We start from the raw sequence: 138,253 nt of genomic DNA on the forward strand, positions 1-138,253 counted from the left end.
GGGATTTGAATCTATATTTATTGTCTTTTGTATCCTGGAAATTGGAGACTCGCCATATAGACTTAACCATGAAATTTATCAAGATCGTTGCTGACTTTAAAAACAATTGTAATAAAATTAAACTTTTTGACTCTAAGCTTTTTACTGGTTTCTGTTCTTTGTGTCATGAAAAGCCTTGTTGAAGCTCCCACGCTGTTGGGAGAGTAGCGGTTTCTTCCCCGGCCGTGTGGCTGCAGTGAGGAGTGAGGTTCTTACAGACGGCTGGGTTTTGAAATTGGTGAGCTCTGCGGTGGCCCTGATCGGGAGCCACGGGGACAGCCGGTGGCCCCGTCCCCACACCTCTGCGAGAGGAAGGGTCTGGTGTTCGTGGTGCTGTCTGCAGGGATTCATTGGACAAGAACTCAGACGGAGTCTGCATTGTTTGTGATCCGTTACCTGGTTTGTGAGTCGTTTCGGAGCCCATGGCTCCGTGTGGCGGGGTCACCGAGTAGGAGCCACGCGGGAAGGAACGGCCGTGCGAAATCCCGGCACGTTTGTGGGCAGCTCAATTCCAGCAAGAAGGCGGGGGAAGAGCCAACAGGCCACGCTCTGCGGGTAGCAGAGAAGGCGGTGACCCCGAGGGCTGGACACCAGAGGACCACCCTGCTGCTGCCCCCCGCCTGGCGGGGTTTGGAGGTGGGGCTCACGTGAGGTCACCAGGTTAAGTTCGCCCTCCCTAAGGCATTTGCGTCCTTGGAGGAGGAAGGGACCACCTCCCCTCCCCACGTGAGGTCACCACGAGGGGGCGGCCACACGCATGCCACGAAGGGTCCCGCACCCCGGCCTTGGACCCCCCAGCTCCCCAGAACGGTGAGGGGGTATGGGGTGGTACCCCGGTGGGCGCTGTGGTAACGGGACGGCATGGATCGGTGACCTTGGACAGAGTGGCTTCCCCAGGGGCTGCCGCTGGGTCTGGCTGCAAGGAGGGCGGGGGGGTGCTGGTCCTGGAGCCGCGGGGGGATCCCCGCTAGGGGACAGTTTTAAGTGATCTCCACGACCCCAAGATCACCTGCTGCACCGGGCCCCCAGGGATGGGTGATTTTAAGCGCATAAAGTGACAGGAAGCGAGCGCGACACCTGGGTTGGTGGTTCCTGGCCACCAAGCAACCGTGACCCGGCCGTGCCCTCCACAGCGGCCTCTGCGTGCACCTGCTGGTGAACCGTGATCATCCATTGTCCCCTCAGCCCCATACCCACGACATGTTTTCTCTTTTGGTTTTTACTTGTTTACGTCTTACCCGAGGTCTGCGTGGGAAGGTTTGCAGGTACAGAGAAGGGTCTGGGGTCGGGGGGGGGGGGGGGGCGCAGACGCTTCTGGTCTGGCTGTGGTGTCTGTCGTGCTGTGGGCGCGGGGCTGCCACGGGAAGGACCCCAGGGTCGGACGCGGTGGCCCCGTGAGGCATCTTCACAGACGCAGTTTAGGTTTTTGTAGAAGGAACAGGGCAGCTGGGCGGCGGGCCCCGCGGAAGTGGGGCTTTTAAAGGGGGCGGGGGCACGTCTGCCTTCTCCCCGTGAGGGAGGCGATGACCAGCGCTCCCCTGTTGGGGGACCCAGGTGCTCGGTCATTGTCTCCAGTCCTTTTCTAAATGGGATGAGCTAAGCGGAGCATAGCCCTTGGCTGTTTCGTGTCTCTGTTTCCTCTGCTGTGACAACGAACCAGGGAGCAGGGCAGGTGGTGGCGAGCCGGGGGCCTTGCGGGCGGCCCCGGCACAGAAGCGGTTTGTGGGCCTCTGCGACCTGGGAAGGCGCCTCCCTCCCCTTCCTGTGTGCCCGGCCCCCACTGGACGAGGCTGGGAGATGCGCTTGCTGGCCCGGCCCGGCCCGTCGCACACCTCTTCTGGGTCGTAGGGCTCCCGCAGGGGCACCACCGGCAGGCCCGTGACTGACGCGCCTGTCCTGTCTGCCTCTCTCGTCCCCACACCCGAAGGACCTGCCTGGGCCTCCTCGGTGGAGGCCAGGGGCAGCAGAGGAGAGCCGGACCTACTTTGTGGACACTTGAGAGCCTCTGAATTGGATTAAGAAACTGCGTAGTTCCAAGCTGCCTTTAACTCTCAAGAGGGGAAACGAGAGGTGACCTTGGAGCGGAAACAGGCCGAGACCTGGGCGCACCGCCCGCCGCGGGGCCCCCGAAGGACAGCACGGCACGCCGGACCGCTTGGGTCACTCTTTATTAACAGCACGTTCAGCAGGAAGTAAGGCAACAAGGCGGTAGGTGTGTAAGGCGGCTCGCGTCTTCCGGGGTGAAGCAGGGCTCAAGCTCTCCCACCCGTGTCCCTCCCGGCTCCACGCACAAGCGCGGGGGTGCCGACGTCCCGGCCACGAACGGCTCATCCTGTCCTTTCCCGTAATCGGCTCGGACACCAGGCACCTGCTTTCGCGCACGCTTCGGTTAGCGGGCCGAGGGCCGTGTGGCTTCAGCATCTTCTGCGACACACGGGTCACCGGGCCGTTCTACATAAAACCTGGCTCTCTCTACAACCACGTGACGGAGGTGTGCGTGCTGGCCCGGCCTGTCACTCTTCGATGCTTCCCGTTTTCCGTTTCGCTCCAGGGACGCGCACTGCTGTTTGGCAAATGCCACAGCCGCGTTGTTAATCGGGAATTTACTTTCAATGTTCCCAGCAAGGACCCCGTGTCCTTGGAGACTGACTTCGTGTTTGGTCAGCGGTTAAAAATGCCTCCCTGTGTTTTTCTCCAATTGGATATTGCCATAAACGGGCAAGTGGGTAAAAGTAAACCGTGGACCTGTTTATAGATGGAAGGTTTTCTCTGAGCTAACCCAGGATGGAGTGAGTCACCTGCATGTAATACCAGGATACGCAGATCTTTTTTACTGTGAAACGTGAGACCTGTCTCAGAAAGTATCTTTATTTTCAGCTCTAGCCATTCATCGGTTAGGTTAATGTTCCCGTCATTTTGGGGTCCAGATAAAAAGTTTCTCTGTGGGGGCTTCGTCCTCGGCTGGCTGTCTTCAGGCAGATCAGTTAGGACTTCAGAGGACTGAAAAGCAGAGCCACTGTGAGGAGGAAGACAGCCGGTCAGCTCAGACACCTTGTGCAGAACTAATGGTCATTCTGGAAGAACGACTTGGAGCAGACAGAGATCGGGGCACAGACTCGCGGGTTCTCCTCCCCACTTCTACAGCCTGGCCCGGCCCAGGTCAGGGGCACGACCCGGCTCACAGGCCGACGACCACGAGACAGACCGGACCACGTGGCATTTCCTGCCGCCCCCTCCAGGTCGGGTGAACATTGTTAGTTCGGCTGTCCCCGAAACCAGTGCTTTCGACCTCGGTCAAGTGGGGGTCAAGTGGGGGCTCTGGGTCACACTCTGCTCCAGTCGGTCCGGGACCCGGGCCTGGGGCCCCGGCTTCTGCAAAGCTGCCCTTGGTGCGTCGTGCAGCCGGGGCCGAGACTGAGACTGCAGCCTCGTTCTAGAAGTTACCTAGTGTCATTGTAGCCAGCTAAAATGTATTCTCAGTTGGCTGAAGATCCTTTATAATGCATCATAGCAGGTGCAAAGCTACTTCATTCTGGCTTCCCCCAGGTCAAAGCTCAAGGACAGGAGTCCCTAGTCCCTTACACCTGTCCCCTTGTCACTTTGCTCCTGGCTGGAGCATGGGACCGTGTCATTCCCCTGGGCACCGGCCCCTGACCGGCCCTCGCCAGCCTGTGCTGCTCCAAGCTCAGCTCCCCTGACGGCAAACGTGAGGCCACGACCGGGAGGGCGTGCCCTTCCTCCTGGAGGGGAGAACGTTCTGGCACCAGGGTGACAGGACGTTTGGCACTTTGCTTTTCACGGGACCTGTCAGCCCGCTGCATTGGGACTGACGGTCCCCTGGGCCTTGCTGGGGCTCCGGACCAGGAGCTCGGTAACTCTCTACGGCAAGTTTATGTATTTTCGATGGAATTTTTAACCGGGGCGGGGGGTGGGGGAATAAGGTAATCTGCCCAGGAAGTATTTTAAGTAGATCTGGTCTAAGAAGGACACATCTTCCCCAAACCCACTTGAATTTCACGCAGGAGAATTTTCTTACGTGACCACCATCTCTCGTTCATGTGAACAAGCACTTCGTTTTCCCCTCGTCGTTTTCCCGCGTGTGCACTTGGCAAATTGCGTGGGAGGAGGAACCGGGAGTGTCTCCCGGGCCCGAGGGTCAGCGGGGGGGGGGGGGGGGGGGGGGGGGTGCGGGGAAGGGTGTGCACGTTTGTGGTGGGACCTCACACCCGTTCACAGGCCCGCCTCCCACGGCCACAACACTTGCAAGGTGGAGCTTTTTAAGCCAACAGACATGGGTCCCTGTCCTGCCCCCCCCGCCCCCCGACAGCTCCCGGTGCCTTGTGAGCGGCTGACTTACAGAGATGAGGTCGAGCTCGATGGTCCCAGTGTTCTCGGGATCCAGCTGCTTAAATATCCCTGAGGGAGGGGGGTGGGGGGTGGGGGGTGGGAGGAGGGCCGCCGGTGAGCACTCCTCCTCCTCCCCCTCCTCCTCCCTCCTCGTCCCTCCTCCTCTCTCTCTTCACTCCTCTTCCCCTCCTCCTCCCCCCTTCCCCCTCCTTCTCTTCCCTCCCCCTCCCCTCTTCCCCCTCCTCCTCCTCTCTCTTTTCACTCCTCTTCCCCCTCCTCCTCCTCTTCCCCCTCCTCCTCCCTCCTCCTCCTCCCTCCTCCTCCTCCTCCTCCCCCTCCCTCCTCCTCCCTTCTTCTCCTCCCTTCTTCTCCTCCCTCCTCCTCACTCCTCTTCACTTCTCCTCCCCCCTTCCCTCTCCTCCTCCCCCTCCTCTCCTCCTTCCCCTCCTCTCCTCCCTCCTCCTCCCCCTCCTCCTCCCCCCTTCCCCCTCCTTCTCTTCCCTCCTCCTCCCCTCTTCCCCCTCCTCCTCCTCTCTCTTTTCACTCCTCTTCCCCCTCCTCTTCCCCCTCCTCCCTCCTCCTCCTCCCCCTCCCTCCTCCTCCTCCCCCTCCCTCCTCCTCCTCCCCCTCCCTCCTCCTCCCTTCTTCTCCTCCCTTCTCCTCCCTCCTCCTCACTCCTCTTCACTTCTCCTCCCCCCTCCTCCCCCCTTCCCTCTCCTCCTCCCCCTCCTCTCCTCCTCCCCCTCCTCTCCTCCCTCCTCCTCCCCCTCCTCCTCCCCCTCCTCGTTCCTCCTCCTCCTCCCCTCTTCCTCCTCCCCTCCTCCTCTCCTCCTCCTCCCCCTCCTCCCCCTCCTCCTCCTCCTCCACCCCTTCCTCACTCCTCCTCCACCCCCTCCTCCCCCCTCCTCCTCCCCCCTCCTCCTCCCCCTCCTCCCCCCTCCTCCTCCCCCCTCCTCCTCCCCCTCCTCCCCCCTCCTCCTCCCCCTCCTCCCCCCTCCTCCTCCCCCTCCTCACCCCTCCTCCTCCTCCCTCCTCCTCCCCCTCCTCTTCCCCCCTCCTCCTCCCTCCTCCTCCTCCTCCTCCTCCTCCTCCTCCCTCCTCCTCCTCCTCCTCACTCCTCCTCCTCCTCACTCCACCTCCTCACTCCTTCCACCTCCTCACTCCTCCTCCTCCTCCTCACTCCACCTCCTCACTCCACCTCCTCCTCCTCCTCCTTACTCCACCTCCTCCTCCTCCTTGCTCAGTCACCAGCTCCTCCCTCCTCCCACAGGGTCTGCACAGTCAACCGCGCACACACGCCCTTTCAGGCGGCCTCCCCTCCGCCAAGCACAGGACTGGGACGGGCCTTTCCCCAAGCGGCCACTCACTGAACAGCGTCTCCAGCCGGACCAGACACCGAACGAAGTTATCGAAGTCAATGATGAGGTCGTCGTCCGCAAAGCGCGCAACGACGACCTGGTGGAGCTGACACGGCAGCTTGAAGCCTGAAGTCGGAGGAAGAGGGCGCGGCCTCAGGGTGTGCGTCACACGGCGCCCGTGCCACAGACGTGGCCCTCACGTCGCCGCCGCCCCATCCCCTGGTGCTCGCCTGGGGACCCGCCGCTCCCACCCTTGCTCCCGACTCTGACTGCTCACCTGGCTCTGCCTGTCCCCGCAGGCTGCCATGAGGCTTCCTGTCCCCCTCCCTGTCCCTGTGGCCCGTCCCCACCCCCATGGCCCATCCCTGACCCTGTGGCCTGTCCCTGTCCCCGTGGCCCATCCCCATCCCCATGGCCCATCCCTGACCCTGTGGCCCGTCCCCGTCCCCGTGGCCCATCCTTGTCCCTGTGGCCCACCCCCACCCCTGTGGCCCGTCCCCGTGGCCACCTCTCCCTGTGCTTCCTCTCCCGGCTGTTTAGCTCTGAATCCCCTGGAGACTAACTTCCTGGATGCACATGGCAGAGACTGTCCGAGATTAGCGATAATTTCTGTTCCCGTGGCAGGATTTCCACTGGGCCACGGCTGCCTGAAATCAGGACCATGTTTCCTGCCTCCCCTGCAGCACACTGAGGGCTCTTGACTCAGTCCTGCTAGGGGGTCGTGTGCCTGACGGCGGGGGGAGCCCATCTCTCCCTCCTTTTGTCCACCCGTTGCCAGAACACGGCCGTGGTGCCTTGCCGTCCTAGTCCGGAAGGCCCCGCAGCGGGGGGCACCTCCCCTTGCACTGGGACCGCGTGGGGGGAGGTGGATCTCGCTGAATCCAGGTATCCGGGGTCTCAGTGTCGGGATTTTATGTTGCCCGTGGGGGGACTCACTCCAGAGGGGAGCAGAGACCCTCGTGTCAGCCCTGCACCTGGCAAGGGCCGGGGGCCCGCTCGCCCCGCCAGCCTCTCGGAGGAAATGTAGATTCAGGAAGGTATGGCGGGCAGAGCGTTTTACCAGGGAGCTTTTAAAAGGGGAACGGAAAGGACGTGTTTGTACCGAAGCAGCACCCCCTTTGTCTCACGGTCACCGACCTCCACAGGGTGCGGAGCACAGTCTCCCGTACCCCACAGCCGGGACGGAGCCAGCGCTCGCGTATCCCGCAGCCGGACGGAAGGGAGAAAACAGCCACGAGGCGTTACCTGCTTCCTCCAGTGCTTTCCGCATCTCGTAGGAGTTCATGGTGCCAGACCTGTCCACGTCGATTTCCCGGTAAATTTTCTGGAACGAGAAATAATTCCAAGAACCATGACCCAAAGCGAGGCAGGCAGCGAGTTGGCTCACGCCGAGTGCCACGCAGATGCAGATTTCCCAGCTTTCCCTCCGGTGCCTTGGAAGAGTCGCCCACCTTTCTGCCTTAATTAGCTAATGGCGTTGGCCTCTCCCGTGAGCCGGTTTGTCAATACGCCCGTCAGCCAACCAGCCAGCCACCACGGCTCACGTTATCTTATCCGACTGTCGTGCTTGAGCTGCTAAAAACCCATGTTACAAAAGGCGACGTGGCTTCTCCAGGACGCTTTTGGGAACAGCTGTTAGGGGACCCCATTTCCGGTCGGCGCCAGGCGAGGGCAGGAGGCAGGCTCATCTTTGCTGTCTGCGTGTGGCCAGCCTGTCTCTGTGGGTCCAGTCGCCACCCTGGGGATGTCCCTCCCACCTCGCAAAGGGTTGTACGGGCACCGCACGACCCTGACACAGCCCCCCCCCCGCCCCCCGGCAGCCTCCGGGCGCTCACCTGGTACTTCTGAATCTTTGTCCAAAGAACATAGAACTCCTTCAGCCCCAGCTTGCCACTGCCATCTGACTGCCCGCGGTTAAGGAGAGCCCGGCCGTGGGTGCGTCCCCTCCACCGGATGGCGCTGACGCCCACAGCATATCTGCAGGCGGCTCCTGCTGTAGGACCCGGCCTGCCTCTGAGCCTGGCGGAGGGCCCAGAAGGAGGCCTCTGGCGACCCTGACCTTTGCTGTTTGGTCTGGGGATGCGGGGGGCCCCGGCACCGGTGAGAACGAGCTGTCACATGACCTGCAGAGGCCCCTGCCCCCCCCTCCGCCCCCCCCCCCCCCCCGCTAAGTTCTGCAGTGCTTCTAAGGCCTCTTGTGAGGCAACCACTGTGAGCCCATGAGAGGAAACTTCGAGCAGCACAGAGCATCCGTGCCCAGGACTTGTCCCTGAGCCACGAGTCGAGGCTGCGGGTGGCCGGGGTAGGAGCTGCCCACGGCGGGTGGGCCCCACGCCCGCAGATCGGGAAAACGCACAGCCAGAGGAGACTGGTCTGCGGGGTATTTTCCACGGCCGCTCGGGCACAGCTGAGCGGCTGCCTCCCGTGCGGGGACCTGGGACACGGCCCTCGGCTTCCCCTCATCTGCAGCTCCTCAACTCCCCTTCAGGGGCCTCTGGACGGGAGGGGCGCGGTGTCAGAGCCCCCAGGGCGGGGGTCTCAAACGCCGTGTCTGGGCTCTGCCGCCTGGAAGGATACGTCCAGCATGTCCACCATGATCTTACAGGTCTCGATGCTGAAGCCATCCGACTTGATGTCCTGGCCTGTAAGACAAAATACCAGTGATGGTTACGTCCCACAGAGACGCGCTGTCCCCGGGATCCCCCTCGAGGAAGTGCTCATCCGTCCCTCCAGGGCCACAGCAGGCCGGTGGCTGTCGGAGGGGCCAGGGGAGGGGGGCGTCCGCCTGTGATTTGCCCCGAGGACCAGAACCTGTCCGGAGTGGCCGCGGCGGGTGGCTGGCGGGCTGCAGGAGACCCTCATCACAAGTAGGAGCCTGGTCCCTCCCGGACTCCATGAGGGGTCCCCCTCTTGTCCTGTCCTTGTAAGGCTGCCACTTAACTCGCAGCTGCCCTCATGGGCACAGACCCCTCCCCGGCCGGGGCAGAGGCAGGGGTCAGCGGGCAGCCGGGGGCAGGGAGGCTGAACCCCGGCGCGGCCTGGCTCTTTCCGCCTCCGTCTGCGCGGGAACAAGGAGGCTTTGACGGCCACACGCCTCAGCAGCCCTGTGACCTCACTCGTGCCTGGCGGCCTCCGGGACGCGCACCATCTTCTTGTCCGCGCCTGGCCTGCCCGGGGAGGAACCGGTTACGAGCGGATCCCTCCCCACATCCTCTGCGGTGGATGGGCGGCCGGCCAGGCTCTTCTCTGGCCGTGAGGGTTTGCCATGGGTTAGGCCGGCTGCTGGTGGCGCCCAGGGCTGCTGCTCAGGACACGGCGATGTCCAGGCTCGCGGGGTCTGACCTCACACAGACCCACGCGGGGACGGCGGTCTTTTTGAGGGCCGTGCGGCTCTTGTGATAATTTGCGGGGGAGGAAATGTGTCCCCGGGGCTGGCCGGTCCTGTTTCTGACTCAGACGAAGTTCCAGGTGTTCCAGGCCCTCCTCAGGCCCCTCTGGGCCTCACCCCTTCTTCCAGGAGCCTGCCAGCCGCCTCTGGGACCTCAGGTCCCTGGCCTGGCTCATCAGTTCAAGGGAAACCATGTCTCTCCGAATAAAGAGCCAGTCAGACGAGGCTCCTGACATGCACGCTGGGGAGATGCTTTGCACACCGTTCCGTGGTTCCAGACGGCCCGTTTACCCTTCCACCCTGGCTACTGAGTGAGGTGGTATCACTCCATCCACGGCTCCGCCCCCCTTCCAGCTGACCGTCCGAGGGGCGGCCACACGGAGCTCGGGCTCTGCGTCAGGAAGCTTCACAGGGCACCCGTTGGAGGCTCCCCAATCTCTGGGGTTAGGTAGTGACGCTCCTGCTTTCCAGGTGCAGCAAGAGAGCCCGAGGCTCTCCGCGCACGGGCTTCCAGCAAGAGCCAGCCAGTGGTGGTCTCGACCTGGGGCCCTCTGATCCTGAGTGACCAGGGCACACAGAGCCTCCTCTGCCCAGTTCCTCAGGGGGCCGGGGGCTGGCGGGTGTTTACGTGCGGGCGGGAGGGGACCGGGGCCCCACCAGGAGGGCACTTACGCTTGGCCAGCACCCTCCTCAGGATGGTCTGCAGCTCGAAGGCCGAGATCTCCGCGTCCTGTGGACACGAAGCAGAGCGTGGTCACCGCCCAGCGGCCGCCGGACGCGGGAGGCTCCGCCCACGTCAGGTGCACTGGGCGGGGCTGGGTGGGGCCTGTGATGTGCGGGTCCAGCGCCCCCTGCAGGCCGCACGTCCCGGCGGACTGCAGGCCCCGTGGACACAGTTGAGAACCCTCCGCTCCACTCACGCGTGCGGTCCCACTCGACGCCCTTCTGATCCCAGTCCTCCGCCCGTCGCCCCTTTCCTCCCCTTTGAAACCTGGGTCTGGCTCCTTGCAAAGCTGGTGAGGGCCCAGCTGTCTCCCCGCCACTCTGCCTCTGAGGCCCCAGCTCCCGGGGCGAGTCTGGTGCCCTACACACGCCCTCGTGTTGGGGGACAGGGGAGGAGGGACGGGGGGACGAGCCCAAGTCGCAAGACCACCATGGGCCACAGTCCCTTCTCCTAGGGGTGGGGGCGGGGCCCACGTGCCGCGGACCAGCGGGAACAGGTGTCTGTGACATGAGGCCAGAGACCTGGTGGCCCCAGAGCTCTGTTTGGACTGGCTGGGCAGACAGGGCCGGACAGTGGGGGGCGGGGGAGGGGCCGGGGGAAGCGCCTGAATGAACTGTGCCCTGAGCCGTGCTCTTGAGATGTGCTACCCTTCTGTCCCTTGAGCGTCTCTGTGGACATCAGGGACATCCCAGCTGGATGCAGAGGACAGGAAGCAGCTGGAACCCTAAGGCCAGAGGGAGTCGGAGCCAGAGCAGACGCCAAGCGGCAGCCCCACCGTGTGGGCAGGAGCCCCAGTGCCCCCGCGACGCCTCCTGCTTCTACTCTTGCCTCTGCCCCTTTGGAGTCGCGTCGGGGACGAGACTGTCCCTTCGAGTGGACCACAGCGCAGGGCAGAGGCTGCGTGTGCAGACACCCACCTCGCCTGCCAGCTGTGCAAACAGCCTTCTGAAGCCGTCGTCAATGTCGTCCTCGCTGGCATCGTTCTGGAAGGGGGGATACGGGAGCAGGTCAGAGCCAAGGAGGCACCTCCCGCGGGCTTGAGACCAAGGACAGTGTGAAGAATTAAGGGTGGATGAGAGAGGGATGGAAAGCCTGAGGGAGGGGTTAACAAGTCCTCACGGAGGTGTCGCCTCTAGCCCTCAACCAGGACACCCTTCCTGGTCTACACTAGTGGGGATCCAGAAGCAGAGACCAGCCGGAATGTTCTAGAAGGTCTTTGACAGTGGCCCCTGGACTATTCACTCTCTCCCTGGGGACAGGGGACAGAGGAAGGGCCTTCCGTCATGTTGGCTGTGGTCTCCTTCCTGGACTTGGGATTTGTGGTGGTCAGGCCTCCCCTGGGACCCCCAAACCCTCGGGATTCACCACTATTTGAACAGCGACCCTTGGTGTTACCCTTGGGAGCCTCAGAAATCTCATCACCCAGCGTTTTCATTTTACAGATGAGGAAACTGAGGCCCAGGAAAGGTGGCGAGAAGCCCGTGGTCCCGTGCGCGGGGGTGGGGTGGTCAAGGGCCACGCACTGGCCGGTGCAGGTGCAGGGGGCGACCCTAGTTTCAAGCTGCGGGCACAAGCTCCTGGGGCCCCCTAGCGATTAGGAGGGGCCCCTCTGGGTCCTGGGCAGTCGGGGGCAGAGCGGGCAGGTCCGGAGGTCACACACACCTCATCAAGGTCAGCCTCGATCTCGTCATCAACCACCCTGGAAACAGAGGGAGACTGTGTTACCGGAAAGGAGGTGGGGGTGGGACGCACGTGGTGCCAAAATCAAGGCGGATGGCACGTGTGACTGTTAGGGCAGCACAGGGCGGGGCGGGCAGGGTCACTGGACCACAGCCCTGCACGGAGGAGGCGGAGGCGGGCAGGGACTTTTTTGCTCCTCGAGAAGCATGTGTGGGGACAGCAGACCCCAGCACCCGCTCTCCGATTCTGCGGCAATCTCTGTCACATAAACCTTCCACCCCCGGGATCCTGCAAGGTCCCTGCTGACACGTAGGCACGTGTCCTGCTCGGAGGCTGGGGTGTGGTCTCAGCTGAATCTCGGGCAGCTCGGGCGGTGCCCTGTGCTGTGTGCGGCGCTGGGCCGTTCTTGGGCCCCGGGACCCTCCACTGGTCCACCGAGGGCCCCGGCCGCTGTGCCCGCGGCTGGCCCGAGCCGGCCCATCGGACACACTGTCCTGGGTCTGATGGGAGCCCGTGGCACGAGGTAGAGGCAACACAGCACGTGCCGTGTGCCCTGCTTCCCATCTGTTCAAAGCCCCCGTGTTTCTCCGTAAATCTCCTTTTGCTTAAGCCGCCGAGGAGGATTACGTCTCCTGCAGTCAGGTGCCCAACCGAATAGATGCGGCCGAGGCAGCGGCCAACGGGGCAGGAGCCATTGGGAACCGAGCCATCCTGACAAGTGGCCCTGGACCGCTGGGCCCAGTGACCACCGAGGCCGTCACTCGAGGGCCGCTGGACGGAAAGGATTATACGGTGCGGCCCGGCTTCTCCCTGTGAGGTGCCTGGGTTCAGCCGTCCAACCCGTGTCGTTACGGCGAATGTGACAGCTCGATCTTTCGGAGACGCAGCTGCCACAGCAGATTCTGCGCTAGGCTCCACAGCCGCCCTTTCTAACCGCGAATACCTCGCGTGGCTCATTTCTTTGCTCTGGAATGTAACGCTGGGGTCCTTCCAGCTGCTCCCTGGAAGCGGGCGGGTGTCGCAGAGCAGAAACTCGGAGGGAGGGCGCCACGCTCCAGGGGACGGGGATGGGGACGGGGGGCGGGGAGGAGGGCAGGAGCACCTACTGGTAGTCGGCCTTCTTCTCGGAAAAGACCCGGACGCAGAAGTCCCCGTCCTTGTTGGGCTCGAAGGTGGACGGCACCAGGATGTACTCCCCAGGCGGCAGCTTGAACCGGTTCAGCACCTCCCGCAGGTTGATGAAGGTGTCGGACCGCTCCCTCGCCCGGTGCGTCAGGAAGAAGTTTCTGCTGAGGTGGATGTTAGTCTGTCCAGTCATCTGAGGGACAAACAGAAACAGAAGGGAGTAGACGGCAGAGAGAGCCCCAAATCCGCATTGTTTTCGCTCACGGAGAAGGCGACGATGCCCGTCGTTCCAGATCAAATGCAAACTTCCCGCCCACGAGAACAAATGTCCACGGAGGGGCTCAGGGCACGTGTGGCGGGGGTCCCGCGTGCACCCAGCTCTGCAGAAACCCCATCTGCACACGGAGGGGCTTGGCCGTGAGGCCCCCTGCAGGAGTCGGATCAGTGCTGTGTGGTGTGTGACACGTGAACAAAAGTCGGGATGGGGCCGGGCCAGGAAGGCAGGTGTGGTCGGGCTGGCCGCCGCGAGGCCGGAACTCACGAGAGGGATCCGGAGAAGCCCAGCTTGCCCCAGACGGCACTGCCTGGCCCGACAGTGTGTACCACTGGGGTGGAGGGGGGCACGCTGCGTGGCCGCTGGATCACCCATGGCCTTTATGGACCCACATGGCTGCTGTACTTCCCACCAGCCTGCTAATGCCAGCTGTGAGCCTACTACGTGCTCTCACGCCATTCACCTCATCGCTATGGTCCCTCCAGGTGGGTGGTGGACCAAGTTTTATTGAAAAAGAAACAGAGAGGGACGCCTGGGGGGCTCAGTCGGGTAAGCGTCCTACTTCGGCTCAGGCTGTGATCTCGCTGTGCATGAATTCGAGCCCCGCGTTGGGCTCTGTGCCGACAGCTCAGAGCCTGGAGCCTGCTTGGGATTCTGTGCCTCCCTCTCTCTCTGCTTCCCCTGCTCATGCTCTCTTTTTCAGAAATAAATAATAAAACATTTAAAACATTTAAAAAAAAAAAAAAGAGAAAGAAACTGAGGTCCAGAGAGGACCCATAACTTGTTTGAGGTCACACGGCCTGCAAATGGCAGGGCTGGGGAGTGGATCCAGGCCCCTGGGCTCCCACATCATCTTAGGCACAGACAGTCCTGGGGCTCATCTTTCCCTTCAGGCTTGTTTTAGGGGGAACTGCAGGACTCCACGGAGAGCCTCCTGCGTCCCAGACCACACATCGTCCACCCAGATCTGACCCGTGCCCCGCAGGGGCTCCCCAGAGACCTGGCCCTGAGCTCGGCCCAGCAGGCCCTGGGACCTGAGCAACCTCCCCAGGGTGCCCTCAGTCACCAGCCCTGCCCAGGCCTCCCGGGACCCCCCAAGCCAGCAGTCGGGGCCTTGTGCCTGGTGGTGAACGCGAGCCGGCGTCTCCCAGACGTACCTCCTCCGGCACCTGCAGGCACAAAGGAGAGCACACTTCAGATTCCCGGAAGCTGTACGAGGTCACCCCCATGATGGGCTGCGGCCCCCTATCCCCTGCAGCTCTAGCAACGTGAAGTGACTCAGCACGGTGATTATTTTCCAAGGGGCCCCAACTGTTCCCACACGGAGGACAAACCTCGTGACCCAGCAACAATGTGGCTGAGCCCTGAGCGCCATTGCTAATTTATGGAGCATAAAACCGGGGCATGGAGCTGTGAAACGCCCGGCTGAGGTCTCCCTGCCCCCAACTCGAGGGTGCCCGCCGGGCTGGGAGCCAGCAGGCGTCACACCCAGCCCGTGTGTCCTTGGGCAAGTCAGCTCCCTCTGTTGCCAAAGTTTCCTTGTCTCTAAAGGGGACCAAGTGACCCCCCGTGCTCCCCAGCTCCAGAGCCCAGGACCGGCTTTGCACACCCATGAGGCGGGGGGTGGGCTCTGCGTCACGTCCCGTTGGCATTTTCCCTGGGGTCGCTTTGTCCCAGAGCGGAAGTCCTCAGCTCCCGTTTCAGAGGCCGAGGGGCTCAGAGTTCATGTGCACGCCTGCAACGATGGCAGGTGACCCACTCTACAGGCGGGGTCCTGTTACGGGCGCCACGTTGCCAGTGCTGAGTGAGCGTCTGACCTCTGACCTCTACCAGCGGCATGCTGCCCTCCCCACCACGGCGGTTTCCCTGAATGTGGGGACCGCCCCTCCTCATCCGAGCGGCTCTGGGCCGTGCTGCAGGGAGGAGTGGGGCGGGCATGGTGGGGGGGCAGAGCCCGGCCTTGCTTTGACTTGGTTGGAAATGAAGCCCCTGCGGGCGGCACAGAGCTCGCGTTCCCGGCCCTGAGCTGGTCCCAGCGGGACGCTGGAGCGGTACCTGCCCAAAGTGTCCCCTGTGGGGGCTCTGTTCTAGGCCTGGAGGTCAGCGGGCCAAGCAGAGCACCAGGCCTGTTTGGGGGGGGGGGTGTCTCAGAAGAGGCGGGAGGCCTCTAAAAAGAGTAGACTGTCCCCAAAGCGGCTGTGGGGCCTAGGCAAGCCCTAGGCACCTCCGGGGACACGGACCAGCTGCAGGGACCTCGGGGTGTCTCCTCGCGCCGACCCGGCCCGGCCGCCACATCTCGCACACAGAGTTTTGCTGTAAAAGCCCTGCTTTCCCTGGCCTGGCCTCCCGACAGGGCCCTGGGGCCCACCGTGCCCGTGGGGAGGGCAGTCCCCTGGGGCTGAGAGCAGGGAAGGAGGCGGCCCATGCTGCCCCCACCTCATAGATGCCGAAGCCGATGGTGTGCATGTCCTCCCCCATCTTCCTCTGTCGCCGCCGGTGCTTCTGGATGAGGCCCACCAGGAAGGTGCACCCGCTCTCTCCGTCCTCCTGGTCCTCGTCCTCCTCCTCCAGCTTGATCAGGTACTGAGGGTTCATCCAGAACGTGTCTGCGGCCAGAGAGGGGCCGGGTCACTGAGGACTCGGGGCCGCCCCTGCCCCTGCAGGTGTGCACGGGGAGGGGGAGGGAGCCCCATAAAGACGGGTGGGCAGGTGGGCGGGTGCTGGGGGGCTGTGGACAGAGCCGGCCGGCACTTGCCTGGGGACCACGGGGACCCATGTCAGAAACTCCCTCGCACGGTTCTCTCGCCCGCCCTCAGGCTGGCTCATCTTTGTCAGTCGGGAACAGGGTGTTAGGGCTGAGCCCCTGCAGCCCCTGTCCCACCCCAGGCCCAGCTGGCCGGGCTGGGGCACTGTGGGGGCACACGCTCCCGCACGCCCTCTGTGAACCCCGAGGCAGGAACATCCTGTGCAAATTCCCGCCTCTTCTTCTGTGTCCCGTTGTCCACCCCAGGGTGTGTCTGCCCCCCCCCCCCCCCCCCAGTTCCAAAGTCCATTTATGGAAGGACCGGAGACTCGTTCACGTCTGAGAACAACTCCCCTCGCCCACCTAACAGGATAAACTCTTTGTTGGGGAAATAAAGGCATCGTTTGGTGCAGGGGTCAGCAAACTACAGCTCGGAGGGCCCCTGGCCGCCTGTTTTCGTAAATAAAGCGTTACGACAACACGGCCATGTTGTGGAAGGCCTGGCGGCCTTCGGGTGACGGCGGCGGAGCTGACAGAAAAGCGGTAGAAACTGACGCTCACCAAGCCCCAGATGTTTCCCATCTGGCCCCTGAGAGATTTGCCGGCCCCGCATCCAGCGAGCGGCTTGTCGGGGGCAGACGGCCTCCCCGGCACCTCTGGAGCCGCCACTTGGTGGCTGGAGGGGAAGGACTGAAAGCACCAGAACTCGAGGTCCCACCACCTGTCCACGGCCCGGGATGCCACGGGAGCCCCAGTCTCCCCATCAGTGGAGAACCGGCACACGACCATCACGTGGCCTCCACGGTCAGACTGCCTGCGTCACGTCCCCGTGAGGGGTGCCGTGAGGTCACTTAACCTCTCCAAGCGGCGGTCCCCTCACCTTAAAGATGAAGAGGACAGCAGTGTGCCCGCCGCGGAGGCTCGTGAAGACAGACGGGGTCAAATGCACATAAACCACTCGGGACGGTCCCCAGGCCCGATGTGTCATATCACACCGACTCAATTTCTGCGGCTCGGGGGGAGGGGAGCCCTGGGCCACAAGGCAGGAGGGAGGGACCGGGGACCCCGTCTGAGCCGGGCCCGAGTGCGCAAGAGGGCTGCGGGCGACGGTTGGGGCCCGGGTGTGCAGCGGCTGCGTGGGCGAGGTCCCTGCAGGGCGGGGCTGCCTGGGCTTCACGTGGACAGAGTGGCCCGTGGGCCTGAGCTGGGCCCACGCTCGGCCTCACGGGGTGCGGTGGGGGCCATGGCACAGGGGAACCTAGGGCTGGGGAGGCCGCGTGTGGGGTGTGGCTGGGCAGGGGCCAGGCGAGCACGGACGAGGGCCCGGCGGGCGGCCTTACTCGGGTAGTTCCTGCAGCCTCCCGCGGTGGAGCCCCGCCTCCAGGTCCCGTCCACCTTGGTGAGCTTCCACTTCTTGTAGGACTCACTGGTGAGGGTGTCGGGGGTCAGGTTGCAAATCTCCAGGCGAGAATAGTGCCTCAGAAAGTCACCGAACGACATCCTGGCGGAGGCAGGGCGAGGGCACGGGGGTCACGGGAGGGCACGCTGCCGAACCCTGACCTTCCGCCCAAGGCCAGCCCAGAAGCCGGTGAGGGCAGGCAGAGCGGCCAGCAGGCGCGGATTCCAGCTCTTTCCCGCTGGGCCGCGTTGGGCACTGCCCACCGGTGAACCCGCGGGCCCAGCCCTGCTCTCGAAAGGCCTGGTTCTCGAGTGTGGGGACAACTCGGAACTGGTTGGGAGAACGGCCCCGTCCTTCCGGGTTTCTGTCGGGATCTGGACACGCCTGCAGGACTCCCTCCTGCTTTCTGAGGGGTTGTGCCACCCCCTTGTTGAGAGGGACGAATGGTTCCATTCAGGGTCTTACGGTGAATTTGAAACGATGGGGGCAGATCCCACGGCCCCCGTCTCCCTAATGTCCCGCTACAGCCCACCGGCAGACCCCTCCGGCAAGCTTACCAGAACTCTCCGTCTTCGTGCCGTCTGGTCAGCCTCTCTCTCACCTCTGGGTCGACGCTGTTCCAGTTGGGGCAGCTGGAAAACCACGTGACGGGAGGGCGTTAGCACCGGTGCCGGCGAGGATGTGTCCCCAGGACCCCAGTGGAGGCCCTGGGGACACACTCGAGGGCCAGGAGCCACAGGAACAGAGGGGGTGAGGCCAGATGTCGCCCTGGACGGTGGCAGGAAGAAGACAGACAGTCCGGGGGGAGACGGGGCGGCATTGGCGGCCAGGACCAGACAGCCCCGTTTTAATGGGAACAGAAAATCCAAGGTGTCGCTGACCTGCAGGCACCTGGCCTGACCTCGCCGCAGCCCCGCTGTGGCACCTGCCCGGGAACCTGTGTTCTCCCCCGGGGCCCGCCAGCGGGGATGCTGAGCCAGGGAGGCGTGGACCTCGAGCTCACGGCAGGATCGCCGGCTTGGACAGGGCGCCAGACCACTGGGATGTGCTGGTGGCCCCTAGAGGGGCACCTGCCTGAGGGTGCACGGCCCTGTGACCCCGGGGCCCTGCTCCTGCACAGCCGCCTGCCTCCGGCCTCCCCCCGCCCGCAGCCGCCTCTCCTCACTTGTCATTCCACCGGCCCGTCCACTCCACCTCTCCCCAGGGGTTTCGGATGCGGATCAGCTTCTGCAGGCTCCCCCCACTCTCCACCTGCAGAAGGGGCACAGGGAGGGGCAGGGGGGACGCTGAGCTCCAGCCGGGCCTGGACACGCTCGGGCCCAAGGCCCCTTCTCCACGAGCCGGGAGGGGTGGGGTCCATGTTACAAGGGGGTCAGAAAAGGGAGAAGGGCTGGACCCCAGACCCCTCCAGGGGCCGGCTGTGGGAGGACCCGGGTCTTTGACCCCGAACCTCAGCTTCACTGTGCTGTGGTCTCGGGAGCCCCCGGCGCCTCCCGACCTGTCGCAGAAACAAGGTGCTGAGAAGCAGGCGTGCCGCCTGGATCCCCAGTGAATCCCGGGGCGGGGGGGGGGGGGTGGGGGGGTGTTCCTACGAAGGGTGTTTTGTAGCAGCTGGGAACACGTAACATGAACCCTGTGTCAGATGCCGCTGCCGGGTGGATGTTTATTTTCGTTGGCGTGGGAACGGAGATGGCATTACGTGACAGAGTGTCCTCACTCGTGGGAGGTGGCTGTGGAAGTATTCGGGGGCAAAGCGTGATGGCGTCTGACACTTCCTTCCATGCGGCTCAGAAAGCAGCACAGGGAGGGAGGACGAGTGCAGAACCCTAGGTGTCGAGTCTGGGGAAACCGCACTGGGGCGGGCATCACACTGTTCTTGCAACTTTTCCACAGACTTGAACTTTTTCAAAGTAAAACAACGGATGCGTGGGGGGTTGTGGATGGAGAATAGAATAAAAGTCCCGGGTTTAAAAGAAACGGAGCCCCGGACAAGTCAGACGACATGGGGTTTGTACGTGGCAGTGGGGCTGTCCTGTTTCTAGTGACGCTGCGTGAGCAGATGGGGACTGCGGGCAGACGGGGACCCGGGCAGTGGGGGCCCGCGGGCAGACGGGGGGCCACGGGCAGCGGGCGTCTGGGCAGTGGGGGCCACGGGCAGACGGGGGACCGTGGGCAGCGGAGGTCGGTGGGCAGACGGGGACCCGGGCAGTGGGGGCCACGGGCAGACAGGGGACCACGGGCAGCGGGTGCCATGGGCAGCGGGGGTCGGTGGGCAGACGGGGACCGCGGGCAGACGGGGGACCACAGGCAGCGGGTGCCACGGCAGACGGGGGACCGCGGGCAGCAGGGGTCGGTGGGCAGACGGGGACCGCGGGCAGGGGAACAGCCCTATGGTGTGTGTCATCACGGCCTCCAGCTTGGGGGTACGGAGGGGCGGGGGTTTAGGAGAAGTTGCCCAGGCCACTGGCCAGAGGCCGTCCGATCTGAACAGGAATTTGGGCGCTAACATTGTTGTGAGGTCAGACGCAAAAGCACTCTGAAGGGTCTGCACCACTCTGTGCATGCAGTAGCCGGTCCCGGGGGCAAAGTGAGTCTAAACAAGCACAGTGGGAGTGTGGGACCCGGCCGAGAGGGGACACCAGCCGGCCGCCCCACCCGGGCTCCCTCGGCTTCAGGGATCTGAGGCCTGGCGGCTGGGCCGCAGGAATGAGGCCGCCCCCCTCCTCCTGGTAACCACCCGCCCAGCCAAGCCAACCGCCACGTCAGGGACATGACGCCCCCCCCCCCCCCCCCCCGAAAACCCCGGCCGCCTCACCTCCTCCGCCCCGGTGACTGAGTACGCGTGCCCCTTCACCAGCTTCTGGAAGGTGATGGCCTCCGAGTCCGCCATGCTGGTGATCTGGAGACAGGGGAGGAATCAGGTGGACGCAGCGGCCTCGCCCTCACCCCTGCTCCCTCCAGTCCCTCCACCAAACCCCCGGCCCCCGGGCCTGGGGGAGGACAACCTCCCGGCTGCCCGTGGACGGAGTGGGCCTGGGGAGCCCAGCGGACGGGCGCTCACGGCCCTCTACAGGGGGCACGGGAGAGGGCACACCCTCAGGGTGCTGGAGGCCCTGGTGGCCCAGCCTGCTGCTCCCAGGAGGACAGCTGTTTGCCGTGGCTGCTGATGTGCCCCTGTTGTGTTAGAACCTCCTCAGCCCCCCCACCCCAACCACTGGGCGGAAGGGGGGCCACCGTGTTGGTGACCAGGCAGAGGGGCCGAGAGGAGGGTCTTCTGCCCCAACACGGTGTGCGGGTGAAGTCAGGGTCCCTTCCACTTGGTGCAGCTCCGCAGACGCCTCCCCTCCCCCCACCCCCCGGCTGGATGGGGAGACGCCTGACTCACGAACCGCTTAGTGAGGCCAATTAGGTCTTCAAATTTGCTGGGTAGGAGTTTGTTGTCTAGCAAGTTGCCCAGAGACTTGGGCCCCGAGAGTGGGGCCTTCTCATGTCTGTCCCCGCGGGGAACAAGCCCGCAGCAGCACCGGGCTCCAGAGTGGGCTCGGCCTGGAAGAGGCCTGGGGATGGGACGCAGGGCAACCTTGCCTTCCTCTGGGGGGCCGTGCGGCAAGGCCGCCATGAGATGTCCCTCCCGATGCCTCCTGCAGCCCCACCCCCCCAGGCCCCGGGGCCCCGAGGCAGCTCAGGGGAGGCTGTGGGGGGCAGGAGTCTGGACATGGTCCGGCCCCCGGGACCTGCCGAGGGGTGGGGGCCTCGGGGAACCTGTGGTCCAGGATGGCCACGCCCTTGCCCACCAGCGGCCCGCAGACAGCCTGGCGGTGGCCACCCATCCAGGTGATGCGCACGCCGTGCTGAAGGGGCTGGGCTCCCAACGGCCAGAGCAGGCAGGGAGGGGCCCGGACTCACGTCGATGGAGCAGCCCAGGAGGGAGCCTTTCTGCAGAGCCTTCTGGATGATCTTGAACAGGTTGGGAGGGGCCTTCCTCAGCTCGTACCACTCGGCGATGCCCCCGGTGAAGTCCTCGAAGCCCTCCGTGGTGGCGCCGCCCGAGAGCGCCTCATAGCAGCCGTTGACCCTGAGGGGAGACGGAAGCCGCTGCCCGCGTCCCCCACTGCCCCGGGCCTCCCTTGCGGGCAGCTCCAGGGACCCTCCGCTCGGATTCCCCCTCACGTGGCCGCCCGAAAATCTCCTAGAACCTCGGGGGTGGAAGGTCCGACCTCCCACACGGACTGTCTGTCTGTCCCGACGGCGAGGACAGCCTGCTCAGGGGCTGTTGGGCATCTACAGCGCAACACAGGCCACAGGGCAGTGACGAGAGCACCTCTACGCACAGAGCGCCCCACGCTGCACCTGACCGCCCTGCGGTGGCCCGCGGCTTCCGGCTGCGCCGTCTGGACCCACGACTGAGAAGCGGTTCTCGCAGCCGGCGTGGGGACCCCGGCCCTCCTCCCCGCAGGGGCCGGGCCCCTCGTCTGTGGACTCCGCACCCTTGTGTCCTGCCTGCGGCGGGTACACACCGGCAGAAACCGTGCTGCCCCGGGCTGATGAAAATGTGACATGACCCGGCAGTGACCTGCGAGGGAAGCGGGTCCTTCCCGAGCCAGCCCTGGGCGCCACAGCCCGTCCCAGCGCACAGCGTCGGGAAGGGCCATTGCCGTCGGGTATCGGGGCGCGGTGCGGCCGGCGGCCCGCGAGCCCAGTTCTGGCCAAAGCGGTTCTTGTGTAGAACGGGACTCCTGCTCGAGGTGGTCCTTGAACACCACCTGCTCTCCCCAGAAGCCGGGGCGGTCGGGGGGCAGGGTCGCTCACTTGGCGTAGGCCTTCTCCAGCAGGGCGCTCCAGAACTCGCTGCCCTCTGCCGAGTGCACGAACAGCAGCTCCCCGTCCTTGGTGGGCAGCCTGTCGTCCACGACCACGTCCACCCACTCGCCATACTGCCAGAACTGCGGGCGCACAGACACGGGGGTGCTGAGGGGGTGCTGGGGGGCCAGCACGGGGACCCCGGGCCTCGGCGGCCCCTCGGCACAGGCTCCGCCAGCCCATCCCGGGAGGCGGGTCCTCGCTGAGGAACAGAGGGCACGGCCCACGTCCTTCCCTCTGAGCCCACCCCCCATTCTTCCCCACCTCGTGCTCTCCTTCACCAGCATCGAAGGAACACGGCAAGCAGCACCTCGCCATTGTGTCCCTTTTCTAGAACTTGGGGATTCCTTCCTGAGCGCCCTGCTCGACCTCCCTCCGCAGAAGTCCCTAGAGGTTCCCCGCTGCTATTCTCCCTGGGTCCCCCTCAGGGGCAGGCCAGGGAGTTCCTGCAGTCTCTCAAAGTCCTTCGTAGAACAGCGTGTCCTAGGAGTCGCCAAACACTGGGGTCTGATAAACTTGACCAAGCCAGGGGATCTGTTGCAGCGTCCAGGTCCTGTTCCTAGCCCCCAGCACTTGTCCTTAGACACCAGGACCCATTCCTGGCCCCCAGCACCTGCCCTTAGCCCCTAGGACCTGTCCTTAGTCCCTAGGATCCATTCCTGTCCCCCAGCACCTGTCCTTAGCCCCCAGGACCTGTCCTTAGCCCCCAGAACCTGCCCTTAGCCCGTAGGACCTGCCATTAGTCCTTAGGACCCATTCCTGGCACCCAGCACCTGTCCTTAGCCCCCAGCACCTACCCTTAGTCCCCAGCACTGTCCTTAGCCCCCAGGACCTGTCCTTAGTCCCTAGGATCCATTCCTGGACCCCAGCACCTGTCCTTAGCCCCCAGCACCTGCCCTTAGCCCCCAGGACCCGCCATTAGTCCTTAGGATCCATTCCTGGCCCCCAGGACCTGTCCTTAGTCCCCAGGACTCATTCCTGGCCCCCAGGACCTGTCTTTAGTCCCCAGCACTGTCCTTAGCCCCCAGGACCTGTCCTTAGTCCCTAGGACCCACTCCTGGCCCCCGGGACCTGTCCTTAGTCCCCAGGACCTGTCCTTAGCCCCCAGCACCTGCCCTTAGCTCCCAGGACCTGCCATTAGTCCTTAGGACCCATTCCTGGCCCCCAGGACCTGTCCTTAGTCCCTAGGACCCATTCCTGGCCCCCAGCACCTGTCCTTAGCCCCCAGGACCCATTCCTGGCCCCCAGGACTGTCCTTAGTCCCCAGGACTGTCCTTAGCCCCCAGCACCTGCTGAGAGAAACTTGAGCCACCTGCTAAGTCACCTGGAAGTGGAAGATCCCAGCATAGTTTTCCTGGAAACTCTGGTTTAGGGGGACAACTCGGGCCAGGATCTCTTCGTTCAAGGTGAGGGAAGCGATGGCCGCCAGCAGCCAGCAGTCACCTGTGAACACAGCACAGAGCTCCAAGCAGGGGTCTCAGTACCAGGAGGACATCAGACACCATGTGCCCCCTCTGGGAGCTTGAAGCCAAGGACGGGCCGGTGTGGACAGTCCCCACTGAGGGGCAGTTTGGAGGGGGAAGCCCTCCTAGGCCGGCCCCCGCCCCGGCCCCCTCTGGTGTGAGGACGCAGACACTTGTGGGAGCGCGGGACTCACCGCTGGGCTTGGGCAGCAGAGGACAGGGCAGCAGGGGGAGACAGAGGGACGGGGTCGGGTGGGGAGGCGGGGCTGGCAGGTCGTGAGTGGGGCAGGTGTGGGTGCCTGGCTGGAGCGGCGGGCGCGGGGGCCGAGGGCACATGGCAGTCACTTCTGGAGCGTGGGAGGGCACCGTGCGGGACACAAGAGTGGGGACGGTGGGACGGGCCCCTCCTGTGGCTCACGGGTGACCGAGGCGTCACGGGAGCACGTGCGCGAGCTGCCACACACCCGGCACCCATGGCAGGTGCTCGGCACACAAGCACTGCGACCGTCCTACGTGGTCGGCTGCGACAGTGCGTGGTGGGGGCTCACATTCTCCCCCCAAAGGCCGCGGCCGGCTGACCCTCTTCCTACAGGCGTGGGCGCGCTCCCGCCCCCTCCCAGGACAGTGACAGGAGCAGCCCGTGGAGAATGCGCCCTGACGGTTCTTCGACGACACTCTCCCGCTGGCGCTCGGAAGTGACGGCGTGCCAGCGGCTCTGCAGGGAGTGTCTGCCACCAATGGGAGGCAAATGCACCCTCTTGCTCCTTTGGGTGGCGGTGTGGGGGTGCTGGGGACCTCGTGGCCACCGCTCTCCTCCTGGGAGCCCACGTCCCTCTGAGACCCCAGCTGCCCTGCACGCTCAGTCTGCGAGGTGTTGGCAGTGCAGACCCTGCCCCGATTCCAGGAGGCGGCCCGGCTGAGGGGGTTGGCTCGGGAAACGTGCCTTGACCTTCACTGGTGCGTCGGTGAGAGTGGACAGGTGCCCCGTGAGTCTGCTCAGTGACGTACAGTCTGCTGCTGCTGTGGGACGGGCAGTCTAAGAACCAGGCCAACTCGGAGGAAGAGGGGCCGGGGATGGAAAGTCCTGCCAGCAGCCCTGCAGACCCTGGATCAAGCCGTACCTGCAGCCCAACCTGCCTTGGACTTTCCTGGCACATGAGTTGATCACCCCCGTTTCCCTGAGCACCAGGGCAGCTGAGACCCTCCTATGTGCCAGCCACTCCCCAGGAGCCGCAGGGCCATTGCCACATCTGTGGAAGCCTGGACGTGCCTGTGACTCTCACTCTTCTTGAGCGAGCGTGAGATTTTCTGGGACTCTCCGCGGTGCTTGAATTGGGTCTGTCGACACGTGGAGGCAGACAGGCTCATGGACAGCAGGGGCCCACGTGTGGGGAGCCCAGGGACCGAAGCCAGAGCTCCCACATTTCCTGCACATCCCCCTCGAGTCCCTGAGCCCCCTTAGACGAGCCGCTGGGTCTGTGGGACTGGGGACTCAGGGTGGCCGCCGGGCCCCGAGGGGCAGGGCCGCTCAGAGGTCCCGGCTGACAGCGCTCTGTTCTGGGACGTGACTGGGTGCAGGGAGGACTGGCTCCAGGTGACCGTGCTGCCTTTTGGTGTCTGTAGCCTGACAACTAGGTCAGTGCTGACCACATACCCAGCTCAGGTTACCACTCGCCACCAGATCCGGAGGCTCTTGCCACATCCCGGGAATCAGTGGCCGTGTTCCGTGGCTTCTGGTTTTCTTCCTCCAGGTCTCCCCTGGCCACCCTGGGGGGGAGTAAGGCCCCAGTGCCCCCTGCCCTCTGGAGACAGCGCTCTTATGCCGGGCTATTCCGATCTAGCTGGTCTCCTCCGGAAGGGCGTGTCAACCCAGAGTGTTTTCTGGACGGCAGACCTGCGGCTTTAAGAGGCCGACTTCCTTGCTTCAGGTCACACGTCTGGAAGGTCCCAGAAGATCCCGCAGGGGGCAGAGAGGCTCCCCTTCCAGTTCAGGCTCTTAACAGCAGTGAGCAGCGAGCGCAGTCAGCATTCTGGATCAGTGCAGTTTACGGAGAACTCGCTGCACCGTTTATGTGTAAGTCTTACGGGGCGATTACCCATGTTAGCGTCACATTTGGGGATGAAGAAACCGAAGCTCGGGGGCCTGTATACCAGACAGCCAGCCGGTCTCGAAAGCAAATCCTCTAAATCAAATCCCAGGTTTTGTTTAAAACCCAAGTCTTGCCAGAGATTTCTTTTGGTTAAGAGGGTCTGATTCCTTTAATGCAGGAGAGACCACAATAGAAATACCCAACCGCAGCCTAAACTTAAAACTATGGGGTAACAAGCCAGCAGCTCCCTGAAATCCTACATCGTATCTTAACGCCTGACACCATGCGCCCGTGAGATCCTGAAATGCGTCGCCTGCCCGCTGCAGCGTAAGTCACGAAGGCCACGGGACAGTGGCCTGTCATGACACCTTCCAGACAACAGCACCAGGAGCACAGCAAACAGGAGGAAACAGGTCAGAGCATTTCACAGCTGAAGACCCGAAACGCCTCTCATCAGGGGACCCACTAGGGGACCCACGTGGGACCGGGACAGCGGAGTGGCCATCCAAAACATAAAAATCAAGTTCTAGCTCATCTTGTCACAGGAATACATTCTAAATGGAATAATATTCACATTGTAAGTATGTATTTTAATACGTTATTGACGTAGTTGATATGTCAATATGGTAAATCGAGCCATTTGTTTTAAGGTTTATTTATTTTTGAGAGAGAGACAGAGAGAGACAGAGCGTGAGAGGCGGAGGGGCAGAGAGAGAAGGAGTCACAGAATCCGAAGCAGGCTCCAGGCTCCGCGCTGTCAGCACAGAGCCCGACGCGGGGCTCGAACTCACGAACTGTGAATCATGACCTGAGGTGAAGTCGATGCTGAACCGACTGAGCCACCCAGGCACCCCAACGAGCCATTTGTTTTATTTATATATTTATTGCCTATGTATTTATACCATATATTTAAAAAAAATTTTTAACGTTTGTTCATTTTTGAGTGAGACAGAGCATAAGCGGGGAGGGGCAGAGAGAGAGGGAGACACAGAATCTGAAGCAGGCTCCGGGCTCTGACTGCCAGCACAGAGCCCGACATGGGGCTCGAACTCACAAACCTCAAGATCATCACCTGAGCTGAAGTAAGACGCTCAACCAACTGAACCACCCAGGCGCCCCTACAAATATATTTTTATAAATCCATTGACATTCTGGAAAAGACAACAGGAGAATTCCAGTGAAGACATGTTATCGACTTGTAGCCTGGAAGCCATAAGCTTTCTACTTTAAAGAGTTTTTTATTTTTTTAAGTCATCTCCACCTCCAACGTGGGGCTTGGACTCATGAACAAGAGCCATGCGCTCCAACAGAGCCAGCAGGCGCCCCTGAAGCCATGAACTTTTTATATGACACATTTAACGACGCTAAAGTAAAAAGAAAAAAGCCTACATGGTAAAAATATCATGATCAAGTCAAACTAAGAAAGTAACAAGGAAAAATATCTATTATTCGGATCCCAGACGAGACGTTATATAGAAAGATTTCTAGTAAATGACGACATGAGAGCTCCATAGAAAAATGGACAAAGAGGGGCGCCTGGGTGGCGCAGTCGGTTAAGCGTCCGACTTCAGCCAGGTCACGATCTCGCGGTCCAGGAGTTCGAGTCCCGCGTCGGGCTCTGGGCTGATGGCTCAGAGCCTGGAGGCTGTTTCCGATTCTGTGTCTCCCTCTCTCTCTGCCCCTCCCCTGTTCATGCTCTGTCTCTCTCTGTCCCAAAAATAAATAAACGTTGAAAAAAAAATTAAAAAAAAAAAAAGAAAAATGGACAAAGATATAAACAGTTGACGGAGAAAGGAAAAACCAGCATCTCAGCCACATTCAGGGCGCCTGGCCGGCTCAGTTGGTGGAGCAGTGGCTGCTGATTTTGGGGTCGTGAGTTCGAGCCCCACACTGGGCACAGAGATCATTAAAAAAAATTTAAAAACCCCGAATGTTGAAGGGTGCTCCCGTCACTCGTCATAAAAGAAATATAAAGGGAAGTTCCCCTGAACCACTTCCACCTCTCAGATCGCACAGTAAGGTCGTGTGGTCCCGGAGGGGCCGGGGGAGACCCACTCACGCCTGTCCATGAGCAGTCACACCACGCGGAGTGCGTGCCCCCGGAATCCCAGGTGCAGGAGTCGTCCACGGACACGCTCACGTGAACCAAGGACGGTGATAAGTCATTTCCTAGAGCCCTGGCCATCCGTCCACAGAGCGGAACGACGATGTTCTCTGGGGACACAGACCAGCCTCCGAGAGGTCGCGTAAGCCAGAGCAGGGCACAGAACGTGCATAGGACACGCAGGGAAGGGAAAAAGGCAGGTGGGAGAGAAGGTGGGGGAGCGCCGTGGTCCCTCTGTAGGTCCCGTCTTCACACACTGAAGGTATTTCTGGATGACTGTTGTATGTGTCCTTTGACATAAACGCTAGGGACGTTTTGACGCCCTCAACGGATTAGCTGGTCACGTCATCCCTTAGAGTCAGGAGAAAAATCGCTTACTATCGTTCTTCTAAATGAAAATTATTTCCGGTCGAGGCCTCCCGTGAGAACTGGTCAACCGTCGGCAAGAACAGCTAATCGGTTCGCCTCCTCCTGGGCCCCCAATGTGTATTCTGTTGAGAAGTTACCAGGTATTCCTTGAGAAAGGGTTCCCGCGGTCAAGTGCATTTCCACAGGACGGGCAAAGCTAACCAGGTCAAGAGTGGAGGCTGCTTAGAGCTTTCCGGTAATTCTATGGGGTCAGGGGAGAGGGGTGCAATGCACTTCCCACGTCTCCGACCCCGGAACCTTCTGGCTTGCTTGGGGAGGGCGCGTCGGCTGCCGGCCCACCCGGGCAGGGTCCCTAGACCGGGCCCCTCAGAACCAGCTCCTCCTGGGGGTCCGGCGAGGCTCCCCCGTGGCAGTCTGGCATCGGCCTGAAAGGCAGGGGCCTCCTCCGGCAGCTAAGGTCCTTCTGACACCACCTGCGTTTTCTCTCTGGATGGTGACACCAACTTCTTTCTGGGTCATCTTTTCTTCACTGTTTTTCTCTACGGGGTTTACCGCGTGCACTACGGGGAGGGGTTGGGCCCCACTGAGGCGAGGCTTGTGCAAATGCTGGCACATTCCATCCACTTGGTCTAAAGCTGTGACTCACCCTCTCATCCTGGGAGTCCAATGCCTGCCCCGGTCTCTGCAGCGCCCCGGCCGTGGGCAGGGACAAGTGTCAGAGCCGGGTCACTATGGGTCCTTGAACACGCTGGCTGCCGGCCACGTCCATCATTAATGGAGCAGACAAGGCCGTGCCCGGAGGGCTAGACAGACTAGCCCTTCCCACATCCAGGTTCCTGCCCCCCGACACCCAGCTGAACCCCTGCCCGGCCTGTTCTGTTCTGGGAGACACTCGACTGGTACAGGCCTGAGAGGCCTCTCTGGCCCGCTTCCTGCCTTAGAAGCCCGCCCAGGTGCCCCAACAGCCCGGGCTCAGTCAGGCAGGAGCTGCCCACAGGCGCCTGCACCCTCTTCCCGAACACAGCATAAGAGAGTCCTCGCCCTGCTCGGAGACCGGACCTGAGTAGCACCCTGGAGAGCTTCCAGGGGTCCGAGGCCGGGCCAGGGGCAGCTAGAAGGCCAGCATTCTAGAAATCACCGGGGCAGGGTGCAGGGCCTCAAGGCTGACTTGTCCTTTACTTAGGTGGACAGAGACCCTCCCCTCCCCAGCAGGGACCTCTGGGTCCCCGCACAGGTGTGTGTGCTCCAGGCTGTGTGCGCACCTGTTCCCTCAAGCATCTGACCTCACCGGAACCTTCTGTCACCTTCCGTCACCTGCCTTCACTGGAACCTTCCGTCACCTTCCATCACCTTCCGTCACTGGAACGTCCCTCACCTGCCCTCACTGGAACCTTCCTTCACCTTCCCTCACCTGCCCTCTCCGGAACCTCCCCTCACCTCTGTCACCCCTGGAGGCACCTGTGCAGACTCCACCCTCCCTGGTTCCCATCTGGTTCTGGTTCTGGCTCTTGGCTGCCCTGTCTGCCCACTCTGCCTGGGTGTGTCCTTCCAGTGTGGCCCCCACACACCCTGTTCCACGCTGGGCCTTCAGGAACCCCCAACGGCCGGGGGGGGGGGGGCGGGGACCCAGGTGGGACGAGCGCAGGATACGGGCTAAGAAGACCTGGATTTGAAGCCTGCCCCGCTTGCGGTGTATGAACCCAGGGACATGTCTCCCTTTCTCTGACCCCAGGTTTTCTCGGCCGTGCAGGCGGATAGGGAAGCTGGGGTCCACGGGGGGGGGGCTTCAGAGATGAACCCCAAATGCTCTGCATGAAGGTGAAATGTGAGCACACGCTTTCTTCTGGCAGAAGGACCACAAATGGAAGACGCCTCTGAGGCTGGGGTCTGTGGCCCCGGAAGGGGTGACAGCTGACAATGGGGGTGGGGCTGGGGGGGCCCCTTACAGAACACAACTGCCCCGTTCTCCCCATGTGACTTGCCGTGGGTTTTCAGAGGGATTTTTGCCCACGAATTTTGTGCCTAAGGCAGAGAGACTTCCTGTACTCATTTATTCACGTGTCCGAGGACTATTTGGTGACCGTCTCTCGGGCCCACCCTCAGGCACCTGCTCCTGGGCCCCAGGGAACCCCCTCCCTCCTAACTTGCTTGGGAAAAGTGGGACTGGTTGTGTCTCTGGGTCCTTGGGCACAGCCGCCTCGCCCTCTGGACCCCGACAAAGGCTTGACTGTGTCCAGGGGGGCTCACCTGCCTCCACGCACCCCCCATTCCCCACACAGGCCGCGCCCAGGACACGGCCTCCCCGGCCGCCTTATGAATGGCTCCTTCAAGGCCCTTCTGAAAAGGTGAATTCAGACACAGCCGTGTCAGTACATTTCCAGGGCTGTGCTCCCTGGGCCTTTGCCCTTGCCCTGAAGGGCAGCTTGGTGCACGACCGAGGTCACCTGGGGCCCCCTGCGGGGCGCGGACAGAGGTTACTAACACCTGCGGCTGCTGGGAGTTTCTCCCAGAGGGGAGCACGGTGATACTTCTGGGTGCTCCCTCTCTGCCCCTACCATCAGCCCTTCCCTCCGCAAGCAGGAAACTGAGGCACAGAGTCCAGGAGACGCTAGGCTTTTGTCCCCCGTCCCAGCTGTGGGTCCTCACGTCCCAGCACGGCTGCTGTGGCCTGTCCCCAGAGAACGGAAGATTCGTGAGGGCAGGGCCCGTGTCACTGTGAGCACATATGTGTCCGTGTCTGTGATGCACACATGCGGCACGCACACACACACACACACACACACACACGCACACACCAAAAACGAACACCGAGGAAGCTCTTCATCTCCGACAGGGCAGACAGCCCAAGGCCAGCCCGCTGCCTCCAGGAAGCACTCCCAGCCTCAGCACGCCCCACACTTGCTTCTCTCAGGGCCTGTGGGACCTGCCTATGTGGTTCACCCCCAGGGGCGTGGTCACCAACTCCCCTCCCTCACCCCAGGGAATCCGTCTGGATGCATTTCTGACTGTCAGCTTTGGGTGGGGGGCTGGCGCATCTAGTGGGCGGTGGCACAGCCCCCACGAGCACCCGGCCCCCACCGTCCACGGCCCTGAGGCCGGGGAGCCCTGCCCTGCCTCCCGTCCTGCTTGACCCGGGGCTCACTGCCTTGGTGTTTTTCCTTTGCTTTCCGTGGTGACGGCGACGTAAACACCAAACAGACCAAGATGCCGAGGCTGCTTCCGCCCACACTTGACCCTGCAGACACACCTGTGGTTAACAGTGTCCAGCAGCTGGGAGGCCCCGCCCCCAGGTCACCCCGGAGCTTTTCCACAGGACGTGCACACCCTGCCAGGGGCCCAGGCCTTGAGATGGTGGCTGATGAGTCACTGGGGGCGTCCCTTCCGTGACAGTTTCATGCCGAGAGCGGCCCAGAAGAGGGTAGCCGCAAACTGGAATTCCCCCCGCCCCAGACGGCGCTCAATCACTTCTCATTTACGTCCACGGCTGTGGGGAGGGGACACCCCTCGGGTCCCCTCTTACTCCCACCTGTCAGCCCTGGTTAACCAGCTGGCAGCCAGCGGCCAGTGACCCCTCCCTTCCCCTGCTGGAGGAGGGCCCTAAAAGGAGGGGGGGGGGGAGCTGAAGATACAGCCCTTAAGTTCCCAGCCTCACTCTGCACTTGCCTGGATCAGGGACGCTCGGAAGGGAGGCCCTGCCGCCCAGACCAGGAGGAGGAAGCCACCAGGTGCCTGTTTCTTCTGCGGTCCCAGCTTGGGGACCCACGCCCCTCCTCCCCCGTCCCTGCTGCCCCCATGGCCCACAGCGGGGAGCATCTCACCTCCGGAGCCCCTGCGGGCCCTCGCAGCACAGAACGGGGACAGAGCCTCCGGTGGGGGGGCGGCCAGGTCACATGACAAAGCGGCCCATGAAGCACGGGTCCTTCCCTCTGATGCAGCCCCCCGGCCAGATGGAGAAACCGAGTCGCACAGCTACACGCGCTGCCCCCAACCTCACCTGAGCTGCTCGTCCCCAAAGACAACCTCCAACCTGCAGCTTCTAAGGCCCATGCCACACGCCCGTCGGCATTGCCTAGTGTCACCTCAGCCCCGTGGCGTTCGTGGATGAGGACAACGGAGGCCTGAAGACCCCGGGATTCGCCCAAAGCGAGAGCCGAGTGGCCGAGCCGAGGCCACGCTCTGCCTGACGCACACGCACGTGCTCACTCCTGACCCCGCTAGTCACACCTGTTGCGTGGCTCTGGGGGGGGGGACGCACAGGCCTGTGGGGACCGTCCTGCCCAAGGGCAAGGGACGGGAGGCTGGACCCCGACACGGCCCGCTGTGCCACCCCCTGGGTAGCTGCGACGCACGCGAGGCTCCTGGCAGTTACACTTGGAAAATTAAACCCAGCTCCTCACCTGCATTAGTCCCTCCTCAGGGGCTCCCAAGTGGCTCACGGCACAGAGTGCAGACACGGACCCTGTCCTTCAGCGTTGGCGTGCACCCGCTGGCCAGGCGCCGGACGCCATGTGGACCACCCTCAGCCCGGGGCTCCCTCGCCCGCACTGCCACTGCGTAGACACTGGTGGGGTGATCCAAGCCAGGCTCCTGGGACCGTGGAGCAGGGACGTTACTGTCACAGACACGGGCTGAACCCCCTGGCGGGTGTGGGAGGGACTGGGGTCCGCCAGCAGAGGGTAGCATCCTCTCAGTGTCACAAGTAGCGGGACCTCAGGAAAACGGATCCAAGGGAGCACCCCACAAAGGCCCAGTCACTGTGCCGGCAGGGGGCAGGGGAACCCCGTAAAGTCCTCTTGGGCACTCTGGGGCCTCCGCTGCAAGCGTGTGCAGCGAGGGGGAGGGAGGTCAGGAGCCCTGCTGTGTGGTGGGCCCGGCTGGGCAGCCAGGGCAGGACAGGGACCCCCCCAACCGGTCCTGCCAAACAGCAGGCCTAGTGCTCCAGACTTCCCGGCAGCAGGAAGGGATCTGGGAGCACACGGGGAGCAAGGCCCTGACGGAGCGTTTACAGCTGGCAGGGGGGGCGGTGGGAGGAAATGACTCACGGGCGCCTCACATCTGCTCTGCGAGCGGAGGGGCCCCGTGGGGCGGAGGACGCGCCAGCCGAGAAGCACAAGGGAAGGCACTTACTTTCTCCATGAAAGCAGCTGACACTTAGTTCTTAGTCCTTTTTTTTTTCTTTTTTTTGAGAGACAGAGAGAGCTCGAGCGTGGGGGAGAGGCAGAGAGAGAGGGAGAGAGAGAGAGGAAGGGAGGGAGACAGACAGAGGGAATCCCAAGCAGGTTCCATGCTGTCAGCATGGAGCCCGACTTGGGACTCAAACCCATGAACCCTGAGATCATGACCTGAGCCAAAATCAAGACTCGGACACTTAACCGACTGAGCCCCCCAGGAGCCCCAGTCCCAGTCCTTTTTGTTTTTAAACTACATGCATTAGTTTTTAAAAAGGCACCTGCAAATTCAATACAGGGCGTCCTGCGACACCCTACAGCACCCTACAACGTCCTACAACATCCCTGCAAAGCAAGGAGAATCTGAACCTGCCACCTAGAAGAGCCAAGCTGACATGAGGCGACACGTCACGTGGTCGCTGAACGGGATCCCGGCACAGAGTCAGGACGTGAATCTAAAGAAAGTATAGACTTTGCTTAAACGATGACGGATATTAACGTAACAAGCGCAGGGACCGTGAGGTGGGGGTGGGGGGAATGGAATTCTCTACTATCTTCCCAATTCTTCTGTGAATCTAAAACTGCACTGAAAAATAAAGCCTATTACGTTTCTTAAAAGGCACCTATCATACGAATGACTTTTGAAAACTATCATTTAAATCATCTAGGGGCACCTGGGTGGCTCAGTCGGTTGGGCGTCCGACTTCGGCTCAGGTCATGATCTCACGGTTCGTGGGTTCGAGCCCCGCGTCGGGCTCTGTGCTGACAGCTCGGGGCCTGGAGCCTGCTTCCGATTCTGTGTCCCCTTCTCTCTCTGTTCTTCCCCTGCCTGTGCTCTGTCTCTCTCCCTCTCTCTCTCTCTCAAAAATAAACATTAAAAAATTTATCTAAAACTGCTTTCCGATACTTACTAGTAGTCAAGTTTTTGGGGGGGTTGCATGTGTGTCTTCATCTCAGGGCATCTCTGAGGCCACACCATTTGCCCCGTTTCCCCCCATTTTTAGAAGAGACGGAGGTTCCGAGTGACGACGCACCTACGATCTAAGAGGGGAGCCCTGGCTGCCACCTCTGTTCGTGTGACCAGATGCCGCTGCCGCGGCGCCCCCTTCCAGATGCTTCCGAGCCTGCTGGCACTTGGCGACAGTGACCACCCCGTGCCCAGAGTCAGGGCGAGAGCTCCGTCAACCACATGTCACAGATGGTCATCGAACCAGGAGCCTCCGAGAGGAAGGCTAAGACAGCCAGACGGCGACACGGCGTGAGACAGCTTAGGAAGGACACACCAGCAGGGGCGTTCTAAGCGGGCTTATCACACGCCGTTTTGTTTCCATTCGATTCACTCCAGGGGCTTCACCCCAGGAACGTGAGCTCCACCGGCTCCTTTCCAGAAGTCCGGTGCTATTTAAACAAGGCTTAAATCCTGCAACTGTTAGGTGCAATTTGGCCCTTAAGGTGTCCTAACACTCCGTGGGCCAGCGTGGGGTGCGGGCCGGTGTGGGGTGGGGGCCGGTGTGGAGTGAGGGCCAGCTGCGTGTCACAGGCCAGGTGTGACAGCTGCCGTGTGTGTGTCCTGATCTCCCAAACCCCAGGGTTGGCCAAGGCTTCTGCCAACTTGCAGGCCTGTTACGTCCCATCACTCGAGGAGAGGCTTCTATCTTCTGGTGGGGGGGGAGGGGGTGGTGGAAAGGAACGAGGGGGGAGGATGGGGGAGGATTCCCGCAGGTAAGAATGTGCTCCAGCATCTCAGGCATCTGCACACACGCACAGGCCAGGCTCGGACCAGATGGCCGGGTTCTCGAAGAGGCATTTCCCGTGGGGCTCCTGGGGCGCCCAGCCTAACGATTCACACAGCTGCCCTGACCCCCGGCAGGGCCTGGAACTTTCCAGGCCCTCTTGCACAAGTCTAGCCCGGGGCCTAACGCGACGGCCCCGGGGTCAGACTGTCTGCGCCTGTGGGCCAGACCCCCAGCTCCCCGGGCCTCAACGTCCTCGCCTATACACCGGGAATAATCACAGGGCCGTGGGGACTTTGCTGTCATAGCTCAGCGTCTGGCACACGGTACTCACTCGGGACACATGGCTGCTCCTGCTTTGGGCACCAGGGCCTGTGCCAAGCGGGCCAGGAGAGGAGGTGCAGTTCAGGTCAGTTTTGCTCCCGACGGAGCCGCGTAGGGGGCAGGCTGAAGCCGGGAGGGGACACAGGTCTACGGGAGCGGACATCCGCCATGACCACGAGCGGATTCCGTGAGCATCTTAGACAACTGTCCAGACCCCTCCACAGACTCGGGAGTCTCCCACCGACGCGGGACGCGGTGAGCCCTCCGCCTCAGACCCGCGCCCACCTGCCTGCTGTACGTGCACGTGCACGTCACACCCACCGAGGCCACCTCCCGCTGTCGTGATGCCACAGCGAGCGGAGGACGCCCTGGGGCCTGAACTTCCTCCAGCAGACAGCGTCCTCTTCCCTCGCACTGAGTCCCCGTCCAGGTCCCTGAGCCCCGGAGACCAGAGTCGTCCCCTGGCCCTCAGCCCGCAGCCCGCCATGTCACAGGCTGCGAGCAAGGCTGCCCCCAGGGGTTGGAGGCCAACACCCCAACAGCAGCCCAGAGCAGGGGCACAGGGGGCCTCGGGGCCCACTGGCGCATCTGTGAGCCTCGGCGTGGACCCCTGGGCGGGGGGAGGGGGAGAAATTCCAGGAAGCTTCGGAAATGGAAATCACCGGGCTTCCTGAGAGGGGAGGGAAGGTGGGGCCTCGCAGACAGGACCCTGCAGCCCCTTCAGATGCCTCACTTACCCAGGGCTCCTTGGCAGATGTCTGTGCGGGTGGCTCCTCCAACAATAAACTCAGGGTCGTCGCAGATCTCCTGGGAACGAGACCCACAAGGTGCCATCAAGCCACCAGCACACGCTTTTGCGGTCAGGACACCTCGGTTCGTGGTGGGCGCAGCAGGCGCCTTCCCCCCTTCCGCTCCCCCCTCGGAGAAGTTCTGCGGTTATAGACAGACCACCCTGGGTCCTTATCATTCCCCCTGCTCCGGGGAACCCCAGCGCTCGTGTCACCACGCCCGGGGCCACGATGCCACCTCTCTGCCACGTGTGGAGTCCCTTCAGCCTCTGGAGCTGCCCCGCCAGCCCCGCCAGCCCCCCTCCTCTGTCCCTGCACCTCTCCCCACCCAACTCTCTCCTGTTTCGCCTCAGACCACGTTTCATGACTCACTGCCGCCTCCTCCAGGAAGCCCTCCTTCACCGCCCAGCCCTCGCTCATCTCCGGGATTCTGGGCCCCAGAGCACTTGTACTCTGCGGTTTGGTGTTTAGTTGTGCCCTGTCTGGTGGTGCTGCTGGGTATGCGCAGGGGAACTTTCTAGCCTTCTGAATTCATTCACGGGGCCAGGACACTTGCAGCATCCACGTCCTGTGAACCTGCCGTAGAGCAGGGCTGCGTGTGGCACTTTATCTCACGGAGCCCCTCCAGGAACACAGACGGGCGCGTCCCCACTCTGCGGGTGAGGACGCAGGCGAAGGAGATAAAACCACGGAGCACAATGTGTGGGAAGTTACAGCGAGCGCTCTGTGACAGAGGGCACCGGGATTTGAACTCACGGGCACACAGCCAGCTCTTTCTGCTCCGGAGCTCCTCTAACTGATTAGCAACAAGTCTCTGAGGGCGTTCAGGCCTCGGGATTGTCCCGCAAGTGGCCTGGTGGGAGCCACTGTTGAATGGTTCTGGCCCCTCCTGCCGCCCTCCCTCCGTGTTTCCGGACTCTGACGCGCTCACCCCACCCCAGAGCCACAGAGGAAGCCGGGGCATAAATCAGGGTTCTTGTCAGCTCCGGCAAACCCGGTTTGCAAGGGCTCCACCCCACGGCCCCCGGAGCGCCCCTCTGGTCAAGCAGGAGCCTTTCCCGGGTGTGCCCCGGTCCGGCCCCTGCCCTGCAGCCGAAATCTGCAACAAAGCACATTCCTTTCGTGCCCAGGTCGGTCTGTTTCGGGGGACGGACAGTGAGAACGAGCTTCTGCCAAGGCGAGCTCCCCGCCAGCCGAGCACTCCTGCAGCAGACTAACCTGCACACGGGGCTCCCGCCGCTGTTCTGGGTGCCTAACCCCGATGGATTTTTCCAGGGGGCTGCAGGGGCAGCCCTGTCAAAGAAGGCTCCAGGGGTGCTTAGAAAACTGACCCTTGTGCCCAGCATGGGGGCACTGGATTCAACACGGCTGTGACAGTCCCAGGGGGGCGGCCGAGGGTGTGGGCTCTGGATTTACACCACCGGGGTCGGAACCCAGGCCCTGCCACTTTAGCGGGTTCTAGGACCCTGGCAAGTTCCTTCCCCTCCTTCGGCCTCAGTTTCCTCATCTGTAAAATGGGGACGGTGTGACAAGTATGCTGAGATGCCTCTGTAAGCGCTCCACAAACATCACCTGTTACTATTAACAGGGGAGGACAAGTTGCTGATCCTCCCGGAGCCCAGAGGCAGGAGAAGCAGGTTTGAGGCGGTGTAAGTGAGTCCTGAACCTCTCGGGGAGGTTTGTACTCAGGGAACAATGGGACTCACGCCTGTCCTAGCTGTGGTTTCCTGCCTGCGTAACTGCAGCCCCCTCCCCAGCCCGTGAGCTCCAGGCCTGGGAAGGAGCACACCCTCTGCCCTCCTGCGCCGACCCCTCCCTGCTCTCCCTTCCTGGGGACCCTGTTCCCCCACCTCTTCCTCTCTGCCTGTCTCCCACCCCTTCCTCCTCGGTGACTCAGCACAGAGGTCGTTCTCACCTGCCACAGCCTCTCAACCCCCAAATCCGGCCCTGCCCACCACTAACCTGTCCCCTTCCACAGACACCCTCAGAATGTAGCTGGGACACTCCCCCCCTTGGAGGCCATAGCAGCCAGGCGCTGCACCCCTTCCCACGGCACTTGCCCTGTTAAAGTCACCAATGACCTTGCTCGTGTCCAAATCCGGGGGCCATTTTGTCTCCCCTGCCTGACCCCAACCACAGCGGTGCTGGAGAAGTTAGGGCGGAGGCAGAGGGCAGCTGCAAGCCGAGGGCTCCGCACACCCACAGACTGGACAGCCTCCTGGTTCCACCCCGGACACCCGTGAGAGCACATATTAACTTTTGCAGGCCCCCATTTCTTCAACCGCCGAATGGGACCGTAACAGCCTCCCCTAAGCAGGGGTCCTGAAATGGCTCCAGGCCTCTTTCCTGTCTGGAAGCCCTACAGGCATTTCCACCTGCCCCTAAAGTCGAAAGAGGCAGAAACTATATGCACTGTGCCTGGTACACAGTAGGTACTCAGTTAATACTTACGGAATGAACGCAGGAGTTAAGTGAAGGAGTGTGTAAACACACTTTGTAAACTGTGAGTAAAGTGCTATGCCAATGCCAGGGGAATGCGCTCTCTTCTCAACCACTTCCACAACTATAATTTCAGAGGAAGCTCGTTAACACTCCTGCATTCATTCACTCACTCATTCCGCGAAGAATCGCCATCTCTCTGTTCACGGACATATTCCAAACACTGGAGACAGAGCCCGGCATCGAATATGTGCTCCGTAAATATTGCTGGATGGGTGAATGGATGTTGCAAAGAGCATTAGCCCTGCTGGGCTCTGGGGTATATCGGTGAATGATACACATGCTGGCCCCCTGGTCCCCCCAGTTCAGTAGGAAGGACCATAATATGCAACTGCTTCTATAAATTGTGAAAATACCTGAGGGAAGTCCGCAGGGCTCAGTGATGAGTAACAAAAGGTAAAGAGAGATAAATAAAGAGAAAAACATTTAGGCAACATGTTTCCTTTTAGATGAAGAAATGGAGGCGGAGAGGTTAAATGGTTCAGGCAGGGTCACCCCTCAGGTGACAGAGAATGAACTCAGGGTCCGGGGCATTCCTACAGCACTTGCGGCCTATGGGGGGCGGGGGGTTTGGGGTACCAGGAGGTGACCTGGGAGGTACAGAGGAGTGATCGCAGGGCAGCAACCTTACTCTCCCGTCAGGAATCTAGAGGCTTTGATCCTTGTTTAGGTCTGGTGGGGGAAGCTCATGAAGTCTGTGGAGGTGCAGGTGGCAGGGAATCCAAGGCCAGCTGGGGTTGGGGGGGCGGGGGGACGCGACCGGATCAGAGGGCAAGCTGTCCCAAGGCCTGCCAGGGCAGGAGGTACAGGACAAGGGAGCTTAGAGGGGCCCCGAGCTTCCCCAGGAACGATTGTGGGCCAGGCAATGAGGAGGAACATTTGGCCCTTGCTGCACCACCCCAGCCCTTCCTTAATCATCAGGGTAAATATTTGGCCGAGGTCTGGCCAGCTCCCATCTGGAAAACTAAACAGGGAACTCTGATTGGACACATGTAACCACCACGCATGAGGCAGTCCTCACTCACAAAGGCCCCAGGCTGTGGATCCCGCCCTCCTCGAAGCAGACCGAAGCAGACCCAAGCAGAGTTGGAGCCTCCCTTTTCCTGGTCACATACTGCCTGCCTCCCAGCTCCCTCCTTTCCCCGCAGCCCCTCCTCCCGCCATCTCCCCACGGGACTCCGATTAGTTTCCTCGGGACCCCCTGACGTCACCGCGACTTTCCGTGGAGTCCGAAGGCGGCTCCCCGGCCTGCGCTGGAGGGCAGGGCGCGCCGGACCGGCCGGGGCAGCGCGGGGCGGGGAGGGGCCGGGCCGCGGGGCGGACGAGCGGGCGCCGAGTAACGGGGAGGGGCGCGCTCCCGGCGGCCGGCGCAGGCCCTCGGCCAGAGGCCTGGACCCCGCACCCCGGACCCCCTGCCCACACCCCCCCCCCGGACTCCTCCCCGGACCCGCGCAACCCTCCCATGCCCCCGGGTTCCCCCCACCGCGCACCCCGCCGCGTCGCCTACCGTGGGCCGCTTCCACACGATGCCCTGCGTCTTGCTGGAGTAAGGTCCCAGCTCCTTGAAGCCCAGGGAAGAAGGGATGGCCGGGAAGGAGGGGTCCTGGAAGAGCGTCCCGGCCTCCAGGCACTCGTCCCGCAGCGCCTCGTAGTCCTGGTTGAGGTACTTGATGGCCTTTTCGTGCGAGCCCAGCCCGTCGGCCGTCTCTCGGTCCTTCGCCAGCTTGGCCGCGATGCCGGCCATGGTGGGGGTCTGGGCAGGGGCGCGGCGAGGGAGGGCCGGTTCTGCAGGGTCGCGGCGAGCGAGGGCGAGCCTGTGTCTGCAGGGGCGCGGCCGGGCCCGGTGCGCTGCGGCTGGACTGCGGTCTGCAGCTCTGCAGGCTGTGATTCCCCCAGCGGGAGGCGCCCCCTCCCGGCGGGGTGTGGCCTCGGCGCCGCGGGGTGTGGCCTCCGGGAGGGGTGTGGCCTCGGAGCCGCGGGGTGGGGCCTCCGGGCGGGAGTGTGGCCTGGGCGCCGGCGCCGTGGGCGGGGGTGTGGCCTTCAGGAGGGAGGTGGCCTCGGCGCCGCGAGGCGTGGCCTCCCGGTGGGGGTGTGGCCTCCCGGCGCGGAGCACGGTTGGGGCGTGGGTGCCTCCCCGCGGGGGTGACCTCGGCGCCGTGGGCGGGGTCCGCCACCTGCTGCCGGACCTATAACTCACTCCGCACCCCCAGGGCAGTAAGGAGGTTGGGGGGGGGGGGACTAGATTCGCTGCCATCAGTTAGTCCCCGACTTTGTGCCAGACACTGTCCCAGCGGTTCTGCCGAGGTCACCTCGTGGGAGCCTCGCAGCGACGCCCTGGTCTCACAGGTGCGAGCGCCCGGCCCACCCACTACCACTGTCGCACACCTGGCCACCGGCAGCACCGGGTTCCAAGGCCTCCAGGCCTGTGATGATCACGGGCAGGGCTGCCGGGCTGGCAAATACAGACATCTTCGCAGGTGAATTCGAATTTCAGGTTAACACCAGTATTTTTTTAGTGTAAGTGTGCCCCAGATACTGCAGGGACGTACTTACACTAAAAGGCTCAGTCGGTGGAGCGTGGGGCTCTTGATCTTGGGGTCATGAGTTCGAGCTCCACGTGGAGAGTTGGTGATACAGATTACTAAAAAACAGGTAATGGTTGTTTGTTGAAACTCACACTGAATGGGGGGCTTGTGTCAATACTGGCAGAGTGTTCGGAGAACAGTGTAGGGTGACTGGTCCTGGGACAGAGCTGGCTGGGACGGCGCGGGGTGTCGGGTCCCGGGACCAGAACAGGGACAGCGCCGGGTGACCGATCAGGGACAGAGCGTGGATTGGCAGCTCCTGGGGGGGGGGGGGGACTGGGTGGCCCAGGCCTGCATGTCCTGCATTTCCCCGGCACTGATAGGCAGGTGTCTGTGTGTCAGTGGGAAAAGGGGTGGATTAGCCCTCAGTTACCCTCTCCACCCTATCCTACGGGCCATGTGACCTTGTCCGGAAGACTTTTTATTTATTTATTTGTTTGTTTTAATTTCATTATTTTCTTAAAGCTTATTTATTTATTTTGACAGAGACTGAGTGAGCCTGAGAACAGGGGAGGGCAGAGAGAGAGAGGGAGAGAGAGAATCTCAAGCAGGTCAGCACAGAGCCCGACGCGGGGCTCGAACTCACAAATCGTAAGACCATGACCTGAGCTGAAATCAAGAGTTGGACGCTTAAGCGACTGAGCCACCAGGCACCTCTCAATCCTGCATTCCTAACTGGCTTCTTTTTTAGTTTCTCCTTTGAACTATTAAAAAACAAAAAACAAAAAACACCTACCAGTTCCCTCCTTCTTTAATGAGTTAAATAAAATCTTGGACATATGTTCATCTTATATTTTCATGGGAGTCATTATTTTATTCTTTTAAGAAAGTATCTTTTAACACACTTGTGCGCAGGCTTCGGTGTTAACTTCCTGTTTACAGGTGTGATGGGGAGTAGGGGGCGTCTTCATTCTGTGTCCTCCACAGAGGGAACAGGGACCAGCAGGACTTAATGGGGTGCAGGTTTTAATTTAACATAAAAAAGCCTGCACACTGGCCCGCACCGGGGAACGGACTGCCTTGTGACCCCGGGTACAGCCGCACTGGGGTGCTCCCAGGGTGGGGGGGGGGTCCCCGACTTTGTGGCACATCAGAACCACATGGAAGCATGTGGTTACAAATGCAGACTCCAGGCCTGCCACACCCAGATGCTGATTCCATAGGAAGTGCTAAGGCTTTGATGGTTGAGGACCAGCAAGGTGGGGCTGTGGGGTCAAGGACAGGCCACCCCAGAATGTGCCCCTGTGGCAGAGTGATTATTCCAGAGAAACACCGGGCCCAAGGGCCTTCAGACCCTCCTCCTTCCAGTGGAAACAAACCCCCCACGTGAAAAATACCCTTCCTGCTGTAACAAGTGAAAAGACACACCCTCATCACCAGAGATGGGGCCTTGAGCGCCGAGAAAGCGGTGGAAACAAACTTGCTGACTTTCTTACTCGTCCACGACCTCAGCCCAAACTGCAGAGAATTCCATACTGGTTAAAGCTCACAAACCCCTGTTTTCCTTAACCTGTCAATTCCTCACAAACTTCTCGTCTCTTCGTCTACACCGTATAAAAGCTGCCTGACTTGGTCATCTCTTGGGTCCCAGTTTCATTACTGGGCCTCTGTGCATGTGTTCTGTGCGTGTGTGAAGCAGCTTTGGGCCTTTCCCCTGTTGATCCGTTCCGTGTAAATTGAATTCCTTTTTTTTTAATGTTTAGTTTTTTAGAGAGAAAGAGAGACAGAGTGTGAGAGGGGGGAGAGGCGGAGAGAGAGGGAGTCACAGAATCCGAAGCAGGCTCCAGGCTCCGAGCTGGCAGCACAGAGCCTGACGATGGGCAGGCTCGAACTCACAGACTGTGAGATCATGGGCTGAAGTCAGATATTTAATGGACTGAGCAACAACCCCAGTGCCCCCATGTAAATTGATTTCTTAGTCCAGCCGAGGACTTGGAAGGAGGAGGAAGAATTCCCCCTCCCCAAAAGGGCCCTGCCGCTGGGGGAGGGGGGTGCTGCCACTGGGTGGGGGCCCTGCTGCTGGGGGGCAGGTGACCTCTGAAACCCTTTCTACCCAAACGCCGCATGGCCTGAGGGCTCGCTGGCAGGTGGCCTGACCCAGCCTGGAGGTTTATTTCCAACATCATCAGGTGCTGGTTTCTTCTTGGCGTCAAAGTCAGCACTGGCTTGTTCTTGAGGCTGTTTCCATAGGGAGTGGCTGCATTCTGAAGGAACTCTCTCCGCCCCTCAACATCTTTTGGAGACTGCCTGTTGCTTTCCACTTCCTAAATTTCCCGGATTTGGGAATTGCATTTTGCCACTGAGCCCTTGGGGCGCCCGGCGGGTGGGCTCAGTCAGGGGAGCTAACTCTTGATCTCAGGGTGGGGAGTTCGAGCCTCACACTGGGTGTAGAGGTGACTTTAAAAATAAGGCCTAAAAAAAAGAAAAAAAGGAAAGAAAAGAAAAAGAACTTAGCCCTTTGCACCAAACGCTTTAGGAGCGGAGTCACCAGGCACCCCTTTCTATGGAGTGACCCTACATTTGAGGGTTTGGGTTTGTATTCGCCAGTATCGTCCCTGTCCTCCATCGATGGCCAGGTGCCGCTGCCTGCCTTGGATGACACGGGGCCACCGGTGTTGGCTTCCAGCTCATAGGTTTAAGGAGAACACAGGAAGCTGTTAACTTGCTTACCGTCTGACTTCTGATTTCCCCTGGGCTCCCCGGATTTCCTCCTGGCCCCGGGCTCTTGGGAGAAGACCTGTCCACCTGGCCAGTGTGACAGAGCAACCAGGGGCACTCACGCTCCTGCCAGACTCCTGGAGGCCAGCTGAGCCCCGGGGGATGCGGTTCCTCCCGGCCTGGCCTGCGCTGCTCGTCCTCTACCCGACCCAGGACCCGGACCCAGGACCCAGGACCCAGGACCCAGGACCCAGGATCTGGACCCAGGACCTAGGACCCAGGACCCAGACCCAGGACCCAGGACCCAGGACCCAGGACCCAGGACCACCAGCTGGCCGCCCACCAGCCTCCAGGCCTCTGCACACAGGGCTGTCCTCACAGAAGAACTTCGCTGTCCTGAGGGACTCAGATTTATTTCAGACGCACACAACGATTACTGCCCCCACCACTGGACAAGCGACGGTTTTTAAAACCTGAATAAACAGCGTTCTTTATATTTTCGGAGGCTCTCACACGACGCTGTCTCACCGGATCTGGCAAAATCCCATCTCTTTTGGACCATACAATCCCTCACACAGGAACACACACACCCTAGGGCCTCGCCCTGGAGAACCTTCCTGCCTTGACTCACCCAGGCCTGGGCAGTGGGTGAGTCACAGAGGCTGGGATCACCCCAAGCGGGAGGGGCCCCGGCTTTGAGGGCCAGCCGTGTGTGTGTGTGTGTGTGTGTGTGTGTGTGTGTGTGTGTGAGAGAGAGACACACACAGAGACACGGAGAGAAATGGAGACCGTGTGTGTGTATCAGAGACAGAGACAGGGAGAGACGTGTATTTGGAAGAGAACACATTCTTCCCCACAGTCATGGGCAGGGAAGGGGTCCGTGGGGTGTGGTCTTCTAGGCAAGCCTATCGGGGCCTTTCTGCTCCAGCGACTGGAATGTTCTGGTCCTTGCAAAACACCATCACCGATGCCTCAGGAAGACGTGATAAGAAGGAAGTGCGCTGGGTTTCAGTTAGCGCGGGGGAAGGGGTCTTGTGTATTTGTGGGTTTGTCTGCTGGGGTCTGTGGTTGAGCAGAGGGCTGGCTCACACACACACACACACACACACACACACACCCCACCTGCCATCCACTCACCTGTTGGCGGACCCTGGGGCTGCCTCCACATCCTGCTTGTTGTAAAGAATGTGGCCGAGAGCATGGGGGAGCAGGTGTCCTTCCAGGTTAGCGTTTTCCTTTTCGTTCCCTGGGCAAACCCTCACAACAACCCTATGACACAGGTCTTGTTACGGTTTCCACGTTTGCAGATGAGGAGACTGAGGCACCCAGCGGTTCAGTGCCTTCCCCGGGGGCACCGGGCGGGTGCTGAGTGTCGCCTTCGGGAACTCGGCCCTGAACGTGGGCGTGTGGTGTGCTGGGCCAGTGGGGGGTGGGGGGAGGACGAACCCTCTTGGCTGCCACCCTCCGCTCCGTGCGAGCCGCAGCGGCCGCGGTCAGCCGTGGGATCCCTGATCCTAGGTCCAACCCCGGCTTCTCACTGTCCCTCTTCAGCCCGGCTCAGCCTGCGTCCTGTGTACATGATCGGGCGCTTCCCTCCTCGCAGCCCGCCCGGCCTGCACCTCCTGCTCCCAGCCTCCCGCCTCCCATCACCGCCGGAGTGTAAACGCAGTCAGTGCTCGCCCAGAATAGCCGGGTACCCCCCCCCGCCGAGGCCTCTGTCTCCTCTGGAGGCCGGTCCCCCCCTCCCTCTGTCTCTCCCACCCCCCCGCCCCCCGCCCCTTACACACACAGATTTATTGTTTAGAATACTAATGTCAGTTTCCAGGCACAGCTAGTGGTGCCCAAGTCAGTCTCCACACGATTTATGGTTTAATCTCGGTGGGGTTTAAAGCCTGGAAAGCCGTTTCTTTGCGTCGGTCCCTCATACCGATTGGGTCAGCGCCAGGGCCCAGCCCAGGCGGTCACTGCCTGAGTGTCGGGCTCTTCCTTGGCCCCGAGAGAGGCTCTGCCCAGCAGTTCCCAGGAGAGAACACGAGACCCTGCCCGGGGCCAAATAAGGGAATATTACAAAAGGGGCCTCCCCGCCGAGTCTCGGCGTGAGTCACTTCTGAGCCATGTGGCCACACAGTGTCTGACTCAGAGATTCTCCAGCTCTTAGCAGAGGTGGAGGAGGAGGGCTGGACCGTCTCCTTGTCCAACCCCCGCGGATGGGGAGCCGAGGCCAGAGCAGGAGGTCTGGCAGCCGCAGGGGAGCGCGCGGGCCTGGGTCCGGACACACAGAGCGGCTACGCCCAGCCTCTGTCCCTGTGCCTCTGACCCGGCTGGGGACACCTCTGCTTCCTGACTCACACTCAGAGGGGAGTGTCTGGGAGGGATTTCCTTCCGCCCCAGCAGTCCAGAAACTGCTCCAAAATGCAAGTCATGGCAAGACAGGGATGCTCCCGAAGCAAGACGGGGTGCGGATTTACTATAAACCCAAAAGCACAATAAGGAACAATTAGAGCTATCACCTCGGCACTTGCTGTGACTTCTCTGCTCCCGCCTGCCACACGTGTCTGTGAGTCCGATTCCCTGCTGGCCTGAAAGTGCCCCAACTGGACGGACTTTCTTTGTGGCCTCGTGGTCCTGGCGTAGCGCCTGACCGTGGGCCCCAGGATCCCCGAGGCAGAGCCCGCTGGTGTGTTCAGGGTTCGTGTCCTTGGCCCAGGGTGGGGGAGGTGCAGCTTGGGGCCCCGCGTCCCGTGGAAGGGTCTCCCAGTTGACAGCCTTGAGGAGCTCTGATTGAATGTCCACCAGGATTGTTCCCGCCTCTGTGTTTAGGGTGAGGTGTGCACCCTCTGCCTCAGAGAACCGGAAGATCTGTCCCCTAGGGTGGGGTGACCTGTGCTCGGGACAAAGGTGAGACCAGGCCCCGCTAGCATTTCCTGCCGCCTTCCTCCTCCTCCTCTGTCAGCGTCAGCGACCGGGCTGGCCGGCCCTTCCTTCAGGCGCTGGTACAGGGCTGGGGGTCTGCTCAGGACGCACAGCCCCCCTCCCCCCGCCCACTTCTACCCCAGGAGCATCTCCAAGCCAACTGAGTAACTCAGGGACTCCCTGGGCCTGTTGGGAATTCATGAGTGGGGTTGGGGAGGGGGTGGGGATCGTGCTGGTGTGAGGGGCCAGGGGAGGACAGACGTGAAGCCTGGAGGTACGGACAGACTGCGTCCCCTAGGGCTTGTAAAGGCAGTGAGGGAGTCAAAGGAGGGTTGGCGGGGGAGGGTCCTCGTCGGAGGGGTGGGGGCGGCTCCTGGCTGCAGGGGGCAGGGGTCTGGGCGGAGATGCGCCCCCGCCCTGCAGGAATGCTGCACCGAAGGCCCCTTCCTGGAAGCAGAGCTCTGGGCAGGGACGGTGGCCCCCCAGCCCTCCTTCCCGGGTCCTGTTGGAATAGGACTGATGGGCTGGAAGACAGCTGTCCCCATGGATCCCCCCCCCCCCCACCCCCCTGGCTGTCCTCACAACGGATCCCAGACTACGGGCTCCCTGGTGAGGAGACGCCCCCTCCCCACCCTTTTGGGCAGCCGGATGGCTGGTTGGAGCCTCAGAGTCCTAACAGCCCCGGAGATTTCCCGAACGACAAACCTGAGCCTGGGGTGACCCTTCACACCCAGGAGCTGCTCTCCTTCGTAGCCTGCGGGGCGTAACCACCTGGCCGGGGCGTCCTCGGCGCCTCGTCGGCTCCACCGTGCGGCCGAGCGCAGCATTGTGGCTTCCGAGCAGGAGAAACCCCAGTTGAGCAGCGAAAGGCTTTGGATACGTTTCAGTATAAACAGCTGAAATGGAGAAAGTGTGTTGGCGGGGTGGGGGTGGGGGGGGGTCTAAGGCAGCCACAGAGGCAGATTGTAAAGCCCTCTGGTGGGATCCCGCCCCGCCCCTTTGTCTCCTCTCTAATCTGTCTGTGTCTGTCTATCTCTGTCTGTCTCTGTCTGCCTATCTATCCAGATATCTGTTATCCCGACCACCTGTTTACCGATCCGTTGATCTGACCATCCATCCACCTGTCTGTGTAATGTGTGGTCACGTGCAGCTCTGGGCTTCAGCCGTGAACAGGACTCAGGCCTGGGCTCACAGAGGATCTAGGTGGCCGTGATTAGCCCTGATCATTGCTGTGGTGGGAAGTGCCTACTGAGGACCCTCACTCAGACTTGGGGAGACTTGGAAGGTTCCAGCGAGGAAGTCATAACCAAGCAGAGGCCCAGAGCTGGCTCAGCTCCTGTGAGGTGGGCGGGCGACGGGAGAGGCCGCCGAGGAGAGCGCAGATGTCTGGGCAAGTCCAGACTGCGAGAACAGGGCTTCAGCCAACACTTTTAACGTGAGTGTGGCAATCGGCTTTTGGGGCAGGAGGGCTGGGTGCCCACCAGCCCAGTGGTGGACACATCTGTGTGCTCTCCAGCTAACAGGCCCACCTGAGGATTTCTGTTTTTAAATGATAGTTTTATTCATTCATTTATTCACTCATAAGTAATCTCTATGCCCAACGTGGGGCTCGAACTCACAACCCCAAGATCCAGAGTCGCATGCTCTACCGACTGAGCCAGCCAGGCGCCCCGGATTTTCTTATCCTTTAGGAAAATGTAATTTTGTTTGACTTGTTATACACCATTGAATAGGGCCCCGACTCTATAAGGTTATACATTAGCATGTAGGTTTTTGTCTGGTGCTGATGCAAATAATTCCTTTCAGGTAAAAAATACGAGAACAAAGTCTCCCAACCAAGGTTGTCCCTTCCTTGTCCTGTATGACATTAGCCAGTTTTGTGTATATCCTGGAAGTCCTGTTTTAACATTCTTTATTCCGAGCTAGGATATTTAGCCTAATATTAATATTTAATTTAAGCAGCTTTATCATCCTGCTGGTTCCCTGTTAATTAGGTAAATAAATTGTACAAACCTTAGGTAAATAAATGCAGGCTGACTTTATGTTTACGAAAGTGAATTCAGCTTCCAAAAAGTTATCCTGTTGTCACATGAGTTCACGTTGACCCTTGATTCCAAATGAAGACCATGTGCCTTGTTTTAAAGTTCCCTCTCTCCTGGGTGCCTGGCTGGTTCAGGTGGTTGGGTGTCCGACTTCAGCTCAGGTCATGATCTCGCGGTCTGTGAGTTCGAGCCCCGCGTCGGGCTCTGTGCTGACAGCTCAGAGCCTGGAGCCTGCTTCGGATTCTGTGTCTCCCTCTCTCTCTGCCCCTCCCCCATTCGCACTCTGTCTCTCTGTCTCTCTCAAAAATAAATAAACGTTACAAAAAATAGAGTTCCGTCTCTCTGCATTTGTAACGCTCTTCTCCAGCAATGAGAACGTGACTTCCATCATTCTTAATGAATTTCCCCATTTTCTTTCTCCAGGGACGCCCAGAAAGTAGTTTGCAATTGCTGGCCCATGCTACTGTGCAAATCAAAACTAGTAGCCAGCGTTCAACATTTGTTCACAGTTCTTGTGGACACAGTTACTGAGGACACAAGGTCAGAATGCTGCAGGCAAAGCCTCTTGGATTAGTTCTTTCCCCGCTGTCTGTAGAGCCCGTGTCTGAAGCTTGCGGGTATTAGGACAGACCACAGGATGGACGGCAGGACGGATGGCAGGAAGGATGTCAGGACCGAAGGCAGGACGGATGACACGATGGACGTCAGGACAGATCTAGGATGCACGGCAGGACAGACGTCAGCACGGATGGCGGGACGGATGGCAGGACAGATGTCAGGACAGCGTGGGGCGCCCCGTCACCCGCAGCAGTGTCGTGAACTGTGGGGCTCCGTCCGCAGGACAGCAGAGCGTTACTCTGCACAAGGGGTCCTGTAAACAGAAACATCAAATAGACACGCGGCAGAGTGTAAAATCAGGGTGCGACTTCTATTTTTACCAGCCTTTGCCTGATATCCTACCCCTTAGTCCTTCCCAGCCCATGTGGAAGGTGACGGTATTGGCCCATTTTAATTAACTACAGATATTTTTCTGTTTATTGCTCTGAGAACTTGATGTCCCCAAGAGGGCCCCCGATCTTGAGAAGCAGCCCCAGTCCCCAGGGCCGGGCCGTTCCGAGCCGGTTTTAGACAAGGACACTCCTGATTGTTCAGTTGCATAGGCAGTGTTAGCGTCCTGGCGGTGAGGGAGTTTTTTAATGACTTATCTAAATGACATCTTCATGTTTAGTTTTTAATCGCTGGGCTGTGTCTTACGCTCACGTTGGCGTCAGGAACAAGGCTCTGACAAAGACAAACTCCGGGCAAAATCCGGAGTTTCTCTGCAGGCCCCCGGCCCTCTCCCCTCCCCTGTATTCCGTGCGTACAGGGCCCCTACGATCTCTTCATCGTACACACGACGTGTGAATAGCAGATAACAGCTCACGGTACGCCCTCTGGTGCACCCCTCCGGGACGGCCACTCGTGGGGCGGGAGGCGGCCCTCGCGGCCAGCTCACCACGTGCGGGGCTCAGTGCAAATGTGGCCACGTTCTTTAAAACCCAGGAAAAAAGTGCTGTTAAAATACAGTAGAACCTTGGTTTGCGAGCACAATTCATTCTGGAAACATGCTTGTAATCCAAAGCACTGGTATGTCAAAGTGAATTTCAATTGGCTCACTTGTGATCATGTGATGTTTGGTGTCACAGACGACTCGTATCACAAGACATTGCTCGCTCCTCAGGTTAAAGTTTATTAGAAATGTTTGCTTGTCTTGTGGACTCACAGAACGAGTTCCTCGCAATCCAGGGTTTTACCTTATAAGGCTTTTTCCTTTAAAAATATACTTTACATATAAGAGGTAGTAATAGTGACATGTGGGGGGGAACATAAACTTACAAACTGCAAAAAGAGGCCATTTTTGGTGTCATAATTTTCTATAATACAATGAATAATTGTGATTTATTAATTTGGTATCTTTATGTAACGTGTATTTATTTTTGAGAGAGAGAGAAAGTGTGGGGAGGGGCAGAGAGAGAGGGAGACCCAGAATCCGAAGCAGACTCCAGGCTCCGAGCTGTCAGCACAGAGCCTGACGCGGGGTTCGAACTCATGAGCTGTGAGATCATGACCTGAGCTGAAGTCGGACGCTTAGCGGACGGAGCCACCTAGACGCCCTTTAATTTGGTATCTTGATTGATGAAAAGATTTCTCTGGCTCACTTTGCTGAAAGTTCACTTACGGGATTTTCCATAGAACCGAAATCACCACGGGGATTTATATTTTCAAGATGGTGAGCAAGAGCACGAAGCCGCGTGCGTCCCTCCGAGCGCACGCCCGCGTGGCTGGCCTGCTCTGTTGCCGGCTGTGCTCTCCGGGAGCCGACGCTGAGCCGGGGTTCCGCATGCCTGGTGTTCACCGGGATCAGCATCTGTGGAAGGGGAACAGGGAGTCCCGGTCGGAGGGAGGAGTCAAAATGCAACACCGTTGTGACAGAGGTTTGACCAGTCCCTTGGATGCCCTGGACCCCCCGTGGCCCAGAAGAGATGCGAGGTTGGGCCGGAATGTCTTTGTGGGCTCGTCCCTACCAGGCGCTGGGTGCGGGCTGCCCCCGCTGCCCCCTGTGATTAGCACCAGGTTTGCCCCCTGTAGAGTCACCGCGGGAGGACACAACCTTCCCAGGTGACCCGCATCCTTCCGATGAGAGTGTGAGCAAACCGAGTCCGGCTGTATACACGTGACAATAATCACAGCCCAAAACACAAGTTGGGGGGCAGCCGGCTGGCTCAGTGGGTGGGGCATGTGCCTCTCGCTCTCCTCGTTTTATCGTCTGTCGGTGACGGCTGCTGAGACCCAGCATCTCACTAAGGCTGGCAGACTGTTGTCTCTTCCAGTTGTCTCTCACCCCTGCTCTTATTAGCCGAAATTCTTCTGTAAAGAAAAGCGTTGCTGAGGCGCCCGGGGAGCTCAGCCGGTTGAGTGTCCGACTTCGGCTCAGGTCATGATCTCACGGTTTGTGGGTCTGAGCCCCGCGTCGGGCTCCGTGCTGACAGCTCGGAGCCTGGAGCCTGCTTCGGATTCTGTGTCTCCCTCTCTCTCTTCCCCTCCCCTGCTATCTCTCTCTCTCTCTCTCTCAAATAAATAAACATTAAAAAAATAAAAAATAAAGTGTTGCGCAACCAACCATTTCCCCTGAAATACGGCGCATACAGGAGAGTCAGGTAAATGCACATCCTTTCCCTTACTGATTTTCAGAATGCTCTAGCCATTTAAAGATAAAGACGGGTGTAAATATTCTTTATCAGCAGAAACAGCTAGCGGCCACCCTCTGGAGCAAACAGGAAAGCGCGAGCAGATCACTGCAGAGACAATGCTGTAGGGAGCGCTGGTTTAAGGAGTCCCCGAGGCTGTGGGGTGACCCAGGGCTCTGGGGGGCAGCAGAGACCAGCAGCCGCGGCCCCTTTACCGATGCCTTACTGCAGAGCATTGTCACTCATGGCCCTTGTCTCAGCTGGAATGTCAGGAGGCGTGAGGCCATGTGCCGGTCACGGGTGCAGGAGGAGCAGGGGCTGTTCCCGGTGTCCCAGTGTCCCCAGTGTCCCTGTTGTCCCCATTGTCCCTGTTGTCCCCAGTGTCCCCATTGTCCCTGGTGTCCCCGTTGTCCCCAGTGTCCCCCATGTCTCTGTTGTCCCCAGTGTCCCCGATGTCCCTGTTGTCCCTGGTGTCCCCATTGTCCCCAGTGTCTCTGTTATCCCTGGTGTCCCCGTTATCCCCAGTGTCCCCAATGTCCCTGTTGTCCCCAGTGTCCCTGACATCCCTGTTGTCCCTGTTGTCCCTGATATCCCTGTTATCCTTGGTGTCCCCATTGTCCCTGGTGTCCCCATTGTCCCCGGTGTCCCTGTGGTCCCCAGTGTCTCTGTTGTCCCTGGTGCCCCCAATGTCCCTGTTGTCCCTGGTGTCCCCATTGTCCCCGGTGTCCCTGTGGTCCCCAGTGTCTCCGTTGTCCCCGGTGTCCCCAATGTCCCTGTTGTCCCCAGTGTCCCCGTCGTCCCTATTGTCCCTGGTGTCCCTGTTGTCCCCAGTGTTCCCATGTCCCAATTGTCCCCGGTGTTTCCATTGTCCCCAGTGCTCCCGGTGTCCCTGGTGTCCCCAGCCCTGCTCCCTGCAGCTGGAAGAGAAGGGTCCCGCCTCTGACAAACAGCAGGAGCCCAGCAGCTGTGTGGGGACTTGAGCATGAGAGAGCAGCCCCCCCCAGTTCAACCCCTGTTTTCCATCGATTTTTTGTCTCTTTCAACAGTGTCAGTATAGTGTCTTGGGAAAACACGTGGGCTTTTAGGGGAGACGAGCCTGGGTTCAAATCCTCCTGCTGCTTAGCTTGGTGCCGCTGTGCTCTCATCTGTGACGCCCCGTCGGCGACAGCGGCTGCGGCCCAAACGGGACGATGTGAGCGCAGGGCCGGGCCGGGGGCTCCGCGTGTGGCACGCGCATGCGTGTGTGCATAACCGCGGGGTGGACCCCTGACCTGGGCCCGGGGGGCTTGGCCCCCCTCCGGGGCTGACGGCTGCATTCAGCTCACCAGGCGCTGTTTCCCCTGGACGCGGGTGGCCTGGTCCAGCTCACAGCACAGCCGTGTCCTCTGGGTCAGGTGAGCAAAGACCCGCGAGGAAGGTGACGTCTCCAGGTGACCGCGAGGATGGGACAGAGTGAGGCTGAAATCCGGGTCCGCTGTCCGTCCGGGGCTCCTACTGGCCGCATCTAAACTACTATTTCTAGATACTTGCAGACTTCTCCCAGCATTTCCTACTTTGTCTCGGTTTCAGTCACACGTGCAAACCTTTTCAGACTATCACACACGACATAAGAGCCCTCAGGGCACACGTGTACTTGAATTCCATACTTTTATCCCCCCGGGGCTCGATTCTGCTGTGTCTTGCTAATCCAAGGACGCAAGACACAAAGCTTGCATGTAATTCCGTGTTTAGTGAGTTATTCCTTCATTAGGCACGTCTTGAACATCTGTTCCGTGTCCAGCACGGGGCCACAGCGAGGGGGTGTGTGTATCGGGGGAGAGACTCAGGGACGAACATGCAGTTTCCGCGTGCCAGAAGGGTCTGGGCACAGGAGGCGTGGCAGCAAAATTGCACACGGTGGGCAGGGAGTGGGGGGCGGGGGGCCCTCACCGTCCGTTCTGCCCGAGGAGCACCCGATGGGCTGCGTGGGCATCAGGTGGTGAGAGTCCTGGTGCTGGGCCCGGGACACAGGATGTCTCCCTCAAGGCAAGCTGAGGGGCCCCGAAACTCCTCATGTAACAGAATCCTCTGGAGGTTGGAGGGATTTGGGAAGTCGGGGACACTGTTGCCGTGATCCGGGCCCGAAGGGATACAGAATTGTGCGGAGGCCGTGGCTTGGGGTGCAGCGAAGGGAAGGGACCCCAGCAATGATATCGAGGGATACTTGGGGGAAAGACTGTCGCTTCTCTGCCATCTGAGGGTCCTGGTGGGGTCCCCAGCCCACGCACACCACCCCTCTGCCTGCTGCATGGTTGTGTGTTTAACGGTCAGTGTTCAAAGCTGGATTAATTACAATCCTTGATTCGTGGCACATTCTCATCGTTAGTCCACGCGTGGCTTGCTTTAACAAACTTACTACTAATAGTGTGATAAAGCCCTGTAAACGTATCTGCCACCCTGCCCAAGAACATCGCCTAAACCTTACATGTCTCTGTATTCGCGTCCCATCTCCCTCCTCGAGGTGGAAAAGACCACGCTCCTGATCTTTGTGTTCAGCTTTCCTTCTGGGTGTGTTTTATCATTTATTTATTTTTAAGCATTTTATTGTTAACGAGTCTCTACACCCTACACAACTCCGAGATCGAGTCGCAGCCTCCACCGTGGGCCCCTGGTGTGTGTTAATTCATACCCTTGTGTGTCTGTGTTCTCCCCCCACATTTGAAGTTGCCCCACTCCTCAAAAAGTGAAAGATAGATCGACCCTACGACCCAGCAACTGCACTGCTAGGTATTTATCCAAGGGATACAGGTGTGCTGTTTCGAAGGGACGCATGCACCCCCATGTTTATAGCAGCGCTATCGACAAGAGCCAAAGTATGGAAAGAGCCCGAATGTCCATCGATGGATGAATGGATAAGGAAGAGGTGGTATATATATACAATGGAGTATTGCTCGGCAATCAAAAAGAATGAAATCTTGCCATTTGCAACTACGTGGCTGGAACTGGAGGGTATTATGCTAAGTGAAATTAGTCAGAGAAAGACAAAAATCGTATGACTTCCCTCGTAGGAGGACTTTAAGAGACAAAACAGATGAACACAAGGGAAGGGAAACAAAAATAATATAAAAACCGGGAGGGGGACAAAAACATAAGTATGGAGAACATATTAAATATGGAGAACAAACAGGGTGGATGGAGGGGTTGTGGGAGGGGGGATGGGCTAAACGGGTAAGGAGCGTTAGGGAGGGCACTTGTTGGGGGCACTTGGGGGGCTCAGTCATTTAAGCATCCGACTTCGGTTCAGGTCATGATCTCAGAGTCTGTGAGTTCAAGCCCCGGGTCAGGCTCTGTGCTGACAGCTCAGAGCCTGGAGCCTGCTTCGGATTCTGGGTCTCCCTCTCTCTCTGCTCCTCCCTGACTCACACTCTCTCTCTCTGTCTCTCAAAAATAAATAAATGTTAAGAAAAAAATTGGGGGGCACCTGGGTGGCTCAGCTGGTTATGCATCTGACTTCGGCTCAGGTCATGATCTTACGGTTTGTGGGTTCGAGCCCCGCGTCGGGCTCTGTGCTGACAGGTCTGAGCCTGGAGTCTGTTTCAGATTCGGTGTCTCCCTCTCTCTGCCCCTCTCCTGCTTGTGCTCTGTCTCTCTCTCAGAAATAAACATTAAAAAACAACCTTAAAAATTAAAAGGTAAGAGCTTCCCTGAACTTGGGGGTCGAGCCTGGCAGCCTCCTGAGTTTACTTTGTGTTCAACACTTAAAACGTTCCTTTTACAGAAAAATCTTTGAGGGCCACCTGGGATGGCTCAGTCGGTGAAGAGTCTGATTCTTGATTTCGGCTCAGGTCTTGATCCCAGGGTCGTGGGATCGAGCCCTATGTCAGCCTCCATGCTGAACACGGACCCTGCTTGGCATCCTCTCTCTTCTCTCTCTGCCCCTCCCCCCCGTTCTCTCTCTCTCTCTCTCTCTCTCTCTCTCTCAGCTGATAGTTCAAGAGAGCAGGTTGTGTTTCTGCCTCTGCACGTCAGCAGATACCCGAGGGCGCAGGTCCCCGGTGAGGGCATCGCTCTGACAGCCTGGAACAGCGGGGATGCAGAGGGGCGGCGGCCGTGTGCATGGAGGTGGTGAGGGGCCCCGGGGGGGGACAGGGCAGAGCGCGGACACGCCGCACGCAGCCGGACCCTCAGCCTGGTCAGCGACCCAGGACCCGTGGGCCGGGCGGGTTCTTTCGCCCGCTAGTTAGCGGTGGGCTTGTCCTCGACACGCCGGAGCCAGAGCTGGAGCTCGGGAGGCGGTGGTGGCCCTCGGGGCAGTCCCAGCCCTGTTGGCAGAGACGACGAGGGCTCCGAGGAGGCCAGCAGGTAGCAGGGCAGAGCTAGGTGACTGCCCGGCGCGAGGGGTCGTCTATGAGGGGCAGCTGGGCTCGTCCGCCGCCTGGCGACCACACAGAAGCCCCCTGCCCTTTCGCTCTCCTGTGCGCGTAGTCGCTATTTCATACCTTCTGTGTCTCAGTCGCCTCCGCCCCCTGGGCTCTCTCAGCGAATCTCCTCCACCCCTACGTCCACGAGGAAACGTCACAGCCACCGGAAGAGAACTTCCCAAGGCCCCACTGTCCCGCCGCCCCTCACGTGCACACCTGCCTTCTCGCCTGGGACAGGGACGGACTGCGTGTGCTCCCAGGAAGACCAGCCCCACCCCCCGCCTCCCCTTGGGCTCTAGGTCTGAACTCAGGGACACCCTCGTGCGATTTCCCCCCGTTTCTAGAAGGAGAGAGTGTGGACTGTGTCCAGTGAGATGGGGTGGGGAGCAGCCACTGGTTTGGGCCACCTGAAGGTCACGATGGCCTCTGCGGAGCATGTGACTGAGTGACGGGAAGAGAGGATGGGTGGGGGGTGGGGTGCAGAGAACTCGGCTCCATGAGGGTCTCCCCTCCCTGGCGGAACCGTGTTCTGTGTTGTAACGAGAGAGGGAGGGGCGGGGCAGGGGTGCAGGGGCGGGAGAGGCTAGAAACAGAAGACGCTGAGGGACAAGGTCCGGCAGAGAAGCCTACGGATGACGCAGGGCGCCCGCGGCCACTGGCAGCGGGGCCTGAGTGCCGGGAGCGTGTGACGTGGTGACACAGTGACAACACGAGCCGCCTCAGAGACCCCGCAAGCAGCGTCCAGGTCACAGGTGGCGCTCTGTGCGGCCAGCGTCACGAACTTTACACGTCCCCGACTCCTGTCTCCCGCGGCCCCGTCTCTGAACAGGCCGGGTCGGGGGGTCGCCATCAGCTCTCGTCCGGCTTCCAGCAGCTGCCTCCCGACTCCGCCTTCCTCCGGGTCCCCCGCTGCTGCAGCCACTCCGGAGACTGGGCTGCCCTCAGGTCTGGGATGCCCCCTCTCACGGCCTCTGTCGGGACCCTCAGCGCCGTCCAAGTCTCCTGTTCTCCAGCAGCAAGGCCCCTCCGTCTCTCCCACAGCACCACGTTCCTCGTGGGCAGGAAAGGCGTTTGTCTGTCCTTTCCTCCTTCTACCCGGTGTCCACCTCTGCCCGCCCCGTCTGTGGGGCGTTGCCCGGGTCAGGGCTCCCCTCCAGCAGGCAGGGCAGGTCCTGTGTCATGGCAAGAACGTGGAACTGAGAGACCTGGGGTCACGTCTGCCACGGAGTGACCGTGGGCTGGCCTGACCATACCGTCTACTGTAGACCTTCCGTGGGTCTCCGACCCGCCCTGGATCTATAGGGGCCACATCGACCTGACCTAATCACCTGGTCACGCTGGCTCAGCAGGATCTGGGTTGGCCGCTGGGGGGCGGTGCGGCGGGGTGGGCGTCTGGGGTGGCGAGTGATCCCACAGGGCAGGAGAGGGACGAGCCCGCGCTCCAGTCCCCCCTTCTGCCTCGTCGGGGCTGGTCGGACGGGCTTATCTCCCCCGGCACCCTTGCTGTCCTGGCAGATGGGGCCAGTCTTTCCGCAGAGACCAGTAACAAACGCGTGGATTATAGCGGGTCTCCTCTGCCCTCCTGTTTTCTTTTAAATTCTCTATCGAATCAAGTTCTCCCGATACGAAGCTCGCCGTTTGAAAGGTTCTTGGTGCACTCTCTGTGCTGGGCGCCCATCACCGAGGGCTGGTCCCGGAAGATTCCCACCACCCCGAAAAGAAGCCCCGTCCCTGTGTCAATCCCTCTCCCGCGTGCGTCCAGTAATCTTCGCTCCGTTTCTGTGGATTTGCCCATTCTGGGCATTTCTCATAACGGGAGCCATCGGTTACGCGGCCCGTAGGGGCCAGCCTCCCTCGCGTGACCCTGTTGTAGCATGTGTCGCACCTCCTTCCCTCTTACGGCTTCTCATCGCTTGCCCGGGGACCACGTTGCTTACGGAGTCCTCCGCCGACGGACGCGGGGGCCGAGTCCACTTCGTGTCCCCGTGGGCCGCCGCGAAGGGTGCTGTACGAGCACCCGGGCACAGGTCTCCCTGTTCCTCGCTTCCCTGCGGAGGAGGGAACGCGGAGTTACCGGGTGGCAGTGGGAGGGCCCTCCAGACTGCTTTCCCGAGGGTCTGCAACACCTCGCGTTCCCTCCAGCACCGCGGACACTGGGTCCGTGCCTTGTCCGTCTTTGAATTCGGCGGTGGGAGGGCCCGGGAGAGAGGACGCTGCCGGCTCTCGCCGCCCCTTCCCTGATGCTGGTCACGCGGGACAATGTGCTCTGCCGCCGTAATTGTGTGAGACGCACGCCCGGCCTTTGGGCGATTTCTCGTCCTTGCCGGGGGGACGACGCAGCCTTGGTCCTTCTGCGGATCCGTGTGCAGCACCAAGGGGACCCGTGTGACTCAGGTGCTGCGTGACCACCCTGCCTGGCATGCCCAGTCTCCGAAAGGGGCCAGGGCTTCGTGGAACGGAGTTGGCGGGGTCTTGCGGGGTCTGGGGCGCGAGGCTTTGGGGACGTCTGCCCCGGGTGACAGGCTGCTTCCTCCGGAGCATCGGCCGGGCCACACTGAGCAGGAGGCCCGTGAGGGTGCTGCGTCTGGGGCTTTCTGGGCTCCAGCGGCACAGCGGCCAGCACGGTAGGAGGGGGCGGGTGGGTGGCATCCAGAAAGCCTGTCCTGGGACACTGGGCGTCTGAAGGATGAGCACAGCAGGGCACCGCCCTGGAGCCCGCATTCCCGCGCCCGAAGGACAGCCAGGAGGCGGGGAGTGGAGGGAAAAGGGCCGGGGTCCCGGCTCAGGGGTCCCGGCTCAGGGGTCCCGTGGGGCCCCTCCGGCCTCGTTACCCTGAGAGCGGCCGGCAGGGTCTGGGCTTCAGGCCAGGTCTGTGTTTGAAGTGACCGCTCAGGTCAGTCTTGGCTTTGGACACTTGGCCGTAGATTCCAACTGAAAATACGTATTTCCTTTCCTTTCCCACAGACTGGCTAGATTTCTCCTGGAGGCCAGTGCGTCTGGAAGATGCCGCGTTGACTGAATGGAGTCATGGTCCTGCTTCTACGGGAGGAGGGGCCACCGGCTGAGAGCAGGGTCACCTTTGGGGGCCGGCGGCGGATCCAGGGCAAGTGGGAGCCCAGCAGGGAGGGTGGGGCCCCCGAGCGGCCGCGGCCCCATCTCCCCGCTGAGGCCGGACAAACTCAGCTTTACGGTGGGTGCCTGGCGGCTTGCCCAGACCTGCCCACCTGCCTTCGCTCCCAGACCGTCCCTGGCTCAGAAGGTCAGAACTGGGTGCCGTGGAGGTCAGCTGGTCGGCTGGCCCGGAGCGCCCCGTGTCTGCAGATCCGGGTCCCGCCTCGGACCCTGTGACTCAGACCTGTTTTTGGAGGGCAGGATGGCAGCAGGGCCTCAGGGAAGCAGCATTTTGGGCGAGCACTCCGGGGGATTCTCGCCCACACCGTGTGGCTTCCGGGCTGCTGTTCGCAAGTGACTACAAGCCTGGTGGCTCTAGAAGCACAGAAACCCTTCGGCCACGGTTCCGGAGGCCGGAAGTCCACACTCCGTTTCCCTGTGGCTGCAGCCAAGGCCATGTGCCTGCAGAGGCTCCGGGGCTGTGTTCCCGGCCTCCCCCAGGTCCGGGGCTGGTGGCATCCGTGGCCTGTGGCTGCAACGCTCCAGCTGCTGTCCGGTGGGCACATCGCCTCCTCCTCTTTGTGCTTGACACGTCTGGCCCCGCCTGGGTCTCTCGAGGACACTCGTGGTTGCATTTAGGGCCACGACAATCTCCCCATTTCAAGAGCCTCAACTTAATCTTATCTGCAAAGATCCTTTTCCGAATAAGGTGCTGCTCACGGGTCCCAGGGATTAGGTGTCCAGGTCTTGGGGGACCATTCTCCAGGCTGCCACACACGCTAAGTTCAAAAATCCCTGATGTGGGAACGGGTGGTCTCTGGAGGGGAGGGGTGGGGAGGGGAGTGAGAAGGGGAGGGGAGGGGGCAGGGAGAGAAGGGGAGGGAAGGGAGAGGGGAGGGTGGGGAGGGGAGGGAGAGGGAGAGGAGAGGGAGAGGGGAGGGGAGGGGAGGGTGGGGAGGGGAGGGAAAGGGAGAGGAGAGGGGGAGGGGAGGGGAGGGGAGGGGAGGGCGGGGAGCAGGTGCAGGGTTGAGGGACGCAGGCTTCCAGTGACCATGAGTGCATCTCGGGGTGGGAAGTGCAGAGCGGTGACTGGAGTGGACAACACAGTGATGACCATCCGGTGGCAGGGGTGACCACACCAGCCGTGGGGAGCACCTCGGAGCGTGGAGACATGTTGGGTCAATCTCTTGTGCGCCTGAAACCAGCGTAACGCGTGTGTCGACTACGCTTCAACTGTGAAAGTTAGAATGATCACGCGTGGGGTCCACGTCCGTAGAGGAGACCAAGCCCAGGGAACTGGAGCCACGAGAAGAGTGACCCATCCAAGGTCACGTTCCCTTCTCAGCAGAGAAGCCGTGACTCCTGACCCCCAGGCCTTCCCTTCCTGGGCCCCCGGGTCCCCAGGAACAGTGACAGCTGACACCTGCTGAGTGAATCCCACACCCTGTCTCGTGATGCCCTGACTGGTGACACTCTCAACCCTGCAAGGCGGGTCCCCCTATTATCTTCCATTTTACAGATGAGAAAATTGAGGGGAGGAGGTTGAATAATATGCTCAAGGCCAGCTAATTACTGGTGGATGTGGGACAGAAACAACCTAACCTCGCTCGCGGGGCAGGCTCCGCTGGGCTCGCTCTGACATTCCCACCCCCCCCCCCCCTTCCTGGCCATCCTCTGAGCCACTCCCCCGGGGCCCGGCAAACACTGGAGCCATAGGACTGGTCTTCCCACCTCAGCCCACCGGGCCCACGGGGCCAAGGGCAGGGGAGCGGGCCTTGCCCAGGGTGGGAGTGGCTGGGATGCCACCAGACCTCCTAGGGAGGGGCCCCCCCCGCAGGTTCCCAGCCTCCTAAGTGTTTGCAGAAACGCTCAAGGCAAAGGCGAAGGTGGGTGACATTCGTTAGCGCTTTTGTGACTCACTTCCCAGGGAGCAGGCCCCTGGATAAAGGTTCCCGGCAGCCTCACCTCCCCGCGGCAGGTGCCCAAGAGCGCGGCACGGCTCTGCCCCCCGTCCCCCGCCCCCCGGGGAGCCCTCGGCCATGTCTGCGCTCGAGGCCAGCGTATCTCAGCGGCGACAGGCGGCAGCTCACGGTCTTGGCTCCCAGCACAAAGCCGTCAAGTATTTAGGCCAGGACTTCGAGACCCTGAGGAGGCAGTGCTTGGACTCGGGGGTCCTGTTCAAGGACCCCGAGTTCCCAGCGTGCCCGTCAGCCTTGGGCTACAAGGACCTTGGACCACACTCCCCCCAGACTCGAGGCGTCGTCTGGAAGCGACCCCCGGTAAGCAGACCGGCTTGCAGCTGAGGGTCACACGGATGGAGGGTCCTCACTTCTGGTCGGAAGTAGTTGAGGGAGAAATCATGCCCCTGGGCCCTAAGTTTCTGGGTCCCCTATTGTAGAGCAATCCACCCCCCAAGACTTTCTCAGAGGCAGTGAGGTATGGAGGGAACACCACACACAGGCTTTGGGACGAGGCGCGTTGGATCTGAGCCCGTGCGGCCATGTGCAGAAACCTCACCTTTCTCATCTGTGGAATGGTGCTTCAGGGTGGGGGGGGGGTGCAGAACCATTCTCCCCAAACCCAAACCGTGACCTCCTGCTCTGGGACCCTTGTCCGGTGACTCAACCGGAAGGATGGGGGCCCCTCTGCAGGGTGAGAGCCGAGACCAGGGCTCCGTGCCGTGTCTGGCACATAAAGGGACCACGATCAGTGGCCCTACGCCAGGCGCCTCTGTTCTCGCCCACGACGGGAAAGCCAAGCTGTGGGAGCCGTCTCCTCAGCAGGGGTGGGGAACGGAGCGCGAGGCAGGGACAGCACCGTGGACGTGATCAGAACCGTCCTTCGGTCCCGGCTCCCGCTGCCCCAGGGTCTGCGTCCTGCCCGGTTTGCAGGACGGTCTCCTGGAGAAACCCGTCACCCCACTCGCTCCTGCCAACCCGGCCCGTCCTCCGTACCCGAGACCTGAGGGGCTAGTCGGGGGTGTTGGCAAAATCGAGGCCGGGAATCGGTTTTGGGTTCTTATTTCGAGAGTTGACGGCCGTTTCGTTTCCAAGGACAGGTCGTCCAGCCTGAGTTTTGGGCCAGGCGTGGGCTCCGTCCCGGGGAAGGCGGTCGGGGAGACCCTGAGGAGGGAGCTGTGGTCCCAGCTGTGAATCGGGGACAATGGAGGCGCTGCACAGGGACGTCAACTGCGAGCCAGGGGACCCGGGGTGTCCAGAGGGGGCAGCCTAGTGGGGCTGGGGACCCCAAAGGGCCTGGGGAGGGGTGAATGGGGGTGACGGGGGTTTCGCCGGGTGACCGAAGCCACGGGTCAGTTAACCTTTGCCAAGGCTTTCTCCTTCATCTGAGATTCTCAAAGCTCCTACCTCCCCGACCACTTTGCTCTGCCCAGAACCGAGTCTTCACCGGGTCTCACTGTCCACGTAAACACGGTCGCTGTAAAGCGGACGTGTGGGTTTGCGCAAGGCTGTGCTCACACACCGTGAGGTGTCACACATCCTCTGAGACCCTACTGACGTCACACAGGCTCCCAAGCTGGAAACAGCCCTGACCCTCCCTCCGTCGGGCGCCTGCCCCGGTACCTGGGAAAACCAGCCCGGCCAAGAGGCTGGGCCCCATCCCCGGATGCCTCGGGGCCGCAAGAATGGGGGCGTCCTGACTGGAGCTGCACTGATGGGCCCCCTTCCCCCTTCTCTCCTTCCTTCCTTTTCTTGCTTCTACTTGTGGTAAAATACACATAGCGTAAAACTTCCCGTCCCAACCGCCTCTAGGCTTGCCCGCCGAGCACTTACCCTCTCGTGCACTGCCAACACGCCATGGGCTCCCAAACAGCTTGTGAAACGGGGCCTCTGTCCTCACTAAACACTGTATGTGGAACCACACGGTATTCGTCCTTCCGTGACCGGTTCATCTCACTCGGTCCTATGTCCTCAGGGTCACCCCTGCGGTAGCAGGTGTCAGAATTTCCTTCCTTCTGGAGGGTGAGCCCCAGTCCACTGGGGGCGGACGTCATGCTTCTCTCACTCATTCACTAATCGAGGGACGTTCAGGTTGTTTCCACCCTCTGGCTGTCGTGGGTCCTGCCGTTACGAACACGGGTGTTCAAGTATCTCTTTGAGACCCAGCTTTCAATTCTTTTGGGTGTATGCCCCGACGTGGAACCTCCAGATCGTACAGTAATAATGTTCTTGATTTTTTTAAAGGAAATAAAATGTATTTTCTTTTTTAGTTTATTTTTTAAAAATGTTTATTTATTTATTTTGAGAGAGAGAGAGAAAGAATGAGAGGGGGAAGAGGCAGAGAGAGAGGGAGGGAGAGGCTCCCAAGCAGGATCCACACTGTCAGCGCGGAGCCCGACGTGGGGCTCGATCTCATGAACTGTGAGATCGTGACTTGAGTTGATATCGAGAGTCAGACACTTAACCGACTGAGCCCCCAGGCTCCCCTTGTTTCTTTATCCTTTTGTTTTATTAATTTTTTTAATGTTTATTTGTTTTTGAGACAGAAAGAGACAGAGCACAAGCAGGGGAGAGGCAGAGAGAGAGGGAGAGAGAATCTGAAGCAGGCTCCAGGCTCTGAGCTGTCAGCACAGAGCCGGACGCGGGGCTCGAACTCACAGACTGTGAGATCATGACCTGAGCTGAAGTCGGACGCTCAACCACCTGAACCACCCAGGCGCCCCCCAACAAGTGTCCTCCTTAATGCCCATCACCCATTTAGCCCAACCCCCCACCCACCTCCCCTCCAGCACCCCCCAGTTTGTTCTCTGTATCTAAGAGTCTCTTAGAGTTTGCCTCCTTCTCGGTTTTTATCTTATTTTTCCTTCCCTTCTTGTATGTTCATCTCTTGTTTCTTAAATTTCACATGTGAGTAAAGTCCTGGGACATCAGTCTTTCTCTGCCCGACTTCTTTCGCTCAGCATAATACCCTCCAGTTCCATCCGCGTTGTTGCAAATGGCAAGATTTCCTTCTTTCTCGTGGCCGAGTAACATTCCACTGTGTGTGCATACAACGCCGTCTTTATCCGTTCATTGGTTCCTGGACACTTGAGTTGCTTCTGTATCTTGGCTGTTGTAGGTGATGCTGCGGTAAACACCGGGGTGCCTGTATCCCTTTGAATTAGTGTTTTTGTATTCTTTGGATAAACACCTAGTAGTGCAGTTGCTGGGTCGTAGGGTAGTTCAATTTTTAACTTTTTGAGGCACTTCCACGCTGTTCTCCAGAGCGGCCGCGCCATTGTGTATTCCCACCAGTGGCGCACGCGGGTTCCCCTTTCTCCGCGTCCTCACCAGTACCTGCTGTTTTCTGCTCTTTGACAGTGGCCGTCCTAATGTGCGCGGGGTGGCCTCTCACTGTGGTTTTGGTTTGTGTTCCCCTGATGATGACGCTGAGCGTCTCTGCATGTGTCCGTTGGCCACCCGGATGTCTTCCCTGGAGAAATGTCTGTTCAAGTCATTTGCTCATTTTTAAGTTGGGTGATTGGCTTTTTGGTTTCACTCGCTGCTTTGGAGGGTGATGCCTGACTCTGTTTGTACCAGGGACTTCACGCCAGCTGCCCGGCTGTGGCTGTAACGCCCCTGCCTCGCACCAAGCTGTTAACTTGTACCTGTCCTGCGGGGCGCGTGGATGGGGTGGGCTGAACACGCATGCACGTATGCTTTGGTCCTCTTGACAGGAGATGATGCTGGCTACTTAGATGTTTCCTGAAATCATAAAATTTGGCATCCTGACCCTTTCAGGGTCTTTGCCTGTTTTGTTTTGTTTTGTTTTGTTTTTTTGCCTATTTTTACCCTGCTGAGCAGAAGGCCTGCTTGGGCTCTCGTCTTGGTGGTGGAAGACGAGTTTGCCCAGATTGAAGATCTCAGGGTCCAGCTTGTAAGCTCAGGATAAGCTTTGGCTATTCACGATCCGAGTGAGATTTTCTCCGCTGGGGCTGGACACGGACGACAGACACAACGGCGGTCGTGTGAGACCCGGGGCCTCCCGCCGCCCTCCCCACGATGTCCACCCTCGTGTCCCCACGGTGCCCGGGCCCCCCACCTGAGGGACGCCTGGCGTGTGCGGCCCAGCTGACGATGTTCTTTTCCACCCATTTGTTGGCAGTTGAGCATTTGGTGGATCCAAATGCTCTGGGGGAGGAGGTGATGCCTGCTGCATAGTGAGGACCCAGGGGAGGGGTGGAGGGCGTGGCTCTTGGGAGGTTGGGGTGCAGATGAGCAGCCGGGCCTCCCCTTGGGGCTGCCACACTCCCTCTTCTGCTGTCTCTGGACTAATGGATTTGGCCGCATCTATTAGCGCTGGTCACACACAGATGCCAGTGTGGAGCCTGCGCGAGCCTTCTCCAGTGGAGAGCAGGCAGCGTGTGGCTGAGAGCCTGGGTCTGGGCGCCAGGCACATTGGGATTATGGTCCCCTCAGTGCCGTTTCCTGGCCCTGTGACCACAAGTGAGATGCTGACCCCCCAGGACCCAGTCTCGACATCTGTAAAAGGGGTAATAACATCACTTACCTGGTGGGGTTATCCGGAGGCTTGGATGAGAGAGCGGGAGTGGGTTGAGCACGGCGGCGCTCGGGGCTGGGAGCACCCCCCGGGTTCACGTCAGAGGGCGAAGTACAAATAGGAACGGAACACATGGGGCCAGGGCAGGGGCGTTAACCTGACCGTGGAGTCCGGGACGGTTCATCACTGCGGACATTCGAGTCGGAAGGTGGGGTTGGGAGAGGAGCAGGAGGGCACGGGTGGGAGAGAGCAGGGCTGCGCAGGTGTGCGGGAGAGAGGGAGGCTCTGGGAGACAGAGGTGAGGCTGGGAGGTCAAGGGGGCCGGCTGCAGGGGTGGGACCGCCAGGCAGGTGATGAGGCCGCCACCCTGGCGGTGGTGACCGAGGTGACAGCACCGTGGGCTCTGGAAGCCACGGTCGGAGCTCCTGAAACTGTCAGACGTGGGCTGATGCCCCGGGGCGCTGTGTTTCCCCGTCACCGCTGTCACCGTCACCTGGAGTATGCCATCCAGTCACTTCCTGCCTTGGCCTCCTCAGGGGTCCCCGGGGGTCCCTGCGCCCTGCACCACAGGCTGATGCGGGCTGGAGTAACGTATGTGTGTGTTGAGATTCCTGCCCCAGCGGCATTAACACCATTACGGAGAAGGGGGGGCGGGGAACGCGTGCCTCTCCGGAACCGCCCGGGCCAGCGCGTTCCTCGATATCTCCCGCCCGCGTTCCGGCAACAAGCTGCGTGGGGAGACTTCGTGGCCACAGCTCTGAGCCGAGATGCAGTCTGCTCTCCGAGCTGAGGGTCCGCACAACCCGGAAGTCGTGGCGTTTCTTGGTGCCTGTTTCCGAGGAGGCGTCGTGAATGATGCTAACCGACGACGCGATAAACCAACGTCTCCTCTGCCTGTAGGCCACGCGGTGCCATTCCTACGACAGGGTACGCCACCTCCAGGTCTCGCAAACCACCGTCTCCCGGACCGAGTGCAAGATCTTAACAGAACTTGGTCTGAGTCTGCTTAGATCTCAGTCTCATGAGCTTACATCACAGGAACTGTGACTTGTGCAGCTGGGGACATGGCCATCCTCCGTGGCTGGGGGTTGAAGCCAGGGGTTTGGGTTGGCTCGACTTGGGACTCGAACTCACGGACCTCAAGAACAGGACCTGAGCTGCCCTCGGATGCTCAGCTGACTGAGCCACCCAGGCACCCCAAGAGTATGTTTTTAATGTTTATTTTTGAGAGAGAGAAAGTGTGAGTGTGGGAGGGGTCTAGAGAGAGGGAGACGGAGTCCCAAGCAGGATCTGCCCCATCAGCACAGAGCCCGACGTGGGGCTCAATCTCCTGAGCCCTGAGATCATGACCTGAGCTGAAGTCAAGAGTCAGATGCTTAACTGGCTGAGCCGCCAAGCACCCTGGGAGGGGACAGTCTTTCAGGAGGGTTTTCAAGGAGCGAGATTCTGTGAGACCCTGCTCGGTGCGTCCTCTCGTCTTTCTTCTCGACGTTTTTTGTCCCTCTCTTTTTAATTTTTCATTTTCCAAATCTGTCCCCCTTCTGCTCCCCAAGAGCTGACGGTCTGGAGGCCGGGAGCCCCCAGCACCTGGCATCAGCATTTGCAGCTCTGAGAACCCCTGGCTTGGCTGACACCAGGGCGTCTCTCAACTGCTCCTGGAGGTGGCCGAGAGGGATCCGGACAGAGCTGTAGGCCCGCCAGCGGCCCAGCCGCATAACCAGCGGTTCTTACAGCGAGGTTGTGAAGTCTCCACGTGCTGAGAAAGCGCGGACAAGACACGTGTGATCGAGAGCCGGCATCTACCGTGACCTCCTGCCTCCCCCCGCCCCCCGTCCCTCTGCCTCCTGCCTCCACACACACACACACCCCGTCCTCCGGCCTCCTACCTCCCCCTCCACCCCCCCCCCCATTTCCCCATGGTCAGTCACAGAGGGGTCTCTGTTCCTTGAGGGTCCACCCTCACCCTGGACAGTCTGCCGGGGGCAATGCAGACCCACCTCTCCCTTGGGGACAGAGCCGTGGTCAGCACCTCGGACAGTCTGCATCCTCTCCCACCCAGAGAGCCCCAGACACAGTCCCTCTCGGGTGTTTCTCGTTTTCCCCCTGAGCGTACGCGGCCTACACCCGGCTTTTCTTTGACTCTTCCGTGAGGGTCAGTCCTGGTTTCCCGAGCAAAGGCTGGAAGCACCTTGAGTCTCAGGACCGGTTCTCCCTTTGCTCCGGCCTTGCCCTCTTGCCCGACTGCCGAGCTGTGCGCGGAGTGGGCTCCCGGACGAGTTGGACAAGCTGCTCGGGGGGGTACACCGGCCCCGTGGTGGGGGGGTTCACCGGAAGGAAGGACAGACGGCCCCGTGGTGGGGGTGGGTACACCAGAAGGAAGGACGCCTCGTGGGGCCCGGAGCTCCAGGCGGATGCCCCGCGGAGGGGCGTGAGCACAGGGAGCGCGGCTGGGGTGTGTGGGTGCATCACCACGAGCTCTCGCCTGGGGTCACACCCCACACCCCAGCGCCTGGGTCAGTGCGAGGGGCCCCCTTCACGCTGTCATGCGGTTAATGAGCGTCCGCGGGTGCACAGCACTAGTTGGGGCGAGGAAACGCTTCTGTAAGCCTCTCTGTAGGTAGGGGTGCTCAGAGGTGAGCTCACGAGTCGCCACATTATTGCCGGGGCCACTGCCTTTCGTCCCTCCTTGCCCTGCCTCTCCGCTCTGCACCCTGGCCGCCTTCTCCCTCCGCACCCCTGCTCCGCACCCCGGCTGCCTCCTCCCTCCTCCAGGCTGCAGAGTCCTCGGCAGATGATCTGGGCTCCTCCCAGGCTGAGCCTTGACCGTGACACTCCCTGACCTCCACTCCTTCCAGCACTGGACGACCAGTGACTCGTGTTTTGTCCCCTCGCTTTCAGGAGCTGTGTGCCAACCCTCACTTTATTGTTGATGGAGCCAGGCGCGCGGACATCTGTCAGGGAGACCTGGGTGAGTACGGGGTCAGCCATAGCCCTCTTTGTCCGTGGTCAGGGCGCGCATGTGGCCGTGTGCTGACTGACGCGAGATCAAGCTGTTGGACGCGCCATCGCCTGTGCGATTTTCTGCGTGGGTCTGTGTTTCTGGGCGGTTGTCTTCACTGTGAGTCTGCACAGCTGGGAGTGTCACTCCCCCGTGGGGTTCCCGCGTGGCACCCAGCCCCTCCTAACGCAAGAGTCACGAGCCGGGATGGCGGGCGCACGGTGGCGACCGTGCTGCGATGCGCTTCGAGGCTGGTTGCCTGTAAGTGGACGTAACTCGCCCATGGAATGGCCACGTCCGTATAATTGTGGTCTGTCCACGGGACGGTTCTAAACTCCGTAGGAAGACGAGGATCCCGTTTTCTCGTCAAGCTGTGTCTCGTAGCCTGGAATCCTGGGAGACCAGCGTCCACCTCCCAACCTCCCACGCTCCCTCCGAATCAGATGCACTTACACTTACAAAATCGTTCATCCCAAGTTTTTGCTAAGTTCTGGCCTCGGGTGGGGGGCCGAGGCTCCCCTTGAAGGTGCCTCAGCGCTGCTGGCCTCTCAGCCGCCCCCGGCCCGTGGGGTCTGCGCACGGAGTCGCCCGACGCGGACGTCTCAGGGGACGGGGTGGCCCTCGGTCGAGCTCACTGGGCTCCTGACCGCCAGCCCGCACCGGCTGCAAGGCCAGAACTGGAGATCAGGCACCGGGTGATCCAGTCCCACCCGGAAAACCAGCAAAGCAAAAGGAAGATCCACACAGGCCCGGAAACCCTGTCTTCCCAGGAAGCCCCTCCCTCCTCTCCTGCTGGTTCCAGCCGAGAACACCTGCTCTCCTCAGCCTGCCAGGAGGTTCTAGGAATTGGAAGTTCACAGGGCATTTTATTTTAAGTGTTCCCGCATTCTGGCTGTTACACGTGGAGCAGACACCGCCTCGGCCGGAGCCCACAGAGCGTGAGAGCAGAGCGGCTGGGACGTGGCCGCGGCCTCCGTGTCCCAAGCCCTGTGACTTCTGTGCCCCTTGTGCCCGGACTCACGGCCCTTTTACTTCCAGCCAAATGTTTAACCTAATTAGCATGCGTCTCAGGGACACAGCTTTGAATGTCCACTTGTAACAGCTCCTCGTTATAGACGCGTTAACTTTGGGAAAGGTATTTAACAAGTGCCTTTTAATTGTCGGCCTGAATAGAGGCTCTTGAGTAGTTTCGAGCAGGGAGAGGAGAGGTTTCCAGAGGAGGCCTGCGTGTTGCCATGGTGAGCGCATGCAAATGTGGAGCCAGACATGGACCAACTGCCCTCAGAAGCCGCCTCCTGGGTAGTGAAGGGGGCCGCCAGCCGGTGCCCCGGGGGAGCCCAGCCTCCGCGGTGGCCTTTCGAGAACAGAGCGTAAAGGGGCTGGAGGGCGCGTGGTGGGGGCCTGAGGGCCAGCCGGGCGCCCTGGGCCCTGGGCGGAGGCCCCCGGGGGAGGCTCCCCATCCGACCAGGAGCCTGGCGGCCCTGGCGAGTCAGGGTGCGCCTCCCACGGTGTTCGTCCAGTGCTGAGAGTCCGATATAGCACAGGGGGCCCTACTCTGGGTTTACTACGTTTTTATCACCATTGCTACCCCTGGTCTATCATTTTGTTATTTCGGATGCACGCCGTTCACCAGTGACAAATCCCGGAGAGTGTGCGGTGAAAAGCTAGCTGCCCGCCTCCCCGGGGGCCCGCTGCCCTGTCACCGCCTCTTGTCCGGCCCGCTGGCTTATCACGTCCTTGCACTGGCGGCAGAAAAGTGTAGGCACCGCTGTTTGTTCTCTTTGCGCTTAACCAAGTGCTGGTCTTCCCACAATGTGTCGGAACAGCTGGGTCCCCTTCCCGCTCAGCGCTGTCCCGTCTTGACGTCGCCTGCCGAGCCGTCTTCTCCTTTGCTGTTACGACACATGTAGCAGCGGATGTCCTTCTTCCTCGGCCCTGTTGCGCGTGGGTGCCTGTCCCTGGGCCTGCGGTACCGCAGGTTCAGTCCGCGGGGCACCGATCTGCCGCCCGCCAGGCCGAGCCTGCCTCCCGGAGGCGTGAGCCGCTCCGCGCCCAGCGGAGACTCTGGGCTCACCTCCGGTCCAGGGCCTGGCCTTCTCTGGAGGCACAGTTTTAGGAGAATAAAGGCTGGGAAGCGAGTGATGCTAGCCAGCTCCTAGCGCCGCGGGCCAGGAGCGCAGGAAGCACCCGTTCTGGGCCCCTGAGGGGCTCCGCGACCGCGACTATGGGGCAGACGTCTCCGCCAAGTGGGTTCTGACGCTTGCTGCTTTCAGCAAATGGGGAGCAGAGACTTCCGGAGTCCAGAGGGAAATTAGATCGCTCCTTTTGTTTTTTGTTTTAGGTTTATTTATTTATTCTGAGAGAGACAGAGAGAAGACAAGTGGGGGAGGGGCAGAGAGAGGGGGAGAGAGAGACTCCCAAACACACTCCCCACTGCCAGCGCAGAGCCCGACGTGGGGCTCGAACCCACAAACTGTGAGATCACGACCTGAGCTGAAACCAGGAGTTGGGTGCTCAGCCGACCGAGCCCCTGGCGCCCCGGAATTAGAATGGTTTCCGAATCACGACTGCTGCTGCGGAGCAGGGCGAGGGAGAAGGGCCCCCTACGAGGCCCTGGTGGCTCTGGGGCCTCTGCCCTGCTTCCTCTCTGCCTGGCAGCGGGCGTGGGCGCTGAGTGTGGGCGTGGGTTCCCCGGGCGCTCCCCGCACCTCCCTGGAATTGCTGTCCTTTCTTCCTGGTTGTCTTTCTTCCGGGTCAGGCCCTGTGTTCTCGTGAAGGGGGCGTGGGTGGCCCGTTCCCCACGTCTCCACAGAGAACGAGCAACAGGTCCTAAATCCCGGCTCCTTCTCCGATGCGTTCCCCTCATGGATTTTTCCGCGTGAGTCGGCGCTCCCGTGAGGGGGCCACAGCGGACTGGTGTCTCCATCCTTAAAACGCTCTCCTGGACGCCTTAGATCTGTGGCCTCCTTTGAGGAGGGCGCGAAGTAAGTCAGTTCATCAGGACTGGCGACCAGGCGGCCTCAGCAGACCCCTCACGGACTCTGGTGGGCGCGGGTCAGGCCTCCAGGAAGCACTCAGCCGCAGATGGCCGTTCCCGCAGCCAGGCCTGGGTGAGGAGGGCAAGGTTCGCTTTTGCCAGTGGGGCCTTCTCCTACTTAGGGTGGTCCCCCTTCCCTCCATTTGATACCTAGTGCTCAGTGCCCCTGCACTCGGACCCACTATCACAGTATCCCGTCTACTCTGAGGAAGGGGCCCAGGACAGTCATTTACACATTAGTATGAATCTGAGCCAGTGGTTACAGGAGGATTTGTGTGTCCTGTGTGGTCGGAATGGTTGCAGGCAAAGATGTGCAGCAGTGGCAGCCGCGGATCACATCACAGTGGCTGTAAATACCTCAAAATACCGTTTCAATTTCTACTCATTACCACCTCGTAATTAAGCTGTCACCAGGCCCCACTCCAAACCTTTTACCTCGAACGTTGACAAAGAAACACAAACCTTCCTGTGTCGTAATTGAAAAAACATTTTAATAACGGTTTCGATACAGTTTATGATGTCCTGTTTTTCATGTTATGCATTTAGAAACATTATTCTATCCGTCCCTCACGGGCAGAGATGCTGCTCAGCTCCGCTGGGGTCACTGGGTCTGAGGCCCGAGGCTCCCTGGCCCCCCAGGAGCCCTGCCCAGGGGCTGGGGAGTGATGCTCACCGAGGCCAGTGTAGAACTTTGTCTGGTCCACTAGCAGAGAGAGTCCGTCCGGGGTAACCGCTTGGTCTTCCAGATGCCTGTCCCCCTCCCGTCTCCTGCCCCCCACCTCCCATGCTGCTGGGCTGGCCTGGCCGCACCCGGCGGGGCATGTCTGCGGTGGGCGCGGTTCCCGCCTGGGCTTTCTGCCGCCACGCGCCTCGGGCACCACGCTCCTGGCCTCTTGTGCTTTGCTGAGGCCACGGGAGGCCTTGCAGGTATCTCTGCCCTCCCAGGGCTTGTCTCCTCCTCGCCGGCTGGAGGCCGCTGGGTCCGTGCAGATGGTCCCTCCTCACCGGCTTCCGTCTCGGTCCCTGTGCCCACGCAGCCCCCCGGCACCTCCTCTTTGCTCTGAGCTTGGAGCCCCTGTTCCCACTGATCCCCACCCGCCTTCCCAGAAGCTGTATCTGTGGATGGGGTCGGGGTCGAGGTACCCTGAGGACATTACGTCTGCTGTTAACCCCCGCACGCGCGTGCACCTGTTATGTCCCGATCCCCTCTGCCAGCTGGGGATTTATATTCATATGTATTCTTAAATATTCCTCTTGTTACAAGTAAGTCCTTTTTGCTCAGTGCCAAATGATCCTGTGCAGTGAATCGTGAGGTACAAACCCATTTTACAGATCAGAAAACCCAGGACCACAGGAGTTAAGTGGGGGCTGCAGATGGCTCAGCAGACAAGTCCGAACCCACGTTATTTTTGCTTTTCTGAGCTTGTAGGGACCGATTCTCAAAGCTCTGGTCCCAGTGTCCTGCAGACTGTCCCCCACAGTGTGGGGTTTGGTGGTGACACACAGAGCAGGGCCCCCAACCTGAGGGCGGCAATCTCCCACAGGTGCGTTCTCCTGGAGGGGGGCTGGGACTCTCACCCCGTAACTATAAGGGCCCAGAATGTCCACGGAGGCTCCCGCTCAGGTCCCTCGGGGCACAGGCACTGCTGACTTGTTCACTCGCTGGTCCCTGCACCGCCCAGCCCGCCTGGGCAGATACCGCGGCCAAGTGGCAGTGTGGTCAGGGAGCAGGTGACGATGACCAGGGTGAACAGGAGCCAGGGATGCCCGAGGCTGTGTCCCAGCTGCCATGTGTCCCAGGCTGCCGGGCATCTGGGCTCTGGGCAGAGCCTGGGAGAGGGCAGAGAGGTGTCTGTGGGGCAGAGGCTAGCCCCAGGGGAGGCCGGGGCTCTGGGGACCTGGTCACCCGGTGACTCCGAGGTTTGGAACTGTCTGGCTTTGTCTCTGCTTGCTGGGGTGAGGGCTGGCATCAGCGTGCCTTGGAGGGAAAGAAGAACGGTATAATTACAGGGCTCGGAGGGCCTGCAGGAGGCCACGAGGCCACGTTCCCAAATGTGGGTGGGCCCGAGACGGGTCCTGCTGTGACAGCGTCTCACGTGGGCACCCGGGTGAGACGAGACCCCTCTGCTGGCCTGGGCACCAAGCCAGAGCGGCGAGAGGGAGAGGAGGAGCAGGGGAGCGGAGCTGGGCTCCCGGAAAACTCTGTAGTGACAGGGTTAGAAGGATCGTTGTCACCACCAGGGACGTGTTGCCACAGAGCCACATCAAGCTGTCTTGTCCGACCTCCCTCCAGCGCAGACCCCTCCCGTGGGGCTCTGGCTTGTCAGCCCCCCGCTCCCCGTGCCAGCATGCCCCTCCCCCAACCCCGGGGACGTGTGCGATGTCTGGGGGCGGTGTGGGTCGTCACCGTGGCCTGGGGTGGGCTGAGCATTCTGTCACACACAGCGGGATTCACTCAGGATACAGGAGCTCAGAGACCCACGTCTGCTTCTGGTCTTACCCGGCTGTCTCCGCTCTCCCCGTGTGCAACGTCGTTGCACAACAGCTAAGGCGTGAGACCTTCTCCCCAGTAATCAACACACGGGTTTTCGAATCACTTCGGACAATTTCGTGCCGACCCACGTGATTTCATTCAGGTAGCATTTTATCCTGGGGTCTGCGAAAGCGTCCGGGCCCGCTGCCCGCCTCCACTGGGCTGTCCGTGCAGCCGGGGGAGGCTGGGAACTGTGCGGGAGGCCTGGAAGGCGCCAGACGCGGAGGGGAGGAGGCCCGGTTGGCTTTGCGCCAGCGGCAGAGCTCAAGCAGCACCGGCTGGTGACGGCCCGGCAGGCGGAGGCCTCGGCCGCCGTCGAGTCTTGACGGTGGACTTTTACAAGGTGGCACAAAGCCCTCCACGCCCTGCGCTGTTCTCAGCGGGACCCTGGCTCCCTGACCACGAGTCGGGGGGGAACGCAGACCGTCAGATTACAGGGGTTCCGCCCTGTCTCTGAGGGGCTCCCATCTCTTTTGGGCCAACGCTCCTCATTCAGTCGCTCTTCTGGGGGCGCTTTCTTGCTTCATAAAGGCCACCCCCTCCCCAGCCTCCCCGAGACGCCTGAACACAAGGAAGGCCAACCGTCCCCTGGGCGGGGGAGAAGGGCCACGAGTTTCTGACTGCGGCCCCGTGTGTGGCCTTCCCCCGGGCGGTTCTGCGACACCCACGGGCCGTCCTGTGATCCAACTCAGTTCTGACGTTGTGTAGGTGGCGTCAGACCCTCCAGCCGCGGGCTCAGCCCTACGAGGCCTCGGACGCCAGGCTCAAGTCCTGTGCTTGACCTGTGCTTCTGACCAACTGGCTGTGGGTGGGAAGGTCCCACGACCCCTCCTTGGGTCAATGTGCCGGAGCGGCTCTCACTGCGCAGGCAAGCATTTTACTCGCTAGAGCTGGTTTCCTAGAAGAGGATGCACCTCACGAACAGTGACGGGGCAGAGGCGCAGGGTGAAGTGGGGACGGGGCGGGGGCGCCGGTCTCCCCGAATCTGCATGTGTGCACCAGTGACAGACGCCTGATGGATAGGATCATTGGCTGCTGGGGGATGATGGGCTCCCAGGTCCGCGGAGGGGGGGGCGGGGGGGGAAGGGGGGACTGAGGGCTCCGTTCCCCTGGCAACCAGTTAGGTAGGTCACCTGCCCCCCCTGGCAACCAGTTAGGTAGGTCACCTGCCCGGGGTGGGAGAGGGGGACTGAGGGCTCCGTTCCCCTGGGAGCTTTCAAAGCCACCTCATTACCGTAACAAAAGAGTGAGTGACATTGTCTCCCACTGCTTCAGCCTGGGTTACCATAACCGAAGAGTGACACTGGGTTTCCTGAGCCCTGAGCCCAGAAACAGGTCCGACACTGATTGTCACTCGTTACTATAACTGTCAGAGCATCACAGGCCGGCTGGTGCCAGTGTGGTCCCTGGGCTGGTCCCCGGACGTGGGACTCTGTACCCTCGAGCCCATTCTCCTGCTACAGCTCGGGGTTCCCACGCCCGACCCCGCAGCCACCACAGCTCTGGGGGGCGGGGGTTCACCTGCCTCGTTCCCTCCAGGCTCGGTGGCTGGGCTGGCTCCCTCCTCTCCACCCCACCCCCACCCTTAGGCTCTGTGCATCCTGTTCCCAGAGTCCCGGGGGCCCCGCCCTCTTGTCTCAGCCCTTCTGCTCTTTACTCTGGTTCCTGCTGTTCAGCTTTGAAGGGGCCCCTGCAGGGGCTCCGGCCCCTCACCTTTCTCCGTCCTTCCTCCCACCTCCTCCCTGCCCGTGGCCCAGACGCTGCCCCCCTTCTCCCTCGGTGTCCGAGTTCTTGACACGCAAGGTTCACAGTAACACAGTAACCCTGGGTGTTCAGACCTCAGGCTTTGACGCTGATGTGTCAAGGGAATTTTTGATGTAGCGACTTCTGTGTCAAAAGCCTGACTCAGGATGGCTGTCTTTTCGAGGACTTAAAGCCTCTTTTGACAGAGCACCTCATCGTTAGGGTTTGGGTCTGCCTGCTGCTTCGTGGCCCTGAAGCCCGTGGCTGCAGGGGTGGAGGGCTCCCGGGTGTCCTGATTTCAGAGGGATAAAAAATCACTTTGTTATTTTAATAGACACTAGCCCCCTTACAGTATAACCTGAGTAAGAGTGGGAGGAATGAAGCTCAGGTGCCCCCGACTTCCCCTGAGGTCAGAGACCCGGGACCCCCCACTTCCAGCCGCCTCGTTGCTCCAAACTCTGCCCCTCCTGCGGCGGACCTTGCTGGAAGGTGGCTGGCGAGGAGGACTTGTCCGTCACAATTTCCCCCTCTTTCCCGCCCGCCTTGTTCGTCACCGAAGCCTTGTGGCTGCTTCTGGAAATGGGAACACGGCCACAGATCACAGCCGTGTCCCTCTTGAGATTCATGTGGCCCTGGCTTCAAGGCAGGTCCCCAAACAAGTGCTGGAAAGTTCTGAGCAACAGAATACATGTCCCCCCAGGAGCCTCTCGAAGGGGAACATCCTGGCTCGGCGTGTTCCTGAGAAAGAGCATCCGCTCACGCCTGACCGGGGCTGGTTGGAAGCCCAGAGCCCGTGAACCCACCGCGTGCACTCCGAGCTCTGCGCGAGCACGAGGGGGGGCCCCGCGAGATGTCAGGACTGAGGCAGATGAAAGGAAGATTAACCTCCTCGAGCTGGGCAGCCCCGTTTGATGTCAGCCACTGAGGGACGCTTAGTTTCCGTGACTTGACTTGTAATGTCTGAGGTGTCGGAGGCGGGCAGCCGGGAGCAAGTTCAGTGCCAGCCGGGAGCAAGTTCAGTGCCAGAGGGAGCGGGGGGGGGGGGGGGGGGGCCGCGCCTGGCCGTGAGGGCACCTGCCTCCTGGAGTGGCCACCCTGTCAACCCCTCCCCGGGGGCACAGGCCAGGGTGACTTCCCTTGTTGTCTCCCCCTGCCCCCAGGTTTAGGGGCAAAGGCCCCGACGTTGGCGGAGGTGGGATCTGTGGGCCCAGAGCATGTTCTCTGGGGCCTCGCTTCCCCACAGACCCGGGAGACTCTGGAGCAAACACGGAAGGTGCTCCTGGGGATTTGCACAAGGACAAGATGTAATCCATTCATTCTGTCACTTGCTTATTTATTTTTGTCGAACACTCATTAAGCCCCTACTATGGGTCAGCCACCTGCGGGGGATGCCAGACAAGGAATCCACATCCCTGCTGGGGCTCCAGGAGGGTGCGCCACCTGAGGGGGGAGGCGGGGTCACGCCTCGGCTGAGCACCTGCCCTGCAGAAGGAGCTCTGGGTCCACACTGGGTGCTGACCGTGACCCCGAGGTGCACAGAGCGGTTTAGATACGCTCTTCGGGAAACACAACAGAACAGAGTGACGTGTGGCTGGAGAGGGGGCGGGGGCGTTGCAGCGACTCGCAGGCAGAGGGACCAGGGACCGAGGGGTCAGCCACCCAGGGGGAGGCGAGGGCACGCTCGTGCACATCTGAGTCTGACCGGAGGTCAGGTTCTTGGTAGGAGAGGAAGGAGGAAAGCTGGAGACGTGGGTCACGTTCGCGTGTTTTCTGTCTTTCCACTGTCGACCCCACCAATTGGGTGCGTGGAGGTGAAACGGTCAATTTTCAGGGATGCGGGGGGAGCAGAGAACTTCCCAGGACTCCCAGGGAGGGTGCAGGGGCCACCGTGACCCCAGGGTCCATCTGACCCTGAAGGGTGGACTGAACAGGACAGTGAGGGTCAGAGAGGGCAGGGACCCTGCGGGCCGGCCTGACCAGCGTCCCCGTGTCACGGCGCAGGTGACTGCTGGCTCCTGGCGGCCCTGGCCTCCCTCACCTTGAACGAAGAGCTGCTTTACCGCGTTGTCCCCAGAGACCAGGATTTCCAGCAAAACTACGCGGGGATCTTTCATTTCCAGGTATCGTGCTCTGCTCGTGGCCCTTGAACAGCGTGGGGATTGGGGTGCAGCCGGAAATCTGTGGATGACGTTGGACCCCCCCCAAATGTCACTACTTTTAACTTACTGTCGACCTGAAGCCGTCTCGATAACGTAACCAGTCGATTCACACGTAGTTTGTGTGTTACGTGTATTACACACTGTGTTCCCAGAATAAAGGAAGTCGGAGAAAAGAAAATGTTACTAGGAAAATCATAAGGAAGAGAAAACACATTTTCAGGACTGTGCTGTATTTATCGAAAACAGTCCACGCGTGAGCCGTTCTCACTGTGCAAACCGCGTGGCCCAGGAGCAGCTCCCGCCCAGACCCACGGAATCTGCGGGGGGCCAGGGGCCCGGCGGTCCCCCCGGGGGCTTCTGGCGCGCCCCTGGGTCTGAGAACTGCGGCCCCCACGCATCCGCGCTCCCCGGCTGTGTGGCCTTGAGGAGGAAGCCCCTTTGGGGGAGGGTCCCGGGGGGCGGGGTCCGGTCGCCTGCTGCGCCATGCGGGCAATTCGTGCCTCCTGCGTTTCCTGCTTTCTCGTGGGTGCGGAAGACCAGGGCCCGCCCTTGCGGGAGCTGGGAGCTCAGGGGGGGCGCTGCCCCGTGTCTGTGCGCCCGCAGTTCTGGCGGTATGGCGAGTGGGTGGACGTGGTCGTGGACGACAGGCTGCCCACCGAGGACGGGGAGCTGCTGTTCCTTCGCTCCGGGACGGGCAGCGAGTTCTGGGGCGCCCTGCTGGAGAAGGCCTACGCCAAGTGAGTGACCCAGGAGCCAGAGGAACAGACCTCGGGGCCAGGAGGTCACGGCTCAGTTCTGTCCCCCCCGTGACCGCGTGAATCGGGGGCGAGCCCCTCAGCCTCCGTGCCTAGTTTTGTCCTCTTTGGGCCCCACGCTCCCTTCCAGGTCCAGGCGTATTTTTACAGGAGTGATGAGGACGAGTAGACGGGGCACTTAGATGCCGACCCCTGCCCTGCGGCTGCCCCCCCTTCCCGTGGGCTCCCCACGTGTGATCTGACGCGTGTCACTTTCTGGCTCCCTGTCCTCCAGCCCCGTTCCTCCAGCCCTCTTCCCAGAGCAGGCGCCTGGGGGACTCCCAGCCTGAGGGAGGGGCCCCCTCATCCCGGCCTGTGCTCCCTGCCCCCAGGGTCAGCTGTGCAGAGGCTGAACTTTGCTTTTAAAGGGGCAGGTGGGCGGCTTGGTGACAGATGACCTGACATTCGTTCCTGCACCTTGCTGGTCCAGAGCAAACTCGGCAGAGGGCCCTCCCTTACCTTCTGGTCCACCCCAGCCCCCACGGTCCCCTCGCTTGTGAATGGCGCGCTCTTTCCTTCTTTCACAGGCTCAACGGCTCCTACGAGGCTCTCACTGGAGGGTCTCTGGTGGAGGGGTTGCAGGATCTCACAGGCGGCATCTGTGAGTGTTACGACCTGAGGAAGCCTCCGGCCGGCCTGTTTCTGATCATCCGGAAGGCCCTCCGTGCGGGGTCTCTGCTGGCCTGCTCCATTGATGTGAGTCAGTGCGGGACCCTCTGTTCCCCTCGTGCGGCAGGGGAGGGGCTGGGCAGGCGAGCGGCCAGGAGGCTTTGGGCCAGAGCAGCATCCAGGCTGAAGGGGCAAGTCTGGTGACACATGGGTCCCAGCACGCGGGGGCGGGTTGGGACCTGGTTAGTGGGTAGAACGGGGGCTCCCATGAGGAGTTAGTAACCGGGGAGCAGCCCTGAGAACGGAGATCTGCTCCCGGATCCCAGCTCCCTCCTGTGCTCCCCCCTCTCTGCTGAGTAACCGTGGGCTTTAGGAAACAGATTTAGGACATACTCGACGGGCTTTGGGACCCCTGAGGAAAAGGGAAGCGGTTCTGGAACCAGGGTGCTGGCCGTCCCGGCCCTGGGGCGGCGTGGACAGACTGACGCACTTTTCCGCAACGTCTCTGCATTAGTGTGTCTTTGGTGGAGAGACGGTGCAGGGCCTGGAGAGAAAGGGGGGAGAACCAGGCTTGTTCAGAGCAGCCGTCCTGGATCGGCGGCACGGGGTCACCCTCGGGGAGCAGGTGACGCCCCAGTTTTCGGGGGCATCTGGAGGCTGTGAGCGTGGAGCTGTGCGCCTGCTTGGAGGGGCGGGATGGGGAGGGCTCTGCTCCCTGAGGTCACTGCTGCACCTGCACCCCAGCACCGCACGGGGCCTGTCTGGGCGGCGTGTCCTTGGAAAGCCCTGTAGGGGCCACCCGGACAGGGTCAGGATCAGGGTCCTCATTCCCCCTCAGGTCTCCAGTGCAGCTGAGGCAGAAGCAGAGACCACAACCTCCCAGAAGCTGGTGAAGAGCCATGCGTACTCGGTCACTGGCGTCGAAGAGGTAGAACCGGGGAGACTGCACGTGCCCAGGGCACCCTGAGAGGGGCCACCTCTGAGAGGTTCCCTGCCCCCCCGAGGTCCCTCTCCGGCTGCCCCTGACACTCACAGCAATGGCCCTTCTGGCCTTGTGGATGACGTGGCCTGTGTGAGCCACAGCTCCGTGGGCTCCGAGGAGATGCGGCCTGGGGAGCGGGGGTGGGGGAAGGCCCTGGAGAAAGTGTAGAAATTGTCAGATTCCACACTCATCCCAAGCGTGTGTATACAGGTGAAGGGGTGGAAACCTGCACGACCCCGAAGGGGATAGAGGCAGTGATGTCTGCTCTCAGGATGGGGCGTAACAGCGGGAAGGAGCACGGGTTTTCCCTACTCTCCAACCCGAGCAGAAAGCAGGGGCTGTGGTTTTCAGTATTTTTAGTTACTGGACTCTGCCCACTTCCCTAAAAAGGATTTGCACTTGTTTACAGAGAAAAGCACAGACACTGTCACACCATAGCACAAGGGTAAATACACCAGATAATCCAGGCAAAAGACATTGCTACCGTTGAGAAATGAATTTCGCTTTGGGTTTCCCGCTGGCCAAGGCAAAAAGGGAAATGCGATGGGTATCTCAGTTTTTGTTATTTATTAAAATGAAACAGGTGTTCGTTGCATGCGTTTGTGTCCCACAAATATCCTCTTTAGTGAAGCCAGTTCTCCAGTACAGATGGAGCGTGAATGTGTAAGCACAGGGCTGGGTGTCACGGGAGATACAAAGGAAAGCAGGACACCGAGGTCCTAATGATTCGTCGTGTCTGTGTGTGCGGATGCAAATACTGGCATGAGGGCTCCTAGTGAGTGTTCAGTAACCACCAGGGAGGCAGGAGGTGTGGGCTTCGGAGACAACTGCCCAGATGCCCACCCTCCCTCCACCACCTGCTGACCCTGGATAACTTAACCCTCTGAGTCTAGGATTTCTGAGCTGCAAAATACAGGTGCTAGCAGCACCCAGCTCGTACGACCCCCATCAGGTTTAAATGAGGTGATAATGCCCTTGAACCGCTTAGTGCCCTGCTTAGTCCGGAGCACATGTTCCGTGAGTGCTGACTGCCATGCTGCTGGCATTTGTCTGGAGGGCGCCTGTCACCGTTAGGTTCGTTCCAGCCGATACCAACTTGTTAGACACACTACATGTCCAACCCAATTGTGGAAAACAGAGCAGTTGGCCGCATCCTGAAAATGTGTTAAAATAAGGGTGTGGTTGTTTAGGGGCATTGAAAGTTGAGTGGGAGCCCCCTCTGGGCAGACGTGGAGGTGGGGCAGCCCGGACACAGCAGCTCAGGTGCTTTTGCGCGTACGGGGACCTTGCAGGTGGATTTCTGGGGCCATCCCGAGAAGCTGGTCAGACTCCGGAACCCGTGGGGCGAAGTGGAGTGGACGGGGGCGTGGAGTGACAGGTAGGCTCTCCCTCTCCGTCCTCGCCTCCCCCTGCAAGGGCGGCTCGCGGACACGGTCCTCTTGAGACCAAAAGCGCCGTGAGCACCGTGGCACTTTCTGTCCATGAGCAGCCTGTTCAGAGCGTGCTGCGTGGCTCCGGGCTGGGAAGGCACAGCTCACAGCACGTGGTGGGGTCTCTGCCTGGCGTTTGCAGGTCTGGCAGCTGGGTTGGAATTCTGCTTGTCACTGAAGTTTGCCTGTTTCCCAACTGCCACACCGCGGTGACCCCAAGGGAGGCCAGACCCTCAGGTTGACGCCTCCCAACCCACAGACCCTGGTCTCTGACAAAGGCCAAGCTTGGGAAGTAGGGTCCACCCCCAAGGGCCAGCAGGCAGTGGTGGGTGGACGAGAGCGAGGCTCTCACTCACCATGGGACTCCTATTGGTCCTTCCGGCAAGGTCATGAAGGACCGGACAGGCTCCCCTCAGGCAGGCCTCCCGCCCTGGACGAGGAGCCACTGGAAATGGGAATGAACTCACCTCCCTCCTCTCAGTGCGTCCTAACCTGGGGGGGGGGGGGCAGGGATCTGAGTGCTGTCTGTGCGTCCTCAACCTGGTTGGGGGGGAGCTGTGTGCTGTCCGTGCGTCCTTAACCTTGGTGAGGGACAGGGAGCTGCGTGCTGTCCGCGCTCCGCGATCGCGCTGGGCTGTGGGGGGCCTTTGGCACGTGCAGCCACACGTCACCAGTGCCCACCTGCCTGCCTCCCTTCAGGTGTGTGCCACCAGAAACAGGTGTCCCTGGGGCCACAGATTCTGATGCCCCTGCCTGAGCCTGAGCAAAACCCAAAACCTCCCTTCTGCCCAGAAAGGGCAGAAACCGAACGAACCGAAGCTCCCAGTTTGGGCCGTTTTGGCCGACGGCTGTTTGGCCGGAGGGCTTGTTTGAGCCCGGCTCCTTGCCTGACGGCTCTCGGTCTCTCAGAGGTTGGGGCAACTCCGAGCGGAGGCGTGGGCGCAGGTGAGGGTGCAGGCGGGGACCTGGCAAGGACGTGGGCGTGGATGTGGGTGTGGACACGGGCGTGGACAGGGGTGTGGCCGGGGCTACGGGTGCAGGTGTGGTGTGGGTGTGGACGCGGGTGTGGACAGGGGTGTGGCCAGGGAGTGTGGGTGTGGAGAGTCGTGTGGACGTGGGTGTGGGCGTGGACACGAGCGTAGACCGGGGTGTGGCCGGGTGTGGGCGTGGCCAGGGGCGTGGCCACGGGCTTGCATGCCTGACCAGCTTCCGCAGGCTTCTTCTCTCGACCCTCCTGTCCTCCGGACCGGGAGCCTCAGTCAGACACGGGAAGGGGCCCGAGAGTGAACTTAGGGCAAAGTCCCTGCTGCACAACTGGGGTCGCCCTGCAGGTGCCGTGGGGTCCGTGTCCCCGGCCGGCGTCCTGTCCCAGGCGCGTGCCCCCCGCCCCCACTGTCTGTTCTGCCTCTGCCTGCAGGGCTTCAGCTCCCGTCTGTCTGTGGCCCTCGGGGGACATCTGTCTATTCTAAACAGCGTGCCCTGCAGGTGACCTTGCTTAGACGACCACCTCTGCTTCGATTCAAAGTATTTCAGGGCGGCCTGGGGGCTCCGTTGGTTAAGTGTGGGACCCTTGATCTTGGCTCAGGTTCATAGATCGAGCCCAGCGTTGGGCTCTGCACGGACAGCACGGAGCCCGCTTGGGACTCTGTCTCCCTCTCTGCCCCTCCCCCCACTCACACTCTTTCTCTCTCTCAAAACCAATCAATAAACTTAAAAAACTAATTTTATGATTTCCACCAGTGCACCAGAGTGGAATCACATCGATCCCAGGAGGAAGGAGGAGCTGGACAAGAGAGCCGAGGATGGGGAGTTCTGGTGAATGCCGTCTGAGGGAATGTTCCGGAATGCGACAGGGTCTCCTCGGGGGCTGTTCTTCCCCCCTTTATCCCCCTTCCTGCGTGTCGTAGCATCGAAGACGTACTGTCTGGGCCTGTCCTCCCACGTTCCCGCATCCGTTCATCGGGCAGAGTGCTAAGCTGGGCCTAGCAGTGAGGCAGGGGGACTCCCTCATGGCGGGCGGAGGCAGGTGACAGGGACGCCATGAATGTGACGTGGTCTGGGGACGTGTCTGCAAGTCATTGCTTGGAGTTAGGTCGGAGGACGCCTGCTCAGGCTCCCAAGTGGCCGGCCCGGAGGCAGCACCCGCATGCAGATGGGTCTCTGCCTGGTCCTTACCGCGCCGGGGGGCGGAGGGGGGGCTCCCTGATAAAACGGAGGCGCTGACAGTAGCAGGGACTCGGACAGCAGCCCCGCGGGTGCAGAGAGGGTCAGAGCCGGCCGCGGCCGCCCCTCTGTCCTGCCCGCAGGCTCCCCCTTCTCTCCTCTCAGCCCTGCTCTTGACCCCCAGCCCTCTGCCTCTTCCGCCCCCAGGATGTCATTTTCGGATTTCTCGAGGCAGCTCTCCCGGCTGCAGATCTGCAGCTTGTCCCCGGACTCCCTGAGCGGTGACCAGCTGCACAAATGGAACCTGGTCCTGTTCAACGGCCGCTGGACGCGGGGCCCCACCGCCGGGGGCTGCCCGAGCTTCCCAGGTGAGGCAGAGGGCCGAGGGGGCCCAGGCCCTTCTGGTGCGCCCTCCCAGGGCTGGCTCCCGGCACAGGCCCCGCGTCTCCCTGGGCTTGGGGACCCCGGCAGCCCCCCACCCGAGGCCTGAGCCCAGCTAACACCGTCCCTCAGCTTCTGCGTGTTCAGGGTGTCCTCAGGCCCCCCACCGCCCCCGCCCCCCCAAGGGCCTGCTCCTTCTTGTTTAATTTGCCCTTGGCCCCCGGTGCCAAGGCCCCCTGCCCTTTCCTTGGGCTTCTCCCGGCCCCTGGCGGACAGCCTCCCGACTCCGAGAACCTCTGCTGCTTCAACACGCCGCATCCCCCAGGGTGCGTGTGCGCCTGGGCGGGCAGTGGACACGGAGGCGGAGGGGCCTGAGCCTGGGGGTCCGCACGGCCCCTCCGCCCTCTCCCGGGGCCACCGGAGCCCCACCCCGGTGGGGACAGCCTGGTACAACCATCCACATCTGCACGCCCGGGCCCTCGTCCTGCTGCGGGTGGGGGGCCCTCCTGGCTCCCAGGACGGCACCGACACACGGGCGCACTGAGAAACCCACCGCACGTCTCTAAGGAGAAGTGGAAGAAAGCAAAGCCCACTGTCTGCACCCTCCCTCCCCGGCGCCCCACCCACCCCTGCCCGGTTCCCTGCCCTCCCTGCTCTGAGGCCTACGGCCCCACCGGCTGGTGGAGACCCTCGGCCCCCCGCTGGGCCAGGGCTGTGTCATGCTGTGCACGTGGCCCCGTAATAAAGTCCCACGTGCGTGCAGGCCACGTCTCCTCCTTCGTCACCCCCCTCCCAGACCCAAAGCCCCACTCTGGTGGCAGAGACAGTGGGCGCCCACCTGGTTGAACAGGTGCCGGGCCCTGGGAGCGTCGTTTGGGTTCCGGAGCCTCGTGGTACAGTGAGAACACCCACCTCGGAAGGCGCTTTGTAAACTGGGTAGTGTTCCGTGAAGGGGTGTAGTATTTTTACGGCCCATTCTGTTCCTCCAGTTCCGTTAAGGAGTGAACAAAAAATGGAGGGATTGCGGTAAGGTTGCATTTGGGAGAAATTAAATATGCTCGCCATTAGCAAGCTCTCAGAGAATGCTGGGAGATTTGCAAGGATCACTTAGGGGCTCAGAGCCATGGGGGACAGAGGTCTCTGCACACAATCCCCGTCACCTCCGCATCCTTCCCGCCCTTCTGCAATGGCTTCCTGAAGCCACAGGGGTTTGCCTTTGAAATCCACACACTTGTGCCCTAAATAAACAGTCCTGATGTGGGGATTGAGAAGGCGGGGTCGAGTACGTAATATTACCACTGATAATCCGTGGTTCTTGGTCCCCTGTGTGGGCCGTGTCATTTCGTCCAGTTGGGCCCTTCCCAGAAGGATGTGAGAGCCCCCCCATCCCCTCCCTGCCAGGGCCCTTCCCAGAGGATGTGAGAGCCCCCCCTCCTCACCCCCCACCCCTGTCTTCTCCCCCCAGGGCCCTTCCCAGATGATGTGAGAGCCCCCCCTTCCCCTCCCCACCCAGGGCCCAGCCCCCCCCCCATGGTCCCCTCCCCCCAGGGCCCTTCCCCAGAAGATATGAGAGCCCCCCCATCCCCTCCCCCCCCCAGGGCCCTTCCCCAGAGGATGTGAGAGCCCCCCACCGTCCCCTCCCCCCAGGGCCCAGCCCCCCCAATCCCCTCCCCTCAGGGTGCTGCCTGGGTAAAGCGGTCGAGGCCCCGCGTGGAGATGCCCGTCAGGCCCCTCTTCGGTTGCGCTCTGCCACTTTACTCTGTCACGGAACGCTGTGTGCCCTTGGATGACCCATCTGACCTCTCTGTGCCTTGACTTGTGTAGTCGTGCGCTGAGAGAGTGTTAAGAGTCAAGTCGCAAGAGAAGCGGTCTTTCAAAATACCCGTAGGTGGTGACACAGGGGTGCTTCTTAGCTGCCGACCATTACCCCTCCTGCGCCATCGAGCGAGAGCGTGACCCCGGCCACGTAGGGAGGCCCCGGCCAGGGGATGGACGGTCAGCCCCCCGAGCTGCTTCGGGCCGTGATCTGGGGCAGGGGCCCCCTCTGCGAATGGACAGATGCCCATCAGACAGGTTGTCTCTATAGCCTGTCCTGGGGCGTGACTCCTCCCCCCAAACCTCCTTCCTCAAGGAGGTGGGCCTGTCTCCACAGGCCAGGAGCTGAGAACAGGGGGTGTTAACCAATTCCCCGGGGAAGGCACGGAGGTTACTTGCCAGAGTCCTGGTGTGGCCCCGGGGCCATCGGACCTCAAATATTCCCAGTCCAGCATGTCTGGGCCCCCGGTGGCTCAGATGCCCCCGTGCCAGGTTTCCCGATGTTACGGGATGTGTCTGCTGCTGCGTGGGAGGGGGAGGGGAGGGAGGGGAAGGCTGAGCACCCCGTGAAGACGGCTCGCGGACACCTGCCTACACGTGGCTGCCGTTCTCTGCGATGACCCAGCCCTTCCTTCGTATCCTTCCCCTCCTCCCCCGCCACCATCTCCCGCTGACTTCCAGCCACTCACTGGACCAATCCCCAGTTCAAAATCCATCCGGACAAGGTGGATGACGGCCAGGAGGGGGGCTCGGCGAGCCCCGCTGCACGGTGCTGCTGGGTCTGCTGCAGAAGAATGCAGGTGACGGGAGAGGACAGGATAGGGCCTGCTCAGCACCGGCCTCAGTGTCTACAAGGTACTTCCGGAGCTGGGCCGTCCTTCATTCCACACTGGGGGGGTCTTTGCTTGGGATGTTTTGGCCAGTAATTGGGGTGCATCTTTCCTATCACTTAGATATTTCTCATCAAGCACTCTTCTTGCTCCCCTAAATGCCTCTACTGAGGCTTGAATTCCACCATTAGAGATTCATTCCTATGGCTTACACCTCTGCTGTTAACGTCGAGATGTGTAATTCCTTGAAGTTTGCTGGTTATCAAGGGCTCAGTGTTAATGCACTTACTGGACTTTCCAAGTACAGGCTTCTCAGGGGACCGGAGCCAAGAACATGGGGCATGAGGCGCTTGGGTGGGGGGAGGGAGGCTGGATGTGGGAGCCAGACACACCTTTCCTCCCATGCTGGGCAACCTTGAGACCCTTCTCAGAACCCACAGGCATGGCTGGGGTGAGGGCAGCCACCTGGCCACATTTGGTCCTGTCTCTGGGTTAGGGACACCCTCTGTGTCAGGCGGTGCCCCGCTCCGGTTTGCAACAGAAACCACCCCCTGTGACTCCACGGCCTCAGGGACACGTTAAAGCAAGGCCTCGCTGGGAACGAATCGGAAGCCGCCTTTTCACACAGGCAAAGACTCCTTGCCGCAAATTCCGGAGGGGTTCCTGGTGGTTGGTTTTTTTTTTTTTTGTAATTTTGTTAAGAATGAATTTCTTGGGAAAAACGCAATTTCAGTCCGGAAGAACACAAGCCGGCTGGAGGCCCGGCACCTCAGAATAAAGTGACGCGCGAGAAAGGAAGCCCACTGCCGAGCTCCGACCACCCCCGGCCCCTTTCTCCCTCCTGCTTTGGAACGTGAGGCTTTGCAGTTCAGGGTGTGGTATGTGTGCGTCTTCTATGGCGGAAGCCCTTGGAAAGTGGCCGGTGGGTTGCTGGCAGGAGACCAGAATGTCCGGTAAACAGGCCCAGTGCCACCCAGCTTGGCCCGTCCCCCCCACCTACAGCGTGCAGAGCCCCGGACCGGACTCCTTTTCTGCAGGGATGAAAATCAAGAAGGCGTTTACGAATGTGTGTCAATTCCACGTGCTTTAGCGAGCGTCTGCTTTGTGCCGGTGCTGTGCTGAGCATAACACACGGTTATGGTCTCAGGAGCCGTTAAAACCCCAAATTCAGCTGAGTGAACGTTAAAGACCGTACTGGCTTTGTTCAGTGACTTGTGAAACGGGCAGCGTCCCATTTGGCAAGGAGGGAGGAGCCCTGGTTACAGGCACAGGGTGGGAGAGGGGAGTTCCAGGGAGGGGCGGATCGGTTCAGGCTGGGTCACCTTCCTTTGGGGGACAGCTGGGGTCTGTCAGGTGGGTCACCTCTCTGGTGCGGCCCAGTGACTACAGACGAACTGGGTTGAGATTTCATCCCTACAAGAGGATCAAAGTGTCGTCCAGTCAGGTATCAATTGTCACTGGTCGTGGGGAGCACCTAGGGCTGCGGGGAGCATCTGACATTGTAGGGAGCATCTGATGTTGTGGGGAGCACCTGGGGTTGTGGGGAGCACTTAGGGATGTAGGGAGTACCTGGGGGTGTAGGGAGCACATGGGGTTGTCAGGAGCACTTGGGGTTGTGGGGAGAACTTGAGGATGTAGGGAGCATCTGATGTTATGGGGAGTACCTGATGTTGTAGGGAGCACCTGGTGTTGTGGGGAGCATCTGATGTGGGGAGCATCTGGCATTGTAGGGAGCACCTAATATTGTAGGGAGCACCTAGTGTTGTGGGGAGCACCTAGGGATGTAGGGAGTACCTGGGGGTGTAGGGAGCACGTGGGGTTGTTGGGAGCACCTGGTGTTGAGGGGAGCATCTGGCATTGTAGGGGGCACCTAATGTTATAGGGAGCACCTGATGTTATGGGGGGCATCTGATGTTGGGAGCACCTGGGGTTGTGGGGAGCATCTAGGGATGTAGGGAGTACCTGGGGGTGTAGGGAGCACATGGGGTTGTCAGGAGCACCTGGGGTTGTGGGGAGAACCTGACATTGTAGGGAGCATCTGATGTTGTGGGGAGAACCTAATGTGGGGAGCATCTAACATTATAGGGAGCACTTGATGTGGGGAGCACCCGGTGTAGGGAGCATCTGAGGATGTAGGGAGCACCTGGTGTTATGGGGAGCATCTGATGTTGTAGGGAGCATCTGATGTGGGGAGCACGTATAACTGACTTGGAAAGCTCTGTGCGTGTGCAATCTGGAGACCTGTGTAGTTTGAAAGCTGACACTGTTTGGGAAGCAGCCCTGACACCCCGAAGGCTAAAGAGCCCAGGTGTCCGTTCCCTCTGTCCCCTGTTACCTTCCTGCTGTGACAACAGGCTCAGGCCAGGCAGGCCTGTCATTTGTAGCCAGGATCCTGCATCTCTAAGGTGACTGTCCCTCTCCTTCCATGGGCCTTGCTTTTCCTGGTCTGTGCTCTCCGTGCCAGTCTGTGAGATATCATCTGCCCCTGGGATGTCAGTCCTGAGTGAGGGATGTGGGGTCCCGGTCCCTGGAGTGTCAGTCCTGAGGGACGTGGGGTCCTGGCGCCCGGGGTGTCAGTCCTGAGTGAGGGATGTGGGGTCCTGGCCCCCAGGTGTCAGTCCTGAGTGAGGGACGTGGGGTCCTGGCCCCCGGGGTATCAGTCCTGAGTGAGGGATGTGGGGTCCCGGCCCCCGGGGTGTCAGTCCTGAGGGACGTGGGGTCCCGGCCCCCAGTTGTCAGTCCTGAGTGAGGGACGTGGGGTCCTGGTCCCTGGGGTGTCAGTCCTGAAGGACGTGGGGTCCTGGCCCCCAGGTGTCAGTCCTGAGTGAGGGATGTGGGGTCTTGGTCCCCGGGGTGTCAGTCCTGAGGGACGTGGGGTCCTGGCCCCCGGGGTGTCAGTCCTGAGTGAGGGACATGGGGTCCTGGTCCCTGGGGTGTCAGTCCTGAGGGACGTGGGGTCCTGGTCCCCGGGGTGTCAGTCCTGAGGGACGTGGGGTCCCGGCCCCCAGTTGTCAGTCCTGAGTGAGGGACGTGCGGTCCTGGTCCCGGGGTGTCAGTCCTGAGGGACGTGGGGTCCTGGCCCCTGGGGTGTCAGTCCTGAGGGACGTGGGGTCCTGGTCCCCGGGGTGTCAGTCCTGAGGGACGTGGGGTCCTGGCCCCCGGGGTGTCAGTCCTGAGGGACGTGGGGTCCTGGCCCCCGGGGTGTCAGTCCTGAGGGACGTGGGGTCCTGGCCCCCGGGGTGTCAGTCCTGAGGGACGTGGGGTCCTGGCCCCCGGGGTGTCAGTCCTGAGTGAGGGACATGGGGTCCTGGTCCCTGGGGTGTCAGTCCTGAGGGACGTGGGGTCCTGGTCCCCGGGGTGTCAGTCCTGAGGGACGTGGGGTCCCGGCCCCCAGTTGTCAGTCCTGAGTGAGGGACGTGCGGTCCTGGTCCCGGGGTGTCAGTCCTGAGGGACGTGGGGTCCTGGCCCCTGGGGTGTCAGTCCTGAGGGACGTGGGGTCCTGGTCCCCGGGGTGTCAGTCCTGAGGGACGTGGGGTCCTGGCCCCCGGGGTGTCAGTCCTGAGGGACGTGGGGTCCTGGTCCCCGGGGTGTCAGTCCTGAGGGACGTGGGGTCCTGGCCCCCGGGGTCTCAGTCCTGAGGGACGTGGGGTCCTGGTCCCCGGGGTGTCAGTCCTGAGGGACGTGGGGTCCTGGCCCCTGGGGTGTCAGTCCTGAGTGAGGGACGTGGGGTCCTGGTCCCCGGGGTGTCAGTCCTGAGGGACGTGGGGTCCTGGCCCCCGGGGTGTCAGTCCTGAGTGAGGGACATGGGGTCCTGGTCCCTGGGGTGTCAGTCCTGAGGGACGTGGGGTCCTGGCCCCCGGGGTGTCAGTCCTGAGGGACGTGGGGTCCTGGCCCCCGGGGTGTCAGTCCTGAGGGACGTGGGGTCCTGGCCCCCGGGGTGTCAGTCCTGAGGGACGTGGGGTCCTGGCCCCCGGGGTGTCAGTCCTGAGGGACGTGGGGTCCTGGCCCCCGGGGTGTCAGTCCTGAGGGACGTGGGGTCCTGGTCCCCGGGGTGTCAGTCCTGAGGGACGTGGGGTCCTGGCCCCCGGGGTCTCAGTCCTGAGGGACGTGGGGTCCTGGCCCCCGGGGTCTCAGTCCTGAGGGATGTGGGGTCCTGGCCCCTGGGGTGTCAGTCCTGAGGGACGTGGGGTCCTGGTCCCCGGGGTGTCAGTCCTGAGGGACGTGGGGTCCTGGTCCCCGGGGTGTCAGTCCTGAGGGACGTGGGGTCCTGGCCCCTGGGGTGTCAGTCCTGAGGGAGGTGGGGTCCTGGTCCCCGGGGTGTCAGTCCTGAGGGACGTGGGGTCCTTGTCCCCGGGGTGTCAGTCCTGAGGGACGTGGGGTCCTGGTCCCCGGGTGTCAGTCCTGAGGGACGTGGGGTCCCGGCCCCCACGTGTCAGTCCTGAGTGAGGGACGTGGGGTCCTGGCAGATCGTTCAATCAGAACACAAAGTAAAAACCTAGAGGCTTTCCCCCTTCGGATTTCTGGGGTTTGGTGGTCCAGACGGCCTTCCCATCAGCAAGTTTGCAGTGTAAGAAATGCAGTCTGTCTGCAGGTTGTGGGGAGGGCCACGAGGCACGGAGGGGGGCCCTGCTCCGGCGGGTGACCTGCCCTCTTCTTCTGCCCTGCAGGTCCCCAAAGACGTAAGCAAGCACCTGCAGAGGCATCTGCCTCCCACACCATCCCAAGAGCTGCTGACCCTGGCAGGTGGCAAAGACCAGGTCGGCTCCCGCCCTGCCCCCGAGGCAGGGGGTGGGGGCAGTGGTGACCTTTGCCCCTGTGTGCTGGTGACCTGATCTGAGCCAGGTGATTACCCAGGGCACCTCCTTATCTAGCCGGCAAAATGAGCACCCTGATCGCTGATAAGAGGAAAGGCACCAACTTTATCTCTTTGGCTCCCGGCTTTTCCTGCGCGTCCTCAGTGACACAACATCGTTGTCACCCTCACATCGGGGTTCCCCCAGCTCCCCGTGCGCTGGGCCGGCCGCAGGCAGAGCCCCAGACAGACAGCACCTCCGGGGAGGGGCCGGGCCTGGCTCTACGAAGTCCGGCCCCTTCCTTCCGGCCCCTCCCGTGAGCCCCTCCTTGGCTGCCCTCGGCCACCCCTGGGCAGCTGTAAAAAATCGTCACATCCAGGCCACACCCCAGACCGCCTACGCGGTGACCCCAGCGTGCAGCCGAGCTTGAGAACCACGTCTCCGTCTGGGGGCCCTCGGGGTCACACGGAGGTGCGTTTTCCCACTGCATCGCACCCCCACTTTCCTGGGGCCGTGAGCCGGGCTGGCTTCTCAGGCCCCAGCCCGTGCCTCGGTCCAACGCTGCAGACCCCGGCCAGGTCCGCCTGCCTGCTGGCTCCCAGACGCGGGTCACTGGTTGTGGGCATCACGCGGGACCAGTGCAAGGTGGGGAGCCCAGAGCTGTTCCCATGAGGAAGTAACTAAATCCAAATCTGTGTCAGGTCTGGGGACACTGGCTCCCATCAGACACGTCCCCTTCATGAAAGAGAGAGAGAGAGAGGTCACTCGAATGCACAGTGTGCATCCTGGGGCCCTCCACGGTCACCATGGATCCCGAGCTCTGCAGGTGTGGGCTCCTCGGGGCCCCTGGGGTTCTGAACACGCGGCCACCCCAGGAACTCTGGGTCAGGCTGAGACCGTGCGCTTCTGACACGTCCCCAGGGACGCTCCTGCTGCCCTGGGCCCACCTGCCGTTGACATGCACCGTCACTGGGCCACGCCTTGATGGCACGTGTGGGCCAGGGACCCGGTGGCACACACCTGTCTGGGGCCCCTGGAAGGACAGAGGGGTCCCTGTTGCCTCAGTGTCCTCCAGTTCAGAGGCCATGGGCTCTGTACCTGCCCCACTGGCTCTAGGGCCGTGTGTCCCCTTCCTGACCCGCTTTGAAAGAGTGTGCGTCCCCAAGTCAGCTTTACTGCTGGTGCCCTGCTCCCCCCACTGCCGTCATCAGGGATGGCGACAATGACGCTCTGCCCTTGGCTGTGGCCCTGCTGGCTGCACCCCTAGCATTCTCTGGCCCAGAATATGACAGTTCACGGGGGCGGGGGGGGTCCTAAGAGCGCCGTTGACCTCGGACCCAGGTTGGCAGGGCCTGCCTGGGGATCCCTGACCGGGCAGTAGGGGGCAGGTGGCCCCGCTTTCCATCCCCGCTTCGCAGACCTGTGATCCGAAGAGGGTCTGGCGACTGTGGGTGGACACTGTCCCCGCTGGGGTGGGCGCTGCAGGGCCGGGTCACATAGAAGGTCGCAGCCCTGCAGCGTCACGTGCAGGCATGAAGACACCGAGCGCGGAGGATGAATCACAGCTGTCCCAGCGGTCCCAGCGCCGGCACCTGTGGCCACTAATTAGCCTGTGACACACACCAGCCCCTCCCACCACACGTAGACGGGTCACCGGGTCACCGGGGGCACTGTGCTGGGCCCGGGGGCAGGACTGGCAGCTCGCCCCACCCCCACCCCGTCAGCTTGCAAGATGGTTTCCCCCAGGCCAGCAGGCCCTCTTGGCTGCTTCTGTTAGCCAAGCAGGATTTAAGCGCCTCCGGGGCCGGGCCCGAGCTGGGGCCCAGCACTACCCAGTTACAGCCGCAGAGAAGGGTCAGTGGGACGGGCGGTGGGTGTTTGCGAGGTCAGATCCCCAGCGGGAAGCGCGGCGCACCCTGGAGACCCCGCCGTGCTTCGCCGGGGAGGGGCAGGGGTCTGCACCGAGGCCCCAGCAAGGCGGACCCTCAGACGGGGCCCTAAATACATGTGGGGACCGACACGGGTGAGTCCCCAGCAGAGTCCGGGCCTGCCACTCCTCAGGTCAGCCGTCCCCAGGTCCCTAGATCAGACCGGGCGACCAAACTCTCGAGCCCCGTCCCCCAAGATGCTCCCCGATTCTCCGCACACTGACCCTGCCCTGCTTTGTGCAACAGCAGAGCCCAGCCGACGCACCCCCGATCCGGGACTTCTTCCTGGGCCGCCAGCCCACGGCCGGCTCCGACTGCAGCTGCCCCCGGGGGAACCTGCTGGTGCGGCCAGCGACTTCTGCCTGAAGGTGTTCTCGCAGGGCAAGGCCACAGCCCTGTGCGCGTCCTGTCCCGCCGTGATGCCAGGCGGGCGGGGTTCTCGGGCGGGGGCGCACAGGGCCGACAGGTGACAGCCTGGCTCACCTCCACTGGCCCCAGAGGACTCTGCAAACTCCCTGTTCCCCGGGCCCTTTACGCGGTCTACAGGGTATATACACCCCATAGACTGTTTGCTTAAAGACGGTCAAGGCCAGAGAGAAGGGGCGCCAGTAACATCTGGGCCCAGGGGTTCCTTCAGCAGACAGGCCCCTGGGCCCAGAGAGTGGGAGCCGGAGGGAGCACGGCCTCCTCCACCCCCTACACGTGCATGCATGTACACGCATGCACATGCACACACACACATACACACACGTATATACACACGCACACCCCACATGTGTACACACACGTGCACACAGACGGGCACACACATACCTGCACACACACGTATACACAATACATATGCATGTGCACATACATACACACATACACGCACATGTATATACATATGCACACGCATGCATGCACATATGTATACCCCCACAGTGCACACACATACACGCACACATGCATATGCACACACACGTATATACACACACAGATACCCCCACATGTGCACACACACACACTCACATACATATACACATATACACACATGTATACACACACATGCACACCCCCACATGTGTACACACATGAATACACACACGGACGTGCACACACATGCACACACACGTATACACACATACATATGCATGTGCATATACACACACATATACGCACATGTATATACACATGCACACACATACATGCACATTTATATATACCCCCACACGTGCACACACATACATACACACATGCATATGCACACACATGTATATACACACACACAGATACCCCCACATGTGCACACACACTCACATACATATACACATATACACACATGTCTATACACACACACCCACATGCGTACACACATATGTGCACACACACAGACGGGCACACACATACCTGCACACACATGCACACACACATGTATACACACATACATATGCATGTGCACACACATACACACATGCACACATGTATGTACACATGCACATGCATGGATGCACATATGTATACCCCCCACAGTATACACACATACACACACATGCATATGCATACACACGTATATACACACACAGATACCCCCACATGTGCGCACACAACACTCACATACATATACACATATACACACATGTATATACACATGCACACACATGCACACCCCCACATGCATACACACACGGACGTGCACACACATGCACACACGTACACACACATACATATGCATGTGCACACACACATACACACATGTATATACACATGCACACGCATGCATGGACATATATATACCCCCCACGTGCACACACATACATACACACATGCATATGCACACACATATACACATATGCACACACATACACATACATATATATCCCCCCCCACACACACACACACCACACACCACATACATGGTTGCAGGTGCACATGGCTGTGGGCTTGCCGGCTCCTTGCCCAGAGACAGTGACTATAGGATTCACAGAGCTGGGTCCCCAGAGAGGACAGAGGGGACTGGGTGGGGAGAGATCTCTCCATGATTGGGGGCCAGCAGGGCCGAGATTTCAGAATTCACGAAGGGTCACCGAGCTGGGCGTTTCTGTCTGGTGATGACCCGGGTGGGGAGGGGACTGAGGTGGGGGAGGAAAGCTGGTAAAGATTCTGTTTATGCAGTTTGGGTGCCAGTGGGGTCTGAAGGTCTTGGGTGGGAAGCCCATCCTGCAGAAAAGTGAAATACTTCCTGAAAGAACGTGGCCGTCAGCGGTGCGTTTCACTTACTGGTATTTGTTTTTCCTCCTTTTGTGTTTCAGGGAGACGGGAGGTGTGGTAGCTGGAAACCCACAGGAGGTAGGAATCTCTCGGAACACCGAGCTCTGGCTCGTGGGGCTTTCTTGTTGATTCGTAAATGTTCTTTATATGTTAAGGATCATAACCTTTTATTCATCAGGGCCACAACACTTCCTAGGTTCTGGCCCTTCCTACCAAAGACCAGGCGGCATCAGTGGGACCCAGGTTTGGTGGCACCTCCCTCCCTCGGGGGGGCTGGGCCATATGTCCCCCACATGCAGTGGGCAGGACCCTCAGACAGAAGAGCCTGGGCCGTTCTGTGCAGAGCAGAGAAGGCGGTGGGTGGGAGATAGACCCCAGGCTTTCAGGGACAGATGGTGGGAGCGAATGAAGCCGCTGAAGGAGAGCTCATCCAGAAACACCAGACACATGCCACTCCCTTTACCCTCCATCCTCACCCCGTCCTCCGTGTGCTGTCCCTTTTCTCCCGCGGCGCATGTGGGGGCAGCACGCGGAGGGGCTGCTCCGTGAGGGGTCGTACTGTCCGTGTCCCGGGCACTCGGGGTGGGAGGGACGGCCTCTGGGGCACCGCCACCATCTGCCCCACGGCTGGGGTGTCTGCAGACGCGCACGGGAGCCCCGCGGCTGCGGGTTTGGGTCTCGGACCCAAGGGGGCAGACGTGCTCTGTCGCCGGCACCTGTCGAGTTTGTGAGCTCGTGTTTCTGCAGGGGGAGGAGAAGCCGGGGCTTCGCCCGATCAGTGCCATCCTTCTATTTGAACTCCGGCAGGGTCCACACACGCTGTGGGGTTAGTGTCAGGTGAGCCGTGGCGTTTCTGTCACGAGTTCGTGAGGCAGAACTGCCCGCCCCACTGTCTGCGCTCCCATTCCGGTCAGCGCCCCTGCCAGGGCTCAGCCACCACACCTGCCCCGAGGCGCTTTCCCGGCTGGCGGCTCTCGGTCACCGGAGCTGCCCGGGCCCCACCGGCAGCAGTGGCCCAGCCTCCTGGTGGACCTCTCCCCAGCCCCCTGCCGCCTCTCTTGCTGCCGTCCCAGGGGGTCCGAGAGGCCGGTGTGCCCGCGTGGAGGGAGCGGGTCGGAGCCCGCAATTCAGGTGGTTGGACCCATCCTTCACTTTCACCCTTTTTGGTTCCTGTTAAATCAACTTAGTCCTGGCCCTACGCCCCCCTGCATCAGGCGGGTGGGAATTCAGCCCAGAGACTGTGGGGGCTCCCCACGGCCCCCTCCCGTGGTCTTGGGGTTTTCTGAAGCACAAAACAACGGAAGATTCTTCCGGTCCCGGGTGCTCGCTGCTGTCCCCAGAGACGCCCCGTCAGCTCACGGCACTGCCCCAGGCCTTCTGCGCGGGGTCTGGGGCTCCCACCCTTTGTGAACCAGGAGCCCCCAGGCCTGGGGCCCAGCCTTCCCTCCTGAGGTCCCGCGGAGCCGTGAAGGGCTCCCAGGATCCCAGGGCCCCCGACGCACACGCACACGGGGATCACGTCTGCAGGGGAATCAGGACTTACAGAAGACAGGGACAGTCCTTGCCTTCAAGGACTTCCCTTCTCCTCCCTCCAGTCATGACAGTCGGATGTTCGAGAGCCCGACTGTCCGCCTGGAGTGGGGCGAACAAACACTTGGGATTTAGGTGTGGTCTTGGCCTGTTGGGTGACACACTGACCACGGTTTCTGCGTGGGTAAAGTATGGTAAAGCAGCTAAAGCGTGGGCAGGGGTGAGGCCGGCCATGAGTGGTGAACGAGATGCTGGCACGCAGCCCGTGGCCATCGAGGGACAGCGTCGTCAGCGCTCTGGCACTCTCTCCAGCGTGGCGTTGGTTCGTGCTTTTCCGAGAGGTGGTTCTAGAACACCGACTTGGCTTTCTGGAAACTCCTGGAGACATCCGGGACGCGTGTGACGGTTGGGGGAGAGCCCGTGTCAGGCTGGAAAGTCTCTGGTGGACAGACCCGTTTGTGGAATGATCGGTCATTGTCATGGGACGTTGACACACACCAGCTCGCGTGTGCTTCTCTGACCCCCCCCCGCCCCCACTGCCCACCGCCCCGCAGGCCTAGTCACTTAACAACAGAGGGAGGAGGGAAGGGGGCTCGGAGCCTGAGCCGGAAACCACCGAGTGACCCCTGTGGTGTTTGAACTCCCGTCTTCCGGCTCCAACTCCCGCTCCTCCCACTAGGCTGTGACCTCAGCCAGTCTCCGATCCCGTGGCTGCTTGAGAGCCTGCTGGACGCTAAGAAAACACATACGGACACTACATACACGAGGGTCTCGGTGGGGCCGGAGGGGGGGTCTCTGGGATGGAGATTCTCTGCTGTCGGTGTTTCTGTCCTTCTCTGAGAGCAACTCAGGACTGAGACTGGAAATTCAGGGCTGGTGGGATCACTCTCCACAGCGGAGAGGGGACGCGCCTGCCTGTGGCGCGTGTGCGGTAGGAACGGGCAGCGAGGGACGTGGGGTCTTCACTCTCCCAGCGACCCCGGCCTAACCCTGGTCGTGCTTCCCGCCAGCCGCACCCCCGGGAGGTGGACCAGGAGGACAGCCAGCCCGGGAGCCTGCTGGGGAAGGTTGCAGGGAAGGTGAGCGGGGCCCCACGACCTCCCAGACAGGCAGGGGGTGTCCAAGAACTCAGGCCACCTCAGCCTTTGTCCCCTAGAGTCCCTGTGAGCCCAGGGGGTGGCTCCACCCTCATGGCCTGGTCACCTCCCACAGGCGCACCTGCTGTTAGCATCACACTTGGGGCTCAGGCTCCAACACGCGGATTTGGGGGCACAGACGTTCTGTCCTTAACAGGAGGAGAAAAACAATATTCTCCACCCCCCGGGGAAGTCCAGGGGCACTTAAACATTTTTTTAAAATGTTTTTATATTTTATTTTTGAGAGAGAGAAAGAGAGAGAGAGAGTGGGGGGAGGGGCAGAGAGAGAGGGAGACCCAGAATCCCAAGCAGGATCCAGTCTCTGAGCTGTCGGCACAGAGCCCGACGCGGGGCTGGAACTCATGAACTGTGAGATCATGACCTGAGTCGAAGTCGGACGCTCAACTGACTGAGGCCCCCAGGCACCCCTATTTTTTAGAGCGAAGAATGGAACAGAAGAAAATACAGAGGAAGCCTTTGCAGGAAATGAAGCCTGCCTACACTCCCTTTGCATAGCCATTCACGCTGCTTGTGCAAAAATGGGTCTATTCACGTTTTTGACGGTCGCTCGGACCAGTATTTTACTGACGGGGCCTCGTTGCCGTGGCTGCGGAGGGATCGTATCTTGTTGAGAACGCAGAGAACAGTGAACAAAACAGCCTGCCTCCCCTCCCCTGCTGGTGGGGCCACGCTGGTCGCTGTCCCTGCTGTGCCAGCTGAGGGGCCTCCAGAGGGACAGGCCGAGGTCTGGACACAGGCTCTCAATACCCCTCCCTTTCCTGACAGGCAGAGGGTGGTGGGGTCTTAGCGCGGGTGCCCGGGGGGGCTTTGGGAGCACTCCCCTTGTCCCCGGGAGCCGAGCCAGGGCCCGGGTGGAGGGGCTGCGGGGTGCACACGGTGACACCACACGTCACCAGGGGAGGAGACGCGGCTGAGGTCACACGGCCACCACAGCCCAGCGCCCTTCTCGGCACCTCGTGTGTCCCCTGCTGAGGCCTGTCCCCGGGTGAGCTTTAAAGGACGAACGAACCTTCCCTCTGGCTCCGGTGTGTGCCCTTTCCTGGACAGCTGGAGGAGTGACCCTTGGGGTCAGACCTCGTTAGGTGCCCAACCCTAGCCCTGTCCCTTGGTGGGTGTGAGGCCCCAGCAATTACATCACGTGGAAAGCCACGTCGCATCGTGAATGTAGGTGTCCACGGTTTACAGAAGCACACGGCACCACGGAGGCCGCGTGGCTCTGGGGGTTTGAGGACACTGGACGTTGGGTGTGTGGCTGGGTCCGTGTCAGCTCCTGGTCCCGTCCCTCCCTCACCCTGCTAGGCTGGGGCAAGGGTGGGGGGGGGTGGGGCCGGGCCAGCCGCCTGGGGCTTCCCGCGGGTGGAGGAGGGGCCGGCACCCGGCTGAGGGGGGGCGGGGAGGGGCAGAACCTGGAGGGCAGGGGAGGCGGCGGCCCAGCGAGGGGAGCCCTGGGGAGACCGGCTGGGGCCGATCAGGGCGCGGGCAGCAGCCTGACGGCCCCCGCTCCCCCGTCCGCTCTATGCTCCAGGCCTGGCTTCTGCCTCTGCTGAGGAAGGGGTGAGAGATGAGGGGACGCCTGGGGGGCCTTCAGCTCCTTCCTCTGTGGCTCCCGGGGTGCAGGTGAGGTGGAGGCCCGGGCGCAGCTCCAGCAAGGAGCCTGTAACGCTGTATGGCCGCTCGCCCCTGCCGTTCCGGGTGGTCTTGAGCAAAGCACTCAACCTCTCTGGGCCTCAGTTTCCCTCTCCACAGAATGGGGATGCCGGTGGTTTCGCCGGGGGCGGGGGCGGTGGTCGTTCCGAGGACGAGGCGTACGGGGCACAGAACAGGGCCGCCCGCAGTGGCGGCTTGGCTGAGAACTCACCGTAACTCTCATTATCCCACTTCATCGCCGAGCAGCCTCGGGGGCGAGTGTTCCTGTTAGTGTCATTCCCACTCGATGGGGGAGGGGACCAGAGACAGGCTCGGGGAGGTCCCCTCCGCTGTCCAGATCCTGATTCCCGCCCCCCCCCCCCTTCCATTCGAATGTTTAGAAACAGACGTAAAATTTCGGGGGATTCGACATCAACACTTGCAGGGAGATGATCAGCTTGATGGACGGACATATCCTTTGATGTTTCCCGGAGTTTGACGACTCCCGACCTTTCCCAGCGAGAAGGGAGGGAAGGGCCTAGAAGGGGCGGAGCGCGTGTCCGTGGGCTGCGCGCAGTAAGGAGAGTGTGCCTGCCCACTCATTCCTCCGTAAGCCCGCCACTCTCTCCGCTTCACAGGTGGGACACTGACAGGTGGGGACACTGAGGCACAGTGGAATCCAGAGGCAGCAAATGCACCTGTGCCTTTCTCCTGTTAACCCCACCTTCCTAACCCTAATCCTATCCCTACCCCCTCCCTTCCTCCTCCTGCTCCTCCCCCTCGCCTCCCTCCCCTCCTCTCCCCTCCCCTTTCTCACCTGTCTCTCCCTCCCTCTCCTCTCCCCTCCATTTCTCCCCTCCCCCTCCTCCTCCTATCAGCCCCTCCTTTTCCTCCTCCCCCTCCCTTCCTCTCCCCCTCCTTCCCCCTCCTTGCCCCTCCACTCCCCTCCTCTCTCCCTTTGCCTCTCCCTTCTCTCCTGTTCCCCTCCACTCCCTGCCTCTCCCCCTTCCTCCTTCCCTTTCTCCTTTTCCCTTCCCCTTCCCCTCCTCTACCCTTCCTTTCCCTCCCCCTCCTTGCCTCTCCCTTCCCCCTCCCCTCCTCAGTCTCACCCCTCTCCCTTCCTCTTCCCTCCTCTCCTTGCCTCTCCCCTTCTCTCCCCCTCCCTTTCTCTCTCCCCTCCCCTTCTCCCCTTTCTCCCCTCCCCCTCCCCCCTCCTCGCCTCTTCTCCTCTCCCCTCCCCTCCTCCCCTCTTCTCTCCTCCCCCTCCCCTCCCCACCTCTTCCCCTTCCTTCCAGTCCTCCTCTCCCCTCCCCCTCCACACCCCTCCCCTCTTCTGTTCTGTCTCCTGCAGTAACACAGCTCTCCCATGGCCACCACCACTAGTTTAGAATCATCGCAGGAGATAAAATCCGTTTGTTTTCTCCTGGCTTCGAGTAACCTCACTTTACACTGAAGACGTGTGGGAGTTTTCGGAAGGAATGGGAAGGGTGTTCCAGGTGGAAGGAACGGCATCCGTGAAGGCGCAGAGGGAGAATGGTCCAACGTCTCCTCCTGGAACCTTGCCTGGGGCCGCCGTCCTCCAGAGTGTGGAGGTCAAGGCCCTTTCTCGGAGGCGGAGGCTTGGCAGGTCCTCAGTCTTCGGGACGGGTTTGCGCAGCAGTCCCGCAGAGGGGTTAGCGCTCGCACAATAAATGCGCGTGGTCCACAGAAGAGAGGTCCCCCCGGGGCTGAGCAGTGGCCCCTGGGGAAGCTCCGAGCCCCTTCCAGGCGCTGACACGCACTGCCGATGACTTTTCTGTTGACATATGGCATTCTAGCCAACTAGTCGTAACGATTACCAGTCACAGAGATAACCGACTAGTTGTTGCAATCACAGGTCACGGAGATTTAAGTCTGGAAGCGACTTTCCAGGGCCTCTAGCCCAGCGTTCTCAATAACCAGCACGATGGGGTGTTAGGTGCTCCTTAGCGATGCTGCTCCAAGGTCTTTGGGCTCACGACCTGCCCTTTGCTCTGCGCCTGACCTCAGAGGGGGCCGTAGTGGGTGCCTGACTCTTTAATCTTCTTTTGACTTGGTTTCCCACCACCCTCCCCACCGTGGTCCCCCTGGGGCCCCGCTCCCTGCACACATGGGTGGCTCACTGAGGCCTTACGACAGGACGGTCACTGTGGTCACAAGAGAAGGTGGTCCTGTGGTCTGTGGGTGTGTTGGCCTTTACGGAGCCCAGAGCCATGGAAAGGGCACCCTGGGGTTGGCAGAATTCAGGGTGATCTGGCTGAAGATTCAGAGGTACCTGGTGAGTCTTTCCTTCTGGGGTGGGGGCTGTCCTGGGGGGGGCCTCCTGGGTCGTGTTTCCAGCCCCTTGCCCCCCAGGTGGGGACTGTCTTGGGGGGACCTCCTAGGTTGTGTTTCCAGCCTCTCGCCCCGAGGTGGGGCATATCCTGCAGGGGGGCCTCCTAGGTCCTGTTTCCAGCCCCTCGCTCCCCCCTGCAGGTGGGGGACATCCTGGGGGGGGCGCCCTTCTCAGTCCTGTTTCCGGCCCCTCGCCCCCCCAGGCACTCAGTCCTGGTCTGTTTCCCACCCTAGTCTGCACAGATGCTGATCACAGTCGAACCCGGCACAGAACCCGGACATGTGGTTCAGGAGGGCCCGGGACGGCAATGAGGTGCCAGTGCCGAGCCCTTCGAGGAACGCCCTGCCGTTCAGGGGGCAGAGGGGCCATCTCTGGCCCTCAGCCCAGCTCTCACCTTTGTTCCGGAAACTTCTTGGGGGTCAGGGAAGCCGTGAGTGGAGGGCGTAGCTCTGGCAGGGCCCCCAGAGGCTCTTTCTACCTGGTTTCTCTTCTGCTCTAGTTGGCTTATGGGGAAACCGATCACACCCACTCGGGGGCCATCGACGCCCACGACCTGAGGGTGCCCCTCAGGAAAGCAGGTGAGGACGTGCGGTGTAGACGAGCCTCGGGGACGGGCGTCTCACTATAAATACTCCTACTGGGCTGGTGATCATGGCGGTGACTCTCCTCCCTGGGGCATCCACGTGACGGTGGCTCGAGCGCCTTCCCCCCCCCCCCCCCAGGGGTCTGTTCAGCGCGACATCCAGGCTTCTCCCAGGGCCCTCGCGGCTGCTGGGAGGGTGCCGGGCAGAAGGCGCCCTTTCTTGCAGCGGTGGCCGCGATGTGCGGCTGGACGGGTGCCGGGGCCACGGGCCTAGTTCAGTGCCAGGCTCGTCCTGAGGCGGGGCGGCTCCCAGGATTGCCATGGGGTGACGACAAGACCTTGGAGGAGGCCGGCCGCGTCAGTCTGAGCCCCACCCTGCCGTGACCCGGGCCCTCCCTGCGGGTTTCACGCTCAGCAGCCGGGGGCAGCAGACCCTTGCCCTGTGGTACACCACGGCAGATGCTGCATCGACTTCGATGGCTTCTCTGCCTGTGTGACCGGCCCGGAGGCCCTCTTCGGTGAGTCCCTGTCCCTCAGTCCCTCCCATTTCGCTGCAGGTGCGGGGGCGGGGGCAGGTTGGTAGGTGGAGCCAGGAGGACCTCCTGGGGGAGGCGGGGCCCACTCAGGCCACGCCCAAGGTCAGAGACTGCCTTTCTTGGAGACTCCAAACGCTGCTGCCGCATCAATAGTTTGCCCGCTCCTGGTTCAGGTTGTTGACTGCTAAGTGCAATCACTGGGCCAGGCTGATGGCGTCCCCGTAGTGGTGAAATGGCTTTCACTGTCTGTTGTCACCTGTGCCTCCCTGGGGATCATGGCAGTGGGGCTGGAGACCCCTTGGATGGGCAGTGAGTGGGCTCCCTCCCCGTCGGGCTGTGGCCTCAGGACAAGGCGTCCTGCTAAGGGAGGGGTTTCTTCACTGAGGGCCGGGAGGTGGTTCTAACGGGAGTGGGCGGGGCAGCCAGACACGAAGCTGACACAGGGGGTCATCTGCCAAGGGGGCCACTGTGGTCTGTCCGCAGTTCCCTCTTCCCTCCACCGCCTGGAAACAATGGCAGGTTCCTAGAGCTTCGGAGGGTGGAGAGGACCAGAGACCGTCTCTGCTCACAACTGCGGTTTGTCCCCTGGGGCAGGGGGCCGCGTGCCCCCCAACCCACCCTGCGCGCTAAATCTACGCGCAGCTTTTCAGAGTCCCTGAGGCAGGCGGGAGCTCGGGGGTCAGGGAGGGGCTTCCTGGGGGGGGGAGGTGGGTGCACGGAGGCAGCTCTCTGGCGGTTCCGAAGCCCAGGACCGCCCCTAATCTCCTTCCTTCTCTGGCGCTCCAGAACTGTTCAGGCTGCTGGACGAGGACCAGAGTGGCAGCTCTTCCTCTTTGAGGAACCGCTTGCTGGTGGGACTTGGAGGTTCCTGGACGTAAGGGGGGCTGCGTGGAGCTCATTCACGGTGACCTGTGCTGAGTTCTCGGGCGGGCACCGCAGGGAGGAAGGCTGTCGCCGTGCAGCCGTCCGAGCACGTGTGTTGATTATGACCGCGAAGATAATTTCGGGGGTGCAGCCCTTGTTAGTGTGAACGGAGCTGTGGGTGGTGGGCCATCTGAGGCCTGACTTCCAGGACCGGAGGTCTCAGATTAACGCGGACCGGGGGGTCAGAAGCCAACGACAGGTGGGAGTGTCCGTGGCTTGGGTCCAGGGACCTGGGGAAGGTCTTCCGGGAAGCATGCCCGAGGAGGTCCACCTGGTTCACCTGGAAGCGAGTGTGTACGTGCGTGTGCTTGTACACACACACGCGCACACACCTGTTTGGGGCAGTTCCTCTCGGGTCTAAGCCTTCCCTAAGTCATGTTTCTGCTCGTGGGGGCGGGTGACTGAGCTGAGGGCTTCCTTATTGGGCAGCGCTCGCTGGCGCATGGACGTGTCGCGGGAGAGCGTCTCTGGCAGGCACACGGCTCACCCTGGTGTCCTTCTCTTGCCGTGGCTCAGCTGTGTGTTGGTCTGACCTGGGCTCGTGGCCACTGGGGATGCTCCGCCCGCCCGCCCACGCTTTCCTCCCCATCCTCGCGGTTCTGTGAGCCTCGTCCCCGAAAGGCCGCTCTTCCTACCTTCCTTGCCTGTCACTGTCCCCACGTGGACCCCGGCCTGTCCCACCCGGCAGTCTGGGAGCCGGGGCTCAGTGTTCAAGCCGACCCCGGAGCCCAGAGGGCAGACAGAAGTGAATTAAAGTTTGGCCCAAACGGTTCCTGCCTTTGTCTAGTGTTGTGCAGGGTGGGGAGGGCTCTGCTGGTCCTCCTTCAGGAGAGGGGTTTTGGGAAAACTGAGCTGCAGGGGTGGAGATGGGGGGGCTGCCTCCGGGGTCCGTAGGCCGGACGAGGACGAGGACGCATGGGTGGCTGCTTCCTGCCCTTGTGAGGAAGGGGGGGGGGTCTCCCTTCCTCACTGGTGGCCTGGAAGTCAGAGCATCCTTGCTGGCTCTCCCCCCGCGGCCTCGGGAAGGGGGAGGAAGGTGTGAGTCTGCTGTGGCTGCCGTAGCCGTGGATCCAGGGGCCCACAGATCCCGGGGCCCAGATGGCCAAGATCTGCGCGCGGGTGGCCGGGCTCCGGGGAGAGCCCCCTGGGCCGTGATCCTCACTGTGTGTGCGGGCGGAGAGCAGGGAGGGGGCAGGCTCTCTGGGGTGCTCGCAGGGCACAAACCTGGTCATGGGGACCCCACCTGCTGGGGCTCATCAGATCCTGGTCTCCTCCCGCGGGCCCCGCCGCCTACAGCTGGTGCCTGGGGTCCAGCTTCACGCGTGGATGCGAGGGGGACAGCCACTCAGCCCCTGCCAGCGAGCTGCTGGAGAGAAACCACGCACACGCCTTGGCCCCTGCGGCTCTGGCGGAGGGTAGTCTTCCGCTTCTGGAAGCAGAGCTGGATGCCCACCCCTCCCAGGAGCACAGCCGGAGGGCACGGGCGCAGGCCTTTAGCTGGGGCAGCGCTCCATCCTGACAGCGGGGGAGGAGGCAGTTCTGTTCCGGTGGCCGTGTTCTTCCTTGTCCGCCCCGGGTGACATGGGGCGGCCTGGGGCCAGCACCTGCCTGTCCCCCAGCCCTGCTGCTGTTGGTCAGGTGCTCGCTGACCCAGCACAAGCCCCACCCCACCCCGTTCTTGGAGGACAAGGGGATTTGGCCTGATTCTTCCTTACACTTCAAGTACAGAATGGCTGCGTACGTTTAAAGTGACGTGAGGGGCACCTGGGGGCTCAGTCGAGCCCCAGGTCGGACCGAGCGTCCAACTTCGGTCAGATCATGATCTTGTGGTTCGTGGGTTCAAGCCCCACGTGGGGCTCTGTGCTGACAGCTCGGAACCTGCTCGGGATTCTCTCTCTCTTCCTCTCTCTCTGCCCCTCCCCTGCTAGCACTCTCTCTTTCAAAAATAAAGATTAAAAAGAAAATAAAGTGCTGTGTTGTAATCAACTTGCAGTAACTTTATTTTTTTTACAGACTTTTATTTCTTAATTATTAAAAATGTTTTAAGTATTTATTTTGAGAGAGACAGAGCATGAGCAGGGGAGGGGCAGAGAGAGAGGGAGACACAGAATCCGAAGCAGGCTCCGGGCTCCGAGCTGTCAGCACAGAGCCCGATGCAGGGCTCGAACTCACGAACCGGGAGATCATGACCTGAGCTGAAGTTGGACCTTTGGCCGAGCCAGGTGGCCACCCCCAGGGGGTTTTCTTTTAAGGCCCGCAGGCTTCAACTACTTTCGCGGATAGTCTGGTAACCAAATAAATAGTCTCATCATAAAATGGTGTTTGCTGTGGGGGTCTCACGTCCCCAGTACAGGTTGTGGGGGACGCCTCACCCGTGCAGCCCAGGAGGTGGGTAAAGGTCCCAGCAGTACAGAGCTCGCCTCTCACACCCCTGCAAGCTCACATTATGCTCCTGTGTTCCCCTGGACTGAGGCGGTTGGAGATGTTGCTTTTCGATGTGACCTCTTCTTCCCTCCTGGGTGAGGCTGCGTCAGCCGGTCGGCCTCCTGGAATCCGGGGCTGCACCGCGTGGTCCCCGGGGAGGCCCCCGTGGTGTCCTGTGCCTCCCCTATCTGTGCGCTCTCCGCCGACCCGTCACCGCATGCTTTCGCAGCTCCCTGGAGCCCAGGTCAGCGCCCGGCACAATGTAGGCCCTCTGAAAACTTGGTCCTTTTCTTTGCCGATGAGGAGGGTCTCCCAGCGGGAAGGGGGTGGGGGGGTGTTGCAGTCGCTCCCAGTAAGCCGTGGCAGCAGAAGCAGTGGGACTGGGGTGTGGGTACATCACCGCCGGGCCTCTGTGGAGGTGTGGAGGGCAGGGGCCTGCGGAGACACGCGGCCCCTGCCCCGCTTCATGACACCAGGGGCACGGGGAGGGGGGGGCCTTTGATTCGTGCAGAGGGTCCGTGTGGGCTCTCAGCGTCCCCACCTCCTCTGTGGGAGACCACATGGTGTGGCCGGCCGGGCAGCGGCCGGGCAGTCTGGCCCCTTCCGCCGTAGCTCCGGTCCCCCCTGCCTGCAGAGCCCTGTCACTGCGCCCGGAAAGGCCTGCTGCATTTCCTCCTGGGAACGTGGGAGACACGCGCCCCCACGCAGTCCCCAGACTCAGCCGAGACCCCTGGGAGTGCGGAGCCAGCGCTCGGGTGGCAGGCATCAGGTGCGCTGGGTACTCGGGACGGCTGCAGCCCACCAGGCCCATCCTGCCCGCACGCAGGGCTTCCCGTCAGCTTCGTCCCGGGACGGCCCTCATGTGACTGTGTGCGCGGTCACCAGAGCAGCTTGGAGCCCAGGAGCCCAGGAGCAGACCGAGGCCCCACCGTGGGCAGCAGGGGCCCCTCCCGCGAGCTCCTGATGTCCTGCCGTGTGCCCCCCGCCATCGGCAGCCACCACGTTACGGGTGTGGGACTGCAGTCCAAGCAGGGACGGGGACACGTGTCCTGGAACCGTCCACCTTCAGTCCCGTGGGACCGGCCACGTGCACGTCCGGCTTGGGGTCTTTGCGAAGGACGGCCCGCCAGCAACGGGGCAAAGCGCCACCACTGGAGTTTGCACGCCGTAAAGGCAGGTGTCACTCATGTTTCTGGAGGCCGGTGCGGCTCACAGCTGATGAGGCACAGGGCTTTGCGGGGTGGAAATAAGGGATGTGGTCTGGGCCACCGAATCCCTGAGGTGTCCTGCTCCAGAGCAGGTGCAGGGCTGCAGGGGCGGGGCTGGGGGATGGGCAGGGGTGGGGCTGGGGCGGGGACTGCATTTCCACTTGAAAAAATTTATGTTACTGATATGTATGCATTTGTATTTTATACATTTTCTAGACACATTATCACTTATTAAGTTACATATAAATTCACATTTACATATAAATAAATACACATATACATATAAATACACATTTACATATTTATAAAATATTGATTTTGTATAAATCTGATATAAATAAAGGTGAAGGAAATGTATACTGAAACTCCATATACGACCATTCTTTGCTGAAGAATTTTGCTGAAGTAAATCACCGATATTGTGACATTTTACCTTAAATTATGCGCTTCTAGAAAGGACATTTTATTACACAGTCACAATACCATTATCCCACCTAACAAATTTTGTTTTATTTTATTTTATATTTTATCTTATTACATTTCATTTCATTTTATATTTCTTTATTTTATTCTTATTTTATATTTATTTTATTTTAACTTAATTTTATCATTTAATTTAATTTTAATTTTCTTATTTTATTTTATTTGAAAGTAGGCTCCACGTCCCGCATGGAGTCCAATGTGGGGCTTGAACTCACGACCCTGAGATCAAGACCTGAGCTGAGATGAAGAGTTGGCCGCTAAACTGACCCAGCCACCCAGGCACCCGTATATCCCACCTAGCAAATTCACAGTAATTCTTTAATCACACCTAAAAGCCAATCTATATTCAACTCTCCGGGTTGACTCCAAAATGAACTTTTCTGGTTAGTCTGTTTGAGGGGGGACCTCACCTTGCCCCTTCTGGTCTCGAGCCGGGCCACTGGACGAAATAAATCTCACGCCAAGTGCCCGTTCCTCCGGCCTCCTCCCTCTCCCCGGGGCCGCGTACGCTGGCTCGCAGGGCACCGGAATACGGGGAAGGGGCCTATTTTCCCCCCACGGTGGTGGCCACCTCCGCGCGCGGTCCTTGGAGGCGGGGTCTCTGCTCCTGGCCGTGGCTCCATGTCGAGGCTCGGGGGGCTTCCCTGGCCTCCAGGAGCCTCCCCTTCCCAGTCCTGCCTCCTGTACCGAGGCCCAGCTTTCAGGGAGGAGACCCCTGAAAGCGGGTTCCGTCCCCGTTTGTCACATTCGTCCGCTGAGCCAGAAGGCACCCGGCTCGGCCACCGACTGACAAGGGGGGCAGGAGACTCACAAGAGGAACGGTCGTGAGGCCTCCGCGCACCGGCCTGCGTGTGCATGTGGTGGAGAAGTGGGAAGGGCACAGGGTGCCCTCCAGACCTCTCCAAAAGGGTGGGACCCCCTGGGCCGGAAGTTCAGCATGAATCACCACTGCTCCCCACCTGTAAGCACATTTCTGCTCATTTCCCGGACTCTCGTTGTCCCGCAGGCCTCTGTGCCTCAGCTTCCTCTCCTGTAAATGGGGCCACACCTTACAGGGTTATTGTGAGGGTAAACGGGACGCTTCACGAACCACACGGAGCAGCGCCCACGTGCTGGGAAGCAGGCCGTAAACGCCAGGATTTTTACTGGTTTGGGGCTTGTTTTTGTTGTTTGAGGCACAGTGGGTCTTGTGACCGTGATCTGCTTTTAGGCCTGGCTTTTGGGCCCAAGTGAGAGGGTCCTGAGGTTCAGCCGTGTTCCCAGGGTCAACATGCCAGCAAGCATCCCTTCTGGCTTGAGGGTGGGGCGGCCCCAACGACACCAGGCAGGGAAAACACGGCCAATGGGACCTGCGTCTGGGTTTTCACCAGGGGGCATGGCTCTGTTAGCAAAACACCGGGAGAGCAGAAGGGAACTCTCCAGATTTTAGGAGGTGCTGGGGCAAGCCTTCCGTTCCGGCTTGGATGGAGCTGAAACCAATGAGGAGGAGAGGACTGGGAATTGAGCGAAGTTACCTGGTGACGAAATTCAAGCTGACAGGTTCCGTGGTCAAGTTCATCAGTTTACACTCCGGAAGGCGTTGGGGAGGAAGGAATTTCCCTCTGTCCAAGGCTCTTCCGGCTCATTGAGAATTAATTTGACAAGAGGGAGATTAACAGGAAATAAAATTTAGTTTTGTACGTAAGGGAATCCACACCCTTGTGAGATTTCAAGTCAGGGAAGTGAGGTGCACGTGCTGTCCTGGGCTAAGGAGAGGGGTGGGGGCCCGGGGACACTGCGGGGAGGACGGCCCTTCGCGGGAGGTGAGAAGTTGCACAGAGAAGTTTCTGAAGGTAAAATGGAATCTGTGGATGGCACTCTTCCAGCTATAGGTCCTTTATCGAAATTCCTCTTTAGGAGCGTGGTCGGGGGGGTGGGGTGCGATTGTTCAAAGTTTCTTCCTGAGTCCTTCGGGCGTTCGTTGATTTTATCTTAGAACAACCTACATTTCACTGTAGACTGTCTTGGGGCGGCCGGCCCGTGGTCCCTACAGAGAGATTGACGCGGAGGGTTCCAGAGGCCCATGCATGGTTGTGCCCAGGACGCCTACCCAGTGGGCACAGGGGCTCCTGTGTGGTCCAGCCTCCTCCTGGTGACCCGGAGGGGCATCCCCTCACCATCCCCAGGCAGTGGAGCAGTTCCACTCAGGAATTCAATCCATACACGTGTCTCAAACGTCAACTACGCGTGAGGCTCAGTGCTCACCCTGGGAGTTGCTGGGCAGCGTGGGAACATGAGTAAGACAGGTGCCCACCTCTGACAGCTTCCTGTCTAATGGGGCAGACAGATTCATAGACAAGTAATGACAGCTTGAAGGAGCATGACATCAATGTTTGGGGTGCGGAAAAGTCAGGCCACAAGGGGATGGAGTGTTCCATGCTGCCTCAGGAGGGGGAGCGGGCTTCGTGCAGGTGGGCGGGCAGCTGACAGCTGGAACTTTCTTCATTTGCTCAGTAAATACTTATTAAGCATGAGCTTTACCCCAGGCATTGTGCAACCACTGGACAATGAGAGGGGAGCTGCCCTGGGTGCAGGGAACAGCATGAGAGAAGGCGAGAGCCCGGGAGAAAGACGCAGTCGTTTGGAGAAGCCTCTTCTGGAAGGTTCTGTCACTCCAGCCCCGCAGGACCCTTCTTTGCTTATTCCCATCTTCCTGCCATGATCCTGCCCAGGGCACGGTTCCTTTCTATGTCAGAGGCAATACTTCCAGACTACTCCGGATAGGGCATGACCCTTGGCCTCCTGAGGCTCAGGTCGCTTAACGGTGTGGTGTCCTTGACCTCCATCCTTGGGCAGGAGGACTGCCTGCAGACCCCGGGGGTTCTGTGGCTGCTGCCACTGGTGGGAGGTGAGGGGGGTGGGCGGAGCACCCTGACAGGCAGCCAGCTGGGGCTCCGAGGCCCATCCTGACCACCCAGAGAGGAGAAGAGGCCCCGGGGACAGTCCTTCATGGGGAGCATCCCTGGTGAGGCCGGAAGTGCTCCCCTGCAGCTGAAAAGCGATCCGGAAGCTCAGCTGGCAAAGTGCACGGGCTCCCCACCATACCTGCGGCCCCGGAACATTCACTGATTAATGATTAAGTTCTGAATCCCACTCGGCGCGCTCCCTGATCACATAGGGGACCCACCGGCAGCTCTAAAGGGTTGTTGTCTGTTGCACAAGTGATTCTAACAGACGCTCCTCCAGAAGTGGGGGGGGGGCGCTGGGGGGAAGAGGAGGAAGAGGAGGGAAGCCTGGCTGGCAGGGCCCTGCTAGGCTGGGGGCTGCGGGCCAGTGGGGGAGCTCAGCCAGGCGCGGCTTCCTTGGGAACCCGCGACAGAGCAAACACCAACACAGAAATGTAACCGACGACACGCCCGCATCGCGGCCGGGGGGGCCTCTGGGGGCGCTGGCCGCGTGTCAAGCCTCGAGTCCCGTTTTGCGCTGATGGAAGCAGACTCTGGCTTCTTCCTCTTTTTCTGTTCTGTGGGGTTTTTACCGACACGTGGACCTTTCACCTTCGTTTTCTTCTTTGGTGTTTATATGAGATTGGACAGTGCAGACAAGTGGCTTCCGTACCGTGTCGGCATAATTGGATTACCGGACTCTGTCAGGCTCACTATGCATAACGGAACACCTACTATGTGCGGGGACGCATGCTAGGCGGTGGCAGGGCCACAGGCATGAGTGAGATAGGATCCTTGCCCTTGGGCGTGCGGCTACAGCGTAAGGAGAGCTGCAGGTGTGAGACAGGTGGCCCCGGCCAGAAGCTACGGGCAGTGGTGGAGACGGGTAGGGGGGGCCATCCCCACCCCCGCGCCAGCTTACAGCTGCGAGGCTGTGGGCAGTGGGTGGTCCTGAGTGGCGGCGTTGGCCGTGCACTGAGGTCCAGCAGGATACAGGAATCGCGGCAGCTGTCCGAAAAGAACGATCAATGTGACACATTGTTGCTGCGACCTTCGTAACCACTCAGTAAATGCAGCAAGAGTGCTCATGGCAGCTGCCACTGCCTGTGGGGTCCACGAGCAGAGAGGAAGGACACGGGAGCTTAGACACTCAGAGGCGAGACCCCGCCGAACTGAGACTCAGCCCCACAGGAGCAGGTGCCTCGGGAAGGGAGCCCGTGCCCCAGGGAGGCCCCCCGGGTGCGGGAAGAGCTGCAAAGTGGGCTCCGCCGTGGCTGGCTCCCTGGTCTGCAGATCCCGCTGTGGCGGGTCACGTAGACCCGCGAGGGGCTCGTCCCAGACGCTGGAGGCTCACTCATCCAGCACGGGTTCCCGAGCGGTCGCGGGACGTCCGGCACCTTGTGGCCTTGGAGAAAACGCATGGTGAGGTGAGGGGAGAATCGTGGGGCGCCCGGGAGACCAGACGATCTGAGCAGGAGCAGGAGAGAAGCTGCGGGGGCTGGACGTCACAGCGGTGACAGGGACCGGGGCTCAGCTCAGCCTGCTGCCCGTGAGGGGGAGGGGGCCGCTGGGCCGCTGGGCGCGCTCCGAGGGAGGGCGGTGGGGTCTGTGGTTGGCCCACATGGGCAGGAGGAAGCGGCCGGAGGGTCACAGTACCTGTGTCACCGCGGGTTTCATTGCTTGTTTAATGCTGGCACGTCCTGTGGCGGTAAGTCAGGGAAAGCCGCGCCTTCACGCGCCGGGAGAACGTTAGCCTGAAGAGCGCGTCTCAGTGCCCCGGGGCCGCATGGCATCCGCCACTCCGAACGGGCACACTTCCCTGCTCACTCCCCTCCTGCCCATCCCGGAGTCCAGGGGGGCCTGCCTGTCCCCCCCGCGCCCCCCGCCACGAGGCCATGTGTCCCCTCCTCAGCTTCTCGCCTCCTCCTTCCCGGTCTCCTCTCTGCTCCTTTCTGGCGGTCAGGCCCGGACCCCCAGCCCTTCTCCAGGCTGACCGCCTCTGTGTCCTGGGGGTCCGGCTGCCTTCTGGGGATCCGTGCACCGTCGTCCTGCAGGGTCTGAGATTCTCCCTGTCCCCGGGTCCTCTCCCCGTGTACCTGGCCCTCCCTCCAGGTTCTTGGTGCCCCTCGGTCTCGGCCCAGCTTGCTGATTCCTGGCCTGTGCCTGCCTCCGGGCTCCCCCTCCCCTCCCGCCGCTGGATCCGGGCTCCTTCCCTCTCCCGTGGCCAGCCCCAGGGGAGGCCGCCTGAATCACCCTCGTTGGAGCCCCCACGCTCTGGCACTGCAGTGAGAGGCTTCCCAAAGGCGGCCTGCTCTGTCTCTCAGAACTTTGTGCGGTCTGATGTCGGGAGAGCACAGTGTCCAGGACCCCGAATGGGCCCCACGGTCCCTCCTGACCTCGCCCCAGCTTCGGGGCCCAGATCGGCCTCAGGCTGGCTCGGTGCCCCCGCAAAGGCGTGAGCTCTTCCCTCACCTGTGCCCTCCTTTCCTCCTCCCCCCGCACCCCTCCCCCTTGTTTCCAGCACTCGACCGTCCCCCGCAGCTGGAGCCTCGCAGCCTGGCGGACAGAAGGCTGGGGCCCTGGCCAGAGGGGCCGGGTGTGAGGTGCCCTGAACTTGGGCCCCAGCACGGCATCAGCACAACAGGAAGGATGGCGCCTCCGGAGAAGGAGACGCTTCTCTGTGGCGGGCGGTCACCTGGGAGGACCCTGTGGTCAGCCACGTGTCTGAGGAAACCACAGGACGGCAGGGGTGTCTTTGGGCGGCTCTGGCCTCGCCTCTGCTCTCAGGAGGGACGAAGGTCTCTGCCGAGCGCCCGGTGTCCCAGGACGCCCAGCCCAGGGCCCCTTTCTGGATCTCTCCCGCCAGCTGGCCTGCCCCCCGACCCCCACTCTGATCTGGGCCCACAGCCTCCGTGGTTCTTTCCTGGCTTTTCTCTCCCGTGTGGGCTCTGTGAATGTTTCGTGTTCCTCCCCCACCGACCCCACTTTCAGGGGAGGCGTCCAGACCAAGCAGACCGGATTCGGGCCAGCCCTTGGCCCCCAGGGATAGGCCCTCAGGGCCCCCCCCAGGACAGTCCATACAGCCTGGTGCTTCCCTGGCCGCGGGCTCATTTGCTCGTGGCCTGTGGGTCTCCCAAGGGGACAGCTCTGGGCTAATGGAGGCTGAGTGGCCGTCCTGGGGGCCGTGCTGGGAGGACCCTGTCCTGCATGAGCGTCCTGGTTCTGGGGGGCTGTGTAGGACGGCGTACTCCGGTGGCCCCTGGGGGCAGCGGCTGGGTCGTGCCGGGCTCGGGCCGCTTCCCAGACTGCCTCCTGCCCCGCTGTCCCCTCCAGGCCCCGCCAGGTCCTGCGTTTCCAGCGTGTGGAGTTGACTGTTGAGTGTGAATTCTGTGCCCACACATGTGTCACACGCCGAGACTCTGGTGCCCAACGCGCGGATTCATGGAAACCAAGAGGCGCACGGGGTACGCGACACCCAGTCCGCACCCCGGACGGCGGGCCCCGCCTCCCTGCTGCTCCCGCACCCGTTCAGGGACTCCTCCGGGCGTCAGTGTCCTCGTCTGCCGTGTGAGGGAGCCCGGCCACCGCCCTGCAACTTCCTGCCCTCGGAACACAGCGCTCTGTGTTTGCGGAGTTCAAGTGTCATGAGGACGTGGTGTCAGTCACGGGGTCGGCCACACGCCCCGTTGGCGGGCAGGTCTGGGGCGGCAGCGAGAGCGCATAGTAGGGACGTGGCCGCCAGGGTCCTGGATTTCCGTGTCCTCACCCCTGCTTGCCCCCCGCCCCCAGCCCACGAAGGCCCCAAATTAGCAGCAGTAACAGCTAACGGTGGCCGAGTTTTTCCAAAAGCCAGGATTTCTGTGTCACTCCATTCAATCAGCAAGTGTCGTGGATGTGACCCCCCAGCTCTGCTGCTCGCAGGCGGTGCGGCCATGGGCCACGTGGTTGTCGCTTACCTCTCTGTCCCTAAATTTTCTCATTTGGGAACGGGAGGAACGATCGTACTTACCGCAGGGCTGTGGTCGGCATGACAGGACCCGGCCACGTGTTCAGAACAGTACGTGGCGAGTACTTGTTAACGTCTGGCCCTCAAGGCCGCAAACATCCTGGGAGCAGGCACCTCGTCCCCCTGGCTGCTGAGGAAATCGAGGCTCAGAGAGGGGAGGGCAGGAGCCGTCTGGGCACCGCGGACGGGCCGGAGAACAACAGACACTCACTTCTCCCGGATCCGCGGGCGGGACTCTGAGCTCAGGGTGCAGCATGGCCGGGGTCTGGGCAGAGCCCCCTTCCTGGCCGCAGCCCCCCTCCTCGCTCTGCTATCCCTGCCAAGACAGGGGCTCCACCCTCAAGGCCGGGTCGCCTTCCACAGGCACCACCTGCAGACACCGTCACACTGGGGCTCAGGCTCCAACATGCGGATTTGGGGGCTCAGACGTCCAGCCCGTCGTGGCGTCCTCCTCACACACCCCGGCCTCCTGGGACGGTTCTCCCCAGCCTGGTCCTCAGCGCGGGGTCCGGGTCCCCGTCCCCTCCCTCAGATGCTCCTCGAGACTCTCAGATCGAGAGGACAACAGTTGATGTGACAATGAGCAGATTTCCCAGGGAACTGCGGGAGAGGCAGGCCGAGGACAGGCGGCAAGGAGGCCCTTCCCGGCGGGGTCCTCTCAAGACGTCACCGGGACCGAGGCCCCCTCGAAGGCCGGGCGCGGGGAGCGTGTCTGCGCCCGGGGCACACAGGCTGGCCCATCCGCAGGACTGATGGACTCCGCCAGCAAGATCGTCAGCAGGAACAGAGAGTCCCCCAGAGCGATTCCTTCCGGAGTGCAACGGAATTAACACGACTTATTTAGTGTAGTGGTGATGACGAGGTCCGCGTGGTCTCCCCAGACGACAAGCCGACTAGCCGTTTCCCGGGGAGGCAGGGCGGTCAGCGGGAGGAGCTGTGGGCCGTTTGCCGGGCGGCCTCCCTGGCTCCCCGGCCGCTGCCTGGCGCTCGGGGTCGGCCACTTCTCCCCAGGACGGTGCCCTGTGGGCAGCCCAGCAGCCGGGGGTCCCGTTGTGCACGCGACAGGTGACATGGCAGGTGGCCGGCTGTGCCTCTGGTTCAGGGAGAAGAGCCGGGTCCTCGCGAGTCACAGTCAGACCGGAAGCATCTCCTGGCTGAGCGGACCTGGATTTACCCCCCATCCCAGCCTCCCAGTTCCTCACCAGCACCGGGACACCTCGAGCCACCGCTCCCTGCCTTGCTGGCTGCGGGGACGTTAGGGACAACGTTCGGCCCCCAGGGCTGGGACCTTGCAGCTCTTGTGCTGTTACCTCTCCTTTTCCTTCCGCTTCAGCCCTTGATTCAGGCCGGTGGGTTTTCTGCGTGGACTCCTGTGGCTTTGAGCCATTTCTGGAACGGAGTGGAAGATAAATAAATTACGAGTAGGGGTGAGGGTTAGTGACCCGGGCAGAATGAGACCCCTTACGGTGGCCCTCCCTCTCTCCCCGCGGGACCCCACTGTCTGCATCCCACTCTTGCTGTGGGGAGGCCACTCCAGGAGCCACCACGATGGGGGGGGGGGGCCAGGAGGGGGGCCAGGGGAAGGAATGAGCAGAGCCTGGGGGCCAAGGTCAGAGCTGAATAGACGGTCCGAGACCCAGGTCGTCAGGAAGCCAGTCGGTCGGGCAGAGCCGAGGAGTGGAGCAGGGCTGGTGGGCAGTGGTCAGAGAGGGTGGTGTGGGATCCTGAGCAGACGTGCCCACGGGGGGCCAGTTGGGGACACTATGGGCCAGGACGGATAAGGGGGTGTCTGGGTCCCAGCCCCTGGCTGAGCCCAGAAATGACGCCACTGCTGCGGGCCCGGCGGCCATTCAGCAGGCACCACCAACATCACCCTCAGCCAAGGAGTCGAGGGGGGCCCGGCTGGCTCAGTGCGGGGAGCGTGGGTTGGGCGTAGACATGACAAAAATAAATAAATAATTCACTTTTAAAAAGTGGTAAGAGGAAGAACTCTGGGAAGCACGACAGTCGGGCCTCTAGGCCTTCAAGCTCGAGGCAGCTCCGGCACATCCGGCTCGAGGCACCTGGGCTCCACGCAACTCTGTTCCGCCCACCTGGGCTCCGCCCACCTGGGCCCCACGCAACTCGGTTCCGCCCACCTGGGCCCCGCCCACCTGGGTCCCGCCCACCTGGGCTCCGCGCACTGGCAGACAAGCTGGGAGGCTTCTGGTCCAAGAGATAAACAGGTCTGAACACAGATGGTTCTTTCTTCAGGTGGAAGTTTAGTTTTCTCAAACCTGATAAAAATGAAGTATTAGAAAGGGCAGATACAGAGAAAGTCTGGACAGAATTCCGGAAAAACGTCAGGACGGATGTTGACTGAAACCCCAGGCTCTGAGTCCAACAAACGTCAGATCCCCAAATTCCTAGTCATGCGGCCCCGCCCTGGCCTTGGTCTTGTCATCTGTAAAACGGATGGGCTGGAAAGCTGGGAGACCCCGGGGCATGGGGCCCAGCTCTGGGGTCGGGGACAGGCCCAGTCCCATTCGGAGAATCCCCAGAAGCGTGTTCTTCCTGGGGTGACGTCGGGAGCTTCGACACAGCCAACGAAGCCACGAGACCCCAGATCCGGCTTCCACAAGCGCTACTGGAAACAAAATTACAACGCTTTGAAGCAAATTCTATCGCATTTAAAAATACTTTGTGTCGGGGCGCCTGGGTGGCTCAGTCGGTTGAGCGTCCAACTTCAGCTCAGGTCACGATCTCCTGGTTCGTGAGTTCGAGCCCCGCGTCAGGCTCTGGGCTGATGGCTTGGAGCCTGGAGCCTGCTTCGGATTCTGTGTCTCCCTCTCTCTCTGCCCCTCCCCCATTCATGCTCTGTCTCTCTCTGTCTCAAAAATAAATAAACATTAAAAAAAAAATAAAAATACTTTGTGTCTAGGGACTCCTTTACATCCAATTCACCAGATATGATCATTTTAAATGCAGATGAGTTAGGCAAAATCTGTTTTTCTATTTCTTCACACCTACAGGAGATTAAAAAACAAAACTTGCTTTGGGATCAGGGTCCCACGTCCATGCTTAGGTGCTGGAGTTAGGAGGTCTGGTCTGCGGTGGGGGCGTTGGATGGGGGGGGCGGGGTGCTTCATGGGGGCCTTCTGCATGAGTTATTCTGCTGGGGGAAGGGCAGCACACAGGAAAGGGGCGTCAGGGTGCTGGGCGCGATGCTGGAGTTGGGAAGGTGATGTGTTACAGCAGGGCCTCTGGGCCGTGTCTGTGGGGACAGGGACGCGAGAGCCCAGGGACGCGAGAGCCCAGCCTGGAGGGAACAGAAGAGAACGGGGTGTCCTCCCGGCTGTGGGAGCCCCTGGGGAGCAGGTGTCAACCCAGCGTGTCGCTGAGACAGCGCACCCAGCGGCCATCTAGGGAGGTGTCCTCGGGGTCTTCTGGGCCGTGGCCTCGGGAAGGAGGAGACCCCGCTTCTCGTGATGTACGTCTGCTCACCAGTTGTCCGTCTCATTTCCAGCGTCCAGACTTAGAGCTTTTTCCTAAACTAAACCCCTTGTGAGGGCAGAGCATATACCACAAATCTCTATAATTTTGCTGTGCATTTAAAGCCTCTTTAAAAAAAAAATTAGATCTTGGAAGAAACAGAGTTCAGGGGAAACGGACGGCAGTCCACACGAAGGGAAAACTCCTTCTGTACTTCCAGGGGCTTTCGGGAAGGAGCACGTCCCGTCCGCCATCTCCGCGGGAAGCGCCTTCTCCTGTCCGGGTCAGTGACTCACATTGGGTCGTTTCCCGAGTTTTCAGCGTCATGGCGCAAAATGGTTGTGCATTTTCTCCTGATATTTAAATCTCTGCTGTATTTGCAACGGTGGCTGCTTCTTTCCCGTTACGTTTACTCGTGTCTCTCTGTCTCTGGGCACATCTCTGTTTCCTTGGCGACTCGGAGCGCCAGCCCGTCCGTGCCCCCCGTGCGCCCCGCGTTAGCACAGGCTGGGCTGGCCGCCAGGACGGGGCCCTGCATCTGAGTCCGTCTGGTTTAAGCTCAGCGGGAGGATGTCACGTTGTCCCGCGGAAGGGCCGCGCGCTCACTCTCACACGATCCCATTCTGTCTCTGCGGGTTTTCCGGACCGCATCCCACTGACCCTGCACACCAGGCTCCTGCAGAAGAGAAAACTCCCCTCGGGAGGCTCCGTGGTGCTTAAGAGTCGGCATCTCCTCCCTTCAGAGAATTGAAGACAGTAATGTGTAGAATCAATGTCCACGTCGGGGTTGTTTTAATATTTTAAGTGGATTCCACTGCTGGTGATTTTTTTAAAATGTTTGTTTATTTTTGAGAGAGAGAGAGAGAGAGAGAGAGAACGAGCAGAGGGCAGAGAGAGAGGGAGACACAGAATCCCAAGCAGGCTCCAGGCTCTGAGCGGTCAGCACAGAGCCCGACGCGGGGCTCATACTCGTGAACCGCGAGATCGTGACCTGAGCTGAAGTTGGACGGTCAACCGACTGAGCCCCCCAGGCGCCCCTCGCTGCTGGTGATTTTTAAACACACGCGCATAACCTCTGCTGCCCTGTGTGGTGTCGGGGACTCGGGGGCCGGGACAGGGTCGCTGCTGACGCTTGATTCACACGCCTCACGCCCAGACCTGCTTTCCTGACATGGGCTGGCGAGTCTCTGCCTCCAGGGGCAATTCTCCCTGCCGTCCGTAGCGTTACACGTACGTGACGGTCACTTACATGCAGACTTTTTACGTGGCACTTTTGCAGAGGGCTTTACACACACAGGCCCCCGCCCCCCACCCATTATCCCTCCCAACTCCCGTACGTGGGAGACCTGTCTGCACATCAGGCTTCAGAGCATCGGAGGCCTCACGCTTCCCCCTCGGGTCCCATGAGGAGTCACAAGCAGGGCCCCTGGCTGCCAGGCCTGCCCACTGGCTCCGGTGTGCCGGAAGCTTCCTCCGCAGGGGCCGTTTCCAATTCGAGTGGGAGGTTCGCAGGCTCGGAAGGACCGTGAGGGCAAGGGAGCTGGTGTTGGCCCCGACGTGGTGCCAGGACACTCTCGGTGCCAGAACCCCAGGAGCTCGGGGGCAGAAGGACGCCCTCTCTGCCAACAGCGCCTTCCCTGAGGACACGGTCCCGGGATGGTCACCGAGATCACCACTCCTGTTGGACGGTCACCGAGCGGACAGACGCTGGGCAGGTAGCTGGGACCGTGTGGGGCCTGCCAGCCCTCCCGGGGGTGATGATGTGGCCGGTCCCTGAAGGCCCTGAGTGCGGGCGGGGTGGGTGTCTGTGAGGAAGTGGCAGAGTGTCGTGTCCCCTCGGCTCAGGGCTTCAGTCTCTGGGGGGATGAGACGCCTGCCTTTCCTTCCTCTCCCGGGATGGCCGGCACACCCGTGTTCACGCCATCCGCTGAGGCAGGGCCACCTCCCGCCTCCTCACCCCACGTGACCCGTCACGCCACGTGAGGTCTCACGTCTCTGGCTTCGGGAGGGAGCCGAGTGCACACGGGACGCTGGCTCGAGGCCCCAGGGCCACTGCGGTCACCGAGATTTCCGGGCAGGTCGGACAGGCTGCGGATTTCAGGGAGTCCCCGCCTTCGTCTTGAGGACAAAGGGGGCGTCCTGACCACAGGTCCCCGGTCCTCCTGCCGGCCGGAGGGGCTCACCCTTCCACCCAATTTGGTGAAAACATCTCCCACTTTCTGATCCAAATGCTGCCTGTCACAGGGACACCCGAGCTGTGCCCTCCTTCACCCCAGGTCAGGATGGAAGGGTCTTACACGGATCGGCCAGAAGCTCGATGTGGGACCCCTCAGTTTGGACATGGAGGTCCAGGGCTGAGCCCCCTGGACAATCTAGAAGGTGAGGGACAGGCTCACTGGTTTGTGAGGAAAAAAGCACGGGTTTCTGCCACCCGGGATCGGCCCGCTCTCCCAGGGCCAGGCAGGTCGCAGGGCGCGGTGAGCCCCCTGACCTCCTTGCATGAGCGGGGGCCAGTGTGGACAGTCGTGGGTTCTGTCCAAGTGGGCTGCTGGCGGGGGGCCTCGGCTGACAGAGGGCTGGGAGTGGGGAGTAGGGTGGGGACGGGCTGGTGCAGGGGGCACAGGGTGGGGACAGGCTGGGAGTGGGGAGCACACTGGGGACACGATCTCCTTCACACACGTCAGGCGGCTGGCTGGTGGTATCTCCAGTGGAGCCACGAGGGTGTAAGAGACAAAGTTCTCCCCCCAGCAGAGGGGGTCCGTGCGGGGTCACCCGGGGTGCCGGGCAGGGGGGACATTCGAGCCTCCTCTGCCTCCTTCTTTTCTCCACCGCCATCCAATTGTGGTGGGTCAGTGGGGGGGGGGGGGTGCTGGAGAAGGAGCGGCCACACCATGCAGCCAGTCTTGCTGCCCCGCAGGTCGGCAGGGGTGAGGAGAGGCCTCTGGGGCCACGGGCACTGTGTGTTCCTCCGGAGGGACAGCAGAGTCCTGGGGCCGGCCGTGTCCTCACCCGGGGACAGGGGAAGACGAACAGAGAGAAAATTTGAAACACAAATAAGCTGCTTGTTGAGAGTGGTGGTGATACAGCCTGCTTCCTCCCCCCGACGGACGGACAGACGGACAGCCGTTCTGTGTGGGGGTGTGTGCGCTTCTTCGTCAGGTTATAGCCATGCGGTCAGGGTTTGGGATACGGGCGCTGCTCTCTCAGTCAGCCGTGGATTAAGTAATTCTGCTTACCAAGCCGTCCACACTCAGCGGCCCCAACAAATGCCGTGAGCACGTATCTCCTGCTCGTCCACCTGTGGTTGGGCCGCTCTCGGCTGAGCCAGTGGGGCCTGACCACAACCCCGAGCGGGCCGGGGGTCCACCCCACCCGTGTCTTGTCCCCAGCCTGGCCCGCTTCCCTCAGGGAGAGGCGGGACCATCAGAGGGCATCCCACACGCGGTGACACGGGCCTGCTCAGGTCCTGGGGGGCCGTGAGGAATCGGGAGCAAGAAGTCAATCGACTGCAGGCACCATGTGAAATTTCTGGCCCAGACTTCCTAAAACTCCGGATGACCACAGGTCGTTCAGTCACGGTGACCCAGGGGCTCCACTGAGCAGGAGTGCGCGTTGGGATCGCTGTTGGGAACAGTGGTCGGGGATCTCTGAGCCCTGGGCCTCCCTCTGCCGACGGATCCAGCAGAAAATGATGCGGTTCCTGAATTCTTGGGGCCAAGACCCGGCTGCAGAACGAGGCTGAGGCTGGTTCTGTTCCGGCCTCGCGGGCAGGGACGTGCTTAACGCTCTGCTCCGGCCGCGTTGAAATACGGTTTCCATTCTGTGCTGGCCCCCAACGCCCACATCGCCGGACCTGCGGGGGGCCGCGGGGTTCCTGAAGAATTACGGACGTGATCCAGCCTTGGGGGGACCGCGTCCTCGGACCTGCTGATTCAGCAACAGCGACGGCGATGACAGCCACCATCAACCCCCCACGGCCACTGCCAACGCTAACAGGGCCTCCCAGGCCTCGCCCCAAGCCTCACGTCAAGGAGACTGAGCGCCCTGCTAACGTGGAGCTCGTCCGACAGCCAGGCCCTCACCCCACCTCCCCTCCGCCCCGTGTCCCTGCGCGGACGACTCTGCTGTGGACACACAGCACGTCCCCTGCCCCACGGGGTCAACCGTCTCACCTACAGCAGCAAACACCTACGTGGCGTGTGCCCGTTGCCACTCACCGTTCTAAGCGGCTCATATACACCGACTCACCTGGTCTGCCCCAAACAACCCGCGGTAGCGGTAGGTGCTGTTACTGGCCCCATTTATAGACGGAACACGGAGTATGGGGGACAGGGGTATGGCCCCAGGTCAGATGGCGGGGCGGCCCATGGTCTGGGTCTGCCCTGAGCTACGTGGCCTCTCGCCCTGGCCCAGCCAGCCCCCATCTGCCCTGGTGACCAGGGTGCCATGCAAATGAAGGGGTTCCCATGCTTGGCAGATTCTGGGGTGGACAGAGAACGGGGCACAGCCCTGCCCTCGAGGGCCTACCAGCCACACGGGAAGCAGAGGAGGGACTGGGGGCATCTGGGAGGAAGGTGGGCATTAGCCCAGAGGGGAGAGGAAGGGGGGGGTGTGGAGACGCCCCTGGGGCCCGGGTCAGCAGGGCTGGAGGGCAGGGCTGGGAGGTCTGTGGCAGGGGTGCAGCCAGCTAGGTCTGCAGGAGTGGGGGCGGCCGGAGGAGGGAGAGAGGCAGGAGCACAGAGGCAGGCGGTCCCATCAGAGGAGACCCTCGGGCCAACCCGTCCCGTCTGCTGATGTGGGTCTGCCCAGGACACAGAGGGGGTGGGCAGCCTGAGACCCGGCCCCTCGAACTACAGCCTGGTGGGGGGAAGGGGGGTGCAGGGGGCAGTGCAGCCCACGAAGCCGCCCCAGTTCCACCCACAACCCTGGCTCTGGTCACTTAGAGGCCGGCGTGGATGCAGAGCTTGCTGCGTGGCTTTCGTGGTTTCCCGTCGAAGACACTCATGATGAGTTTATGAGGCCTCTTGCCCGGGTCACTCTCGTAAATGAGAAGTTATTCCCAAAGGATCTCATCGGGTACAATAAATGGACGGAATTATTGAATTTATTAACATGTAGATTAAAAAGTCTGAGACACACGGAGTTTAATTAATCAGCTTGTGAACAGCTCCCCCCCCACCCCCCATAAGATCGCAGTCTGGCAACAGCAGGGATTGGAGACGTGTTACTTTTAGACGATAATAGTATTTTCAGGGCGGCCCTGATCTGAGGACTTCCGCGCCGTCCCATCCGCGGTCATTCCTTAGAGACTTTCTGAAGCTGGGGAGGGGGACGGCCACTGTCTTCTGGGGCCTCCTGGTGAGGGGGAAGGTGGGGGTCTCTGCCTGCGGTGGGGGGGGATGCAGGGCCATGTGCGTCCTCCGACCCCGCTCCTCCTGGGCCCCGAGCCTGTCTGGCTCCCGCTCGGGCCTATGCCCGCTGCCCTCCGTCTCCCTGTCTCCCACCCGCCCTGTTTGTTTGCACCCCCTCCCCCCAAGGGGCCCAGGTGAGCCGTCGCCTCCCCCCTGCGTGGTCTCGCACCTGTCGGGAAACCTGCCCAGGGCCTCCTGCAGCCCCCCGCCTGGCCCCGCGTCCTGCCCTACGGCTGCAGTGTCCTCTGCCATGTCCTCTTCTGGCTGCGGGTCTGGGGCCTCGCACTTCCTGAAGGGCCCAGGGGACCCCTCCTCTCTCGCAAGCTCTGTGAGGAGCCAGAGGCGGCTCCCCTACCATCGGGGCGACCTTGCTGCCCTCCCGCAACCCCCCCCACTTTGGAGCCGACTGGCCTGAGCCACTGCGCCCACGGGGAATCCCGGGCGTGCTTGCTTCTCGGAGAACGAGGAGGGAAGCTGTGCCCCACGTAGACCACAGGTCACAGAACGTCCCCATATTTTACGTGGCACGTCACCGGCGCCCAACCTCTCAGGCAGGGAGAGGCGGGCAAGACTGGTGCCAGTTGACAGACTGGGAAGGAGACCAGTGCCAGACGATTTGTGTGCTACCCTATTACCTTAGGTAGTTTCTTCTTCTTTAAATAAGAAAATGATGCTCAGAGAGGTTAAGAAACACAGCCCAGGCCACACAGCTAGTAAATGAAAAAGCCAAGATTCGCACTGAAATCGTCTCCCGTCACACCCGGGCCCTTCCCATTGCCCTCCGTAGATTGGGTGGGTGGGCGTCCTGTGACCCTGGAACCGCCAGGTTAGCGTCCTGGCAGCGCAACAGGGGCAAGAGGCCTCGGCTGATGCCCCCACCTCTACACTGTGCACTGTGGGATGAGGTCGGGACCCACTGGTGGTCACCCAGCCATCCAGGGAAGGGAGCTGGCAGGGAGAGCCAGGGCCAACTCATGGCGGCGGGAAGGGGGGGGGCCTCTTTAGTCCCTGTCTGTCCCCGGGGGTCCTGCTGCCCCTGCAGGTGCATGAGGACAGAACCCGCGGCCTGGGCTCTGGCTGCCACCGGCCAGCTGTATGCCGCCCCCTCCCCTCCCGGAACCGTCCCAGAGCCTTTGGGCCTGAAGAGCCGTCACGTCCGCCGTGGCAGGAGGTGACCCCGGAGCCATCGTGGTGCTTCCCAGTCCAGAACACCCAGACCCAAGCCCAGCCGTGGTCACAGACCTCCGCCCCCCGGGACGTGCCGCCAAGAAGGGGAGAGAAGCGGCTTCCTGTTCGGTCGAGTGCGCGTGCCTGGGGCGTGCGCGTGCCCGCGCGTGCCTCCTGCGCGCCTGTGCCTGCGGTGTGCGCGCTTGCCCTTCCCTCGCTTGCTGTGTGAACTCGGCGTGTCACCGAGCTCTTTCTCGGGCTCCGGATCCTCACAACGACCACCGCCCAGGGCCGCCGTGGGGCCCGCGGGGTAACGTGTTCACGGCGTGGACAATGCACGTCCCACCCCCACCCCCCACCCCACCATGCACAAACCGCGGCCCTGCTCTGTTCGGAGCAGTCACGCCTCTGGGACCCCGTCCTCATCGCCAGGCCCTCGTGGTCCCTTCCCTGGACCCCCGACCGCCCTCCTCCGCAGCGTGGTGCACCCAGGCCGTGGAACAAGCTCTCCCTGGCCCCGGGTCCCCGTCGTCTGCACTCCCCCTTCCCGCGGACTGAGATCCGGGGCCCCTCCCGTGGGGCCTCCCTCATTGGGTCATCCTGCCTCCAAGGCTGAGCATCTCGCTTGGTCACCCCAGAGCCGGTGTCCCCGGCAGGGCTCCTGCCGTCACCCTGACCCCAGAGCACACCTTCTGTTCTGAAAAACCCATTTCCAGGCTCCTTGTGGGGCTGGACAGGGGTGGCCACCAGCACCCCCCCCCCCCCCAAGCCTGGCTCAGAGGCTCTTCTGGAAGCATCCATTCCGTGGGCGCCAGCACTTCTGGCACAGAAACTCTCCTGCTACTATTGCTGTCGTCTACACTGGCAGAGACGCTGTGAAGACACAGGAGACGATATGTACAAGTGCCTCAGGCTCAGGAGATGGCCCGTGTCATTATGGCTGCGGGCTCTCTGCTGAGGGTCCCACCCGACCATTGGAGTCCTGCCTGATGATGGGGGTCCCACCTGATGATGGGGATCCTGTCTGATAGTGGGGGTTCCTCCTGACCATGGGGTGCCACCTGATGATGGGGGTCCCTCTTGATGATGGGGATCCCATCTGATAATGGGGGTCCCTCCTGACCATGGGGTCCCACCCGACCATTGGGGTCCTGCCTGATGATGGGGGTCCCACCTGATGATGAGGATCCTGTCTGATAATGGGGGTCCCTCCTGACCATGGGGTCCCACCTGATGATGGGCGTCCCACCTGACCATGGGGTGCCACTTGATGATGGGGATCCTGTCTGATAATGGGGGTCCCTCCTGACCATTGGGGTCCCACCTGATGATGGGGATCCTGTCTGATAGTAGGGGTCCCTCCTGACCATGGGGTGCCACCTGATGATGGGGATCCCGTCTGATAGTGGGGGTCCCTCCTGACCATGGGGGTCCCACCTGACCATTGGAGACCCACCTGATGATGGGGGTCCCACCTGACCATGGGGACTCAGGGAAGGGGACTGGGGACGTAGAGCCAGAGACAGAGACAGAGAGAGAGATAGAGAGACAGGGACGCGGTAGCACGCCCACTCTGGAAGGCTGGCAGGACGTCGGCCTGCTTCCACATGGCAGCAAAGTCTTATGTTTGCTCCAAAACAAAACAGAATAAGACACCTACAGAGCTGCTGGGGTTCCGTCTCTGCTACCTGCTCACAGGAAATTTGTTTCCATCTCTGAGGAAGGAGGATTTCAGTGAGTTAAGAGCTTTGAATTGGGGCCGCCCGGGGCAGGGCTCTGAGTCTCCCTCCCCTTCCCAGCGTGGTCAGGGGACCCCTGAGTGTACGTCTCCCCGTCTGTGAGACGGCCCACACCCTGGCCTCCCGTGGCAGTGTGAAATAAAAGGGGAGCCCGGAGCACCCCACTGTATGCAGTAAGCACACAATAAGTGCCATGTGCCTCCCGCTGTCGGTTTGGGCTCGTGGCCGGGAGTCAAGCCTAAGTCTGCAGTTCCGTGGTCCTGATGATCGTGTGCCGGGGTCCAGGGGAGGCACGCGCCCTCACTCACCCTCATCTCCCCAGTGCCTGGTGCACACCCGAGAGTGCTCCTTTCGTGACCAACTGTGCCTGGCACTCGGTGGTCCCTGTGGAAAATCAGGAAGCCAGGCTGCCGGGTCCTTTGCTTTTCATTCCCCAGCATGTCCGTCCCCCCTCTTCCCCGCCCCCCCCCCCATCTCTGAGGATTCGGTGCATCTGGAAAGTGGGAGGTGGGAAGGGTCCCCACCCTCTCCAGGCATGGCCGGCCGGCCCCTTCACGGCTTCCTCCTCCACCGGCCGCCTTGCACACCCCAGCCCCTCGCGCGGCCGAGGCCACCCTGGTCTTGGGCTGATTGTGCATTTTTTCCTTCTTAATCACCACTGAATACACAAAGATGAATCATCTCAACTGTTTCCAAGCACGCACTCTGTCGGCTCCGGGACGTCCGGTCTTTCCCGACTGAAGACCGAAACTGTCCCCTGCACCCCGGCCTCTGCAACAGCCCCTCCATCTTCTGTCTCCAAGGATTCTGCAGCAGATTATTTCGATGGCACACAACCTAAGGGCGGCGTGGACCCGGGTCGGGCACAGGCCACCGGGCACCACCCACGACTCCCGGTTCCAAGGTGTGCCTGGCTTGTGATGTGAGCGCAACTGCGACCCAAAGCTGCACCCAAGTCCGTCTGACTTGCGACAAGCTGTGAGTTTGGAAAGCTGGGATTTGGGGGTCTCTCAAATCAGTTGCCTCTTTGTGAGATCAGCTCTATACGCAGCCCCTGTAGCGGGTGGTGGCCTGAGCCTCGAGCACTTGATCGCGTTCCTCAGGTTGGAACCCGCACAGGCCCCCCAGGGTGTGAGGAGGGCGGGAAGTGGAGTCCGTGACCCTGACCGGGCTGCTCCCAGCTTCCACCCCACAGTGTCGGGGGAGCCCCAAATACGTGGTCACGGCCTCTGACGTGGCTGCATGTGGCACTTCCTGGGAGTCAGCGTGGGCTGCTCCAGCGCCCTGTCCCCTCTCTCCTTCCCTAGCGGGCACCTGGGACGTACCTTCAGGACTGTTTCTCGGGGGGTCCTGACTTCATGCACCGTTTTCACCCCTGCAGGGGCGTGTGTGCGGATGGGGTGAGGGCAGGGACGTACAGCCCCAGGAGGGCCCTGAGGTCACGCAGGCATTTGGGAAGGACCCCGCCTCGGTGACCTCAGCTAAGCTTACCGCCTCCCTAAGGCCCTGCCTCCAAACACCGACATATTGGAGGTGGCGGCTTGACCATGAATGAGGCCTTCTCCCCTGCCCTCCGGCCAGGGGCTCCCCAGGAAACGGGCCGAGTCTCCCGGAAAACACTGGAACCAGCAGTAAGTGTGGTCAGTGCTACGGACGTGAGGCTGACAGAAGCCCCGGCGAGACCTGGCGGTGTCTGCATCACGTCGTCACATTTATTCCGAGCAGGAGTGGCTGCACATTCGGCCGTGTCAGCGGAGGGGACCCCACTCGTCCAGACGAGGTGCAGCTGCGGAGGGACAGAGGCGGCTCGCTGGGAGGGGGCTTAAGGGTGCGCCCGTCAGAGGCCCTCTCTTCCCCTGGCTCCAAGCCCAGTCCTCTCTGGGAGTTGCCCTCGGCCAAGACTGCGTCCTCTCCCGGGCGGCCTCTCTGGACGGAGAGGTGCCCGGTCCCTGAGGGTAGGGGGGCCTGGCCCTGTGCCCCAGCTGCAGAGCTCCCCATGGGGTTGCTGGGTGGCCCTGCTGGGTCTGCATCGGGGGTCAGCTGCGTCCTCCCGCTGGTACTGCTTCTCCCGCTCTCCTGGCAGAGTGTGGGTCTCCGTGAACTTCCTGCCGGCTGAGCAATGCCTCAGGGCCTGCTCCTGGGACCGTGGGTGAGGCCCCCCCTCCCCCGAGCCCTGTGGTCTCCACCCCTGTAGGGCCTCCAGAGGGGGAGGAAGGACGGTGGCCAGGGCCGGAGCTCTGCATGCCGCCGTGGGACCCTTACGTTCGAGGCCTGCCCTGAGGACTTCTCCAGAGCCTCGGAGGTGGGCACGGGAAGCAGAGGGCAGCCCAAGAGAAAGCGTGGCGTCCTGTGTCCTCGCCCCGTGGCGAGTCTCGGAAACGCAGAGGAAGCAGAGTCCAGTCTGCCCTGCAGACGTCTCGGACGCTTTGCTGACCCAGAGCCTCTGGCGTGGCAGGGACGAGCCGCAGTGGACCTCACTTCCGGCCGGAGAGGGAGGTTTATGAAGATTTGCACACAGTCCGTGCACGTGCACACGTGTGTGTGTGGGGGGCACTTAGAGGCATTTATTCTAAGGCACTGATCGCAGCCGCAGAGGCCGGCGGCTCAAACCCCGGCAGGTGCCCAGCAGCCTGGAGACCCGGGGAGACTGGACGGGTCGTCCTGGCCGCCTGCTGGCAGAACCCCGGTTCCTAGGGGCACAGCCGGTCACCAGCCCGGGCGCTAGATGCACCCAGCTTATGAGGGCGAGCTGCCTGTCTCAGAGTCGACCGATTTCAGTGTTCATCTCAGGCCACCGTCCGCACCACCCCGATGTGCTTGACCAAGTATCCGGGCGCCACGGCCCAGCCAAGCGGACGTAAAACCGGCCACCACACCCCGCCATGCGCACCATCTCCGTTCATTTCAGGCTGGGGGCCGTCGCTCGAGCCGACCGCACAGACCACGCCCTGTCACAAGCGGGCAGGTGCGGTCAGGTGAGAGACCCATGCACCTGCTGAGTAGAGCCGTCCTCACCTGGAGACCACGTCTGCCCCCAAGGGTTCACCTGTGCTTTACCTTTTGTGTGTGAATTTGGATGTTCTATGATCTATAGGCCCGTGTTTTGTTTGCCAGGGCCCGGCAGGCAGGTTTCGTGAGAGTCCACGCGGGAAATCCTTGAGGCTCCCTGGGCCACATTTCTCTCTGCCCCACGTTCTTGTGAAAGAGTTTCACAACTCTTTAAAAATAGAAAAACCACTCTGAGCTTGCTGACCTCATAAAAGCAGGCGGGCGCCGGGGGCTGGGCTGTAAGTCACCAACCTTGGCTCAAACTGCTAATCCTCCCGGTGCCCCTGGGTTCTTCCAGCCCACGAGTGGGTTCTTCCCGGTGCCCCCGGGTTCTTCTGGTCCCGGCTGCTCCACAGAGCCCCGGGAGACCTAACGGTGCAGCGTCGGCAGGAGCGGAAGGGCCCTGCTCCCCTCCAGCTCTGATGACCGAACCCCCCGAAAGGTGGGAAGGCTTCTCCTTGTGGAAGCTTTGTGCCAGGACAAAGGGCCAGGAAAGACCGTGCAACAGTGCCGGCCACAGCCTCCCTCGGCCGGCTGGTCACCCTGCCACCCTGCATGAGGCTCAGGGTCCCCGACAGGGAGCCCGAGGCGCCTCACGGCTGGGTCGGCAGGGGCCGCAGCACGCGGGCCACGTGCAGCCTGGAGCCCACCCCTGGCGGGAGCCACATTCCCACACGAGGCCCGGCAGCCTGCCTCCCAGGGGCTTCTCCGTGGTAGGGGTCATGGGGGTGGGAAGCCTGGCTCTTTGGTGTGTGTGTGTGTCCGGGTGGGGGGAGGGGACAGTGAGGAAAAGCCTCCGGCAAGTAGGGGCTTTGCACAAGCCACCCCGACCCCCGAGTGTGTCTGTGACCCCTTGTGACCCCTCTAAGGCGGGGGACCCCCCTCCCCGGAAAACAAGAAGGATGTTGCCAGACAGGGAGGCAAGGCGGGGAGCGCAATGATTCTCATCCCACCCGGACTGGAATACCGCTTACCTTTTCCCGTGTCCCAGCCCTGTCGTTAGCAGGTTCCGCCTCTGAAGTCCCACGGCATTGGGTCTGTCCGGGCACACGAGCTCATATGGCCGTCAACCCCTGGAGGCAGGGACCGGCCCCCACACGGCCCCGCCGACGCTGATGGTATTTAGCAGGAATTACGCGCTCTGGGCTGATTGGAAAGCTGGGAACGCTAAGCCACGGTCACTGCAGGTCTGTGTGCGTGGCTCGCGTCTTGCACAGGCTGTCTGGCGGTGCTCTGATCAGCCCTACGCGGTGTTTGGAGCAGGAAGGGCCCACCCGGGGCCCTGGTGGCAGGCAGGGGGCTGGTTGGCACCTGTCGGGCCCTTCCAGGGCTGCTGATGGCGGGCACCGGCTTCAGTAGCTCGCTGCACCAGGTGACATGGTGCAGCCATCACTCCTGCGGTCTCCGGAACGTTCTCATCCTCTCAGGCAGAAGCTGTCTCCACCGCACGCTGGCCACCCCATCCGCCTCCCTCAGCCCCTGCCGCCCAGCACCCTGCTCTCTGTGTGTGTGAATCCGACGACTCCGGGCACCCCGTGGGAGGGCAGTCACAGCGTCCTCCTGGGGCGGGGCCCTTTCGCTTCACTGAGCGTCACGTCCCCGGGGTTCAGCCACGTTGTACCCGTCGGAAGGTCCCTCCCTTTTAAGGCTGAGTGGGCTTCCGACCAATGTTGCCGGAGGGACAACCATTCAGGAGCAGTGCCTGTTCGGGGGGCCCTGCAGCAGGGGCAGGGGGCACAGCCCGGGTCCACAGGGCGAAGGGGGATTTATAACCAGGGAGCGAGGCGGCGGGGGGACAGTTCCCAGGAGGAAACACCAGGCAGGCCCGGGGGCCGTGACGCCCGGTGGGGACAGGGGAGCAACGGGTGTGGAGGGTGGGGCCTCCCCTCAGTTGACCTGGTGGACTTTTGCTCGCTCTGGAAGCCAAGGTCGGGCCCCGCTGACCCGAGGGCTCCGTGGAGCCGGGCCAGGGCCCTTCGTCCACGTGTGGCGTCCTCATCCGTCAGCGGGCCTTCAGTCCATCTCGCCACGGCCACCGACGCTGCCGCAAGCGCAGGTGCGCTGAGGGGGACGTGCTGGACCGCGGGGTGTTTCTCCGTGGTTTCCTGAGAAACCCGCATGCTTTCTCCACCGCGGCTGCGCCGGTTCACAGCCGGCAACGCCCGAGGGCTTCAGGTTCTCTGCGTGGTCACCGTGCCTGTCCTGTTCGTCAGTGGTGGCCGTGCCGATGGGGAGAGGTGACGCGTCACGTGTGTGGGAGACAGAACTGCCCGGGGCTGCGCTCTGGCCCGTGTTTGTCAGCCTCTGCCGGGCCCAGGCCCCCGTGTCCCCACGCGCCCTCCGCGGGACCCTCTGTGTCCCCGCGCACCCAGCTGGACCCAGGCCCCGTGTCCTGCACACCCAGCCGGCTCCAGCGTGTGGCTGGAGCTGCCCCCCGCCCCCCGCCCCCCATGAACCAAGTGACCTCCCCACTCCCCGCCGCCAAGCTTCCGCAGCCCCACAGCCCTCGCTCTGCCTGCTGGAGCATGGAATCAAGTTGCTGATGCTTTGGAAGAGGTTCCAAGAGGGAAAAGTAAACTGGGAAAATCAAAATGCGGGCTTGGTGGGGAGGCAGCACTCCCGGGCAGAACCCTAACCCTGTCTCTCCCCTGGAGCAGCGCCTTGGAGCCAGCCTAGGCCGTCCCGCATCCTGTGTGGCAGGAAAGCCTCCTGCGGGGTCCATGTCTCTCCTTCCTCCGTGGCCTGGAGAGAAGGCCCTCCCTTCCGTGGCGGCCACTTCCCTGATCTATGGGGGGAAGGACCATTGCAGTGGTCCTGAAACTCCCCTTCAGCAGAAGGACCCTGTCCTGAAATAAAATCTTGCAGAGTCTGGGGAGGCATGGAGAGCAGGTGGAGGGGGTGGGGGCTGAGCCCTGGCCGCGGCCTCCCTGACCCAAGCAGGTCCCCAGAGCACCTGCACTCAGGACATCCCTCCTCTTCCTCCAAGACACCCCTTCACGTGGGCATCACTGCCCACCCCCGCACCTCCTCCTGCTCTTACTTTCTGCCCACCACACCCCTGCACCAGCCAGTCCTCCTGCCCTGGGCCATCCCCCCCACAGGCTCCAGTCACACAGCCGGGGGGGGGGCTCCCTTCTTAGCGTAGGTGAGACCCTGCAGTTGCTTGTGGTCATCTACAGGTCCGCATAATGCCAGCCTCTCAGCAGTGCAGGGGGATGGTGTGGAGGGCGCGGCTCTCAGTGAACCTCTGACAAACGTCCCTCCCTTCACGACCTGCCCCTTCTCTCCTTTACCTCAGACACCCCACCTTCCGCACGGGGTGACATGGATGTCGGAGGACACAGGAGAGAGGGTGCAACGTGGGTCGGACCAGACCAGGGGAGGCCTTGGGGCCACGTTGAATATCAGACCCTGTTCCGCAGAGAGATGGTTACAGGCTGAACGAGTGGTGCCGGCGGCCCGGGTCAGAGGGTCGGACCACGTCTTCCCCTTGGGTCACAGGGCCGGGGTCACGTCTTCCCCTTGGGACGGGAGGACCCGCCTTGGAGTCCGCCCTTTGTCTGTTGTTGAAGGCACGTTCTTACGGCTCCCCTTCCTTCACTCATTCATTCGTGTGCTCCCAGCACGTGTGTTTGGAGATTTTCTTACGAGTCAGGCAAAAATCTGCACCTGGAGGTTTTTGTTTTTTTAAAGGTTAATTAATTTATTTTGAGAGAGAGCACAGGGGAGGGGTGGAGAGAAAGGGAGGGAGAGAATCCTGAGCAGGCTCCGCGCTGCCAGCCCAGGGCCCGACGTGGGGCTCAAACCCCTGAACCCTGGGATCGTGACCTGAGCTGAAACCAAGAGTTGGATGCTCAACCCGTTGAGCCCCCCGGGCGCCCCATGGGCCTGGAGTGTGAAGATATACCAGAAAGAGACTCTGTGCTTCTGGGACGAGCTCCAGAGGCCGGTGACCAGCCGGGTGAACAGAGTGGTTTCTGGGTGGAAGCCGTGCAGAGACCGGCAGAGCTGGGAAAGGGGGAGCAGGGGCCGCTGGGGACACGGCGGTCAGGGAGGCCCTGGGCGCGGGTGCAGTGAGAGTGCGCCACGCGGAGGTCTGTGCTAGCCTCTCGGGGACGGGCTCCGCTGGGGAGGCGGGTGGAGGCTCCCGGGCCGCCGGGACGGGATTTTGTTCCAGGTGTGGTGGGTGCAGGGGAGCTGTGGGGCCCAGCACACTCCTCTCGAGGACAAATGTCAGGAGGCCCCGGGGACCAGGAGCTCCAGGGCCGGTGGAGGCGAGGACCGTGGCCACCCCGTGGACCGATGCCAACTGCAGAGAGCATCAGGGCGCCTGGGGCCGCCGGTGGGCAGGGCAAGGGGGGGCCGTGAGGCTCCTGCAGGGCGGTCACCGCGGGAACAGCCGAGGGTGCTCAGGGAGGACGTCCTGGGGCTGCCAGCTGAGCCCAACCCCCGCCTGTGTGTGGACGTCCAGCGCTTTTAGGCTAAAACGTGCCCTAAACAGTCCACGTACAAATTATCTGGATCTGCTTCCCTCTTCTGTCCTCCGTTCTCCCGACAGCGTCCGACCCTCAAAGCTGCCCATCCTTACCCGCGACCAGTGTGCGCAGGAGGCCGTCCCCGAGCTGGTGCTGGCCTCCCTGTGTGAGCCCCGTGTGCCCCCGTGCCCTGCACACCTTGCCACATGCGGATGTCCTCGCGATGCCCAGGGAGTTGGGGGTGAGGCCTGGGCTCTCAGGGGCCCTCTGGGCACAGAGACGAAGGAACCAGGGGCCAAGGCGCCTCCCTGCGGGGACCCTGCGTCCTGTCCCCTCATTCTGCCGCAGACCCGGAGAGGGCTGGCCTGTCTGGGGGGGAGGGCGCTCCGGTGAGCAAGTGGGGGAGGCCGCAGCCCCTGCCCCATCTCTGGCTGCCCAGTGGGACACAGTCACAGTCCCGGGTCCCTGCACCTTGTTCCTGTGGCTGAGAGATGCCCTCCCCCACCTGGAGCGCTGGGTCGGCTGGAAGCAGGCAGGTTGCTCTCTGCTCCCCTGTCTCTGGACCCCCTTGTCCCGGATCCTGCTGGTTCTGGAAGGCCTGCCTCGTGGTTTGAGGGCAAAGTTTGACTGTTAATGAACCGTAACACTGTCCCTGCAGGGGGCCCTGCTAGGGGGCCGACCAGGACCTGGGGAGTCCACTTTCTCTCATCTCCTAACCTCCTCGCCTCCCCTGAGAGCTTCGGGACTGGGACCTCTGGGTCAGGGTGGGGGTCACAGCCACCAGAGGGACAGAGCGATGCTGGGGCCCAGGACAGTCATTACTCTCAGGGAGGGGGGCAGAAATGGAGACTCCCAGCCTCCTCTCCAGAAGGGAGGACCTCCTCCCCTACCTCTCTCTTCCCCTTCCCCATCCCCCTGCCCCCTCCTCCCCATCTCCCCTCCTCCCATCCCCACCCCTGCCCTCTCCTCGCCCTCCTTCCTTCTCCCCATCTCCTCCTGCCCTCCCATCCCCATCTGCACCCCTGCACCTTCTCCCCCACCCCCCACCCCTTCCTCCCCATCTCCCTTGCTCCCTCCTCCCCCCAAATCTGGGTTGATAAATGGTACCATCCACTGGGATGTGGATGTTCTGGGAGCTGTGAGTTTGACTGGAGAAGACACGGTCTCTGCCCGCCCCCCCCCCCCCCAGGGGTCTACAGTCCGTGGAGGAGGCCAGACCGTCAGCACCGGATGGTGTCCAGGAGCCCCACGTGTGGGGTGCTGGCTGAAGCTGTTCTTAGCTAACCCCAGGCTGCTGCTGTGGGGCAGAGACGCCGGGTGGGCAAGGATCTGCTCAAGTCAGCAAAGCCTTACGGCCATCCCAAGGGCCGATCGCCCCCCAGCTTCTCCCACATGCAGACTGAGTCCCCATCTCCTTATACATTCACGGTTTTCTCTGCTTAAGCTCTCCAAGCTGGGTCATCCCCTGCATTAGAGCTCTGTCTTCAGGACCTCAGCACGCGCATCCATCGCGACGGAGGCCGAGCCAATAAATCCCGGCGCGTCCCCGCTCACAGCTGATGAGCATGAAGCCTGGTGAGAGACCCCGCTGGTGCCATGTGTATCCCGCCCTTGGGAAAGCTCACTCCCAGCAAACCTGGGGCAGGCTGGGGCAGGCATGGGGGTCAGGACCAGGACGGGGCAGAATGAGACACCGGGGGTCCTCCCTCCCGTCCGTCCCTCCTTCCCTTTTATTTTAACAATCATCTCTTGAGCACACGCCCCACGAGCTATAAGAACACCTTAAATTTCAGGCATCCGATACTGGGGCTTGCTTGTTCTCTCTGTGCATATGCACAACGGTGTCGTTACTCCGGGCTGGGTCAGCGGGGTGGGGGTGGGGGGGGTGCGTTAGTCCCGATTAGGTTAGTCGGGCAAACTGCAGCGCAGCACCCATGGGCCACTCCCAGAAACCCTGGCGCTCAGTGGGGGCTGGTGCCACGGGGGACCCCAGGCAACCTGGGGGAGGGAGGGCGCGAGACTTAGCACAGCGGGGGTCTCTGACAGGGAAGAAATGAAGGTTTCTGGTAGACCAAAAAGGGGCTCTGAAAACATACACTGCCCCTTTTCCAGTACTGCTAGGAGCCACCCAGTTAATGACCAAATTATGCCCACGGAGGTTTTGGGCAAACACTGTACTTCCCAGACCCCTCGTTCTCCTAGTCGAAAAACGAGAAAGTTCTCCATTACTCTGCCTAAGAGAATAAAGACTGCCTGCGAGGACTTGGCTACGAGGAAGCAATCACAGCTTGGATTATAATAGTAAAATATGGGAAACGATCTACATGTCCACCCACGCCGGGAGCCGGGCACGTTTCACGACGGTGCCTCACATCTGGATTAAAACGCGGGCTTCAGAATCGGCCGGCAGCCGCTTCGTCCGCGTGTGTCTGTCCTCTATCGGGAGCGGGAGTCACGGCGGTGTTACTCGTGACAGAATCCGCTTCAAAAGCTTAAAATGAGGATGTATGTAGTGCGTTCTGTCTTGTTTACAAACGTAAGTCTGGCCATATGGGTTCCTCGAAAGAGAAAGTGCCCGCGGGACCGAGACTGAGAACGTTCGGAGAGATAAATAGAACACGTTCGTGGGGCTATGTCTCAGTGTGTTGGTTAAAGGTTAAAAAATTTCTTTTTAATGTTTATTTGCTTTTGAGAGAGAGTGAGAGCGAGGGAGGGGCCGAGAGAGAGGGAGACGCAGAATCCGAAGCAGGCTCCAGGCTCTGAGCTGTCGGCACAGAGCCCGATGCGGGGCTCAGACCCACGAACGGTGAGATCGTGACCTGACCCGAAGTCGG

The 138,253-nt window shown here is 61.4% G+C and overlaps 2 protein-coding genes and 1 non-coding gene across 5 annotated transcripts; 1 reads left to right on the plus strand and 2 right to left on the minus strand.

Moving 5' to 3' along the window:
- Positions 1–2,190: 2,190 nt before the first annotated feature.
- CAPN2 (calpain 2) lies at positions 2,191–40,387 on the minus strand. Of its 2 annotated transcripts, XM_053209852.1 has the most exons (22): positions 39,983–40,387; positions 35,926–35,995; positions 23,262–23,380; positions 21,887–22,020; positions 20,984–21,152; positions 19,893–19,976; positions 18,243–18,328; positions 17,635–17,709; positions 17,019–17,179; positions 15,372–15,541; positions 14,093–14,104; positions 12,643–12,854; positions 11,519–11,555; positions 10,774–10,839; positions 9,805–9,862; positions 8,322–8,386; positions 7,580–7,648; positions 6,990–7,068; positions 5,754–5,870; positions 4,397–4,455; positions 3,705–3,779; positions 2,191–3,055 (listed from the first exon to the last, which is right to left on the minus strand). In XM_053209852.1, the coding sequence occupies exons 1-22, from the start codon at positions 40,217–40,219 to the stop codon at positions 3,032–3,034; spliced, it is 2,178 nt and encodes a 725-aa protein (XP_053065827.1). In that variant the 5' UTR covers positions 40,220–40,387; the 3' UTR covers positions 2,191–3,031. The 2 variants fall into 2 exon arrangements, with proteins under 2 accessions (XP_053065827.1, XP_053065828.1); XM_053209853.1 differs by lacking the exon at positions 3,705–3,779 and having other exon boundaries at positions 39,983–40,386.
- Positions 40,388–48,225: 7,838 nt separating this feature from the next.
- Positions 48,226–48,298, minus strand: TRNAQ-CUG (transfer RNA glutamine (anticodon CUG)). Its single transcript has one exon. It is a non-coding gene; the product is annotated as a tRNA-Gln (tRNA).
- A 13,015-nt stretch (positions 48,299–61,313) lies between these two features.
- Positions 61,314–85,995, plus strand: LOC106989354 (calpain-8-like). 2 transcript variants are annotated; one of them, XM_053209265.1, is made up of 9 exons: positions 61,314–61,690; positions 68,808–68,877; positions 78,222–78,340; positions 78,983–79,116; positions 79,701–79,869; positions 80,621–80,710; positions 82,057–82,142; positions 83,935–84,009; positions 84,542–84,767. In XM_053209265.1, the coding sequence occupies exons 1-9, from the start codon at positions 61,451–61,453 to the stop codon at positions 84,633–84,635; spliced, it is 1,077 nt and encodes a 358-aa protein (XP_053065240.1). In that variant the 5' UTR covers positions 61,314–61,450; the 3' UTR covers positions 84,636–84,767. The 2 variants fall into 2 exon arrangements, with proteins under 2 accessions (XP_053065240.1, XP_026902084.1); XM_027046283.2 differs by having other exon boundaries at positions 61,330–61,690; positions 84,565–85,995.
- Positions 85,996–138,253: the final 52,258 nt, after the last annotated feature.

Source organism: Acinonyx jubatus, chromosome E4, assembly GCF_027475565.1.
Source record: "Acinonyx jubatus isolate Ajub_Pintada_27869175 chromosome E4, VMU_Ajub_asm_v1.0, whole genome shotgun sequence".
NCBI classification, from domain to species: domain Eukaryota; kingdom Metazoa; phylum Chordata; class Mammalia; order Carnivora; family Felidae; genus Acinonyx; species Acinonyx jubatus.

Coding starts and splice junctions, on each gene's coding strand:
- LOC106989354 (XM_027046283.2), top strand. CDS start 61,451: ATGTCTGCGCTCGAGGCCAGCGTATCTCAGCGGCGACAGGCGGCAGCT. Junction 68,878..78,221: donor CATCTGTCAGGGAGACCTGG/GTGAGTACGGGG, acceptor GTCACGGCGCAG/GTGACTGCTGGCTCCTGGCG. Junction 78,341..78,982: donor CGGGGATCTTTCATTTCCAG/GTATCGTGCTCT, acceptor GTGCGCCCGCAG/TTCTGGCGGTATGGCGAGTG.
- CAPN2 (XM_053209852.1), bottom strand. CDS start 40,219: ATGGCCGGCATCGCGGCCAAGCTGGCGAAGGACCGAGAGACGGCCGAC. Junction 18,329..19,892: donor CAGTCACCGGGGCGGAGGAG/GTGAGGCGGCCG, acceptor CCCCTTCTGCAG/GTGGAGAGTGGGGGGAGCCT. Junction 5,871..6,989: donor GAAAGCACTGGAGGAAGCAG/GTAACGCCTCGT, acceptor CTCCGACTTCAG/GCTTCAAGCTGCCGTGTCAG.